The sequence below is a fragment of the Tenrec ecaudatus genome, chromosome 12 (assembly GCF_050624435.1).
Source record: "Tenrec ecaudatus isolate mTenEca1 chromosome 12, mTenEca1.hap1, whole genome shotgun sequence".
Classification (NCBI taxonomy): Eukaryota; Metazoa; Chordata; class Mammalia; order Afrosoricida; family Tenrecidae; genus Tenrec; species Tenrec ecaudatus.
The window spans coordinates 64,035,229-64,179,407 of record NC_134541.1 but is presented as its reverse complement, the minus strand read 5'-3'; the positions used below and the strand labels follow the sequence as shown (position 1 = coordinate 64,179,407).

General features: G+C 43.5%; 1 protein-coding gene and 1 non-coding gene across 2 annotated transcripts; one reads left to right on the top strand and one right to left on the bottom strand.

The window, feature by feature from the left end:
• Positions 1-20,112: 20,112 nt before the first annotated feature.
• TRNAR-CCU (transfer RNA arginine (anticodon CCU)) lies at positions 20,113-20,185 on the top strand. The gene has a single exon. It is a non-coding gene; the product is annotated as a tRNA-Arg (tRNA).
• A 29,464-nt stretch (positions 20,186-49,649) lies between these two features.
• Positions 49,650-119,452, bottom strand: ETS1 (ETS proto-oncogene 1, transcription factor). The gene is made up of 8 exons (XM_075564093.1): positions 118,959-119,452; positions 80,964-81,083; positions 78,706-78,906; positions 75,636-75,713; positions 74,195-74,443; positions 68,778-69,038; positions 51,432-51,550; positions 49,650-50,395 (listed from the first exon to the last, which is right to left on the bottom strand). Exons 1-8 carry the CDS (start codon positions 119,038-119,040, stop codon positions 50,180-50,182), a joined length of 1,326 nt encoding a protein of 441 aa, XP_075420208.1. The 5' UTR covers positions 119,041-119,452; the 3' UTR covers positions 49,650-50,179.
• Positions 119,453-144,179: the final 24,727 nt, after the last annotated feature.

Genomic DNA, 144,179 nt, shown 5'->3' with positions numbered 1-144,179 from the left:
ATCTAGGAGAGTGAACCGGGTTCTCTCCCTGAAAGGAAGTTTCACCATCTTTGTCTTCATGTCAATGACAGCTGCCTCCTTTCATACCACCCACCCCAACTGCGCCCAACCTGGACTCAACTGGACTCTCTCTCTCCGTGTGTTTGTTAGCATGGCATTACTTGCTGCTGCTTACACAGAGTTTGGGATGGGAGCGCAATCTACTAAGGTTTATGAAGAGTCAGTGTCCCCTGGTTCAAATTCCGGCCCCACATATTACCAACAGTATGACCTTGCATCCGCTGTTCAGTTCCCCTAAAGTCTCCATCTCCAAATTAAGTTAGCATGTCATCTATCATAAGTTGCAATGGTAACAGTCAGATAATGTATGGAATTTCCTTCTTTTTTCTTTTTTCATGGTAGCATGCTCACCTCAGCCTTGCTTGGTGGTCCGTGTGGAGGGAGCGAGCGATCTTTAATGCTAGCCCAGGCTTTTATCTTCTCTGGGACATATAAGCCCCCTAATTACAGGTGAGGACATACACCACAGGAAGGGGTTGTGCTATAGGCAATACAGTAATGAGAAGGGGTGATCTAGGGATGTACACGCAATAGAAAGAGGAGGGATTGGGGGTACACATATCAGTTCTCATTCTAATTATGTGGAAATATAACTCAGATCACGTTTACGCCTTACAGTAGCCTGTCATTAAAAAGATCTTTTCTGAAGCCTAGAAGGCCATGCCCACTGGCTACCCCATAAGGCCCAGCTCTTGCTTCACCCACTCACTTCTCTTCACAGACCCTCTTTCTCATCGTCCAGTGTACTTCTGTGCCAGAAGCATCCCACGTGCCCGTCTCTCATGGATCCTACCCTGCACTCCTCACAAGAGCAGCTTCTCTGCTCTCAAGTTTCAGTCCAGATGTCACCTCCCAGCTGGCAGGTCTCTAAAACTGCTACCCTCCTCATCCTATCCCTGTGACAATCTATCCAATGTCTTTATTAGTTTACCACAATCTTCATCAATAGCTGAAGTTGTCAAGGTCCTTTTTGTATCGTGGCTTATTGTCTGACCCAGCAGAAAGTAAGCCCAAAGGGAGCAACGAGTTTGTTTTCACCTGCTTTGCTACCTCTGAGGTTAGTGCCAAGGAGGGCTGGTGGAGCAGTGGTTACATACTAGACTGCTAACTGAAAAGTTGGTGCCTTGAATCCATGGAAGAAAGAGGCAGTGAGTCTGCTTTTAGAAAAATTACATTGGAAAGCCTATGGGGCCATTCTAGTATGTCCTATAGAGTTGCTGTGAGAATCAACTCGATGGTAAATAATTTTTTTAGTTTTCTTTTAGAAGGTTGTTCTTGTTGGGTGCCATAGGGTTGCTTCCAACTCGTAGCAGCCCTCAGTACAACAGAATGAAACACGACCTAATCTGACGCCACCCTTCCAATTATCCCTAGGTTTTAGAAGAGGGCCTGGCATATGCTAGAAGCTAAACATATATATTGTTTTTCAGTTGACTAACAATACTTAATGCGGTGCCTATTAAATAAGTATTAGGAATCTCTTTGTTGTACAAATGATTTTAACAATCTTGGCTGCTATCCAAAAGGCTGAAAGGTCCTGTCTACTCGAGGTGCCCAGATGGTGATCTCTTTCTAAGAAAATGAAGAAGGCCTTGAAGCACTTGCAGATGGAAATCAAGAATTCTCAGCCTGCAGTATGGATTATGACTTACTGTGAAGACCAAAATCCTCACAACTGGACTAAGAGGTAATATCATAACTGGAGAAAACAGTAAAGTTGTCCAGGATTTCATCTTGCTCAGATCCACAATCAATGTTCATGGAAGCGGCAGGCAAGAGATCAAAAGATGAGTTGCGTTGAGTATATCTGTTGCACAAGCCCTCTTTTGAGTGTAAAAGAGCAAATATGTTATTTTGAGGACTGAGGTGCACCTGACCCAAGCCACGGTAGTTTGGTCACCTCATATGCATGTGAACATTGGACATTGAGTAAACAAGACCGAAGGAAAATCAGCGCATTTGAATTTTGGCGCTGAGGAAGAATATTGAAAGTCCTCCAAAACTCATTGCCATTGAGTCAATGCTGACGGTAGATTTCCAAGGCAGTAACAGTTTACGGGAGTAGAAAGCCCAGTCTTTCTCCCAAGAAACTGCTGGTGGTTTCGAACTGCCAACCATGCAGATTGCAGGCCAACGTAAATGCTACACCATCAGGGCTCCTGTTGAAAGTACTATGGACTGCTGCAAGGACAAATTATCTGTCTTGGAAGAAGTACGGCCAGAGTGTCCTTAAAGGCTAGGATGACAGGGCTTCACCTTACATACTTTCAAGAGGGGCCAATCCCTGGAGAAGAACATCATGTTTATTAAAGTGGAAGGGCAGCAAAAAAGAGGAAGGCCCTTAACATGCACATCCTTTACAGAAATCCTCTACAGAAACTCTGCAGAGGCTGGAGCTAGGCTACCGACAGGCAAATCATGGGTGGTAAGACCATCTGGTTTCTTTAAAGCACCAGGCCCCTCTGCCTCTAATGTCACTTATAGCTGACAGCTTCCGTGTTCAATGTCAGAGACAAATTCCTGACATCTCAGCCACTGTCCTGTGGCCTCTGAATATCCATACTCTGCCCCAATTTCCATTTTACAGGTGGAGACGATATGAAAATTAACTCAGCTGATCCAAAGGCGTGGGATGAACTTAGAGCATCAGTGAATGCAGCGCTTGCCTTGAGATCACAGCTGTACAAAGATATTTGGAACCCACTCACTTGCCTCTTTCTTTTCTCTCCAACAGGTCAACAGGGGCTGCCCCAACCAAGTGCAGAGTGTGGGGTAGCCCCTACACAGACTAAAGAAAGAGGGCACACCTCTCTCCAAATTATTCATTTTGTTGATGAGAGCGGTCAAAATGCAAGGGGAGGTGATAGTTCAATGTACAAGGCTGGCCACCTCTAGACGTGTTCAGTTGGGCCCTTAGAAGACGATAGAAGGAGGTCGTTGATTCCTAGAGCGTTCTCCTTGGTTGGTCAAGACCTGTGTAGCAGGGACAAGTAATCACTATTCTTTGTCATGTTCTCTTTCTCGTTTTTTCCATGACATCTAAGTGGCAGGGGGGAGGGGAGAGGTTGAAGGAATGGCACCACCCTGTCCTTCCATCACCTTTCTCTTAAATTTGTTCATAGAATTACATATCCTCACATTCCCAGGAATACTAACTGTGCTTTACACATTTCTATTTGTTGACATTAACCAAGTCTACCTCCTGTCCACCCCAACCCCCATTCCTACCTATGGATAGCTACTGAGATGGAATTCATAACAATATCATAAGTACAGACTTTTCCAGAAGTTATTCCTGGGAATCTGGGAGAAGAAAGGTGCTAAAATTTGAACCCGCATGCTTGGAACTCCAACAGTGGGGTTAATTAGGTAGAATAACCAGGGTATATGAAATGACACTCTAAGAAGCTACTAGACTACATATTGACATAAATCCCAGCATGCTCAGCCTCCAGAGAAACAGTAGACACAGAGGGAATGAGAATAAACTGTAGTCACAAGTCTGGATATGAGGGAACTCAGGTACTTAGTTATGTGAATTTAGACAAAATGCCTAACTTCCCTCCCAGGCCACATTTTTCTCATGTGAAATGGGGTGATAAAAGTACCTGCTTCTTAAAGCATTTTAAATTATCATTTAAAGGAGATCAGACCTGAAACAGCTATGTGTCAGCAAATGCTAATTCCTTTGGGGGTTATTTTTGTTACCCAGTCTAATTGTATGCAAACATTCAAACATGTATTTGTTTTGTTTTAAATTCATGGTTGAGTCATCCCCCCAAAATTCTTTTTTTTATGCATCCCTAAGTTTATTGAAGCAGTTTCTATAATAGCAAAAAGATGGAAAATTTCTTTTTTTAATTAGGTTGGTGGCATCTTTGGGAGAGGATTCATCTGAAATTAACTTGTAGTGAGGAACTTTGAATTTCCTCAAGAATAAAACTGTGACCAAAGCAAGTTGCAGGAAAGATTCCCAGATACGCCTATAAATAGAAAAAAATGGCCCTCTAATAGATTGCTCCATCATTGTCTATGATTTAGAGAAGAGAAATATGGGGGGAAGGACATGTTCACTTCAGACATTCAAACTTTTCCCCAGTCCCTCTGCTATCAGTCACTTACCTTTGACATTTATCACATCCACTTTATAGTCTAGCATATAATCTTCTGTAAAGGGCAGCAAAAAAGAAGTCCCTCAACTAAATGGATTGACACGGTGGCTGCAACAATGGACTGGAGCATAGGACAATTGTGAGGATGGCACAGGAGCATGCAATGCTTCATTCTGTTGTGCGTAGGGTCGCTATGAGTCAGAGTTGACATAGTGGCTCCTGATGACAACAAACAGTCCACTTGGATATTCCATCTCCACCAGGGTAGTGGCATTGAAAAATTTATTCTGGAGGTTAAATGGGAGCTTGGGAACAAGGTTTGTGGACAATAGATTCTTCCTGGAGACATTAGAACATGAATTGGAAGGTATTGTATGTTTGGAATCACCAGTCCTGGATAATCGGGAGTGGTGTCAATTACAAATCATCTCAACTTTTATTCTCATAAATGATCAGTAATTTCTGGAAACTACATTTCCAAAATGGTTTCTCAGAGTTGAAAGTGGAACAAAAATCTTTTTTTTTGGTACCAAATGTATCTCAAATTTGTTTCAGTCATTCATAGAAAGAACTCAGGCCTGAAAATTTGGAGAAGTCGCTACAAATCCTGAGGTGGGCTTCTGATTCTCTAATTACTTGTCTGAAACAAGAGTGTTAAACAAATTTCAATGATTTTCAAACAACCCCCTTAGCAGTTGCTCTCTTATTTTTCCCCATTAAAGACTATGTGTAACACAAACATGTGAGACTGGTGAAGATAGAACTAAATGGTCAATGACCAGATAAACAAATAATTTTTTATAAGTGACACTTTTGAGACCAAAGGGGGTACTATTAAGAATGTTTCCAGGATTATAGGTGGAAACTGGGATGTACATTTACCTAACGATGGCCAGCCTATACAGCTACCCCTGTTATAAGTTAAACTGGTCCCCATTCTTGTCTGCGTACTCTGACGTCCCCAGAATGTAGTTCGTGAATCATTGACCTCAAAGATAGCTGATGCTTCTTTCACTCCATAAGTGGAGAGTCAACTCGCCAATCACAACCAATCTTTTTAAATGAAGAATTGAACAAAACGAAGGTGTGTTAGGCCAGATTGACTAGAGAAATTCAGTGACACTCAAATATGTATAAAAGAGAGCTTCATATCAAGAGGTAATTATATATCAAGCAAACATCCCAGCCCAGTCCAGAACAAGTCCATCAGTCTGACAGTAGTCCGTAAGTCCTTGTGCAGTCACAAGCAATGATGCAAAATACAGGAATGTCACAGGCCAATAGGTGCAAAGTCATGTGGATCCACTGGCAGGGACGTATTTCCAGGTCTCCAGCAGATCTCTGAGAGTCGCTAGCAGGAAGTGGAAGCAGAAAGAAAAGGGGAGGTTCCCAGCACCCTCCTTATGAGAAGGACATCCCCACAAGGAGGCATCATCAGTCTGTGACCTGGTTAACAGGCTAGACTCCACCCTACACTTCAAGTTGACATAAAATTCTGCAACTTCCACAGGAGGAAAGGTTAAAGAAGCATATCATCAATACTCCATTCTTAAAAAGAACCTGATTAGAAAACACTGACCTTCTATTAAGGATTAGGGGGAAATTTGGAAATGGTAATAATTGAACAACATAATGTCATTGATTTGTACAGGTGAACAATGTTGGTGTGGCAAAGATTTTGTTACATACATGTTAATGCTCAGCATAATCTAAGAGAGAGAGTCAAGGGCTCAAGTAGAAAATGTTTTGGAAATGATGATAGCAACATATGTACAGGTGTGCTTGATACAACTGATGTATGAAATGTCATAAGAGCTATAAGAGTCCCCAATAAAATGATTTTTTAATAATAATAAATTAAGAAAGAGACAAAGCTGTGTGCATATGACACAGTCTCAAGCACACATCTATGTAATTAACCTTGACTCTGCTGCCCCTCAGCTCTCTTGTCACTGTAGGAATTCAGTGAGTTGAGAAGTGGAGAGGACTATGCAAAAGGCCAAGAGCCAAGAACTACCCCTAATGGATCATTCCAGATTACTTCAAATCCTACAGTTTCAGTAAAACCTTGGCCCAAGAATGACTGGACTCATAATAGAGAACCCGGGTGGCTAGTAGCCCTTGATGGAGGAGCCTGGGTGGTGTAGTGGTTACACGCTGGACTGGTAAGCACAAGGTCCACATCGAACCAGCAGCTGCTCCGTGGGAGAGAGACAGGGCTTGCTCTTCCTGTAAAGAGCGACAGTCGCATCAACCCAGAGGGGCAGTTCTAGCCCCCCTGTAGGCGCACGGTGAGTCAGCATTTACTCAATGGCAGTGCATGAGATGGCCCTTTGATCATCTCAAAGCAAATGCACTTCTTCATAACTAGCATCGTGTGAGTGATGAGGCTGATGGAGTAGGGCCTGCAGGGTAAACGCCTAAGAGGTTCGTCTCTGAGTTCCTTGGCCTCTTTGAACCTTTGCACTACCCTAACTAGCACTAAGTGTCCAACATGCTGCAGAAAGAAGCCTACATTTAAAAGACGACACTGTTATCGAGAAGTTAAATGTGACCATCAGACCCTACAGGGATTCCAGAAGGTTGGCATTTCTTATTGCTTAACTTTCGTGATCCCCCAGCCTCCTCTGCTAGTGTGGCTCTCCTTAGGCCTTTGCACCCCTATCATTTGGAAGTACCCCTCCTGTCCCTGCTTTCTTTCCTGCTAAGTCTGTGCACAGAAAACACGGGGCCCAAGCCTTGGCAGAGAAGCTTACCCTTAGCAGGATGAGACAGCGGTTAAGAGGAAGGGTGGATAACACTACCCCGACTCATAGCTGCCCGGAGAGGATGTGAGTCATCACAGGTACTCTTCTGTAAATGCATGCACACACAAATGTACACACGTCTATGAACACACAAACACCCATTCATACATACACACATAAGCAGGTGTTCACACACACGCTTCCACACATGCACACACACATGCCAGTGCACACACACCTAAAATGCCTGTTTGCAAATATACGCACAGTTTCACAAATGCATAATCACACTCCTTTATGAACACTAAGTACACATGTGCATATAATACATACATGTACACTATGTACACAGACACATATGAAAACACAGCAGGCATACACACATACACACATACACACATACACCAACACCACTCATTGTACAGAGGGAAAAATAAAACCCAGAAATATTCTCAGCCAGGCTCTCTTTCACCAGGCCTCACCAGCCTCTGTTGGATCTGGCTTGTTTCGGTGAAAAATGAATCCTAAAGCTCTAGAGTCTTCTCCGTGATTTATGGGGAACTTTACTTCCACGCGGGCTTTCCTCTGCAGCTGGGAAGTCAGAGGGGAGAGAATCATGAATGGGTACTAAGATGAGAAGCAGATGTTTGGAGGCTTCACTGGGAGGGAATTCTCCACCTCCCTCCTCTCTTCATGAGCTTAGAGGGGCTCAGTCCCTGAAGAGCAGGGGCTTGAGCTACCTACAATTTACCTCGCCCCCACCAACTCCAACTCCATGGCTTTCAGACAGCCTGCCATGTGGAACGCTATCTTCTTGGGACACTTGTTTCTTATTTTAGTAAGAACAAATTAATTGTAAGTTCTCTGATCATCAGTCCCTTGTTATCAAGGTTCATGAGCTAGTGAGCAAGGCAGATGAATAACATCAAAATCCACGGTCATCAAGTCAATTTTGACTCATAGCAACCTTAGAGAACAGAGGTGAGCAGCTTCATACGGTCTCTTAAGCTGTAAACACTCATGAGAGCCAGCATCCTCATATTTCTCCCACGGAACAGTTAATGCTTAATGCTTAGCCCACTGTCCCACGTGGGCTTCTTGATCAAGAAACGGGCCATTTCAAAGGGGCCGGACTGTGCTATGGTAAGGGAGGCTGTTTCCGAGAGGCATAAATGGTCAGTGGACTGCCTAAACCTGGTCACCTGCTTCTGAAACAGCACAGCCATTAGCAATGCCAGGGAGCAGTTCTACTCGGCCCATAGGGGTTCACCGTAAGTTGGAATCAACTTGATGGCAAACGGTTTGCTTCAGGGTAGGATTGGAGGCACCTGGGGAAAAAGGCCTGGCTACTTTCCCAAAGCTATCATTGAATCCCTATGAAGCTCAGTTCTACTGTGATATAGACAGAATCACCATGCATTGGACTTAATTCAATGGCAACTTACTACTATTTTGTTTTTAATGATAGACGTAGGCACTGAACACTTATAGACATATATAGAGGTGGCATTGGTGAACCTACTTTGGGGGCTCAAGGGAGTCCTGGAATGTCAGAGACCATCTGAGATGAGTTTTGGAGATGTTAACCAATTGCAGGTGGATGGATGTCATTCTTGAGGAGTGGTGGGTGGGGGGAGGGGATAGTAAATACCCAGAGACCTGCACGACAGCCTCTGGAGCTGTGCTATCACAATCACTTTGAAGACATTCCCTTATTAGGTGTCAATAGATTCATATATATTAGTCAGGGGAACACAGTGATTAAAAAGAAGACTTCTGAAAGCAGACTGCCACAACCTAAGCCTCTGCTCATAAACATCACACTGAATAAACATCCTCATCTCTCTGTGGCTGTTACCTAATTTTCAAAAGTAAAGTTAATATCTTATAGGACTGTTACAGGCAAAGCATGAAATATTTGAAAGTTGCTCAAAATAGTACCTGACATATAAGAAGCATTGTGATAGTTTTTGTGTCCATTTGTCTGGGTTAACATTCTCTGTGACTTGAAAGTTAAATCCTGGTAATCCTCCATGATATGACCTAACATAATGTAATCACTTTCATAATGGGATCTTCTATGAGCAGCCAATCCATTGTAAGAAAATTGGGATGGAATACAACACCCTTACTAAGATGACAAACTTGATGCAACCAATTGAAATAACATTTCCACCAGGTGTGAACTACTTTCAGCATAAATGGATGCAATGGGAAAGCTTGCTTGTTTTCTGCTGGGTCTGGATCCTGCATCTGAGTCCTTGACTATGTTAAACTTGGTTCTCTAAAACAGCGAAATCAGTTCTTTTTTTCCTGTTAAACCCTCCATATTTTTGTAACCCCCCCCCTCCCGCCATTCTTCTCCTTTACCTGTCCCCACCTCCATCCCTGGCTTCCTCGCAGTCATCAATGTCTTGTCTCTTGGTTTACTATTGACATTCTTCATTTAACAATGGTGATATTAAGTATTTATCTTTGTTAGATTGAGTTTGTTAAGCATAATGTCATAATGTTTCTCTAGCTTTGTCTATATTTTGAAGGGCTTAAAAGAGTTATTATTTTTATTGATCTATAAAATTCTGTAGTATGAATGTTCCAGAGCTTTTTTATCCATTCCTCTGGGGTTGGGTTTTTGGTTGTCATGTTTTTGCTATTGTGTAAATTGCTACACTAAACATAGATTACATATTTCTGTTGTGTTATAGTCTAAATTTCTTTAGGGTACATAACCAATAGAAATATTGCTGGATCATAAGGTACTTGGATTTGCATTTGTTCGAGGAAGTGCCATACTGATTTCCATAATGGTTGTATAATTATATGATCCCACCAGTGATGTAAAAACATTCCCATCTCTCCACATCCTCTCCAGCATTTGTTCTTTTGTTTTATGGAATGTTTCCAAAAGTGTCAATGTGAGGTGATAATTTGTTGTTGTTTTAATTTGTATATCTCTTCTTGCTCTGATTTATTAGTAGACCCAATGCAAGCCAAAAGGCAATGATAAAGCATTGCACATGTTATCAGGAGAGACTGGTCTCTGAAAAAGGACGTCATGGTTGGTAAAGCAGAAAGCCACCAAGAAGTAGCAGGATTCATACAGTAGCTCCAACTGGCTCCAAAATAGTAACAATTGTGAGGACACCACAGAGGGACAATTCCATTCTGTTGTTGATTGGGTCACTATGGGTACAAATGGACTCAACTGCACCTAACAACATGGCATATCTAAAACTATGAAATGCTAAAAACGCCAGCCATTAATTATTTTAAAAACAAATCTTCCCAAAATAACAGTGGTGATATAAAGAGGTTTCCATATAAATAGACATTTTTTTAAATTTAAAAACCAGGCAAACCTTACAAGAAATACTAAAGGCAATTCTTTGTACAGAGGACTAACAATGAAGACCAAAACTGAAGATTAATATACATGACAAAAGCACACCGACATTAACCAAGATATAGAAGCATGCATCATAAAATAAATATCCCAAACAGAAAATATGGAACCAGGGTCAGTAATTTGTAAATGAAGAAAATTACAAAATAAATAGAGTAAATAAGCAGTGCATTTAGTTGTGGAACATGGAGAAATACAGATTTCAAGATGGGTCAGACTGTTTTCAACTTGGGAAAAATTAATAAGTTCCAATGTAAATTCAAGGAAAATGAGTAAACCTTCTCATCAAAATAAAGAAGAGGAATATTACAAAAGTTTACTAAACAATGTAACAACAGAAATGAAGAAAATTATAAGTAACCCATAAACAAATTGAAATCAACATGGAAAATGATATGGAACAAAGAAGCTAGCAGCACCACACACACACACACACACGCACATGCACACATACACATACACAACAAAGGACATATATGTCACTGATATAATGGATCTGAATGAATTGCAATGGATATAGATTAATTTGTCCACCACTTGTCCGTCGGTTTATCATCTTGTAGTGACTTGTGTGTTACTATGATGATGGAAACGATGTCGCCTGTAATTCCAAAGCCATCAGGGTCACCCCGAGTGAACAGGTTTCACAGACGACGAGGAAGGAGTAGACTGGCCAGTTTTGAGTAGCTAGTCATCGAAAACCTTATGGACAGAACCAAAACACTGTAAATGGACTAGATGCACCAGGCAAGAGACAGAGTAGCAGAATTGATCAATCTTTTTTGATGCATAAAACAATGCACAATATAGTAAAGACAAAGATAGATGCTTGATATTAAGCACAAACCATACCTCACTGTTAAGATTTACATACAAATTTAACTGAACAAAACAGATCTATGGCTTCCCATAGGTTCCAGCTGGACATTGATTAAGGAAGACTGATGATGCATTTTAACTGTGATGTTGGAGAAAAAAATTTAAAGGACCATGGACCGCTGACCGGACCAACAGATCTGTCTGGAAAGAAGTCCACCAGAGAGCTCGTTAGAGGCAAGGGTGATGAAACCTTGAGTTGCATAATTTGGACACGTTGTCAGGAGAGATCAGTCCTTGGGAAAGCAAATCATGCTTGGTAAAGTGGAAGACCAGCAGAAAAGAGGAAGACTTTTGGCACGAGGGTTGACACAGCAGCTTCATGGATGGGCTCAAACATAAGAACAGCTCTGAGGAGGGCACAAGGCTGGGGAGTGTCTTGTTCTGGTCACTGTGAGTGGGCAGCAACAACACTAACATAGCTACCAGGACACTTAGGGCGAAATTTCATGTTTAGTCCAGTAATTTCCTTTTCCATGTCTAGGTATATCATTTCTAATAAGCCCTGGTGGCGCAGCGCTTAAATGCTTGCCTACAAACCAGCCAGTGGTTTGAACACACGGACAAAAAAATCTGGAGAGCCAAACACTGGTGAACAGTGACTGTGTACCAGGAATTATGGTAAACACCACCATTTTTTATTGTCACAAAACCCTATCCCATCACGCCTCACAGCATCCGCGTATTGCTTACAGTATTCCCTGCGTCTGTAAGTAAGGAAAATAAAACTGTTGTCCAGGGTGACAGAATTGGACCCTAAGTCATGCTGAACTCAAAGTCTACATTCTTTCCATAGCCCGCACTGTACTTGCAACTCAAGATAAATGCATAAGCGTGGAAGACTGAAGAGAGAACAAGGTGATACAGGTCTTGAAAATTATAGAGAAACATCTGGTCTGATTGTTGACAGTAGATGCAATGTAGCGTCTGATGTGGAGTTGAGAAAGATGAGTCATTTAGCAACATACGGGGCATACCAGAAATAAACCCGAAACCAGACTCCTGGTACTGGGTTGATACTGACTTCTGGTGACTGAATACAACAGGGTAGAACTTCCCCCTGTGGCTTTCTGAGACTGTGATTCTTTTTTTAAAACATTTTATTAGGGGCTCATACAACTGTTAACACAGTCCATACATATACATACATCAATTGTATAAAGCACATCTGTTCATTCTTTGCCCTAATCATTTTCAAAGCTTTTGCTCTCCACTTAAGCCCTTTGCGTTTTCAAGACAGAAAGCCTCGTTTTTCTCTTAAAGAGCAGCTGAGTTTCAAAACTGGCTAACACATAAAACCCAAATAGGAGACTGCAGTGAGTTCATGAAAATTAACTAGTAAGAGGAACAAAGAAACTAGGCAAGGTGAGAAAGGAGGAAGAGAAAGAATTGACAAAGGGGAAAAGCAGACTTTGAGATCAGAGTAACATAGGATTAAATTCTGTCACCCTGGACAATATTTTTATTTTCCTTATTTACAAATGTAGGAGACACTCTCAGTAAAGCAAGGCTGTTATGAGGCGTGAATAGTGGATGGTCTTGGTGGAGATCATAAAGTTCAGAGAATTAGGAGAGAAGGAGGGATGAAAACAGGAGAGTCAAGGAGGAAGTGAGAGACGTTATGGTAAATTGAGGAGATTTCAATGGATACACTGAATCAGAAAGTATGCTAATTAGTGAATATAGAAATACGATGTGCTCAATAAATCTTCACCTAATTCAAATTAAAACTTTTGTGTAGAATAAGTAGGAGAAGGAAATATAAGATAAACTAAAACAAAACAAAAATGTCAGTGAAAGTGCAACAATCAATGGCTCTTAGACATTCCAAAAGACAACAGAAAACACAGTATTTGAAAAAGAAGAAGCAAACTATCTTTATTTGCAGTTGATATGCTAAAATAAAGAATTCCATGGATATCTAGAAATCAACTGTAGTAGAAATAATCAATAAATCTAGCAAGATTGCTCAAAGAAATTTCACATTATTCTTATAAACTAGCAAACAATGATAAGTAAAATTTCAAAAAGCTCCAGTGTCAGATGTGCAAGAATGCCGCACTGAAAACAATCAAATATTCCTAAACTCACTCACTGAGTCACTGACTACTCACAGCGACCCACTGTGGGTTTCTGAGACTGGAACTGCTCATGGGAGTAGAAAGGCCAGTCTTTCTGCCACGGAGCTCCTGGTGGTTTCAAACTGCCGACCGTTTGGATTGAAGCCCAAGGTGTAACCACTACACCACTAGATTCCTGCAAAATATCTCTAGGATAAATTAAAGTATTGGCTTAAGTCAACAGAAAGGTAAACCATGTTTATGGAAAGGAAGATTAAATATTGTTAAGATAACAATTCTTCCCAAATTAATCTATAGAGTCCATGTAATCTCAATCAGAATTTCAGAAACTCTTTTGTAGTAATCAATAAGCAGATTCTAAATTTCATATGAAAATTCAAAAATCCAGAGGAATTTAAAAACTTTAAAACTCACTAAATTGGAATACCTACCCTATGCAATTTTAAGATTTACTATAAAGTTTCAGTAACCAAGAACATTACTGATGAAAAATATATTTTATCTATATCTGTCTATCTACACACACACACACACACACACACAAACACACAAGGGGTCCCCCCCCCCAAAAAAAAAAAGAAACTTAAAAAAGCTTCATTGAGCAGAGTTTTCATAGCACACATTTTTCTGTGGTCACGGTGAATTTTTTCGTAAAAGCAGTTTCGCTCAAACTTTGTTTTTTTTGTGATGGCCAATTTAAGAGAACATCATGTGGCTGTGCAATTATATTTCCTGCTTGAGAAAAATGCTGCATAAACTGTGTGATGTTGAACACAGCTTGAAAGGACAGTGCTACAGGAAAAACTCAAGTGTCTGAGTGGTTTTCTCACTTCAAAAAAGGTGAAATGTCTGTTGATGACAAACCTCATTCTGGACATCCATCACCTTCCCAACTCATAGTGCATTTGGAGTTTATTCCACCAGGTCAGACTGTTAATCAAGCTTTCTATTTAGAGGTTCTGAAAAGATACTGTAACAATGTGACACCAAAAAAAGGACTGATTTGTGGCAGAGGGGTGACTGGTTTTGCCACCACGATAATGCACCTGCTCACACAGCCCCTAATTGTGCCAGTTTTTGGCAAAACACAGCATGCATTTCTGCCACAGGCACCTTACTCACCTGACCTCGCTCAGTGAGACTAATTAGTTTCTGCCAATGAAGAGGGGCATGAGAGGACAACAATTTGATGACATAGAAAAGGTAAAGAACAAAATGAGGGAGGTGCTGTCAGCCATCCAAACAGATGAGTTTGAAAAATGTTTCCAAGAATGGAATTGCAGATTTGACAAATGTAATAAGTGTAATGGAGAGTATTTTGAAGGTGATAAGGTTGTCTTGTAAAAAAATTAAATATATGTATATGCATGGATTGTGATAAGAGTTGAATGAGCCCCTAATAAAATGTTTTTTTAAAAATTAAATACATAGTTTTGGGGGGAAACCTATGGTAGCAGCCCACTGAGTAACTCAATGCACCACCAGGGCCCCATAGAGTATCATAGAGGAAACTGACTGTGGTAGCAATTGTACAACTCTACTCAATGTGATTGAAATATGGAATGATATATGTCATATATATTCAATCCCAACTAATTAAAAATAAATACATAAATAAATTACAACCAAAAATATAGAGAAAAATGCAACAACAAAAATAAAAACCATAAAGGATTCAATAGTAAATTCATACATATTTATTCAATTAATTATTGTCGAAAATTTTAAGTAATTCTATAGGTACCTCTGTTCATGAATAAAACCATAACAATTGAGTATCTGCATGTGGAGTGGGTGGAGTGGAGACCCAAAACCCATCCGTAGACAATTGGACATCACCTTACAGAAGGGTCACAAGGAAGAGATGAGCCAGTCAGAGTACAGTACATCACCAATGAAACATAAAACTTTCCTCTAGTTATTTAATGCTTCATCCCCCCCCACTATCATGACCTCAATTCTACCTTACAAATCAGATTAGACCAGAACATGTACACTGCTACAGATAAGAGCCCGAAACATTGGGAATCCAGGATAGATAAATCCCTCAGGGTCAACAATGAGGATAGAGATACCAGGAGGATAAGTGGAAGGTGGGGGAAGAAAGGGGAAATATATCACAAGGATCAACATATAAGCCCCTCCCAGGAGGACAAAACAACAGAAAATGAGTGAAGGGTGACAGAAGACAATGTAAGATATGAACATAATAATCTATAACAACTTATCAAGGGTTCATGCAGACGGAGGTAGATAGAGAGGGGGGAAATGAGGAGCTGATATCAAGGGCTCAAATAGAAAGAAAATGCTTGCTTTGAAAATGATGATGGCAACATATGTACAGATGTGCTTGACACACTGGATGAATGCATGGATTGTGAAGACATGTAAGAGGCCCCAATAAAAGTATTTAATAAAAATAGTTTTTTAAGGTTACTCATAGAAAGTATGTTGGAAATATAATGAAGTAGGTAGCTTTAACTTTCAGAAAGTTGTAATATTTTGGGGAACTATTTAGTTAAACTGATCAAAGGTCTTTAAAATGCTCATATATTCCAATTCTAGCAGTTCAGTGAACAGGGGAAAATTTAACTAAAGACTAATTAGTTGCTTTTTTATCCTAAAAGGGAAATATGAATTAAACTAGAAACATATAAAAAGAGAATTCACTAGATAAAGGTACATTATGAATTACAGTTCATTTTTTAATTGACACACAACTAAACACAAAAATTAACAAATAATGTTGTAAACTTAAATAGAAAATAGGAGTCCTCGGGTGGTACAAACATTTAAGCATTCAAATGTTAATCAGAAGGTTGGCAGTTCACACCCACACAGGCATCTCAGAATTCTATTGATGAATATTCAATTTATTTATTTTCAATTGATTAAATTTTTTTTGGCTGCCAGAATTGTGGGTGCTCTGGATTTTGTGTGTGTGTGTGTGTGTGTGTGTGTGTGTGTGTGTGTGTGTGTGTGAAGGAAAAGCTTTCCAGAATATTCACTCACAATCGCAGAACCACGACTACCAGATTGATACATGTCATAATTAAGCAAGGAGGGCATTAAAATAGTAAGTATACGGTAGTCCTTGACCACCATTTACTGATGCCCCCAAGGTAAGAGATCCAAACCAAAGCCTGAGAGCCAACAATTCTATACCCTCTGGATGGCAGTCATCTGCTTCTTATCAAATTAAGGAGTTTCAGTCTTAAGTTCAAGGACTGCAGTGAGTTTGAGGTAAAGCCTAGTTCTCTTATTGGGGTTTTTTAATCAAGTCCTTCTGGTGTAGCCTATAAGGTATGTTGTACACCTGGAAAGAACAAAGTCTAAAGTCTCAGTAATCTATAGTACACAACCTGTGTCAACAGGCCTGGATAGAAGCAGGGTCAAAACTGTTCAATTAAGAACATAGTACTAGGCATATGGTATTCTCCTCTTGGGTTGTACTTCAATATAAGTACGATTAAGCATTTTCCAAGATGGAAAGTCACTCATCTCTGTTTTCCTACCAACAGAAATCGAGTTGCCTCCACCAAGACATACATGCCTTCCTCCCACAATCTTGGCTTGATTTCCAGTAAGGTTTGCTTATCACTCTGCTAGAAGTGTCTGCTGATTTGAGTGGACCTTGGCACGATTTTCTATGACAGCAACTAAAAGGTATTGTCCATCTCCCTACCAAGGTGAAAACTGACCACAGCTGAGATGAGGTCTCCTCTGTTGATGTGGTTTTTACGATGTACACATACGTCTATATATGTCTTTTTGGGGTTTTTAGTTAGGTTTATTCCTAGGTATTTCATATTATGTGCGACTATTGTAAGTGTTATCATTTGCTTGATGTCTTTTCAGAGCTCTCTTGGCTAATATATAGGATTGATTTCTGATTGTTAACCTTATATCCTGTTATTTTACCAAAACTCTCAATTATTCCCAACAGTCTTTTTATGGAGTCCTTAATGTTCTCTCTATATATAATCATATCATATGAAAATAGTGAGAGCTTCATAACTTCTTGGCCGAATTGTATTTTCTTGATTTCCTTTTGTTGTCTAAAGGTTCTGTCTAAGACTTCCAGCACAATGTTAAATAAGAGTAGTGATAAGGGGCATTCTTGTCTAGTTCCCATTTGCAGGGGGAGTATTTTTAGTTTTTCCCCATTGAGTGTGATTTTGGGTGTTGTTTTTTTGTATATGAATCTTTTTTATATATGACTTTTATTATGGTGAGGAGTTTCCCTTCTATTCCTATTTCATTGAGTGTTATTTTTAGAAATGGGTGTTGGATACTGTCAAATGCCTTTTCTGCATCTATGTGATCACATGGTTCTTATTCTTTATCTTGTTTATCTAGTGGATTACATTGATTGTTTTTCATATGTTGAACCTTCCTTGCACCCTTGGTGTATATATCCCACTTGATCATGATTATTTTTTTTATTATATTGTTGGATTCTATTGGTCAAGATTTTTTGAGAATTTTTTCATCTAATTTTTGCATTAGGGATACTGATGTGTAATTTTCTGTCATTGTGGGTTTTTCCCTGGTTTTGGAATCAGGGTTGTGCTGGCTTCATAGAATGAGTTTGAGAGATTGTTAACCATATCTTTATTCTGTAGTAGTCTGTGCAGAATTGGTGACAGCTCTTACCTGAATGCTTGGTATAATTCCCCTGTGAAGTCATTCAGGGATTTTCTTGGTTGGATATTTGTTAATGATCTTGTCTATTTCTTCTTTTGGAAGGGTCTGTTCAGGTTTTCTGCATCGATTTGTGTTGATTTGGGTAGACAGTGCACTTCTAGGGGGTTGTTTTTTGTTTGTTTTGTATTATCAAACTTGTTGCATTCATAGTACTGTGTTATCCTTTTTATTTTATTCATTTCTGTTTTGAAGTCATCTTTTTCCTTTGTGGTTTTGAGTCATCTTTTTCCTTTGTAATTCTAGATATTTGAATCTTCTCTTTCTTTTCCTTTGTTAAGTTTGCCTGCAGTTTGTTGATTTTGTTTATCCTTTCAAAAACTCAATTTCTTGTTTTTCATTTGTTTATTTCTGCTCATATATTTATTATTTTATTTGTAAGGTTATTGGAGGGTTCAAGTTGTTGTCCTTGTTCTAGTTTTTGGAAGGGTTATATTAAGGGGTTAATTTTTTATTTCTCTTCCTTTTTACATGTGTGTGTAGATTTTTATGAATTGTCCTCTGACAATGGCTTTTCTGTGTCCCAAAAATCTTGGTCCTGATGTGTTATTATTGTCTGTGGCAAGGAATTTCTCCCTTTCGTCCCTTATCTGATCTCTTTTTTAGCATTTTTAAGTAGTATGTGGCTCAGTCTCCGTGTGTTTTTCTTTATGTTCCTGTTTTTTCTATTGTTGATTTCCAATTTTATAGCTTTGATCTGGAAAAAAATGTATTGTAGCAACTCAATGTTTTTGAACTTGTTGACGCTTTCCTTGTGGCCTAACACGTGATCTATTCTATGTACTGTACATGTTAGAGAAGAATGTATATTGTGTCGTGATTGGGTGGAGAGGTCTAGATATGTCTAAGAGGCCAAGCTCAGTGATTATGTTGTTTAACGCTTCTATATCTTATGGAGTTTCTGTCATGATGATCTGTCTTTCCTTGAGAGTGATGTGTTGAAGTCTACTACTATTTTTGATGAGTTGTGTATTTCTGTTTTTCAACTCTGTCAGCATTTGATTGATGTATTTTGAAGGTCTTTCATGGGTGTGTATATGTTCCTGATGGTTAGGTGTTCTTGGTGTATTGTTATTAATCATTATGTAGTGCCCACTCTCATCTCTCCTTGTTTTATTTACCTTGCAGTCTCTAGTCAGAAGCATGTTCCTCATGAGTGTTGCTGTTCACTTTATAAGCCTGTCTATTCTTTGGCTGAAAGATGGTCTCTATGACTGGATTCAAGTTATAAGGGGGTCTAATGGCCATAGTTGCAAGAGTTCCACCAGTGATTTTCATGTTTTTTTATGATATTGGATTTTGTTCCCCATTTTCCCCTACTCTGTCAGGGAACTTCCACTGAGACCCCAATAAGGGTGGTGAGCAGAGGTAGCCGGGCACCATTTAGCTTGTTCCATGTCAGGTAAGTGGGAGCGAGCTCCATTAGTCCTTTGTACCTGTAGTCTCCTTGGGTAGTTTCTTTTGTTCATCCAGATGGGAAGAGGCCAAAGATTTCTCTTCACTGGCAGTTCATAAAATTTTAAGAGTCTAGTTACTCCTCATCAAAATAGAATATAGAACACTGTCTTTGTGGGCTATGTCAGTTGACCTAGATTTCTACAGATCCTAAAACAACAATCCAGTGACTCAGGCCCTAAAGATGTTTGTTTCTATCTAAGAAGTTTTCATATTTTTTGCTCTCTATATGTTCCACTATAGGCATGGATATATTCATAGTATGCACAAATATATGTGTAGAAATACATTCTGCCATACACATGCACACACACAAAAACATATACAAATACATATACCTTACTACATATGTTCAGCTCACATCTACCTACCTACGTATATATGTAAATCAAAGTTTAGTTGAATAACCAATTTTTGAGAGCATAACTTCCTCTGTTTGTTGACTATTTGAATGTGAAAGGTCACTTCATGTTTTTTGCACATATTTCTTTTGAACTGTTTCTCTTTTGGTGCTTGAAATGTTGGAGTTTCCTATAACTTTTGTAGTCAGCCGTTTAAACTACTTGCCATAGCTTACCATACCCATATTCTTGGATTTCTCTTCTCACTCTGTGGATTACTAGCGCTTTGTGATTAACTCAGTTCACTCACAAGAATATTCTCCAAGTTGAGAAGCCCCAGTGGCCTCATGGATAAGGCATTGGCCTCCTAAGCCAGGGATTGTGGGTTCGAGTCCCATCTGGGGTGCTTTCTATTTTGTTCCCTTAAAATTACTTTTCTTCTTTCCTAAACAATTAGTGAGTTATCATCATGGACTTGACTAACTTTGCTAGGAGAGGTTGTAAGCGTGCTTTTACCAGCTGTTAGGCTTGGTTTGCAAGAGTCAGCCATTCTCCATTTGCCCCCTATGAGCCGGAGGTGCCGCAAGGGTTAGAAAATAAACTAAATTAAAAAAAAAAAAGAATATTCTCCAAGTTAATCTACGCCATGAGGTGCTCCATGGTTTCATCGTCTTTTCTAAAGGTTTGTTGATTTATTTGTTATTTTTCTAGGAGCTAATCCAGACATCATGCCATCCAACCGTTCAATCATATCAAGAAGTGTTGTGCAATTGCAACCACAATCAGTTTTAAAACATTTTTCCCTTCTTGAGTTCCTTGATATCAGGGCCCTTCTACCCACTCACATTCCCCATTGTACCCCCTAGGAACCCTTATTTCTAGTATTGTCTCTTTCCGGTTCTGGGCTTCATATACCAAAACACACATAGCCGAGAGTCCCAAAGGCTACCAACAATGAAAAAATAATATTCTATTGTATGTACCAAATTTTCTTTATCATTCTTCTACTGATGGACATTTAAGTTGTTTTCATCTTAATGCTATTTTGAACAGTGCTGTGGTGAACATTGGCATACATATGTCTATTCATATTATGAGTCTTACTTCTTTAAGAAATATTCAAAGCAGAGGGATTCCTGAGCTGTATGGACATTCTAACCCCAGTTATTAGAGGTACTGCCATATTGCCTTCCCCAGTTGTTGTACATATTAACAGTTCCATCAGCAGGGTTTCAGGGTTCTAATCGCCCTGGAGTTCCTCTAGCATTTACTCTTTTCTGTTGTTATACATTTGGCTGACATTGTCAGTATAAGGTGGCATCTCATTATTTCTTTAATTTGCATCTCCTGGATGGCTAGTGACCATAACATTTCTTCATATGTTTGTTCGCCATTTTGGTATCATTCTTGGTGAATGGTCTGTTAATTTCCTTTGCGCATTTTAAATAGGATTATTCATATTTTTCTTATTGAGTTGTTCAAGTTTCCTACAGATTGTAGATTGTTAGTTCCTCTTCCATTGTATTATTGCTAATTTTGTCCCCCTTTTAGTGGGTTCACTTTTCACTCATTTGTTGAAGTTTTTTGATGTGCATAAGTGTTTCCAAGTATTTTTCCATGTCTTTCAAGTTGTTGAATTCGTTAGAGTACATAGCTTCATAGTACTTTGTAATTATCCTTTTGATTTTATTAGGGTTCATTGTACTATCCCCTGTTTCATCCCTCATCCTTACAATTGACACTTGTTCCTTTCTTTCTTTGGTTAGGTTTACCAGTGGTCTATCAATTCTGTTAATCCTTTCAAAGAACCAACTTTTAGCTGCATTACTTTATTCCATATTTTTCTTGTTTTCCCTCTCTTATATCTCAGCTCTGATTTTTATTATTTTTTTCCTTTTGCTATTAGTAGGATTGTTCTGTTGGCACTGCTCTAATTGGTGTAAGTTTTGTGCCAGCATATCAACCACAAGTCTCTCTTCTTTTTCATGTGTGCATTTATTGCAATCAGCCGTCCTCTGATAAATTCCTTTGCTGTATCCCAAAGTTTTTGATAAGTCATATTTTCATTCTCATTGACCTCTAGAAACTTCTTGATTTCATCCCTGGTCTGAGCCAATACCCACTCCTTTTGCAATAGAGAATTATTCATCCTCCAATTTTTTCCCTTGTTTTCTTCAGCGTCTTTTTGTTGGTTTCCAGCCTTACAGCACAGCGATCAGAGAGAGATCTCTGTATAATCTCTAATCTAATCTCTCTGGGTTTGAAATTACTCAGGTTCAACTTGTGTCCCAGCATGTGGTCTATATTCAAGTATGTGCCATGTAGGCTTGTAAAGAATGTGATTTTTTTGCATTTGAGTGAAAAGCTGTGAAAATATCTATTAGGTCAAGTTTTGCCAATTGTGCTGTTTAGATCTGTAGCGTCCTTGTTGAGTTTCTTTCCCTGTGATCTGTCTTTTTCAGAGAGTGGTGTATTAAAGTCACTTACTATAATTGTTGAGCCTGTGATTTCTTTTTAATCTTTTGGAGAATTTCTAGGGGCTCTCGTTGAGTACATATATAGTTATTATGCTCACTGGTTCTTGGTCTAAAGTTCCTTGAGCATTATATAGTGCCCCTCCTTGTCTCTTGTTATGGTTTGTACCATGAAGACAATTTTGTCAGAGATTATGATTGCTACCCCTGCTACTTTTGCATTGCCATTTGCTTGGTATATTTTTCTCAGGCCTTTAATTCTCAACCTGTTTTTGTCTGCAAGCTTGAGATGTCTCTCCTGTAGGCAACAAATCAATGGGTTATGTTGTCTGAGCCAGTCTGTTAGCCTCTACCTTTTAATGCCTGAATTCAGTACATTGATATTCCATGTTATTACATCCACCTGTAGACTCTGTGGAGCCATCTTGTACCTTTTGTGTTGGGTGTTTTCCTACCTACATGTTTTATCAGTTTGTGGTGTGTGTGTGTGTGTGTGTGTGTGTGTGTGTGTGTTTCATTCTTGCCTTCTTTCTACTATTGAGCTAATGCTATCCTGGGCGCTGTTTTCTCTTTGTTGTCCGCGGGGTGGAATTGTTCTATGTGATGGTCTCTTATTTGCCCAGTGCCATCTTCCAGAGATGAAGAGCACTGGGTTCTCTCTCGGGGGACTCATGAGTGCTTTGATGAAATACTTGCAAGTAGCTGCACTGGTGGTGATCAGGCTACCGCTGTATCTTCCTGTAGTTTCACTCTTATCCTATCCAACCAGTATTCTGTTCTTTGAAATGTGAGCAGGATAGTCCTCTCATGGGGAGCTGGTCATGTGGTTATGGGCCCACACGGGTGGCGTTTCACTGGCTAATCTCTCAGTAAGCCGTAGTGATGTGTCTCACGGTGTTTGGAGTGCTTCCAGTGGTGTGTGGTGTTTCCCTCTGCAACTGGAGTGCTGTGAAGGGCGCATGAGTGTACTCGCCTGGGTATAGAGCACTGTAAATGACAAGTGGAATTACCCTAGTTAGAGAGATCGCCTTGGAGGTTGGGTGGCTGTTCCTAAAGAACCATGGAGCACCACCTACATTGGGCAGAAGTTCCCCCAGTCACTTGTAGGCCTTAGGGTATGGGTGGGAATTCCCCCAGCCATTTGAAGGGGAGATCCCCCAGTTGCTTGGATTATTGTGGATGAAAGGCATGATTTCCCCAGCTGCATGAAAAGCCAACAAGTGCAGGTGGGAGCTCCCCCAACTGGGTCGTCAGAGTTGCCCTAAGTGGAGGGGGTGGCCAGGAGGCCACTAGTGGCTTGTGAAAGAAAGCAATGGAAAAGAGAAGAAAAGGAGAAAGGAGCCCACGGGCAGGGGAGGCGGACACCTCTGCGCTATTAGGGCATCAACAGTCCTGGTGCAAGCTAGGACAACAAGCTCATTTCCCTCTCAGTGATCCTACACACAGCTGGGGAGGTCCTGCCTGTCCTCAGACCCTACACAGGGCTGAGGGAATACACCCCCCCCACCTGCCCTAATAGCTCAGAGGTTGCCCCCTCCCCTGCCCCTGGCCAACTGGAATTGAATTAAATTATTCTGAAACTGAGGCTTGGCAGTCAAGGGGTCTTTGTCATGTGATAGCCTCTGGGCTCTGTAGCTAACTTCTGGCCTTCTTTAGCATGGGATCCCTTATTATGCTAATGTGTGTTAAAGGACTCCTTCTACCTGTTGCCTTGGAGTGAAACAATGAGCCTGGGATGTGCAGTTTTTTTACCAAGGAGCTATTTTTTCTCTCTTTTTTTTATATTGGGCTTATGGAGTGCCCTGGTTTGGGGGCTGTCACGCTGACTCCCGGAGGAGGAGATCCAGCTTATCAGAGTTGTTGTTTTCTTCTCGGTCAACCGGAACTGAATTCGCCCCTGGACTATGACTATCCGCTTTTTTTCTGCTGCACAAAGACCTGACTCAGGTAAATTTCCTTCTTTTTCAATTGTTCCAAATCTATGGCTATCTGCAGACCCAATCCCCAGGCTATGAGCTCAAGGCAGCTAACAGCACGGGGAGCTCTGGTGTGGGTCCTGTGACTAGCTTTCAGAGGTTCTCCTTGTGTCTGGGATTATGTTCCCTTTAGGGCATCAGCCTGGGGAAATCCTGTTTACAACTGCCGGCACCAGCACCATGACAGGCCATATAAAACCAAAGTCTGGGGCAGGTTTAGCTCTAATTTCAGATTCCTGGACACTGAGGTAATTCTGTCAGAGAAGGCATCACCTGTCCCAGACTGACCAGTAGGGAGCAGCGACCACCATCCCCAATTGACCAGTCAAGAGAATACGCACGGAACTACTCGCCAACCACCACTGGACAACGCTGATGCCAGAAGTTTTCTCCAATAAGTTTAAAGAACAGCAACACTGGACTGCCCCCGTCCCTAGCCCCATAAAATCCCAGGGAACAAAGAACTCGGGGCTGATTCCCTTCTGGATGCTGGGTCCCGCTGCACAGGGCAGTGCAGGGAAAAAAGCCCTACTTGAGCTAGTCCAAAAATAAAACTCCTTTTGCCGTGTTTGCATCTCAACTGGTCATAATTCTTCCATGCGCCCAAGGTGAGCTCGCGTTCCCTTCCCCAATCTAACAGTGGCTCCTCAGCTGGAGCCCCACAAGCCCAGCATGCTGAACCTAGAGAAAACTAGTGTAATCTTTGTTCACTTTGTGCATGGAAATTTTAAAAAAGTGGGGTTCAGGACAGACTCTAGTACCCTGATTCTAATTTCAGGACTCCACCTCCCAGTCTTCTTCACTTTACCTCCCAATTTTCTTGTCTGGCAGCAGGAGCTCCAGGTGGGTGAATCCTCTTCAGACTCATGAAACACATGCAATGATGCCAAATGCAAAAAGATCACAGGGCAGTGGGTAGAAAGTCTTTGAATCTGGTAGGGGTGTAAGAATCTCAGGGCCGACAGGTGTCTCTATGTGGCTTCTCCAGCTAAGGGCACTAGCATAGTTTCATGTGTCTTGTCAGTAGAGTGTCTTTCAGGGAGTGAGCCAAGGGGCAAGTGTCTCCTGCCTCCAAGGAGGAAATCCATATATCCCAGAATTCTCAAAAGAAAGCCATGCCCACACATTGGCAATGATTCAATGACAGGGTGGACTCCACCCTTTCACTCTTAATCCTCCTAAGTCCCAAATTGACACCAGATTATATAACTACCACAGAAAGACTGATATTTTCACAAGTATAAACCTTTCTACCAATGCACCAATCAAGGAATGGCAGACTTCATTTCATGTATTTTGGGTACGTTATCAGGAGACAGCAGTTCCTGGAGAAATACAACGTGTTTGGTAAAGTATAGAGGCAGTGAAAATAAGGAAGGCCTTTGATAAGATAAAGGTGCATTGACACAGTGACTGAAACAATGGGCTTGAGCCTAACAATTCTGGTGATGGCATAGGACCAAGGCAGTGTTTTGTTCTGTTGTACAAAGGCTTGTTATGCTTTGGAACTAACTCAACAGCACCTAACAGACCACAGCATCCATGAACACCAGCCCCTGTCTGTTAGTTTGTTGTACTGTGGTGGCTTGTATGTGACTGCGTGATACTGGATACTACGTCACTGGTGTCTCAAATATCAGCAGGGGAAGCAGAGTCATGGGATCAACTTGCACATTGCATTGCGTAAATCTGTTGTACAAAACCTCTTCAAGGTGTTGAAAAGCAAGAATGTTACTTTGAGGATGAACATGCTCCTGATCTGAGCCCTGGCATTTTCAATCATCTCGTATGCATGTGAAAATGGAGAATTAATTCATTTGAATTATGGTGCTGGCAAAGTACCACGATTGAAAGGACCATGACTGCCAAAAGAATAAACAAACCGGTAATGGCAGAAGGGGAGCCAGAATGCTCTCTAGAAGCAAGAATGGTGAGACTTCACCTCACACACTTTGGACGTGTTGAGATCAATCTCTAGAAAGGGACATTACGCTTGGTACAACTGAGGGGCAGCAAATAAGAGGAAGACTTTTTATGAGATAGATTGACTCAGCGACTGCAACAGTGAGCACAAACATAACAATTGGGGGTGGGGGCGCGTCTGGGACTGATCAGTTTAATGTCACCTAGCAAGAAGAACCTCCATGAATGTGGAATATTCTTCCATTTATGTAGGTCTCCTTTGTTTTTTTGTATTAGTGTTCTGCAATTTGCTTTAAACAGGTCTTTTGTCTCTCAAACTGGGTTTATTCCATTGTCTTTTTGCCTGCATGCTTTCTGTTGCATAAAAATCGAGTGTATTCTTATTGCAGGTGACTAGTTCTTTTTCCCTAGATGCTCTTAGAATTCTCTACTTGCCCTTCATATTAGAAACTTTTACAATTATATGTGACAATGTGGGCTTTTCTTGGAGTCTATCCTGTTTTTGTTTTTTCAGCTTCCTGAATAGTGATTTTCTTCTCTTTCATGATGTTAGGGAAATTTTCTTCTGGAATCTCTTGTAATTTGTTTTGGTGAATATTTTGTTTCTTCCTGCTCTGGAATGCCAACAAGAGATAGTAGTATCCCGAAGATGGAGGGAAAGAGAGCGGTACACATCCTGGCCCACCAAGCCCTGGGTACGATGTTCCTGTTCAGAGCAGCCAATACGCAGAGTACCATAGAGCCAGCCCCACCATGAGACACAACATCCCTCACTGACCAATAGCGCTATTGGGGACAACACTGGAGACACAGTGTGGGAATTGTGCCTAATCTGATCCCACCACAACAAGGTGAAACACTAAGGGCTTGCAACAGAACAGCAAGGGGAGCAGAGTAAGAAAGTCTCTTTTTTTCTGGAATACCAAAAATAGACTGGGGCCAGAGCGTGGCACCCTATCAGACTCGGCCGGAAAACACTCCTAAAGGTCAACAAACAGACCTTGAAATATTTGTGGGCTTTTCTTTTTCTGTCATTGGTTTTTTGGTTCTGTTTTGTTTTCTTTTGTTGCGTTGATTTGTTCTTTCTTGTTTTTGTACTTATTGTTGGCTCTGTATATATATATATATATATATATATATATATATATATATATATATATATATATATATAAAATAGACTGGATAAACAATCCAGAGGAGAAAACAACGGGACCAATAGTTATGGGGGGAACACAGGAGAGGGGAAGGTGGGGGAAAGGAAGTGGCTGTTATCAAACCCAGGGACAAAGGAACAACAAGTGATCTAAAATTAATGTCAAGGAGGGTATAGGAGACCTGGCAGGGCTTGATCAAGAACAATGTAACCAAGAAGAATTACTGAAATACAAATGATGGCTGAACATGCTAGTGGGATAAGAGGAAAGTAAAAAGAAATAGAGGAAGTAAATAGAAGGCAAAGGACATTTATAAAGGTCTAATACAGGCATGTACATATGTAAATATATTTATATATAATGATAGGGAAATAGATCTATGTGCATATATTTATAGGTTTAGTATTAAGGTAGCAGATGGACCTTGGACCTCTACTCAAATACTCCCTCAATGAAAGAACACCTTGTTTTAATAACCTGGCATTCCATGATGCTCACCTTCCCGACATGATCACTGAAAACAAAGTGGGTACACAAGCAAATGTGGTGAAGAAAGCTGATGGTGCCTGACTCTCAAAAGAAATAACATCTGGGGTCTCAAAGACTTGAAGATAAACAAGCAGCTATCCATGTGAGAAGCAACAAAACCCACATGGAAGAAGAACACCAGCCTGTGTGATCATGAGGTGTCAATGGGACCAGGTATCAGGCATCTAAGAACAATAAATCATATCATTGTGAATGAGGGGGGGTGCGGAGTGGAGACCCAAAGCCCATCTGTAGGCAATTGAATATCCCCTTACAGAAGGATCCTGGGGAGGAGATGAGCCCGTCGGGATGCAGTAAAACACTGTTGAAAAACATACAACTCTCTTTTAGTTCTTTAATGCTCCCCTGCCCCCGAATCATGACCCCAATTTCACCTTCCAAATCTGACTAGATCAGAGAATGTACATGGGTATGATAAGCACTGGAAACAAAGAGAATCCAGGATAGATAAACCCCTCAGGGCCAATATTGAGAGTAGCGAGGGTAAGGGAAAGGTGGGGGGAGAAAGAGGGAACCGATCACAATGATCTACATATAACCCCTTCCCAGAGGAGCAGACAACAGAAAAGTGGGTCAGCGTAAGACATGAAATAATAATAACTTATAAATTATCAAGGATTCATGAGGGAGGGAAGGAGGGGGAAGGAGGGGGGGAAATGAGACGCTGATACCAAAGACTCAAGTAGAGAGAAAATGTTTTGAAAACGATGATGGCAACAAATGTACAAATATGCTTGACACAATGGATGGATATGTATGGATTGTGATAAGAGCTGTATGAGCCCCAATAAAATGATTTTTAAAAGAAAGACATAGTAGCATGCCATGTGATTCTTAGGATTCCCTATGGTTCCTCAGACTTTTCTTTTTGTCAAATGTTGTTGTTGATTGAAGTCAAGAGATTTGCCTTCAATTCTTCAATTCTTTTACTCCACCCTTTTAAAGTGTTGTGTAATTTTGTATCTTAGTATTCACCCTGGTATGATTATTTGTTTTCTTTGTTATTCTTGTGAAATTTTTAATATTTCTATCCACCCCCCTAGTTCTCTGGATTTCTCTCTCCATCCATTAAAAATATGTAAACATGTTTCTGAATTCTTTTCTGATGATACCAGAGCCTTTTCTTCTTCAGAAGTTCCTTTGGCTTTGGACGTTATTCACTTGTTTGTGCCTATTTTTCTAGTGTTTCCCTGTGAACTGATATTGACTGCTGTCACTCCAGCATCATGATGCAGCTCTTAATGATGGCACAGAGGTGTTGGGGTAGCTGACGCTGCCATGTAGTCCTGAATAGAATTAATAGAAACCACATAACAAAAAGAGGAAGAAAGGTTAAAAAGGGAAAAAGAGAAAAGTTAATAAAAATTATTTTTTTAATGCTGGGTTCACAAGGGTACGGGGGAGGGGAAAAAGAGAAGCTTATACCAAAGGTTCCATAGAAAGTAAATATTTAGAAAATAGTGATGGCAACATATGTACAAATATGCTTGATACAATTGATGTATGGATTGTTACAAGAGCTGTAAGAGCCCCCAATAAAATGATCTTTTAATAAAAAAGAAAGAAAATGATCGCTTCCCTAATATTTTTCAGAGTTCTCTTTGTTCATGTAGAATTTTACTTGTGTTTGTATGTTAATCTTGAATCCTGCCACTTTGCTGAATCCTTCTATTACTTACAGTTCCTTTCTTGCAGAATCCTTGAGATTTTCTGTATAAAAGACCATATTATATGCAAATAAGGAAATTTGACTGTATTTTGTTTCCTGCTCTTTCCTTATTGCTCTGCCTAGGACTTCTAGTCCATTGCTGACAAGAGTAAGAATGAAAGATAACATTGTCCCTTCATTCATAAGAGGAATTATTTCATTCTCTCTTCACTGAGGATAATGTTGAGTGTTGGTGTCTTGCACACACCTTTAATGATGTTGGTGAATTTCCTTTCTATTCCTGTTTTGCAGAATTTTTAATTAGGAAAGAATGTTGGATTTTATGTAACAGTTTTTCTAAATTGATTGATATGCTCATGTGGTTCTTTTCCTTTATTTTATTAATTTGATGGATTATATTGATTATTTCTCTAATTTTGGACCATATTTGCATACCAGGTAGGAGTCTCGCTTGGTCATGATGTATCATTATTTTTTTATATGTTGTTGAATTCTATTAGTATTCCGTTGAGAACTTTTGTATCTACTATATCAATCATCCACTACATCTCCTATCTACAATATAACTAATATCCTTTTGTGATATTGAGATATAATTTTTTAGAGTGTTATTACCTGCCTTTGATATTAGGGTTATGCTACTTCATGGAATCAATTCAGGAATAGTCCATCCTTTTTAATGTTTTGGTATGTTTTGAGCAGAATTGATGTCAGCTATTTTCTGAATATTGCTTCAAGGAGGCCTGGTGGTTTCATGGGTGACAAGTTACACTGTAAATCCCAACATTACCAGTTTGACACGACTGATCACTTAGTGGGAGAAAGATGAAATTTTATAATCCTACAAAAAGTTACCATCTCTGAAAACCACAGAGGTAGTTCTAACCCTACGAGTCAAACTCGACTTGATAGCAGTGAGTGTGTGTGTGTGTGTGGTGTGTGTTTGGTAAAATTCTTTAGTACTTTAGTAAGCCATCTGAGCCCAGGTTTTTTTGTTTTTGCTATTGAAAGTTTTGCTAGTTATTAATGCTCTCTTCAATTCTTTTTCTTTCTTTTTCCACTTGTTATTTTTCCTTTAAAAACATATTGTGAATTAAGTGACAATTTCCAGAACAGACCACCCAATAATCCATATATATCATGATTAACTCATCCTTTGCCATCTCCTCGATGCGCCATGCCGTATCCCACTTCCAGTCTGTGTTGCCTGTTTCCATTCCTCCTTTTTTTCTAACCCTTTTTATTTGTCCCTGGGTGAATACTGCTCATTTGATATTATTTGCAAATATACTTAATGACATCTTCTTCCTTTTTCCCCTTGTTAAGTTGCCAATGGATTGTTAATTATAATAATAATCCTTTGAACAACCTGTTCTAGTCTTGTTTATTCTTTATATCATTTTTCTATACTTCAGAGCTCTTTGATTGGGTGTGTAGGTATTTATTATTGTTATGGCCGCTTGTTGACTTATTAGTATTATTAGCATGCTGGTCTTGGCCTTAAAGTCTAGTTTATTAGAGATTAATATTGCCACTACCACTTTTTATGGTTGTCATTTGTTTTGCCACTCTGATTTTTTTTTCAGTTTTATTGGCACATAACAGTCTTTGATTTTCAGTTAGTTTTTATCTCTGTTTACAGTGTGTGTTTTGCATGCTGTATAATTGAATTAATGGGTCATATTTTCTTATCTATTGCCACTATCTGTTTCTTGACTTCTTTATTTAATCCATTTGCATTCATTGTAATTGTTGAAAAGTATAAAATGATTGATGTCATTTTGCTGTTTCTCTCTCTCTTTCTGGTGGTGATGATTTCTTAGTTCCATGCACTTCTTAATCCTATATTATGGAGTTAACCTTGTTTATGGATTTTCTGTTCGTTTCCTTTATTGTTGTTGATTTTTCAATTACTGAGTCTTTATGATTTTCTCTCTTCAATTTGGTGAGAAGGGGTCTGAATTTTCTTGGTGGCTGCCCTGAGTTTACTTTTATTTTTGTTAGTTTAAAACAGTTTGTCCTATCTTGATACTTTACTTTTGAAAATTTTTCCAGGTGATGTATCCTGTGTCTCAATCTCAGGTTGTTATCTGACATTGTTTGTTCTGTCTGAAAATTTTCCTTTAGTATTTCTTGTATGCTGGTCTGGTTTTCATGACTTCTCGTCATTTTCATGTATGTGGTAATGTTCCAATTTTATCTCTGTATTTGAGGGAAAACTTTCTCAAAATTCACTGCCATCAAATTAATTGTGACTCATAGTCACCCTAGGGACATGATAGAACCACACGGGTGGCTTTCTGAGGCTGTCGTTCTTCATGGGAACAGAGGACCTCATCTCTCTCACACGGAGCAGATGATGAGTTATAACTGCTGGCCTTGTTTGTGGTCTGCAGCCCGACGCATCAGCCACTCTGCCACCAATGCTGTTTTCAGAAACATTTTTGCTGAATCTGTAATCCTTGGCTTGCATTTTCTTTCTTTCTTGGTTTAATATATGCTATCTCATTGCCTTCTTTCGTGCATGCTTGCTGTTATCCCTCTATCTAGGGAACATTTCATGTGTTCCCAAGGTGGTCTCATGGTTCTTTGTCTGTGCTTTGGAAAGTTTGGTGAGGATGTGCCTTGGTGCTCTTCTTGTGGGAGTTACCTTTTGGGGTTCACTGAAGTTGTTGCTGTCTTTGTGCCAAATGGCCATAGTGTGTTAGACTGGCTATCAAGGCCTCTTCACGCTATTTCCACTCAGTCATTGTTTTCAGTCAGTTTCTTCTCCCGGTGAGTATTTAATCCAGTTCTTCATTTTTTTCACTCGATGACCAGGATTCAGGAATTGTCTTCTGCATGTGTTTTCGATCCTGTCTTTTCTGTATAGGCATGGCATAGGATGTATGACCAGGCTATCATTTTGGCTAGAACTATATTATACAAGAGGGTACTTCCCCCGAAATGCAGATTTTTTTTCCAAAGCTAGGTCTTTAATTTTTTTTTTCTTTTACAAAACAACCTTATCCTCAAAGTCCTCTCCATTACACTTAATATATTTGTCAAATCTGCGATTCCGTTCTGGTAAACATTTTTCAAACTCATCTACTTGGACTTCCATCATTTTTTCCCACCTTGCTGTCCTTTCATGTCCCTCTGCATTCATGGAAACAAAAAGAATTTGCACAGAGCAAGGCCAGGTAAGTAAGGTTCATGAAGCAAGAGAGGTATGTGGGGGGTTTTGCCAAAAACTGGCATGCTGAGATGGCTGTTTGAGTAGGTGCACTGTCATGGTGGCAAAACCAGTCCCTTATCTACCATACCTGGTCAGTCAGAATCTGAGGCACAAATTTCACAGTGATGCTTCTCATTCCCAAATCTTCCATTAAAATCTGTGGAACTGAGCTCCAAGATGGCCCAGATAACTTCCTCATCTCTTTAATGGTCCATCGTTGGTCTTTGAGGACAAGTGCACAAATTTTGTCAACATTTCTGGCTGTTTAGGAAGTTGGTAGACGTTTGGAACAAGGTTTGCCATCAATCAACATTTCACCTTTTTTGAAACAAGAAGACCACTCTAACACTTGAGGTTTTTTCCCATAGCGCTGTCCTTGTAAGCTCTGTTCAATATCACAGCAGTTTCTGTGCCATTTTCCCCAAGCAGGAAACAAAAATCACAGCCACACACTGTTCTCTTAAATCAGCCATCACAAAAAAATGTGGTTTGAGCAAAACTGCATTTATGAAAAAATTCACAGCGACCAGAGAGAACCTTCCCAGGCAATGCCACTGTGTGCTCTAACTCAGAGTGAGTTGCTTGATCCTGCTCAGCAGGAAAAATGCACACTATGAGAGCTCTACCCAGTGGAGCTTTTTTCTGTTTGGGGGTGTTTTTTGAAGGGGTGTAACCCATCATATATCTTCCCAGTACAAACTGGATTACAACATGCATCTATGTATTGCACACTTGATAAAAAGCCACCATAATGGAGTACACACATGCACACAAGCTAAAGTCTTTTGTCCTCTTAGAACCAGGAACAGCCACTCAGAGACGTATCTTCTCAGCCATGAAGGCATGCACCCGGAGGTCAGTTGTAGAACTCTGTAGGTCTTCCATCATTTGCTAGAAGAAGCAAAGAGAGCATGGGGAAGGCCAAAGCTTGGACTGAACGCTTTCTTACCTTGCTACCTAACCTAAATGATTGATCCTCAAACTTCCTGTGAGGTCATTGTCAGTGTTACAATTTTGAGGAAATTGAAGCTCAGAGAAATTGCATACAATCTCAAATTAAGAGAGCTCATTAAGTGGGAGAATTCAAACTTGATTTATGTGATTGCAAATCTTACGCTTTCTCCACCACGGCAGCAATCTTGCTGTTCTACAGCCACAGCCCTTTAGACTAATGGTCTCCAGAGTTTTCTAACAAGACCTCGCCAGTAAGTATCCCTCATTACCATCTCTCAGATGTGTACACTTGTTTTTCTATAGATTAGGTCCATTGCTAATATCTGTTAGCATTAATTGATAATATAATACCCCAGGGTACTAATTTGTGTTAAGGACAGTGGATGTAAATCTCTGTATAATATAGTTTAGCAGATCTTTTGGTCAAATCTTATCAAACCTAGTTACAGTGTTGTTGTTTTAATCTCAATGTATGGTCTACAAAGAACTTGTGGTAGTTACATAATCTGGTGTCGATTAAGAGTATGGGGGTGGAGTTTAGTCTGTTAATCAGACTATAGCCAATGAGGCCTCTGTGTGGGCCTGGTCTTCTCCTGAGAATTCTGGGCGCTACAGTTTCTCCTTCTTGAAGTCTGCAGACTCTCTCTCTCGGCCCACTCCCATGAAGACTCTCTACTGACAATGCTCACTCCCTGTGATACATCCCTGTGGAGAAGACACATGGAAAGAAGCTGATGGAGCCAGACCTTGGGAGTTGGAGAAGCCACGTGGAGACCTCTGCCAGCACTGAGATGCTTACAACACCATTGGATTCACAAGACTTCCCGCCCACTGGCCTGTGGTCTTCCTGCATTTGGTGTCATTGCATGTGTTTCCTGAGTCTGAAGAGGACTTTAGAGATTGGTAACAGACATAGGGGCTAATATTGGACTTATGGGCTTGATCTGGACTGGGCTGGGTGTGTTCTCACTATTTAACTGCTCTTGTATGTAATGCTCTTTCTCATACATATATATGTGCCCATGACTTTGTTTCTCTAGTCTACCCGGACTAACACAGGACAGTTCCCAACAATAGACTAAGTAATCAAGTTTATTACTTCTTGTCTTCTTTTGTCTGAATTATTCATCTTATCTGCAGCCCATAGTTTGATTGCAAAAACGTTTTAAGCCGTTTGTCTATTTTGTGAGGGTTGGTCGGTCAAATGAGATGATCTGGCCGGTAAACGTGTTCACTGTGTATCTGCAAACATGAAAATATTTGAAAAGCGAAAGAGAGTTAAGTAAGGGTAGCACTGTCTCTGCATCAGAGAAGTCCCACTTTCTTCTCAATCATTTTGGATGCGTGTAAACAGCTCAAGGCGTCTGGAGGGAGGGCCCGAGGGCCAATTATAGAGTCAAGGTTAGTACCTGAAAATACAGCTCATCCGTTTACATTAAACCTACAAGCAGTCCCAACAGTCTCTCGCCATATCCCAATATAGGGACTGTACAGAAACATTACATTAACATGCTTGTCTATATGGGTGGTTTAAAGAGCCCTGGTGGCATAGTGGTTAAGCATTGGGCTGCAATCAAAAAGGTCAGCAGTTCAAAACCACCAGCTGCTCTAAGGGGAAAAAAGTAGGCTTTCGACACCTGTAAACAGCTATAGTATCAGAAACTCACGGGTGGTTCCTACCCTGTCCCATAGGGTAGATATGAATAGACACTGATTCGATGGCAGGGAGATTTTATATGGATTACTATGGCTACGAGAGTGTCTGTGTCTGAGAATACCTCCCCTCTTTGGATCTCCCACCTAGAGAAAGAGGTCAGGCTAGTCCTGAGTTGGACTACACGGATCGTTCCAGTTTCTGCACAGATGGAAAAGCCTGGGGCTCGAGGGTTTGGTTGAGACAAGATAACCAGTGAAGAAGTGGGAGCTGACGCGATGGAAGAGGGCAGAGAAAGCTTCCTTCTGGACCAAAGTAGAGGAGATCAAGGACTTGAAGGCCAGCAATTGGGACACATCTCTAGCAGACCCTTACCCTAGAAGGATAGTCAGCGGCAGCACCTCGTGTTCTATATTTTACCCTTTCTGAGCCTGTAACCCTGAACAGTCTCCTCCTAAATGCGTGAGTGCCAGAATAAATGAAAACACACTCCACAGCACAATGGTCCCTTAAGGTTTGTTTTTCAAGATGGAAAATAAAGGCATTTCAGCCCTTCCACGGATATAAATAACTAGCCGTTGATTTAGAACTCCCTTTCATTTGCCTACCACAGAACAGCCCCATACAATGGCACTTTGTGTAAGCACGCTCTACATGGGCCAACCAGGCCTAGCGGCCGGCCTTCTGCCTGCCAACAGGAGGAGACACGAGGAGGGCTGGCAGCTCAGTAGTGGGAGAGGGCTTTGGGCAGCCAACGTTGCTGTTGGACATCATTCAGAAGTCCCTGCTCAGCAGGGGGAGCCCAGAGAGAAAAACAAACAGAGCACAGAGGAGTGGAAAATGCTGAGTCCTGAGCTGGCTGGAACCACGTTCGCCTTTTTTCACTCGGAGCCAGCTGCTCTGCCCACCTGCAGCTGCGAGAGCAGCCAGGGCCGCAGCAGACAGGGAGGCCTTGGCACCCAAGCCCTGTCCCAAAAGCCTGGATGCAGCAGACAGACACACCTCTTTCTCCAAACAGACCCCAGCGTTCTTGTACTCAATGCCGGGTCCCTTCTTTGTCTGAAGGATCCAGAGGAAGAGCCACGATTGGAGAGAAAGGGTTTCGTGAGCTGCGGTTTTAGATTTACTCATGGCTCCCTCTGACGTAACACTGTGTGCCAGCCACTGTGCTCACTGGGCACATGGTAAGTTGCAAGACTGGGAGGTTGGTACTGTTATGCCCATTTCCAAGATGACGAGATCGAGCCAAGAGAGGTTAAATAGCTTGCCCCCAAATCACACACCTCTGAGAGTGGCCAGAATTTAGAACCATGCAATCTAGCTTCTGAGTTCATATTCGTCTCTGTGGCTTATCAAATTTCCATCCTGGGAAGACAAGGAATGGATGAAGAAAAAGAGGGAAAGGTGCCAAGGACTGGAAGGATACAAGGGCATGTACGAAGTAGGAGTTTGTCAACCCCGGAGAGGAGGTCTGAGACCAGGATGTAGGGAAGATAACAAAGCCACTTCAAGAATGAACGCTATGACTGCGTGGCTCAGATATCTGCTCCTTCCCAGACTCCACATAAGGTTCTGAGAATAGTGCTCAGAGAGTGCTTGGCAAATGAGGCTCAGACAATCCTGGGAAAAGCTGAGAAACAAGCAGATGAAGCATAGAAAAGAATGCTTGTTTCACCCTTCCAATTACAGGTTGGGGTGGAGGCCAGGTGCCCAGGACTCCAGAGAGAAATGACCACCTGAAGAGGAAAGGCAGCCACTGTCAGTCATGCAATGAGTCCCGCCACATCCCTTTGTAATCAAAATAGGCCTGCTCCCCAGAGAAGGGGGTGGGGGGGAGGAAGGAAAGGAGAGGGGGAGGGAGAAAAGGGGGAGAGAGGAAAGAAGACCTGTGTTTGAAGAGAGAAGATTCCCAGGCTTCATCCCACTGTATTGCCCTTGGAATTAGTACACTTGTGTCCCAATTTTACCAGTTATCTAATCTCAGACAAGTCACCTAAACCTTCTTACCTTCAAACCCTTTATCTATAGAGTGAGTGATTGCACTTTATCTCTGCGGATCTTCCCAGTACTCCACACTCAGTTTATATTATAATCAAGGGCATGGGGACTGTCAGTTATCGCTGTGTACTACCCAAATCCAGGGCCCTTGCCATTGCCTGCCACCCAAGCACATCAGTCCTGACCAGCCCATCTCCTAACTTCCTTCTGATCTGCCCACTTGTCTCCATGTCTAGTGTCTCCATCCTTCTTATGGAGGCCTCTCTTCTGAAAACACGAGCCGCTTTCCAGCCGGCTTCCCTGCCTCTTTCCTAGCTCTCTCATTCCTCTTCATTCCTAAAGTGTAACTGAGGGGCAATCCATGCAGCACAATGTCTCAAACACTAGTGTGTAACACAGTGGCAATAAATACATTCTTCATGTGGGTGACCATCACCATGATCTATGCCCATGTTCTTCATCACAGGCAACAAAAAGTTGGTGCCACCTAACCCTGTAACTACTGACAAATATTGGCCTCTCTGCAGTTGCCTATTCTGGATACTTCCGGGATAAGAGAATATTTTTCTCCAATTCACATAATATTTACAAGGTTCATACATGTGGTAGCATTTATCAGCACTTCATTTTTCTTTATGACTGAGCAATATTCCATTATATGCATATATTGTCCCTTTTTATTAATTCTCAGGAGACTTGCTAGCGTAGTGGTTATGCATTGGGTTGCTAACTGAAAAGTCAGCAATTCAAAACTACCAGCTGCTCCTTGGGAGAAGGAAGGAGCTTTCTACACCAGTAAACAGTTACAGTCTCATAAGATCACAGGAGCAATTCTACCCTGTCCTAAAGGGTCTCTGTGAGTCGACATCGACTCAATGGCTATGAGTGAGGTTTATTAATTCTCTACAGCCAGATGATTTCTCTAAGCAGAAATCAGATCATGTTATTTCTCCTGCTGAAAGATTATTTTTTAAAATATTTTTATTGTCATATAATTCACATAGAATACAATAGTTTAATCAATTTCAGAACATTTTCTTCATTCTTGTACTCATTATTGTTAACTCTCCACCCACCCACCCTACCACACACCTCCCCTATCATGTCCCTAGGAAATTAACTCGGTAACTGTCTCTATAGATTTACTTGTCATAGATTTCATATACAGAAAATAATAAATACACACATATGAAACAAAACAATGACAAAATAGAAAAACCACAATCAAAAAGAAAGCAGAATATATTAAAAACTTAAACAACTTTAGAGTGGGTCAAATGAAAGGTCAAATGATCATGGGAGAAAAGGAGGTGGAGGAAAGGACGTGTGTGTTAACAAACCATGGGACAAGGGAACAACAAGTGATCTAAAATCAATGGTGAGGAGGGCATAGGATGTCTGGTAGGGCTTGATTAAGGGTAATATAACCAAGGGGATTACTGAAACCCTAATGAAGGCCAAAATTGACAGTGGGACAAGAGGAAAGTACAAGGAAACAGAGGAAAGAACTAGGAGGCAAAGGGCATTTATAAAGGTCCAAATGCAAGAATGTACATATATAGTTATATTTTTATATAATGATAGTGAAATAGATCTATGTGCATGTATTTATAGGTTTAGTATTAAGGTAGCAGACAGACACTGGGCCTCTACTCAAGTACTCCCTCAACGCAAGAACACTTTGTTCTAATAACCTGGCATTCCTCACCTTCCCGACACGATCGCCGAAGACAAAATGGGTGCATAAGCAAATGTGGTGAAGAAAGCTGATGGTGCCCAGCTATCAAAAGATATAGCATCTGGGGTCTTAAACGCCTGAAGACAAACAAGCAGCCATCTAGCTGAGAAGCAACAAAGTCCACATGGGGGAAGCACACCAGCCTGTGTGATCATGAGTTGTTGATGGGATCAGGTATCAGACATCAAACACCCAGAACAAAAAAATCATATCATTATGAATGAGGGGGAGTGCAGAGTGGAGACCCAAAACCCATCTGTAGACAATTAGACATCCCATAACAGAAGGGTCACAAGGAAGAGACAAGACAGTCAGGGTGTAGTTTAGCACCATTGAAACACAACTTTCCTCTAGTTCCTTAATGCTTCCTGCCCCCTGCCCCCACCCCCCACTATCATGATTCAGTTCTACCTTACATGTACCAGAGCATGTACACGGGTAGTTAAGAGCTGGAAACACGGGGTATCCAGGACCTATAAACCCCTCAGGACCCATATTGAGAATAGTGATACCAGGAGGGGAAGGGGAAGGTGGGGGGAGAAGGGGGAACCAATCACAATGATCTACATATAACCCCTTCCCAGGGTGACAGACAGCAGAGAGGTGGGTGAAGGGAGACACTGGTCAGTGTAAGACATGAAATAATAATAATAATAATAATTTATAAATTATTCAGGGTTCATGAGGGAGAGAGGGTGAGGGAGGGAGAGGGGGGGATGAGGAGCTGATACCAAGGGCTCAATTAGAAAGTATTTTAAAAATGATGATGACAACAAATGTACAAATGTGCTTGACAAAATGTATGTATGGGTGGATTGTGATGAGTTGTACAAGCCTCCAATAAAATGATTTAAAAAGGGAAAAGAAAAAAAAGAGAGCAGTCAAATGACAAGGTGTTACATTTTAACCTAACCACACCTGCCATAATCGACTTTACAATGCTCTCTGATCAAAAGGCTCCTCCCATCCCTGGACTGTGGGCAGAGGGAATTCAACAGAGGCTTCATCCATGTAGGTGGACCTGAGAATGCATGTGGGCTTCTACTGCCATCAATGTTGTTGTTGGGTGCCGTGGAGTCGGTTCCAGCTCACACTTACCTGTGCGTAGCACAACAAACCCTGGCCGGTCTTGTCCCGTCCTCATAATTGTTCTGTTCTGGAGCCTGTTACTGCAGTCATCATGGCAACCCATCTCCTTCAGGACCTTTTCTTTCTCTGCCCCTCTACTGTCATCAGTGACCTCTGTAAACCAAGTGCTCACAAGTTATGCTCTGATGCCATTCCCTCCTTCAGAATTGGATTTCATTATTTATAATTCTTAGGTCACACAGGCTGGTATGCTTCTTCCATGTGGATTTAGTTGAAAACTCACTCTGAGGGCTGCTTTTTTTAAAGACAAGCCTTTAAGGCCCTAGATGTTATTCTTCCTGATAGGCAGGCACCATCTGGTTTCTTCACACTTTGCTGTAGCACCCATATCTTCAGTGATCTCTTCGTGATGGTAAGTATCCCGTAGGGCTCTGTCATAAGAACGAATTGTTCGTAGGTTAGGGCTACAATTAAGTGTGGTCCCCAAATACTGGAAGATTCATAAAGGCTTCAAGTTACTTGTAGCACAACCCACTAGGCTGAATGAGTTCCTCCTCATCCTCATCCTTCTTTGCTCACCACCCCTCCTCTGCATTGTCGACTCTGGTTCCACAAAACTACTCCAGTGCTTCTGCAAGCCTGTACAGCCTCTCAATCCCACTTCTTTTATTATTTATTTATTTTAAAATCATTTTATTGGGGCTCATACAACTCTTATCATAATCCATACATACATCAATTGTGCAAAGCACACTTATACATTCATTGCCCTCGTCATTCTCAAAATTTGCCTTCCTTTTGGGTTCCTGGAATCAGCTCATTTTACTTTTTTCCCTACCCCTCCCTCCTCCCTCATGAACCCTTAATAATTTATAAATTGTTATTTTATCTTATCTTACACTGTCCGGCGTCTCCCTTCACCCACCTTCCTGTTGCCCATCCCCCAGAGAGGAGGTTACATGTAGATCCCCGAGATCGGTTCCCATTTCTTTGAACAGGCTTCCTCCCTTTCCCACCCTCGAACTAGCACACTACTTCTCAATTTTAGGACATAAATTCCATCAGGCTAGATGTCAGTACACTGTAGTGATGAGCTTCAGCCAGTTCACATCCGTTCAGCAGAATCGATAGCTAATTTTTTATTGAGTTTGAAGAACCCGCTGTTAAAATGTGCACTTCTAATCAGGTTTCTCTTTAAGGTGGGTGTCTGGGCAGCAGCACAATGTGGAAATCACAAATTTACATTCCTTACTTAAAAAAAACATTCATTTGTGCAACAGCATATTCTAAGAACCTATAGTAATGCTTGTAATATTAATTTCTTAATTTCATAAAACCTGTTATGCTTTTGATGAAATATGATGAAATACCACATTTTTATTCCCTTCTATTTATTTCAGGAAACAAATAGATAATGTAAAGAGGAAACATGACAAGGGACCAGAGGATGACTGACATGTGGTCACTGGTTTCAGCTTTGTGCTATGCCCCAAATTCCCACAAGACTTTATGAGTGAGTGGTACAATTCCTGTAGGTGTTCAGAGAGCTAAAAACATCGTCAGAACAAGTGCTGTAAGTTCAGCAGAAGCAGAAAGAGGCTTTTCAAAGATGAACATAATATGTTCAGACAAGGGGAGAGGTCTGTTTTAATATATCAAACACAATGACAATTACCTAATTGGCCTACCTCTAAAGGAATAGAATTCTACTCCTACAATGAAAGGCTGATTAAGGATAAAGCATACAGCCGATGACACTTGGATAACATCAAAGAATGTTGCAAGTGAGGACACCAATCAAGAAGCCATATGGAAATACCTTAGATAGCAGTTTTATTGTTTTTTGGTCAGGTATAATTTAATATTTTTAAATTTCTTACAACGCTTTTGTGTACCTCGTTTATTGTTCTTATTTAAGTTTTAACTGTATGAAATAATAACGTTCCTTTGGGTACATGTATTTTTAAACTTCAAGTGGACATCAGGACAGTATATTGGTTGTTATTTAATTCTACCCCAAGTAGGCTGTTTGCTAATTCTCCATTTACTTGCCTATAACACTTGTTTTATTAAAAGTAGAGCAAATGAAAATCTTGTGCCTCTCTTCTTTATCGTGGCTTCCTTAGCACTTAGTTCAATGGTATCTACACAGAAGAAGCACAACAAATATTTCTTATCTAAATATATGTCTTTGGTGAGGTCAGTATGTGGGACCCTTTCCAGCAATACCATTGTATAGTGTCATAGACTGAGGGTGCAGAGACCCTGCAATTTCAATTTTTTCGATCGAAGAGAAGCAATACTTTCCTCTGTCCTTGCCCCAAATCTGTCTTTGTTACTACTTCTAATAAAAATATTGACATGTAACAATTTGGGGAGTCCATCAGCTAATAGCAGATGATTATAGTCACTATTGAATCAACAAAGGCCAGCTTAAAACCAGGGTACATGGCTTAGATATTGAATGAGATTTCAACATAGTAGGAACCAGTGTTAGAACTGGGAGGGCAGGCAAAGAGTGAAGTGCACATTCTGGTACTGGTTCTGTCACTCATGTGATGACTTTGCAGAAATCCTTTGCCCTCAAGTTCACAATTGGTTTTAAGGTCATTTGACCCTACAATTTAGAATTCTAGAGAGCTGCTGTTTCCTCTCTTTCTTATCTTTCAAGCCATTTATTGGGTTTGATTAATAAGACCATATACAATATGGTGGGAATAGAATAAATGGTTATGAAAAATTATGCCAGGATAATAGGTCAACACTGGGATTATCACAGGCAAGATGGAAGGTGTTATCACCCTTGTTTGAATTCAGCCTTTGTTGTTTGAACTTCCGGTTTGGGTTGGGATGTATAGTCACTGAAGAGACGCTCCCGTGGCGTTCGTGGCCAGGGTTCTGTTCTGTCAGGGAATCGGCACATATCGGTGCCTACAATACCCAACCATCATCAACTGGCACTCTTGGCTCCCCTCCCTGCTCCTGAACAAGACGCTTGAGCCCAGAGTGAGCACCACCTTTCAACCACACCTGGCGGAGTCCACAGACCCACTGTTATCAGACAAACTCGGCTACGGAGAGAACAGATAGCTGAAGGAAGTATCTGTCACTCCATAAACACCTGCCATTGCCTCTATCACCACTTGCCTTTCCTGTGATAGATAAATGAGATGCCAGATCAAATGTGCACTTGGATACACAAGACCTCATAACCTTATTCCCATTGAAGCCAATCAAATAGGACCAAAGTGGCCGGAGAAGTAGACGTGTAAACAGAAAGACTCTCCAATTCAGTCAGTCTTGAAGTTTTCATCTTGCCTAAGCGCTGTAAGGCCAATGACTAGTTCTTATGCACACTACACAGTTACAAATGCCTTTGTGAAGTTCTCGGTCACATCTTGACTTTGAAAGTGGGAATAGTCTTTCCCCTAATCGGGAATACATCAAAGCCAATCGTTGTCCTTAATGTGCAAGTCTCATAAGGACTGTTGCCACCACTTCAGCTACCTTTGGTAGCTTTCGATTGCCAGGCACACCTGGCAGGCAGCCCTTGAAAAGGTCAAAGAGTCACAGCTAAAATTTTTCTTCACTGGCCAGCTCCTTTCCTTTTTCCATTTCCCCGTCAAGTGCTTTTTAAAGAGGGTTTGCCTAAAAAGAGGTTACCAATAGCCTGCTACTGCCTGGGCCAATGGTTCATGCTGTCAGTGGAGCAGGGACAGGGGAAAGGTGTTAGCTACACCTGGCCCTTAGCGATTCCAAGAGGCTGCTGAAAGGTCCATGTCACGTTACATCCTACCCCACGGAGGGACCAGAGCTGACCTGACATCCCAAGTCCTGGAAAGCTGCTGTGGCTGAGAGCATCAAGCCCAAATGACAGGGAGGAGAGATGAGAGAAGAGCCATCGATAGTAAAAGGGTCTTGGGACTTACAGAGCCTCTTGTGAGACCTAGTTGATGGCTGATTCCCTAGTGTTGCCACGGGGAGATCACCCACATCACCACTCTGGATGTCAGTATGGTGAGATATACCCGGAAATCTAATAAAACTGGCTTTTCCAGGAAAGAAATCCTTAACAATCTGCCCCCCTCCAAGTCAGGAAAGTGTGTCTCTCTTCTGTCAACAGTTTTTAAGTGAGGAGTTTCAGAGTCTGGATGGATCCTAAACAGCAGTGACCAACTAGCAGCATAAGTAGGCCACGCCCATACTTTAATGGCAAAGGTCAAATCTTAAAAGTCAGTTCTAGAAGGGTCACAAATATTCCTGAGCGAAGGGTGTTTTAAATTAGAACCACGTGACCAGCCACCATTGAAAGCAAGCACTAGGGGAAAGCAGAAGTTGGAAAAGCGTGTGGAAAAAGCTCCCTTACTAAGACTTTGCTCTTGGCTCTTAGTTGGTGGTTGAAGCATATCTCTGTTACCAGGGTTGTGGCTACCACGGATGGTGAGCAGGTGGTAATGTGGGTAACGGCGAGAACATGGGTCCAGAGGCAGGTGGCCCCAATGATCTCTCGTCGGCGCTGCTATAGGTTCTAAAACAGCCTCAGATCTACGCCCAGTAAGCATGAGGCGCACCTGAGCATCTACAGAGGGGTCACAAACTCATATTCGACAGGGACTAGGCCCACATGTGGAGTTGATCTAGTTGACAAAATAGAGGCGATTCATTTTTATCTAGAGCAGCAGTTTTCAACCTTCTGAACTCCACGACCCTTTAATATACTTGTGTGTGGTGACTCCCAATCATAAAACTATTTTCGTTGCTACTTCTTAACTCAGACGGTTCTACTGTTATGAATTGGGTGACCCTGTGGAAGGGTCATTTGACCTCCGTAGGGGTTGCGACCTACAGGTTGAGAACCGCTGATCTAGTAGCTTCCGCTTAGTATTTGGGCACGGACAACATAAAAAAAATGCGAGAACTCAAAGGCCATGTCAACCTCACTGTAATTAATTTAAGCCATATGGGTGGGCTCCACATATGTCTGTGACATGGAAGTAGTCTACAGTCTGTTACCGATATATTATGTGCTTCACTTTACCTAAAGCACAAATCACAATTCCTTTTAAAAGAGTTACATATCCTTATCCTAGAAAGCTGTTGCTTATGTTTTCTTTTTCTCTGTCTTTGCCTGGGTGCTATGGTTTGCTCCAAAGGCAAATCCGTGCAAGCCAGACTAGACTAATTCCTTTATCTCAATTTCCGAGCCTTGTAAAAGCTATAGATATTGACCACCAGTCTTTTGAAGATCTTTTCACTGTATTTCCTAACCTCATGCTACTCCAATGCCCCAATCCTGCAATGTTTAAAAGAAAATGCTCTCCTAAAACGCCAACCATAACATTTTCATCGAGGTGTCAGCATTATTTGCGAGCGATGACGAGAACCCTTTTGTCTAAATGGTCCCCTGTAAAACGCAAGGCTTTGAGTCAAAGGACGACAGTGACTTCCTTCCAGACTGTGATCTTTTAACCTGGTCAGCATTAAATCAGATATTCTGAAGAACAGCAACTTGGCACTGAGCTCTCTGACCATGTACTTGACTGAGGCAGGAACCTATTCTGTGTACTGTTTATTCAATGGGAGAATAGCTCAGATGTGGCTTCAGGTTGGCTTAGCAGTTGTGGTTCTGCCCCAGGTTTACAGCTGGAAACCCAAAAAATAAAAGGAACTCAAGCAATTTCCCCCGTGGCCCACAGCATAGTGGTGACTCGATGGGGATTGAAGGCCAAGAGCCTTCCTTGCTGCAGCCCAGCTCCCTGACCACTAGCCCACACAGTGCACATTGAACGTACACTCAAGTTCCAGGTCTGAAGAAACAGATTTTCCCCAAACAGAGCTCTCTTTGTGAATAATGCAGCAAAAATTCTCTTTCCAGCTGTGAGTTGGGATTCATGTCGCAAATACTGGTGCTAATGGAAAACATCCACCTTCTACAGTTTCAATAACAAGGACGAAGCACTCCACAAGATGTGCTCCTAAGCACTCCTCTAAGAACTTCAAATAGGAGCGTGGCATTGGCAGCTCAGGGTTCTGCTAGTCGTGTTCAACTAGGAGATGGTTAACTTGGAGTTCCTATTAGGAAATGTACCTAGTGGAAGCCGGATCTGTTCTTGAAAAGGTTTTTCATATGGCTCTTAGTGTTTCAGAACAAACAAAATGCAGTATGACCAGGCCCTGGACCTTACACAAAGATTGACACTATACATTTGGTAATTGAACCATTCATCGACTAGTCTCCCTTCCTAGCATAGTTCGCATTTTATTGGGAACTCTTTCTCTGAACTGGTTCTGAGTTAGTGCAATCAGGAGTGAATTACTTTCTTGTTGTCCTTGTCTCTGATGGTTGAATTGCCCTACTTGAACCCATAACCCAGATACGGAAGAATCAAGCCATACCCACATCATTATGAATGAATCTGTTTTTAATCTCACACAGTTTAAAATACAATATGAAATCAGACTACAGTATATAAAAAACTCTCCAGCAAAATGATGTGCCAGCATCAGCTACTAAAATAAACAAAAACTCCCCAGTAAGAAAAATTTTTTTGCATTAAAAAAACAAGAACACATAGACACTTAACATCACTACATCTCTAAGCTACCTCAGTTTCTGATTTTTAAAAGCACCTGCTTTTTCTTTTTTTTATTTTGCTTTTAAATTTTCAGCTTTTAAAAAATATAAATTATATGAAAATACAAGTTGGAAAATAGTCAAACACAATAGAATATCTTTTCACCCCTATACTTCTCAGCTTAAAAAAACAACAGAAAAAAAACAGTATTCTTTAAAAAAAAGTTCAATAACTGAGGCAGTATTCCTGATAATTACCATTTTAATATATATATCTTATATATGTATGTGTATACATATATTTATTGTTCCTTGAAACGTCTTTGGAATGTATGTAGGAGTTCAACAAATTTATATAGACCCCAACAGAGAAAGCGGCATGCACAGCATGACTAGAACAGAGGTGTATTTTTACTGTGAAGGTTAGGCAGGTTAATGCTCAAAAACCCAGAGCGTTCATCTCCCAAGTGAGGATAAGCCCATCTGATCTCCAAAGGCTACCTCCAGTCCCCAGAGCCACAAAGCAGGGCTATCATGGGAAGCCCCTTCCCTAAATGGAGCTGGGAACAAAAGTGACTCTGGACCCGAGCCCAAACCGACACGGGTCAGGCATCACCAGGACGACGAGGGTTTCACCCAGCGAAGCCAGACTTGCTCATCCTTCCTCTGAAGTTAACATGTGTTTTGCAAAAGCACAAATGCAGCGGTTCTGCTGCATTTCCAGTGTATAAGCCACCCACCGCTCTTCCTGGGACGGTCTCTGGCCTTTAGACAAGGCAAAGGAGCATCTGGCCGGATGAACGACGCGGTCTTAACTAACACGCTATCTACAAATACTGAAAACGGTGGACCAGAGGCAAAGGGAAGCGGACACCCCACGTGGGGTCAGGAGCACTCGGGGCACTTTCTTCTCCCTTTTCTGCTTCTCGGGAGTTGCAAGAGTGAGACCTACTAATGGGGTGCAGGGGTGTGGGGACGGGGGCGGGGGCCGGGGCGGTGGGTCAGCAGGGAGTTAGAGAAAGTAATGGTATGCCCGGTTGCAAACTGTAAGCAATAGTTTATGCCTAACCATGGTTCTACTCTTGTCCATGACTAAAATGTGAAAAGACCGAACTAGGAACTTCAGCGGTACTTTTCAATGTCTGCAAGCACATGCACACAGCAATACACACACACACACACACACACACACACACACACACACACACACCTTACCCAGTGTGCAGTACAGCTCACGTGATCACAGATTACAGAGAAGACAATGCAGTCCACACAGCTCCACCTGACACTCCCTGAGCAGCTCCTAAAAGATTCTGAGAGCTTATTAAGGCACCTGCATCTGAAAGATCAAACTAGACAGCTGGGATAATTCTGCCTTGGCTTTTCCTGTGACTTCTCCAGTCCATTCGTATGAGAACACTCAGGAATCACATACCCAAGTTCTTGATCATTTAGGGTCTGCAAGAGAACCTGGGAGGAAACCATAACTCTCTTGAAGATAATGCTGAAAGGTAGTATTTCCAGAGTCTTGGCTAAAACACAAAAGGGCGAGCCCTGAGAAGCACCCCCTCAATTCTTCTCGACCTCTTTCACCGAAACGGGTAAATCCTTCCTGCTTCCAATCTGCTCTGCAATCAGGCATCTATCTGATGGGCTTGATTCTAATTGTACTAGGCACTTCTTATTAATTAGATGCTGGTTTCCTCCAGCACAACACAAGTTCAGGTCCGTCTTCACAGCCAGCTGACGAGACCAGGTGACTTTATTTAAACTTTGGGGATACTAAATATTCGAATGAGATAGACCTTATTTTCGTCACCCAGGTCGTTCTTGTGTTTCCTATGCCTTCCCAACATTCCTCGCCTGTCATTATTGCCCTTTACTTCCCTGTGCCCAGAGAACAGATCCAAGCGCCAAGCCCTACAATCACCTATATTACGCACTCTGCATACAGTCTCCCTAACATTCTGTCTCAACTACTGTCAGTCTTCGAAGGAATGTCCTGTACCTCTCCTGAAGACCATCGCATCGTGTGTGACTTGCATGCTCTTGTAGTTCCCGTTGCTGCGTCTAATCCCCAGCAAGTCTAAATGGTTAGTCCCAGCTCTTCAACTCAGGTGTGAAGCCTGCAGTTACTTTTTCACCCACCAGCCAGAATGCTGCATCTCTCGCTACTGAATGACAGCGGGAGGGAGAGGCAACACACGTGGGAGATTGTGATAGAATAAGACACCAGGGGGAGAGTGCGAGTTGGAACTACCTGCATCCTGATGTATTCCTCAGACCTGAGGGCTACAGCCGTGCGCACACACAGCCTTTCCTGCGGGCACAGAGATGACAGGGATCAACCGGGAAGGTACCAAGTCAACCTTCCTCCTCTGACTTCCTTCCCACCACTTCTACAGTGCTCCAACATTTCCTGTAGTCCAAACTTTGGGCTGCAAAATACATTCAGTTCAAAGACTTAATGCTTTTCAAGCTCAACATTAAGTCCAAACCCGGAGAATCCACTGATGGCAAGAAAAACCCCAAAGTAAAGGGTGTGACGATCAAAATTTTTTGAAGTTGCAGGTGAAAGTCCTAGGCACCGGGGCCTTACACCCCCATCTGCCGCTGCTCTTCCTCCATGTGCGGCTCTCACTTGAACTGGGCATCCCAGAGCGCAGTGAGAGGGCTTGGCTTTTCCAGTGGGGTCTATATAAACAGTCTGTTTGTCTTTCACGGTGACAGAATCCTCGCTGGCAAATAAACAAAACTTGCATGATACTGCAATACTGAGACCACCTTAGAGCTTAAGACAATTGTTAAGAAAAAAATACTGGCACAAAGTTGAATAAAATAAATTTGAAACACAAAAATCTGTTTTGGCCCCTCCCCCATGGAAGTCCATCTGTTTCAAAAGTAGAGTGAAAGGTAAAATAGTCCTTGTTTGCTTTTTGGGCTTTTTTGGCGTATCCTCCTGAACCAAAACGTTGTATTCTACCTCCTTTGTCTGCCCTCCCGGACCTAAACTGTAAGCCAATGAACTGCCTTTCAATATTCTCGTGACTCCTGGAGGGTCAATTTCTTTTGCTAATGAGTCTATAATAACTCAAGACACATTTTTCCCCATGGATGATTTTTTTAAATGATTGGACACGTTAATCTTGTCATCCCTTAAGCCAGATTCTTTAGGCTTCTAATACCCCCTTTCTCTCCTGAACATTTGCTCCAGGATTGCTTGTCCCACCCACCCCAACAGTCCTAGTTCTTTTCTTTTCCAACCATGCACATTGATTAAAGCTAAAGCTCACTTAGCTCCCACCCTGAATGTAAAACTGAGTTCTGGGAAATTAAAAATAGGCTAACAATTAAAAACCAAGAGTCCAACAGAGGCGGCTGTTCTGTATTGAAATGTCTCAGCAAAGTGTCCCTGTTAGCTTCTGCGCCCATCACTCATCGGCATCCGGTTTGACGTCCAGCATGGCGTGGAGCTCCTCAGGCGTGTATCCCAGCAGGCTCTGCAGGTCGCACACAAAGCGGTACACGTAGCGCTTCCCTGCTGTCTTGTGGATGATGTTCTTGTCATAATAGTAACGCAGGCCACGGCTCAGTTTCTCATAATTCATCTTAGGCTTGTTTTTCCTCTTTCCCCATCTCCTGGCCACCTGAAATAAAAATAAGGGAATGAAGTAAGTCCAATTAAAAAGGAGGGAGAGAAAAAAATATAGAGCAAAACTCAAATAGGATGATCTGTATTTACCTGCATATACCCATTCATTATGACTCATGAGGTTGAATTGTTAGATTCACGTTTCTCTTACTTGTCTTATATGAATTCTGTTTTTCAAGGGACACGCAGGGGTGATGATCAAGCTGATTGTGGAAAGCTGATGGAAATTGAGCCCTTTCCCCGATAGACTATCCATCAAATGTCTAGAGCTCTACTGTGAGGGAGCTGAGTCAGAGCTCCGGCCACACCTGCCTTTCGTCAAAAGGAAGCAACGTGTCTGTACCGAGGTGAGACAGAAGGCCCGGTGGCACACTGCGTCAGGCACTGGGCTGCTAATCACGAGCTTTGCAGCTTGAAACCACCAACCAGGCCGCAGGGAAAAGATGAGGCTTACTAGCCCACAAAGAGTTACAGTCTCAGCAGCCTGCAGAGGCACTGCTACTCCGGCCTATGGGGTCACCATGCGTCAGAACTGCCTGGACGCAGTGAGTGTGGGGAAATTTGAAGCCAAATAATTGCTCACGTCTGTCAGATCATAGATACTGTCTCTCACTCATAGTTTTTGATCCTCAATATTGGGCATGTCACAGAGCAACCACTCAGTAAGCATTTGTGGGAAGAAGAAAGGAATCTGTGAACACATGACACCAATCTCTCCATGCTTCTTGAACTGTCTGCATTCAGAGCCACAGGATTGAGAAGAGGTGGCCATTCCTAATTAGGAAAAGCCTACTACATGCCAGACACTTTCTATCTTGAAAAGCAAATGGCTAACGTAGCTACTACTGTCTGTTTTCCTAGTGAGTCACTGGGGCTTACACAAGATATGTACCTTGAGTGAGATCACACAAGCATCAAGAGGCCAAACTGGGGCTCAAATCCTAGACACTATCATCCAGGCCTACACAAGCCCTTCCCAAAGTTCTCATTCATCCTTCTTCAACTCAGGCACCATCAGCCACTCCCCTTACCTCATCTGGGTCAGAGAGCTTGAATTCCCAGCCGTCTCCTGTCCAGCTGATAAAAGATTGACAGGATTTATCAGTGAGTAATTCCAGAAGAAACTGCCACAGCTGGATTGGTCCACTGCCTGGAAACACAAGCAAGTGTGAATCATTATACCAGATGAACTCTGAGCAACTAATCTAATTGTGTGGCACATTCTCTCCCTTTCTTGTCCAGTTCTAGCCCAAGGAACTGACAGGGACAAATAATATAACTGTTGTAGGAGATGCTATGGGCTCAAAAAGGTAAAGAACCAAAGAAAAGCTTAAGACAATCCACAAATTGCCTTCTTTAGGTGCACCATGGACCAATTGCTATTGCTAAGCAAACTCTTGGAGACGAAAGAACTATTGGGCCTGTTCCCTGAGCTTGCGCCATTCTAATCCAAAGGCAATGCCATCTTCTTTTGCTTTCAAAAACCACGTCATTATTTTTGTCTTAAGAAGTAAGAAGGGGCCAAGACATGTGGGCTTAAGTTTACAGAAGTGCTGGGTTACCAAAAAAAGTTGAAACCAGGAATAGTGATTTTGAAGGTGAAATGTGTGTGGAGCAAAGCAAGATGGGTTACACTGAACCCCATTTGTAGATTTGTAAATACCCAAAGAAATCATTTTGCAACCCAAACTTCGCACTCACTATCTTCCAGATTTTCTCTTGGAGTACAGGGTACTCAGTGACAATCTAATAAATGCAGTATAATAATCAAAATAAATAAGTAACAAAAATTTTTTAAGGAAGTAAGAAGGGATGTCTTTACAAGTCCCCAGCAGAAGTCAAAGCTGATAAGCACTTCTCTATAGTAGGGAGTCTTGCCCTGGATTTGCAAGGGAAGGAGGATCATCAGTCTCTCTTCAAATCTCCGCACAAGAAATTAGAAGCTGGACAGTCCTCCCCCTACCCTTCCCAGGCCACTTGCAGGCAAACACTCAAACTAAGGAAGGAAAATATCATTGCTATTTGAGGAATTAATTTGTCACCCAGGAAATGGTCAGAGGCTAGACGAGGACTGTCTTGGAGATTCTTCCTGGATGAAGTATGTTCTGATGTAAATACACATGTGCCTGCGCACGCACATGAGTGAACACATGCAGACATACTTCTCTTTCATGAGCCGTCAATACCACCAACCGCTCGGTCCTAGAAGCCTGGTACACGGCAGCAGCCAATGTATCCAGGCTCAAGGCCTTGTGCCCCACAGGTTTTCTTTTAGGATAACTTTCTACTTGGAAATTACATCACTTCCAGTGGGGTCTACCAATTTTTATGTGGTGATAAAGAGAAAAAGAGTGGTCCAATATAGCTTGCTTCTCATTACACGTTCACACTGTGCCAGGTGGCACCATCTGAAACATAATCTGAGCAAAGTGGGATGGTCCTGGGAGTGAGTTTAAACAAAGTCCAGGATGCTCTGCTCCTCTGGGGACAGTTCATGCTCCACCCGAGACTGAGCTTCCAATCTGTCCTATCCAAAGAAAAACTGAGATTTAAGTGGAAAACAAACAGTTCTAGGTTTATTCTCCATCAAGAAAAGAAATGCCTTTTACAGGCTATTAAGAGCATCCTCTAGTTATAGTTTGTATGTCTAGTAAGGAATATTGATAAATGCCACTTTACTTATTTCTAAAATCCACTGCCCAATCCCTCCACTGTAGGGAAGGCCCAGTGGTCTCACTATGTCTATCAAACCAGCGCAGAAGAACATCCTCAGGAAAATTATGTGACTTGGTTCCAAATCACAGTTGGCAAATGGCAGTGTTGTGTCTAGTGTAGGCCTTCAGCTCTAGGAATGCCATAGGAGGAAACAGTTGAAGGGAAAACAAAGAGAGCTTCCTTCAAGAGCCTTGGCAGAGAAAATACCAACTAGCATTATGCCTTACTGTGCATCTACTACACACCAGACACAGATGACGCCAGCCCGTCTGTTCCCTACACAGGGCAGCTGCTATTGCTGAGCATCTTCCTGCGGGGATGCTCAGGGTTAGGAACAGTCTCCGCGGTGCTCCTCCTGACCCAGGCTTGCTCGGTGCCACTTTGGGCGCCCTGCATCCATCTTGTGGACCTGAATACCTGCGCCTGAAAGTCGGACTTGACAACACCTAGCAGAGCCCTCAGCAGCCCACGTCATAACATCCTACTTGTGAGTGCTTTGGAGAAGGTTATTTAGAAACAAAACTGCATGGTGTTTTTTCTGCTGTGGAAACAGCAGACAACGTCATCTGGTTTCCTAACTTGCAACAAAACAAACAAACGTGTGTCCCCCATTTTTTGCTGGACTGTCAAATGCTTCGCCTCTGCTGTTGACTGTGTTGTCCCCTCATCTCAGACCCACTTCCATGGTGGTCTTCCAGGTCATTTAAGCATGTCCCCTTGTGGCTGTCATTAGATTATGCTACCTCACTAGTTTTCTTTCAAGCAATTTAACTTTGGACTTCTCTCACATTATTTACCTTCTTAAAATCCCTTTGGCTCAGAGGGCCCAATTATACTAACTGAGGAAAGGAGTGGAAGGAGGGATGTCATTTCCATCTCCCATTCCTGGAGAACCCCCCCCCCCGCCCCCAAATCAAATCAAACCAAACCAGTTGCTGTCAAGTCCACTGGGAAGCATGGCAGCCCCATGTGTGTCAGCAAGCATGCATGTATTCCAGAGGACTTCCACATCTGTGACCTCTGAGGGGCATATTTCTAGGTCTCTCTTCCAAGATTTGAACTGCCAGCCTTTCACAGTTAACTCTATGTGCTGCCACCTTAGGGCTCCCATTTCCTGGCGAGGAAGGCTCAAAAGGCTGTACCCCCGTGTCCTGCCGTCCAGACTCGGCAGTCATAAGTGGAGAAATCTGAATGCCTGTCACTGGCACCAGCTTAGAGAAGAAGAAAGTGCAGAATGATTCCCGGTGTTTTTCCTGCCCATACCCGTCCTAAGTTAAAATGCCAGGGTTGAGGGCTTCCTGCGTCTGCGCCGGCCCTTTCTATGTATGTGTTTGTATTCGGTTGGGCGACGGACATAGACTGGGGTCGATGGGCTTGTGTATGGCCTTTTATTTTTTCACTGTAAGTTTCCCTTTGTTTAAGGTCATAAAAAATATTTACTACAGGAACCTGATGCTCGGGCCCAAGGTGCTGTGCTCCCTACTCTTTTTGTGCATGTACCAAGGGAAGAGGGGGGAGAAACCGGGGCAATCAGATGCTTAAAGAAAGCATGTAAACTTGAACAGGGGTGAGGCATCTCTGGATAACTTCACCAAAGGAGGCAAAAAATGTGGGACTGTCAGTGTAAGCCTCCCTCCCCCAGTTCCCACACAGAAGGAATCCCCTCAGCCCACCCAGCGCAGCTGGCTGCTCAGTATCTGCCCTGGGTGTGCTGGCGGCCTGGCTCATTAGGCAGAAAGCCCTCATTGTTCCATCAAAGCAGGGAAGTCCATGACTGCTACCAGAGGGTCCCCTCTACCATGCGGTCACGGACTCCGAAACGGCTCTTGCTACACAAAGAGGAAGGACACAGGGTTCCTCTACCAGCCCACCAGGCTGGGCCAGGGCAGGAATGCTGGCTCCGGCTGGGCTCTTCTCTGATGCGCTAATGGGTAGGTCAAACTTGGGCGCCTGTTTCTATAGGGATGTTGTCCTTACTTCAGGCCTGGGAAGGAGAACTGGGAGCACTTGGAGACCCGTATGCATGGAAACATAGGCCATCAGAAGTTCTGACGGCCCAGAGCAGATGAAGAGCGAGGCCAGCGGCCCGTTACAGATGCTCCCAGAGACGGTCATGCAGTCCCTGTTCCGGGCAGGCCTGCCCAAAGCCCCAGGGTCGCATCCCTGGCCTCGCTCCAGACTACCCTAAACCGGTAAAGACTCTGCCTCCGGTCTCCCGCCCTCCCCAACACCGGCCCAGCCTCACAGACCCACTCTCTCTCTCTAGACTGCGGTCTCCGTGACCTTTGTCCGAGGGTGCAGGGAAGGGTACTAAGAATAGTGCCTGTCATGGCAAGACGCGCTCAATGCTAAATGTGCCTCACAATGGTGTCCCTGTCTGGGACCCCCGGACACTCAGTGTCCTTGCCCACGCCGCCCAGAGTGTCATGCGCCAGGAATCCCATGGCATCACTGAGCAACTATGCTTGTCCAGGAGGTCAGCCACAGCAACAGAGGCGTCCCTGTTAGCGGGCGGCTCTCTTCAACCAAGGGCAGGAGCGAAGGCACCACACACTCCCGCCCGGGCCCTCCCTCCGAGTGCTTCCCACCCCCAGCAGACTGCTTCCTCCAGGTCCCCCCGCCCCCCAGGATCGAGGAGATTTTACTCCTTTTGTGCAGAAAGCGTACAAAACTGAGGGTCCTGCCTGAGGAATACGGCACAGCTTCGAAAGCACTATCACGTGCGTTCCTGGAAGGCTGCGAAGTTGGCAGAGGCAATCGTGCCGAGGACGAGGGGCCCTCGGGGTACCTTCAAATCTAATACTGAAATCTCATTTTTAAAATCAATGGCAAAGCAGCTACTCATTCTGGGCACGTGTTAAGTCCCATCTGTCTCTTGGCGAGGGGGAGTGATGAAAAGTCCCCGCTTCCTTGACCCTCTCTCCTTGTGCAGTGCAAATGACAAGGGAGCTCAGTCGCTAAGCAGAGTCGGAGGTTAGAGGGTGCACCTTGGAAGAAAGGCCGAGCGATCTGCTTTTAAGAATCCAACCACTGAAGACCTCATGAAGCGCCTTCCTACTCGGACACGCACGGGGTTGCCACCAATCCAAGTAAACCGAGCAACTGGTTTTCGCCGAGGCTCCGTGAGGGACTGAAATGCATCCACAGCACTGCGAGATGGCCTAGTTTCAGTAAGAGTGCCTAGCTGTCTCATAGTTCTGCTTTTCTAGGTGTGCACCGTGCAGGCCACCAGCAATGGCCTCCTCGCTGTTAGGGAGCGGGGTTCGTTTGGGGTTGGGCTTCAGCTTTTCCTCCGGTTTCTTCCTCATTTCCATTTCAACCGCAAGTTCTCACTCCGTCACCTGTGCCCGAGCAAGAGGCTAACACTACGAGCAAGCTTCCATGTCATGTGGCGGTCATCCCAGGGTACGGCTTTTCTAGGCAATCCCTACTCTGCCTCAGTGGTGGTTGGCTCTCAAACGGATATGCCGACCTCATCTCTAGAATACGTGCCTGCATGTTATCCCAAAGCCGACCACAGGGCCTCACACCAACTCTTTAATATGTGGTGACTCTGACGGGGGACCAGTTCTTAAAGAGCTATGATTGTGTCTTATTGATCCTTATCGTCTCAGGACCGGGTATGACGCTTGCCAGGCCTTTGGCAGGTGCTCAGGAAAAGTGTACTGAATTGCATTGCTGAAACAATCCTCCGTGAAGAACCATAGGAGGATTTGAAAAGCTTCCCAAACCGCTTCTCTCCATTCCATTACACTCGGAGCCAAACAACCTGGGTGACTCTGAAGCTACGTGTCAGCAACATGTTTCCCCAAATAAAAGTGACCACACCTTGCTGTCCTTTGTGGGTTAGTTTGCTACTTTGAGAAGCTAACCTCTAGAGCTGTGCTGTAAAACAAAAATCAAATACTCTGTGTGGGCAGGGCACCAGGTTTTATTTTAACCTATGAAACTCTCATGGTTGGTCACCCTTGCAGCAGGGCCAACTCTGCTCTGATAGTACACATGTGGCAGGTGGCCCTAAAGGGCAGGAATGGGCCTGGCCAGCCCCTCCCTTCCAGCCAGGTGTCTCTACCCACAGCCAAACGATAATGACAAAAACAGAACATTCAAATCCAGAAAGAACCCATCTGTTCACAAGTGTGTCTTCATCTCATATACTAGAGCTGCACCCACCTCTGAGGATGGGGCATGAGACCACTGGGTCTAAGCATCATCTCCTTTCTATCCACCTTCTAACCTATCATCCACCAAGGATTCTAACAGCACTCTAGCTCTACAAAGCCCTTATGAAATCTAATGACAAAGCAAGCAGAAAACATCCTGACTTGTCTGGTCCTATGGACCACACTGAATTGGCAGTTACATCAAGTTTTCTGCTTGGAGGATGAATAATTCAAGAGATGACATTGCTCAGCATATTTGACAACCAAAAAACTGGGAAGATTTTAAAAAAGAAAAGGTAGGGTAGTGACTGCTTCCTTTTGGGCTTGGCTTTGTACACTGTAGGTCCTATCTTCTGTACTTGTCTCCTTTATTTTCCCTTGTCCCTGTCCCAACTCATCTCTAACATGTGTCATACATGGTGCAATCTATACCAATGCCTTGGTTTGTGAATTTGTGCACAGCTGGTACGTTCGATAAGCGTGCTCCTTTAGCAATGGCCAGTAACTCAAGGGAAGTGGCTGCGATTAGGAAGATATAATAATTCAACTCATAAAAACGAAGAATATTCTAAGAGTTGCTTAATGTACCTTTGATGAAAATCATGATGGGCATTAACTTCATGAACCTGCATTTTTTTTAAAAATGCTGATAGACAGTATCTAAGGACAAGCAGCTCAAAATCAAATCTCAAGTCGATTACAACCATCTTTTGACTAACAAGTGAATGTCTCCAACAGAAAAAGCAGGCAGCAGCTGAATGACGAATGAGGAGGAGGAGGAGGACAACATGTCACAAAGTAAAGGATGAGATGATACGATTCTAGAAAACCGAAATCCGTCCTCATGGGGAAAGCCCACGCTGGAGACTTCCGAATCCCGGACTTTGATGGGCACTCGTCCCTGCCTCGGTGACAAGCGCCTGGACCTCCTGTCACCACCTGGGCCTTTGGTTTTCCTATTCTTCGTGGAAGGACTATTCACGGCTTGAGATGGACGGCATTGTGCCCCTTGTCCAACAGAGTTCCAATCATATTTAGGAAAGGGCTGTCTTTGTTAAGATAACAAGGCAGGAACCTGTAAGGTATGACCGAAGCCCATCTCTTCTGAGAGATAAAAACAAGTCAGGAAGAAGAAATGGGGGTAGACTGATGTGAAGCCACATGAAGATCGCCCAGGAGCAGAAGCTCAGAAGAAACAAGAACCTTCCCCCAGAACCAACAGAGCAAGAAAGCCTTCCCACGGAGCCTGAATTTAGACTTCAAGCCATCTACATGGTGAGGAACCAAGTTTCTGCTTGTGAAAGGCCCCACCTGTGGGACTTCTGTGATAGCAGCACGAGGTAATCAACACACGCCCCCCGTACTTGAGGGCGATGGGAATTCAGTTCCTATACTGGGACGAAAATGCGGACTTAAAAAGAAACCACAGAGCAGAACAGTGGGATGAAATATAATAGGAGCTATATATTTTAGAAATAGGATTCGCAAAGGATAACGACAAAGGGGGGAAAAAGATAGTAAAGGTATAGATGAAATTATTTTTCCAGAGGTTACTTGGTCTTATCTATTGTGATTTTGAAAAGCAGGAATATTGGGTATTAAAACAAAAATGTTCAAATATATCCATGTAAATTTTAGAAACTAACAAATGAAAAAAACAGTCAAGATTTTGTCTAGGTCGGCTCACGGTGAGATCTGTGCTCTGAAAGCAGTGTAACGACAGGTGCAATGGCTCTGCAAGTGAGAGAACATAGTGCAGACACGATGGTCTGCGGAGATCTTGATCCCAGCCCAACGTCGGTCCCTCCCCTCCCCTCCCATTCATGAGTGACTCATTCATGCTCCTCATGAAACTTCCACCCATCTGTTCACCATGGACTGACCTAGCCAGTTCGGCGGTGTGCCTCACAAACGGCCAGGCTTCAAGACCCGGATCCTACTTATCACCTTCAACTAAAGGCAGAAGAGATAGCCTTGCTCAACCATCAGTGCTTGACAGGCCGACAGCAAGCTTGCTTCTCTGGCTCATGACCAGCTAAGCTGCCCCATGTGGGGCAGGTGCCAAGTGAGACTCACTGGGCAAGTTTGTCTTAGGTCTAGAACAAGACAGTTAAACAAGGTCAATGTATGGAAGAAAAACACTCGTTTCTGCTCCAGCACCTCACACCTGCAGGCGTCCGTTCAAGTACACACGTGTGGGGGTGGCTGCAAGAGAAAGGAGCCGGTTCCTCTCTTAAAGAGGCAGCACATATTCCAATGTCACCAACTCTTCCCTCTAACCCCTCAAATAACTTTTCTTAACCTCGTTGAACTTAACACTCAAGATGTAAACTTGGACAGCGAGAGAGCTAGCTAGAATCAGGAAGTGGGTTTTCTTTATAGCTTTTCCTCCTGATGTTTTCGAGGTAACTGATTCTTATAAGAAGTCACCAAAGATGGGTGAGATTTGGATTTGGCAGTAGAGTAAGAACTGCGTTATAAAGCAAAGCAATGCTTTTTCCAACTCATGAAATGGCTAAAAAAAAAGTGTGTTCTTAGGTCCACAAGTAACAAGAAGAGGTGTTCCCTGAGTAGGGACTGGGAATGCTACTTTTGAAGTCTGAAACTTGCGCCTTCCCTCAGTAGGATTCTCAATGCAATTTCTGTTTCTTATTCAATGTAAAGTTTCCCCCAGCCTATCAAGGGTGAAATAAATTACTATTCTTAGAGAAGGGAACTAGATACTAGGCAATCATTTGAACATTAAATTTCTCAAGCCTTTATCCAGCAACCATTTCTGAATACAACAATTTAAGGCACTATATCCAGATTGAGTAGAATATTAAAAATACAATATTAACAGCATGGGCAGTCACAGGACATCCAGCCTTGAGAGGCTTCCCTGAGAAACCATCCCAACCTTGGCTTTGAATGTCAAACAGTCAAAATTGTGACCTATGAGCATGTCTAGTAGACCAAGTTCCATCCTAGTTTCGGGGGTTGAAACTTTCACATTCAATCACCTCCGGAGAGCTTTCACTCTCCACCTCTCTCAGGGAGAAGTGAATCAGACATAGAAAGAGTAATTGGGTTCATTCGGGTCAACAATTAGGGTCATGACAAGGAGCCCAAAGATCATAGAGATGTGTCGTCTTGAGTCCTACCTACAGTACAAGTGTCAGGTGGAAAAGCTGGGTTGGCCAATAGAGCAGCCAGATTTTCATTCGAATCTAATGTGGCCGCCAAACTATGTGTGGCAGCCAGGAAATGTAATGATGCATGCCCTGCTGCTAGGAGTGTAGCTAACTGACCCCTACGAATTTCCATTTTTCAGACGAGAAAACTGAAGAAGAGAGATGCTACATCGATTGCCTAAGGTCACACCGCTGGTAAAGTGACGAACCAGAGCACACTTGGGCTGGCGAGGTCCCTAGTTTGCGCTTTTAACCTCAACATGAAACAAAACTGAGGGTGCCCGGCACTGCGACCATCCCCTTTATGTGTTTTAACCTGGATTTAAAAGGTGAAGGTCACAACAAGTGGCAGGTCAGGGGCTGGTAAAAGTGCCAGTCTATAAAGTCACATGGGAGGACAAGGACAAGTGTGGCTTCTCTGGAAAGGCCACTTGCATTCTCCACAGGCTGGGAATGCCATCCAGAGAACGGTGATGCTAATGGCCACAGCAGGAAGAGCTGGGACATGCTGGCCCTACCCACCACAAGCGGCGGCGGGGCTTTCCAAGGCCATTGTTTAAATGGAAAGAGGATTTGTACCAATGCCTCAGTGACACCCCTGCTGAATTCTGTTCAGTGGAAACATTTTACTTCAAAGGCCAAAAAGGTGGAGTTCTGAACTGGAGACCAAGTGGAATTCCAAAAGAGTCACCACCCAATACCATCCGTCCCCATGAGATTTAGTTAAAGAAACAGTGACCAAAAAATTCTTCTAACACAGGAATGGGGACTGTGCTTGGAAAGGAGGGGTCAACCTGTGACCCACCCCCCCTTGTTCTCCAAAATCCAGGCACCAACCAGGCCTCACATATCAGTCAACAGAACCAGCGGTAGAGATATATTTAGAGTATAAATAAGCCCCATCTGCCCCAAAGACAGCTTGCAGGCTATTACCATATCTGGGTCAAAACACTGAGATGGCTCAGTCAGCCGCCGCTTTCAAAGGCAACCGGTGGAAACAGGCCTGCGTGCATGACACACTTTTAAAGAACACTTTCTAAAGGAAACTAACAGTGAGGTTGAATCTTCCCACTAGACAGCCATTTTCTCTGGGTGAGAGATGATTAAGAAAAGCTGTCCCAAAGCTAATGCATTAGGAGGCAGGGGCACTGGAAATGACGTGCAGGGAGCCCAAACTACTTCCAGGCACAGTTTCAAACAGTTCTGAGAATTCCCCTCACCATTGTTCGGCAGCATTTCCCACTGGTGACTAACAAGCATGTTAACCAGTCACTCCACGGAGACTCCAAGTCTATTCCAGTGCCTCCCTGCCTGCGACTAGCAAACACAGGACAGACAGTCCCTCCCTGCTGCCCAGGTGCTCCTGAGGAAGGAAGGTTCCATTGTGCCTGAGGGATCTGCCTGGCTGCCTGCCCTGTGAGTCACACGGCCTCTGAGCAGGAAAGAGAGACATGACGGTAGGCTGATGAGACAGAATGAATTATGTCACTCAAAAATATGCACTGAAAGCCCTAACATACGCATCTGTGGTTATAATCCAATGGATTGTAGTTGGTAGGTTCATGACATGGGATTGGTGTGGGACGTGTTTTAAGTCAATCTTTCTAAGACAGAAAAGGGAGGAAACGAAAACTAGCGAAGCAGACAGGGTGAGATGGAAGAACCAAACTCACTGCAAGTCAATTCTGACTCACAGGGACCATTTAGAACAGCACCTGGGGGTGTGGGTGGCTCACCTTTCTGCCTTGAAGCAGGTGGAGGGCTCCACTGCAGACTTGGTGATTAGCAGGCCAACAAGTAACATCCTATAGCCCCAGGGCTCCTTAGACAGCCCAACAGATACAACTGCCCGAGGGCAGAAGCTCAGAAAAGACAAAGGCTTTTCCCCAAGGAGAGAAAAAGTCTTTCCAATGAACTAACACTCCGAAAATGAGAAGTCTGGCCTCGCATTTGTTACTGGCCCCCACTTGTGGTGTTTCTGGTCTAGCAGCACTGGGTAACCAGGACAGGAGCCTTTCTCACTTCCCAAATCTGTCCTCTCCATCCAGGAAGAGACAATGGGGTATCCATATATGTGGTATCCATCCTGGCTCTGCCCAGTCAAAAATCTCAGTCTACGCATGTCACTTCTCTGGGCCTCCCAGTGAAAGGTGGCAACTCTGCAGACCGGGCACCAGACTTCCGTGAGGCTGATGTTCTTGCCAACACGGGGATTCTTTTTCATCCAGTCATGCAAACGGTCTTATACTCTTTTTTTTTTTTTTAACATCTTATACTCTTATCAACTGCATTTACATAGAGGTCATGGAAGTTCATATTCTGGAACTTGGCCAAACCTAAATCTCTCCAAATTTAAAAGCCCTGAGGTATCCCTAACAGCCAATGAAACTCAAAATATTTCACCAGTCTAATCTGCAAGCAATCATAAGGACAGTGCAGGACCAGGCAACATTTCCTTTAGCTATCCATGGGTCACCAATGAGTCTGGGTCCCACTCAATAGTAGGTAGTCAAAACAATAAAAGTATTTTTTAATAACATACAAGCCTGGATTTAGAATTTTTTAAATCGCATGCACAAATTGACAGAGCATTACTCACCTGCTTTGGCCACGGCTTCCTTTACCACTAATTTAGGATTAGCCCTCTTGTTTGTTTAGCAGCGGTTCGCACACTGCAGGGGTGCTGCAATCCAGTTTCCATTTAGAGAACATGTCGCAGCAGTAGCGTTGGGTTACAGAACCCTAAAACTCTACTAGAAGCCAGAACTGCACCACTCTGCTTGGCCCAGGGACTTCCTTACTTCAGGATTTGAACTCGCTAGTGCCATCTATGACACAGTGAGAACAGGATTTGTTCCAGGCTTGAAGCCATTTGAGAGGCTGTCGAAGGGTATTGGGTTGAAACAAATGGACAGCATGGGTCAGAAGTGCACAGGACAGATTCGGTTTTCTCCCAGACGCATGTCTTTTTGTGTGATGTCTCATACAAAAAATCTTTGGAAATTGAATTTCAGATAGTCCCAAATTTAGCTCTCAGTGAACTGAGGGACTGTCTATTTATAAATGTACACCACATGGTAAAATATAATTTTGTTAAAGTTAATGAATGCCTAGGACGTAGCCATTTTTCAGAGCCCTTAGAAAACAGACACTAAAAAAGAAAGAGAAAGAGAGAGAGAGAAAGAAAGAAAGAAAGAAAGGAGACGCTAACCAATTATTATTTACCACTAGACCAATGTAAGAAGAGCTGGAAAGAAGTAAGAGCATTTGGACTCTACCTGTGGGTCTGTCTGGCAATCTGGAACTTGTAAAGTTAATTTACAGATCAGTAACTCAGGACTGAAGCCAGACCCCTCACCCACACATGTAAAGTGTTAATTAGAGATAAGTGGGAGACAAGGACCCTTATCATTCAGTAGAGGCAACTGAGATAACCAAGGAGCATTTTCATTCTTTCATGTGGAGGAAGGATTTGTGACCAGGTGAGACAGCTGGCACTTAGGACTTTCAATCCAAGGGCTACCTTCTCTGGCAACTACAATTGCGTATGCCTTGTATGAGTAATTGTGTGTGTGTGTGTGTGTGCATGCGCGCACGCACGCCTTGAATCTATCATCTATAAAATGGGTCTAGGGGAACAAGAGAAAAAGGAATAATACAATTTGATGATTTGGTATATTAGTCAATGTCTACTAAAATTGGAAAAAAACAAACCAGGGATGTCATATTTCTCAAGTTATCTAGAAAATATTCTCCTTAGGCCTCTAAAATATATAGAAAACAATGAGCCACTCTTCTCAGACTTTTTGGGTAATCAAGAGGCCTTCATAATGGATCTTCAAACAGGTGAAAACAGAGCTCTCTGATTGCAGCCGTGTGATAACCGTAGCAGCTCACAGCAAGGTAAGAAGGTACATTTTGGCGGAAGCTAGTGTTGCATTTGATGTATTCTTAACTCAGCTCACAGGCAGGCTTTCAAGCCATGTTATCTACCCCCACATCTTGACCCAATTTCACAAGTTGCCATGGGAGCCCAGAGAAGGTTGATGCAATTTTCTTATCTATGAAGGAAGAATGCAACTGTGCAAGAGAATGTGAAAATTCAGTTTCTAACTGATTTCCACACTTAGCGTGCAGTAACTCAGACATCATATGGAGAAATAAAAAAGTAAACCTGGGAAGGTAATAAGGACAAACTCCTAGTGGAAAGTCTAAAAAAGATGGCGTATGTTCCGCTCGCAGAATCCAAGCACAGTCTTTTTTTCATGCCAAGTAGCAATGACGCAAAGGTATGAAGTACCAGTGCACCTTCCATGTGACCACACATGCCCGAAAGCAACCTGATTTTAAGGGAACAACCCACTGAAAAGGTGGGCAGAACTTGACTTAGAATATAGACGTGACTTCTATGAGCAAGAAAAAAAAAGTATCGCTAACACATGTCCAAGGATTTTTACTTTCCAAGCAACTTTTCCGAAACTTGAACTCGCCTTAGCACATCAGCATAACACGGAGGTCGACCTTGGGCTCTGCAGTCACAGCCTGTTGCTCAGGCAGTGACAGAGCTGAGGCGCTAGGGTGCATCCTCGGTCCCATGGCCCAGGACTGCTGCATCTGAATACGAAAAGGAGCCACAATGAGGTACAAGATTCAGGGACCCCATGTGCTGGATCAGCTGGTGCTGCGGCTCATGTCCACCAAGCATTGTGAAGAACACTAGAGCCAACAGTTGGGCTGCCCTTCACACACCTAACAAGAATGACCTTCATTTGGCCCAGGAATCCACTTCAAGGATATCTCCAATATCCAACATTTCAACTATTCCTACGGATAGTTCCAATAGACTGAATTCAGCAAGACAATAAACCTTCACGCACGTCCAGCAACCAGCACATATCTGTACTCACTCTGTGCTTAGAACTCTTTGCCAAATTAAATGATTTGTCGTTACTGAAGTCTTTCGCCTCTGTCTCCATACTGTCTGGCACGCATTTGTTTAATTAGCAGATTTGGTGCCCTTATGTTTTCCCAGCTCTCCTCCCGCTGAGATAAGGATGAGCACATCTACTTCAGGAAAAGCAGAGAGCGTACATGTAAATTTGCCCAATGCCAAACAGTGGTTTTGTTACAGAGCTGGGCGGGGCACAGAGGACTTCTGCTTTCTGGTTATCGTTCTCATTGCCTCTTGAGATCGTATGAAAAATAAAATCCTTCCTTACAAAGCAGCAGCATGGTAATTTTTTTTAAATGGGTTTCTTTAATTCAAATGACTATGAAGCTCTTTGATAGTGAACCTCTCTTTCCTTAACTCTCTGAATGTTTGATCCCCTTTTCCCATGCTAAGGACGTTCCTGGATGGTCCCCACAGTTTACACGAGGCTGCTAAACCAAGAGCTGGCAAAAGGAACGTCCTAGTGATGCCCGGGAAGAAGGCAGGAGATATACTTCTGCAGGGGTGCAGTCACTGAAAGCTCTGAGACAGAGGGCTGCCACGAGAGAGTATTTACTGCGCGGCAACCAAAAGGATGATTTTTGTACACTCATTACCCGATATTCCTGAACCTCACTGAAAACAAGCTCACTGCCATCCAGTTGCTGCCGACTCCCAGCAACTCTCGCCAATCCTAGGGATGTGCTAAAAGGCTATGTGTGAGGTTCCTGTTTGTTTGGCTCTGCCTTTGGGTTGCAAAGAATCTTCTTCAGCAGCCATTTCAGTGTTGGTTCTCTTGATGCCGGCTCATGTCCCTAATTTGTACTGTACAACACTCTCATTCTCACCCTGTTTCCCCGAAAATAAGACAGTGTCTTATATTAATTTTTGCTCCCAAAGATGCGCTAGGTCTCATTTTCAGGAGATGTCTTATTTTTCCATGAAGAAGAATCTGGTACACATTTATTGTTTAATAAAAGAGACCTCACACTTCCTGTCTGCTCTGCGGCCAACAGTGAGCTAGCTGCGCGGCAGCACCACCATGGTCCACAGTCCAGAGTTACGGTAGCTTTGGGGGGGGTTTATTTTCAGGGAAGTCTTATTTTCGGAGGGGTCCCTTATATTTCAGTGAGAGGCGAGACTGTGAGTGGGTCTCATTTTCGGGGGATGTCTTACTTTCGGGAAACAGGGTCGTGCTCAGCATTTGCAACCCATCCCTTTCCACCTGCCTGAGTCAGAGCTCTGAGAACTGGTACATTCTATTAAGGGTTGGATAGTCTGTCATGAACTATGATCACCTTGGTCAAAAACTTTCAGTCACTCTTGCAAACTATTAGCTCTGCAAGCTATTCATTACTTCTCCTGTTTAGCAAAGGCAATGAAGAACACAATTAAGATAACCAAGAAGTTTCCATCTGAGGTGCACACCAGGCTTTAGACGTTTCTACAAAGACTTTTCTTATGGTACCCACGGATTCTTATCAGAATTTCACCCATGATAGTTGACAAAACTTCATAAACTTCTTTGAACAAAACTCATACTTTAGAACTTAAAGTCAGTTCATTTAACTTAATTATCTTAAACTGTCCCATGCCTGGATGTATGAGAAAATCACAAACGTGGCCATTAGAGTGCTGTTAATACCAATGGATGGTGGTAGTGGCAATTGGTAGGGATGAAAAATGGAATATATTAGAAGGTTTTTCAAAGAGAAATTAAATGGCAGCTTTATGACTAGAAGTGACAGAGCCGTTGTTTACTGAAACCATAGAAGCAGCAGGAGCGTTATCATTCAGAGATAACCAGCCAAGGGCCACCCACATCCAGAGTCATTTCAGAGCTCCATCATCTTTCCTTTCTCTTCCTAATAAAGCAGCACCTTCCCCTCCTTCCTGAATACAGACAAGTAAAGTGTAGTTCTTCACGTATCCAGAAGGCCAACACTCTGAATAGTCTGGGAGACTTAATATGCTTTTCCCATTCCAGACATCACTCATGAACATGGGTAAAATTTATAGTGTTGTTGTCTGCAGAGTCTTTAAAGGAAAGGCCTTCCTCGAAAAGCAGTGCACAGCCACCTAGTAGAGAAACCCAACCAAGGACGGTAGGCAAAAGGTCAATGTAATAGCATCAGCAACCTTACAGCCTGTCGCTCGATGAAATGAGGGCCTCCATATAGACCTTTGGAACTACCTAAGCATATGAAATGTAATTCTTGGGTCCCCGATGCAATGAACAGCACTAGATGCTACGTGGAATGCAGCAGAAGAGATGCATGCCTTGATCTCTGACTGAAGGAGAACATGTTTAAGCATTGGATTCACAAGTGTCAGCTGGTTCTCCAAGTGCAAGATGTGGCTGCCCTAAATGCAAGAATAAAGATTTAGTATGCTCTTAAGATCACACAATTCAGCAGAACACAGACCTAGCACGGGTTAGTTCTGAATCCCCAGAGTCCACACATAGTAACCTGTCCAAGGTGGATGAAATATAAGAGAAGAGAGGCCACATCACATTTGAGTAAACAAAGCTCAAAATAAGCTCCACCCAACACACTTTCTAATTTTTTAGAAGACAGCATAACTTTACAGAAAGAATCTGACAACACATTAATGCTTCGTAGATATTTCTGATACACTTTTAAAATTCTTCCAAATATTGGAACTATGCACTTATATGTAAAATTCATTTGGAAAAGGAACTGATTTGCTCTATTTATAGATTTTGAATCAAAACTGAAGCTCTTAACCTATATCTCTTTTCTCTAGGAACTTTTTTCATGCATCATTAATATAACTTAGGTCTCTTCATCCTTTGAAGTTTTTAATCTAAATATGATTAGTAAGGTAAAGAAATAGGGGAAAATGGTTTCCTGAGTAGGGAGGGCGAATCGAGGCAGCATCTACGGTAGCTCAGGACACTTTTCTGGTATCTGAACAGCTAAGTTAATGAGCCCTATACTAGAGGAGGACCTAGAGTCTAGGACATTCTTCTGCTTGAGAGAGGTTGTTGTATGTTAGAAGACCACTCAAGAGCAAGCCGTGAAGATTATCTTGATGCAAGACCACTGGACAAAGTTCCCACGGGGAAATCATGACAGCTGCCCTTCCCCATACATGGGAGAAAAAAAATTTAAGTTTTTCCTACCACTCTTGGAATGACCACTTGGGGAAGAATAATACTTCTACTTCCAAATATGATTATCCACAAGCAAAATGGCTAAAGAAATTGTCCTGAGTACTGTGAGTCTCCTCTCCTCCCCTGCCTTCCCCCACTAAAAAAAAAAAGAGTATGATGCTCAGTCCCTGGGTACATGCACAAAGTGCCCTCCAGTGCCCCATCCACAGAAGCATGCACACCCACCAATGCTGCCTTGGTAGCGGTAGGGTGCCTACCTGTGTAGCCAGCCAGAGCAGCAGCAGGAATGACAGGCTTGTCCTTGTTGAGGTCAGCACGGTCACGCACATAGTCCTTGAAGGTGCCCTTGGGCTTGTGGTTGGGCAGGGCAGCTGGATAGTCCTCTGAGTCGAAGCTGTCATAGGAGGGGACACGCTGCAGGCTGTTGAAAGATGACTGGCTGCTCCAGGACTGGGTGAGGTGGTCACAACTATCGTAGCTCTCTAGGCTCTCAAAAGAGTCCTGGCCCCCGAGTTTACCTAGAGGTAAAGGAGGAGGTAGGCAGAGGGCAGGGGAGGAGGGATTGGGAAAAACAACAGCTGTAAAAACCCTCTTATCTGAGGACAGATTGCTAATCAAATCCACAGTAGGGATGAAAGGAGGGAACAGGTCAGTTTCAAGGCTTTGGGTTTGCTCTGGGGAGTAGGGCTGCCTTGTGGTCCTGGGTGCTCAGTTTTAAGGCTCTGACTTCAGAGATTTGGATCTGAATGCTGTTTACATCTGTCAGACACAGATAGATAACAATGCTTGGGACCTCAATAATCCTAAAGTCAGACATTTAAAGGCTGAGAAGCACGTATGTTAACATAAAATTTCTAACTAGTATTTTATGAATAGTTGTAGAAATCAGAGCCGTGTCGAGCTGAATTTCCGATTCCAATTCAAGCCAATGAGATGATTACAAAAGGCCCAATTGGGCAAAACGTTTTAGTCATAAGAAAAAAATTCCATTAGTCTAGAGCAGATTGACCTGCCTTGACCTTGGAACTGCAATCTTATTTAGCATTTTTCCCAAATACTGTTGTAAAATGAGACACATACCCTGCTTCTGAGCCTTCTCAATTAGAGAATGAAGTTATGAGATGTGTTTTCCAGGAGATAAAGTAGTACCACCACTCATCTAAATAGAAATCCTAATTCTTTATCCTGTCCAAGTACAATGATGTACTTGACATTTCTTTTGAAAAGGTTAGATGATAAACAAAAGAACTGATTCAAGGGTTAATTAATGTCCACAGCAATGTCAGAAACCCTTTACTCTGAGTTGCTTTCAGGCATGCTTAGCTGACCACAGTATCACGCAAGTTCATTAATTTCCCAAACCTGGTTATAAACAGCTGCTGTGATTGCACAATAACTCCTGGAGAAATTTCCACTGGCAAAACTATCCATTAAGAAGGAGGCTAATACAAAATCCCGGAGGAAAACAAATGCAGCTAAGCGCTGAGGGGTTCACAGGAGTGCTTCCACGGTGTACTTTTAGAGATCTCTTGGGCAACCTTCGTGAAATCATGGAAACTAGACGGCCACTTGGATTCATCACAAATCAAAAGACCAAATGCAGTGACCAAGTTCAGGTAGTAATAGCGATACCAAAATCAAACTCACAGCATCGGGTCAATGCTGAGAAGACCCGGTGGAAGGGCCCCGTGCGTTTCCAAGACTGTGAACTCTTTGAAGGAGGAGAAAGGCCAGTCTTTCTCCCGAAGAGTGGCTGGGGGTTTCACACTGCTGACCTTGCAGTTAGAAGCCCAGAGTGTAACCACTAGGCAACGGGGACTCCAGAAATCCCTGCAAGCCAACTCTTCATTGTTTATATGGGCAGCAGGTTTTCCTTTTTGGTATGGCAGGCTGTGCGACACACACTAGGACTACAACTGGATGTTGAAACACCAGAGCGCAGCTTGAAAATTGAAAAACACCTAGGTGGAAGGTGTGAGGGCAACTCAAAGTGTCAAAAATGTATGGTTTCAGAGCAATTTGCATAAACATTTTAAAGATCTAAAGTTTTCTTCGAATTGTGAAGTAGACATTTCAGAACACATTTTAATATCTAGAAGTCAATGGGTACTTTATGTTATATGTTTCAGAGTGGGGGTTGAATCTAAGCTTCTTGATAAGAAAAATTCTAACTTTTTAAAAAGAGTTTCTGTGCAGAGGTAAAGAAATTGTACCATCGTATAACAAAACTGGAACATTTTAGTTAAGGGGTCTGAACCCTGATCGACCCATTTTAGGATTCAGAACACTTTTACCTCTATTTTTTTATATACCAAACTCACTGCCAGTCAGAGCGGCTAATGGGCTCGAATAGCTGACCTTGTGGCTAGCAATTAAAACACATCACCCACCCCTTATTTTACCAGGGCTCCTCATTTACTGCCCAGTAACTCCTAGTTCTGGCTCCTTTGTAAGATAACAAATTGGAACGGCCTGCTATTCAGTTCTTAAGAAAGATGAAATGATACATGGGGAAAATTCCAAGTTCATATAATTTGCACTGCTCGACAGTATCTTTAGATCAAAGGGCACCATGTGAAATTTGGCCTAAGATATTTAGTACAACACAAACTACTTCACATAAAGCCAGTGTGTACTTCCCCTATCTCAGGCTAGGCAACACTCTACATTACACTATCCTGATTTTTTATGGGCTGGCAGAGTGAAGAGTTTTATATGGCATGAATTCTGTAGCTAAAAAAAAACTAGAGTTGATAGGGGGAAACTGGCGTCATATTTTGAATCAGCAGGTCAAATAAACCCCAAAATAAGTCTAACATTTGCGACACCAAAATGTTTGTTGGCCGGTATAATGGAAAACTGATTGTTTGAGAAGTTTCATGTCATTACTAATCATCCTTTGAAAGGCGATCTCTAGAGAGAGCTTCACAGTTATAAGTCTTGCCTGTCCAGTCCACTGCCACATGCATAACCCCCTTTCTGCTATGAAAAAATGAAGGGATCAACTGTTCCAGAAATTCAATGACTCTGGAAAGCAACAAATCAGATTGTCTTTATCTATTTTTTAACACAACAGGAAATTTTGAGGCATCTCATAATAAGGTGGTTTGCTCATTCCAGCTGTTGATCTTAATGGCCAGTCATTTTTTCCTGCCAAGCAAACAAACACTATGGAAGTCTAAGAGAGAGATTTATGTTTCCATGAAGAACACCCCACCAGGTCATTGTTCTTTAGGCAGTTATAATACTTGAGTTTCTCTGGAAAAGCCTATCTCTGTAAGTCATTTTTATATTTAGAGGCATAGGAACCAGAATTCCCACAGGAAAATCTACTGGGGTTCCAGAGTTCCAATCAGCAATGACACTGAACTAGCTGTGACTCCTCTGGCGATACCTCAAACACAAGCCAAAGGCAGCTCTGTTGGAAGCTGCTGGTTGAGAGCAGTAGGCTGCTTTCATTTGAGCTCGAGTCCACAATCCTGGAGCAGGGAAGGCTCCTTTAGAGGCATTTTTTCCGAAAAGGGGTTGAATCCAACTGGACTGGAGTCTGGCTATTCCACTGTATTCATCCAGAGTAGCGCGTCTCATCTACGACATCCAAAGCCAACTTTCGGCGAAGCACCTCAGAAAGCTCTAAAGCCATCTGTTTCTTCTAAGCAGACCCCTGGCACAGAAAAGAAATCGCTGGGGTAGTCCTACATGGAATCATTAAGCATCTCGGTATAAAGACAGTTCTCAGAGCTCAAATAGGTGGCAGTTCAACGGAGGCATGTCATGTACTATAATGCACTGTATAAATACTAAGGTTATTATTAGCAATAACCAGCTGACAGTTACCATCTCAGATCCAATTAACACTCGGACTAAGTTCTGCTTGCAGTACACCCAAACACTCAAAAAGTTTCCCGGCACAAAGTGGTCTTTGCTTGTGTGGCCTGAAAGTAGCAGGGAAAATGGGAGGCTGGAGCCAGAGAGAACTAGCTTAATGTCCCTTTGTAAGGGTCACTCTTTGTCTGTAGTCACTAATTGGGGGTTGGCAGGATGTTGAGGAACAAACACAAGAACAATGGGACAATATCACAACCATAAAGCTAAGCACAATTTAAGAACAATGTGAGAGTGGATTTACTCGAAGTTTTAAGGGGGCTGAGCGAAAACCCATAGACCTAGTGGTATAGCCATTAAGCACTCAGCTGCCTACCAGGTTAGCAGTCCAGACTCACTGAGCAACACAGACAAGGACCTAGCCATATGCTCCTAGAAGGATTCTAGTCTGAAAACCCTATGGAGCAGTTTTACTCTGCCACATGGATTCCCTGAGCCCCCAAGTCATCGACCTCACTGCACCTACCGACAACAAATACACGCGTATTTTAATACGTCCAAACAGTTTAAAAGAGTCGCAGAAAGGGGAAGGTAAAATTGGTCCCACCCATCACCCTCTGTCTGTGGCACAAATACCCTGGGGCCCTGTGAGGGCAGATAACAAGTTCTGATTTTAGTGGGGACTTTCCCTACACAAGGGACTTCTGGGAGGAAATGTGAAAACTTGTAAAGGTGATAATGTAGATGGGCCATAATGCTTGGGGGGCGGGGGGCGACGACTAAGTCTTCCAAGGAGAGAGAGTTTGTGATCTCATGGTCAGCCTTTGAGCAGAAGTCACTAGTCAACCGACCCAGGCCTGCCTGGCATTCCATTACAAAGGGTTTCTGAGTACCGCTTTGATCAGATTTCTTCTGTTCCTGTTTGTTATTTATCCCCCTGAAAAGTCACCTTTTTCAAAATGTCAAAAACAGTTGGTATTCCTATGTGAACAAATCCCTCTCTGCGCTCAACTGCACTTTTGTTAGAAATAAAACCACCTGGATGGTGTCCGAGGGGCTCATCGAGGCCTAATCGTAACCGTGCTGTGCATGTTGCTTGCCCTTTTGTACAGCATGGGCTTCACCACCAGCGCTCATTTCAGCAGCGGGCAGACCTGCCCGTGCCCATAAAGCTTCACGCAAGTAGAAAACACCACCTTTCTCCCACAGAGAACTCAGTGTTTTCAAGCCGCTGAACTTGTGGTTGACAGCCCAACGAGCAGCCGCCCTGCCACCAGGGCTCCTTTACCATCAGCATCACACTCAAAGAGCCTTCCTTGGGCAGCTCTGCTCCCTGGTCCTCTAGCTAAACACACACTTTCACCACGCAGGTGATTCCAAATAAACCCCAGTCTAGCCTGACCAACAGCTTCCCAAAGAAGCGACAGCTCCCAGGATGGGCAAGTGACAGAGATCCAGGTACCAAACCAACACCTACAGTTTGACTCTGTAGATGCTCTGGGAGGAAAGCGCAATGATGATCTCAAAGTGTGCTTCCATGTTTTTAAAATTATGTATATCCTGGACTGAAGCAAGAATTTCTCTGAGACAATAAAACATGCCTTCAAAGCTACATCCGCCTATACTTTATCAGGAAAAAAAAAGTTTAAAGAAAAAAAGTTTACTATGAACACATGGGTTCTGTCATGATGATAGACTTGGCTACAATCAAGGAAAGCTCTAAAAGGAAAAGGCTTACACTGAATCATATACGAAGCCAGTGTAAGAAAATATGGGCGCTAGGAAACTCAAAGTTGGGTCATTCTTGGAAAACTGAACGGTTTATTTTTAGAGAGGAAATCTGACCTACCACGACTGGTCCTTCCCATGCACATGTTGTCTGGAGTTACAACTTCTTGTTTGATGGCAAAGTAGTCGGTCTGCAAGGTGTCTGTCTGGAGCGGGTCCCGAAGAATGACTGCGGGGTAGTCGTTTTCATACTTGAGGGAGAGGAGCTCCTCGGAGCTGATGGGATGGAGCGTCTGGTAGGATTCGGTGATGAAGCTCGGCTCAGAGAACTCTGACGGAGGAACACACTGGGCATGCTCGATCCCATAGCCTGAAAAGAGAGAGAGGGTCCGTCGCCCTTACAATGCACAACAAACTAGCTGTTTACCTTAGCGACTAAGAGGAAAACACTCTCAGAAGGTTGCTAATTTTGCTCGACTATCTAAAAGCTCCATTCCTTGACACGTTGATTCTCTTTTTCGACAACAAAGTTGAGATGATGCAAATCTTCCTCCCAATATGATGATGAAGCTCAAAGGAGGGCATGTGTGCCATTTCTGACACATAGTGGTTAATATTAGTGTTGTTGGATTAAAAAAGGTAAAATAATCAAACAAAAGTCAATCTTCCCATCAAAGCTATTGAATTCAAAAACATTCCCTATAACTTGTCTCCATCGATATTCTTTTGTTGTTATGGGTAGTTGGCGCTGAGTCAGCCCCCAGCTTATGACGGTTCCGTGTTCACTGGAAGTGGCCTGCGGGGCCATTCTTCCCCCAGTAAACCGTAACACTTGAAAGGAGAAGGCTTGTTTTCTGAAACAGAATTGGAACTTGCCTGGCGCACTCTTGAGGACGGCTTTCAAGGAAACTACAGCCAAGCATATCTTTGGGAAAATGTATCTCCGTCACATGGGGCTGCTGTAAGTCGGAATTGATTCAATGGCACCAGGCTTTGTCCCGCTCACAAGTGAAAAAATAAAAATGGGCAAGGACCAAGATCAAATATCTAACCCAACCCTCTGATTGTCACCAGATGCACAGAAGCAAATACAATGAAAAGTTTAGAGGCCAGCTGGTATTTTCTCTGTGGGAGATGTACTTATAAGTGTAACTTAGATGTGAAAGATATCTGAGAACTTCTTGTGACCCCATGTGACAGAGCAGAACTCTCACACCGGGTTTTATTGACTGTCAGCTTCATAAAGACATACTGCCAGGTCTTTCTCCCACAGAGCAGCTGCATGGGTTTGAACGGCCAACTTTCTGGTTCAGGGTTGAGAGCTTACTCATTGATCCAACAGAGTCACTTATCTCAGAGCTAGCATGGAGGAACTTGGAGGTAAATAAAACATGGAAATAACTGAAACGTTATGCCTTTGTAGGGAGTAACAGGGGATTGTACACTTCAGCAATTATTATTTTCTATGGAATTACCATAAAGGAATCTGAGAGGAGCTAGAACAGGTACCCCCTTTTAAGTCCACAGCAAGATGAGGAAAGAGGAGTGGAGGAAGAACTTACTAATAAAGTAATCCGAGGTATAACGGGACTCTGGATATGTGGGGTTCACTCCATTAACCTGATAGGGCTTCACATCCTCTGCAACAGACAGGGCAGGAAATGAGACAAAAAAAGGTCAACATACAAGTGAGACTTGGTCTACCAAGATCTTGGATGCAGGGGGGCAATGATCTGTATCCCTCTTTTAAGAAAGAAAGTCTATGCTCTTGAACTGAGCTTGGAGTCTGAGTCTATCCTGAATGGGGCCTTATTAAGGGTGAGAGCACAAAAGTATGGCTAAGTGTTTGATTTTGGCAGATGCAAAATGGAATTTAACATCTTAGAAAGAGTTAGCTAAATGAGTGGTTTCTAAGGGTTGGGAAGGCATTTACCTCCGAATCCTAGATGCATCTGTATTGTATGTCTATAGATCACACTAGAATCAAAGACTGAAAGACAGTACCAAGATCAGTCCCCGGCCTTCAACTCTTCAAAGCTTTTCGGAAATCTATTGTAATCTTTAGACAGACAGCTTGCCTATCCTCGTTTTATTTAGGTAAATGCTAGGGGGGGGGGGGGGGAGGGAGGGAGAGAGAGAGAGAGAGAGAGAGAGAGAGAGAGAGAGAGAGAGAGAGAGAGAGAGAGAGAGAGAGAGAGGGGAGAGAGAGAGAGAGAGAGAGAGAGAGAGAGAGAGAGAGAGAGAGAGAGAGAGAGAGAGGAGAGAGAGGGGGAGAGAGAATGTGTGTGTGTGTGTGTGTGTGTGTGTGTTTTAATTGTACTAAAATTTCAAATTCAGGCCTGGTTGGGACGTAGGACTCTGAACAGGTGACTGCGTTTGAAGAAATGATGACTGAGCTTGTATATAAGGGGAGAAGGGCAGCATAATCAAACTGCTTCCCAGACACCAGCTTCCTTGCTTAGGAAGGTTGTCCACTGAGTTCTGGGGACCGCTGTCTTCTAACTAGATCAAAGGATGAGGCCTGACTCTTGAATGGAGCAGTCTGCTTGTAGTTCACTCTAAGAATGAGACATAGAGAGATGTTGGTTTGTCTCCCCCCACCCCCCAACCCCACCCCGAGTATTTGATAGCTTGTTGGGAACAGAGCCTGCAGAGAAAACAAGTTTATGCCTGCAGAGAAAAACAGTTTCTAGCTGAGATAAAATTATTAAACTTTGCTTTAGCAGCTTATCAGATCGAAACATCCCCTGTACCTCTGGCCTTTCCACTCTACTCCAAACAGCTTTGCTCTTTGGGTTCTGAGTTGTTCTAGTTTCGTTTCAGAACAAAAGCTGTCGCCTCAGTACAAACACCTTGGTGAGCCTCTCTGGAGAGGGATGATTTCTTCTTGCTTCTCTTAAGAGGAGCTTGGTTGGGTGAGGTGCTACAGTTTTTGGTCTCGAGCACACCCAGTCTGTTTCTCCTAAATTATTCCTTTGCAGTTAGGCATACCAAACCTACCTGAACAGGGAGTTCAGAGGCTCCCCACTGAGTCTCTATTACTTTATGAAGAACCCAGGACAGAAAGTTCACGCCTTATGTAAAAGAGAAGCCCCACATTAACAAAATCAGTGATCTGAAGGCAAACACCTAACCTGAGTGAGCTTCATTTCACGGATGAGGACAATAACACAACTGCCCTTCCGATGGCATGGTTTTATTTTGAGAAGCAAAAGAGAAAATGTATTTTCAAGCACTTGGGTAACAAGGACATGCTATGTCGGTATTATTGTTCCCTGTGATCAGAGGCAGGCTTCACTGCCCCAGAACACCTGGCAGGTCCATTCTGACAAAAAGGGGGAAACATTATAGTCGCAGAATATACTTGGGTTACACAATCTAGTGGAATCTGATGTTATGTTTATAAGTCAACCGTTAAATCAGATAACGTGTGAGCCTGCCCCGTCTCTCCCCTCTATCAACAGGTCGCTGGTTTCAACACTAGTGTGTGGGCACAGATGCCGTTCCACAAAGAACATGCCAGAGCTTTGGGGAGTCACTGAAGCTGCCGACTTGCCAGTCCTCTGCAACCGTAGCCACACACAGATGCACCTAGTCCTTCTCTGTGTGCTATTTGTGTATTTTTCGACAGAAGCAGAAGAGACGGAATTGAGATAATACTCTTGTGCACAGGGGAATCTAATTTAGATCCCTGTTGAGCACTGCTAGGTAGAAAATATTCTTAAACAGAGCAAGGTATTATGTGGAATAAAAGTGCTAATCCTGAACTTGGCTCTCTTCATCCATCCTTTGCACCAAGAGCTGGTGACCACAGGGAAGGGGTGGGCCTGGGTTAGAGAGGGCAGCAGGCTTCTAGGCTTACAGTCAGCTGGAGGGCATTGCTGACTGCTGGTAACTACAATTTATTTTAAGAAGAAATTCAAGAAAGAAAAAAAAAGACAAGCACAAAAACACCCAAGTTTGCCGCCTGCTGCTGTTTCTGTCTTCAGCCAAGACTGTGGTACATGAGTCACTTGGTTCAAAAAGTTTGGAAGAGGTTGGTAGGGGAGGCCATGTCACTATAAGGTTGCCACACGGTGTCCTGATATAACCCCATCACTTGTGCTTCAGTTGTACAAGGTGCACTATATTCTTGCACTTTGAAGCCAGTCCATGGATAAAGAAACCTCTCTTACAATAAGCTCCGAGAGGCTAAGCCTCCTTGTGGATGTGGCCTAAGGTGCGAGCGCCCTAAGTTGAGGGTGTGTGCATTATTATTGTCACAGAAAAACAAGCTCTCAATAAATAAAGAAATGGGGTTGGGGGGGGGGGAACCAAGCTATCTTACGCATTGGCTGTGGGTACTGTTTGTTTAAACAGTGCACAGGTCTGAAATAGGAGTCGGACCAGAAGTTTGCATACCGAGAAGGTTCAGAAGTCCGATCTTGCTGAAGTTTAAAAACCATAGTACAACCCTCAACTACAAACACGTTTTCTTGACAACAAGCTATATGCCAGGCACGGGACCAGGCCCTTCTCTGTAGAGTGGGAGAGGGCTCACTGAAACCAGCGCCCCGCCCGTGGGGCCTGTGTCAACCTCGTCTCAGCTATCTATGTCCCTGTCCCTTCCTCAGCTTGTTCGCACACACTTACCTTTCTGCAGGATCTCTAGATGCTCCCATAAGATGTCCCCAACAAAGTCGGGCGCCAGCTCGAGAAAGCAGTCTTTTCCCAGGGCACAGAGGGCTGCCCCGTTCATACAGAACTTCTGAAAGTCCACGCCTTTCAGGCTGAACTCATTTACAGCCCACATCACCCAGTCCCGGACATGGGTCTCTGTCCACTGCCGGGGGTCTGCGGAGAGCAAGCAAAGGTAGAGAAGGTCAGCTCTGGACTCTGTCGTGAGCCCCAGGGCCGCGCTCATAGGCCGGGGATGCTATCCTGGTTCACGGAAGTAGGAAACATCAATGTGTACCTAAGTGACCCCAATGGGGGTCTTCTAGAACAGTGTTCTCAACCGCTCTAATGCTGCAACCCTCTAATGCAGTTCCTCAGCTGGTGACCCCAACCGTAAAATTAATTTTGTTACTACTTCATAACTGTAATTTTGCTACTGTTAGGAATCATAATGGAGATATCTGATATGCAGGATGTATTTTCACTGTTACACATTGAACATAATTAAAGCATCGTGATACATCACAGAATATGTAATTATACATTGTGAAACATTTGTGCTTTCCGATGGACTTAGGTGACCCCTGTGAAAGGGCCATTCAACCCACAGGTTGAGAACCACCGTTCCATAACCTTCCTCCCCACCTGCAGCATCACACCTTCTCTATTCTGCCAGCTAGGAAATCACTATGGTCAGGCCACACGTCGCACACACGTGTTCTCCACTCTCCACTCAGAGGCCACGAATCTCCTCTCCCACTGCCTTATTCCCATTAGGCTTGCGCAGGTTTTTAAAGGGAATAAATGGCTTCTCTAAAAGCAATGACCACAAAGGAAAGTGTCTAGCGGGGATTTCACCCTGCTTTGTTCCTGCTCCTAACTACTGGACTTAAGACCATTATTCCTAATTACTCTTATCTTATCCAAGTATGTTTAGTATTGACCATACCAATTAGCAATCTTCAGTCTTTCAAATGGTACTTTGCAATAGCAATTTTATTAGGTGCCTGTAGAACACAAGACATCCTGCAAAGTATATGCAAATTAAGGTCTCTTGAGCAAGGTAGAACAGACCATGTATACTGTGGGTACACAGCCACGATTTAACATGACTGCACCAACCTAGGACACTTAAAGTATTTGTGATGGCGGCACACCTCCCTCCAAAGTGATCCCCTTCAGCTGGACGGATTCCATTATAAGACGTGAAAGAATCCTATGGTCAGACTTCTCTTTGGTCTTCGTGCTGTTCCTCAGAAGGTATTAGGCACTGCAGTCAGCGGAGGTTTGTGGTCAAGTAGAACACATGGGGAAATATGGACATACCCATTCACAGTCTCTCGCTAAGGCTCTGGTCTGACTAGGCTGTAATTCTCTCCGCTAGCAGTGAAACAGGCCAAACCTGAAAGCAATAGGGAGCTTACTCTATAAGAGAGGACTGTTCTTTTTGTTCTTGGCTTGTTCATAAAGTGTTCCGTGAGGGCAGTTTAGGTATTCACCACTCATTTCTCCTTTTTATCAATTCTGGTGGCCGTGCGTTCATGGATAAACACGGATCACCAAAGCAGATGGACTAGAAAGGCAACATTACTACATTCCACAAAACGCAGGTCACTGAACTAATTTTAATTTCAACAGAGCCCCAGAGTGTTTAGACCAAACCTACAGCAAACTCACTTTGACTGAGTCGATTCCTATTCTTAATGACCCCATAGGGACAAACAGAAGAGCCCCTTAGGGTTTCTGAGACTTTCAATCTTTGTAGGACCAGACAGCTGCATCTTTCTTCTTTCTCCCACAGAAAGATGGGTGGGTTCAAACCCAACCACCAACCCCGTGGTTGGCTGCCCAACACGAAATCCATCTGAACTCCGTGATATTTAGACGGTGCTTCCCAAAATGATTTCTGAAACTTGGGATCACCGGAAGAGCTTCAAAAGATAGATATCGAAACCAGCAGAGATTGGTGATTTGTTGTGAAGTCCATGAAGGGATTCTAATGGGCAGACACAGCCGGAATCCCTACATCTGACAAAGCTGGCACTGACAAACCTAGGAGATGAAGGAGCATTAGCGTGCACATCTATGATCGCTCTAACAGATGTCTGCAGCAACCTGTAGCTGCCGCTAAAGTATGGTCACCAGTGATAGCTGCCTACAACCCCACTGAGCAGAGAGACCAGGGAGCATTCCCTCGGGGCCTGGCCTCTCCCTTTGCAAGCCCCACAGCTTACCTTTTGGGATTCCCAGTCTTTGCTGCTCTTTAGTGAAACCACTAAAAGTTGCCTTCAGTGCTTGAGACATCATTTCTTTGCTGCTTGGAGTTAACAGTGGGACATCTGCACATTCCATGTCTGTAAGAAAAACAGCACAAACAAACAGTAAGAAAATAACTGGGAGTGAATAGGCAATGAACCACCCATAAAACAAAACAGGGAATTGCAGAAGAAGGAAATCCGAGAAACACGCATTCTCATTAGTTAACCCGAGTAGGTAAAATTTGGGGGGTGGGCTGGGAATTTCCACAATGCGCCAATCAAACCAAACCCACTGCCATCAAGTTGATTCCAACTCATTTCGAACCTGTGGCAGGGCCTTGAAAAACCCCTACAGGGCTCCGCAGCCCTGCCTACCAAACTAATCATTCCTTGTGTACAGGTTGGCTAATAATGCTTGCTTACTTTTTGTATTCGCTAACAGTTTGTTACTAGGTATTTCCACTTACCTATAAAAAGGAAATATCAATGTTCATTCATTCAAAAAATAATCATTGAGCATTTCCCACATGCAAGGAATTAGAAAAACAGCATGAACAAGACAGAATCACTAAATCATGAAAAAGAATGGCTTATCCTTGTAAGGATTCTGGTCATGAAATAATTATCTACATAGCTAAACATTCATATGACATTAATAAGGACTTCAAGGGAGAAGCATAAGATGCAACATGAACACACAACAGGAGTTCCAACAAGCCTAGAGGAATTGGAAGGGAAGAAAGGATAACCGAAGTCTTAACCTCAAAGTGGGCCCCAGACTGGTTGCATCAAGCATTTCCTGGAAATTGTTACAAAAGCAAGTCTTTAGGCCCCACTTTGCCTCCTAAATCAGAAATTCTGGAATTGGCGCCTGAACACCAAATCCAAATTTTGATGTCCATGCATGACAAAAGGAATGGCGTAGTGCAAGTCATACACTAGGTGTGTGCGTGGGGGGGAGGGGGCAGTCCTGTTATGTTTCGGTACCAAAAGGTCACAGTTGTAACTAGTTTAAGAGGTTTGCAGGGAGCACATTAAGCAATGCTTATTTATATCCCTTTAATCAGCGTTGGGCTCTTAACTGCAAGGTCAGCAGTTTGGAACCACCAGTCACTCTGTGGGAGAAAGAAGAGGCTTTCCATTCCTAAATTCACAGGGACAGTTCTACTCTGTCCTATAGGGGCTATGAGTCAGGAATTTCACCGAAGAATGGCATGACCCCATTTTGTGTTAAGAAGACTGCCTTAGCTGTTCTGTAAAGAATGGTTTAGGGAGGAGTTAGGAATGGATGTGAGAAGACCAAATAAAATGTTATGACTTTAGTCTTGGTGAGAGATGACTGTCTTAGCCTGAAAAGGTGGCAGCTAAGCTAAAAAGGTAATATAAGTGGAAATATTTGAAGTGTGCACGGGAATTGGAATCTGTAAGACAAGATAGGTTGGATAGAAGAAGAGTGAGGTACCAAGTTCTGTAGATTCACAAATATCCCATCGTTTTCTACACCCATGTACAACCTGGTCTCTTTTCTGTCCAGTCCCTCCTGTACTTACTTGTATATCATATTCAAACCATAAAAGTCAATGCAAACTCACTGCCATTGAGTCTATGCCAACTCACTGCGACCCTATAGAACAGGGTAGAACTGCCCCTGTGATTTTTTGAGACAGTAACTCTTTATGGGAGTAGAAAGCCCTGTCTTTGTCCCAAAGAGAGGCTGGTGATTTTGAACTAAGGACCTTTTGGATCACAGCCCAATGCGTAACCACCATGCCACCGGAGCTTCTTATTCAAATCACGGAACAGAAATATGATTGAAGTTAAACAAATTCACCTTGAGCACAATTCCTACAAGAGATTATGTTGAAAGAGAATTCGTATGGGCCTTTCTGTAATATTTTGGCAGCCATACATTTTATTTCACTCTCATGATTTCCAGAAGAAACCATCCTCATGCTGACTCTTCAGTGCATCACAGGAAGCTGAGTTATAAGGTGGCTGTGTTCCAGGACAAGCTACTGCAGAAGTCACTCAACAAGCCATCTCTCAGCCTCGGCCAGGTTAAATGTACCAGGGGCTGAACGGAATGAAAACACATAGGGAAAACGATGACAACTGATGGCCGCTGACAACGAGGCGCAAATAGATTGCCCATGAAGGGAAGTTTGAGTGGCAGAATGAAGGGCAGCATCACTTGGCCCTCCAGCTGGCTTTCAGCAGAGCCTGTCAGGAAGCTGTTCGGAGCCAGGGTTCTGCTCTGGATCAGGAGAGGCCCTGGCACTGCCCTCCCAGGTCCTGCCTCCAGTGGGAAATCTGAAATTCTCAAGAGTGGCGAGTATAGGTTGCCCTGAGACATGGCCACAAAATCTAGTGGAAAAATCAACATGCCTCCAAGAAGGTTGACAAATTATGGAAAAATCCCAGACTGTTAGGGGGGGTAACCCTGGGGGGTGGGAGTGGGGGTTGATTGTGTAACTCCCAACCCTTCAAACAATTAAGCAATCATCAAGTGAATCACTAAGAAGCACATCAATGTTCCCCCTTTCTTCCCACTGCACGTGCCTCAGAAATGTCCCCCGTGGGAGTGGAAGTCAATTTGACTATAGCTAAAGGCACTCTTTAGTTACCAGGAGAAAATTCAATTCACTAAACATTTGTTGGCTGATCACATGTTTTGCCATGTGCTAGCTGTGTGAGTCAATCAAACTTGTAGTGAATCAAATTTTTCCAAATTTGAATCAGCTTGCCTCCCTTCACTCACATGCAGAATAAATTGGTGAACTTGAACTGTGTAGATTTTGTTTGGTGCGTGCTTGCTTCCTCCATTAGATTTATGGCACGATGAAAAGGACTGATGGAGGCAATTGGAGGGACAGCACATGTGGGAAATGCAGGCAAGGTCACATGGACAAACAGTAGTGCTGCCAAAGGGACCGACGGGCCAGCTGGGCTAGGAGGATGTAGGCATCTCATAAACATGAACGTCTGGATCGTTTGATGCCAGGCTAATGTGGAAAGTGGTAGAAATCCCTGAGGGAGCTTGTGTCTTTCAATGCCACGTGTTCTAATGATGGGGGTGGAAGAATTCACCCTGCATGTTCTGCTTTCTTCCAGAGATTCGGCACCTCTGGATCTCACTTGCTGCCTCTGAAGAAAGCCACTAGCATTACTTTTGCCTGTCCATCCATCCACCTCAGTGCCATCGCCACACCCAGATCCGCACGCTGTCAGCTGCTCCGTGGCCATCACAGGTGGGCCCAGGCTCTGTCTCTCTGGCGGGGGGTGGGGGTTGGGGGATACATTTGAACACTTGAATCTAGACTTGAGGAATTCTTGAGAAGGAATTTCCTTGCCCTTGGACCCAAATGATTCAGATTGGAAAAAATCAAAGCTTTACTCATGTTTCTAAAACGTGACACTTTCAGGAAAAATAAAAGAATTTCTTTTTCCGTAAGTGAACAATTGGTCAGGACTTTTTTTAAAGCGATATCCTTAAATAATAACAGATAGTAACTTTCAAAAGTAGGTCTTAGTAGCGGATACTAACATCTAATCATGTAAAATATTAATCCAAAAATTCTCTCTATGCTTCTTGTTTATGACTGTGGAGTTCTGCTAACTACAATCATACAATCATCAATAATGAAATCCTTCCATGGTTACAGAATACGAGGTGGCTTGGTCAAACCACAATTCTCTATTATCCTTGTCACATTTATAACCGATTACAATGGGCACCAAATATTTCTAATTTTATAACAAGGGCTTAGAGATGAATCAATATTGCCAGAGAAATTAGCTGATTTTCAATCTTTTACAGAAAAGGACTTGAGATTATCTTTGTGATGATATTGGCAATATCTTAAATTCCAGTAACACACTTGTCCTACAATGTTGGGAATCAAGCGCAGAACATTGTGACGGCACCATAGAGACTATGAACACAATCACTAGTCATAAAACACATTAATGAATGAAACCATATTACATCTCTTGCCTATTACTTATTCCTCCAGGACCGTGAATGTGAGCTAACGGTCTAAGGCTCACTGTAGGCTTCTGAGAGAAAAGCTGCGAAGAAGCCAGTGAACGGAGAGTTCCTCCGTCCTCTCTGCCTGACCCCCGCTCACGGTCCCAGCAGAAGCAAGCAGGTCCCTCTCCAGGAGCCAGCAGGGGCACTGTGAGTCCGTGGCACCTTGGCTGCAGGGCACCACCTGCTCTTCATTCACAGGGCCTAACTTGAACACAAGTGTGTCGCACCTCCTGCATGGGTCAAGTGACCTGCAAAGCAAGGGTTTCAATCCACTTACCTATACCTCAACGTTAAGAGCTGTTTGGTTTCCAAGAATCCTTCCTGAACCTTTTGTGTTGTGTTTTCGCCCCGTTATTTCAAGTTCTTTGGAACTTTCAAATTATTACCAGCACTGCTACATGAAATCTAAGCCTGAGGTGGGCTGTGTTTGTTGAGAAGTTGAAGACATATGGCTTTATTAACCTGACAGGCTTCCCCACTACCACCACTCTCAAATACAAAGTTGAGAAAAAGCCTGGTGCACCAGGGACCCTTAAGGATGGGTGCTGAGGGATGTAACCAAGAACAACAACAAAAACCCAAGGTGCGTATTCCTTTCATTGGTATCGCGGAACTGGGCCTGGACTTCTTCTAATCTTAGTAGAGATGGTGATAACAGTAGCATGTTGATTGAATTATTGAAATCAATAGCAGTATGAAAGAAACAACTATGCCTTAAACCCTAATTTATATCCTATGTTTTGATGACACTTTTCACTTACATTATTCTACAACAGCCTCACAGCATGCAACCTGCAAGGGACCTGGGAAAATCGTATGTGAGCCTCCGTTTAGAAGAGAGGAAACCAAGTCTCAGACACATAAAGAAATTAACCTAAAACTGTAAGGCTAGGGAGGGTCCAGATAAAGCCTACCACTCTTGACCTTCAACTCTTAACCTAGGATCATTTTGTTCTATTCTACCATTGCTACGAATAGGAACAGATCAGAGATCCAAGAATAATTACATTGTCAGAGCAGAGAGAAAGGACGCAGGACTTTTATTTCTATACTTGAGAATTAGATACATTTGAGGAACTAATTAAAAACATAACTAAAACCCTTCCTGGGTCCAAGAGACCTAGCCTTTTATTATTGCCTCCTATAAGACATAACCAAAAGCTATTCTACAGAATCGTGTTTAACTTTTTGCTTGCTTGGTAGTGCGTCTTCATTACTTCCACACAAAGCAACAGAGATTAAAGGACAACCCGGCTCCCTGGCCAGTCTGTGTTCACCTCTGAGTCACTCTGATGGGTAACTGTACACATTAAAAGAAGGTTAATTCATTACATAATGGCTCAATGAAACCAGATTTCTTAAAGTAAAAGGAAACCAAAAAAATCTCCTGGTTCATGGGCATGTTTGAAGGGGTGGAGGTATGAACTGTCATAAATGCAAAGAAAGAAATGCAATAGACTTGACTAGGTTTACTGGTCAATATATGTGGGTTCTGATCTCAGTCACTAAGGCAATGAATTTCTAAAAGAGCTATGCTAATATGTAGCATCTAAAAGGAGGTCCGGATAATTAATAAATTATTCAAACTGTGGTATTGTCGAGGAATAATGACTATTCTATGAACTGCCAAAAGACTGAACAACTCCGCCTAGAAGAAACAGAAGCAGAATGCTCCTTAGAGGTGTCATCAGGAAAAGATCACTTCCTGAAACAGGACATCACCTTTGGTGACGTACAGAGAGGGTCAGCAGCAATGGCATGGGCGAAGTTTGATTCTCCTGCACATAAGATCATCGTGAGCCAGAGCCAACTCGATGGCAAGGAAGGACAACAACCTATCCTTGCATTCAGCGGGCGTCAAGCTTTCACTGTGGGCATCTTCAAATATATACAAAAGTAGGCTAGACAATGAATCCCCATTCCCCATTTACCAACATTACCAACTATATCTCAGCCCTGTACCCCACTAAAGAGCTGCAGCGCTAACTCTAAGGAACATGTCATTACACTCACATGTATTTTATTATCCCAAGGATATTTCTGAGGTAAAGGAAGATCGCAGTATAGGAGTGTCCAGGAAGCAGATATATTAAAAGAAAGAAAGAAGAGACTTCAGGTTAACTCTGCATATTGTTTAATGCTCTTAAACCACAGAACTTCTTATAAAGTTATAAAATATTCCACTGTGATTAGTCTTAGAAGAAATACAAGTGGAATGCTCTGATTGTTTGAAGCTTCAGAAAGTTCATTAAAAATTATAAAAGATAATTGAATTTTTCCACAGACTTTTAAGTCTCCTCATACTATACTAATTGAATCAAATTAGGAGTTGGATTAGAGAGGGGTCACTTGAAATTAGAATGACAAACCAGTCCCTTTGGCTCCACATTCAGCAAGCTGAATGATCCATCTTCTTAAATGCTAATATTCTCATGGACATATAACTGTAACAAACCATACCCCCTGCCATCCCATCTGTTCCAATGCATCACAACTACTCCAGGTGTGATAGAGTAGAACTGCTCCACAGGGCTGTCTAGGCTGTAATCCTTATGAAACTATATTGGCAGGCCTTTCTTCCTCTGTGCCACTCAAGTGGGTTCATCTTTTAAGTTAGTCGTTGACTATAAACCATTTGTGACCCCTCGCAACTTTAAGTAAAACTGTGGGGAAGAGGAGGTGAAGAAAGAAAAAGGCTAGGGATTCTCTTATCCAGTGACCCGGGGGCAGTTAGATGTGTAAGACCACTACCAAACCACAAAGGAGTGAAAGTACTTTGAATTTTTCAAACAAACAGGAATAGCCCCAAAGTTGATTGTCGCTGAAAAATCATCATTATGGGCCACGAGGAAGATGAAGAGCCTAATGACTCAGAAGGACGGGAAGGGGTTCTCAGGGACAGTCTGCATTGGCTTCTCTCCTTCGCGGAAGAGCGCGGAGCAGGAGTGGCCCTGGCCTTGGAGTCGATGCTGACCCCACTAGTACCGAGCAGAAAGGAGTGGAACTGTGCTCTGTGGGGTTTTCGAGTGTGACCTTTCAGAAGCAGATCACCAGCCCTTTTTAACGAGGCTTCTCTGGATGGACTCCAACTGCCAGCCTTCTGGCTTGCAATTGTTTGTCACGCCCAGCGATGCCTTAGAGCCCAGTTCTGGGCCAGGGTACTAGCTCTGGGGTGGCTGTTAGGGGCCAGCAAGTTGGTTCCATCTCATAGCAACACTACGCACAAAAGAGCAGAACACCACCTGGCCCTCCGCCATCCTCATGATTGCCTTTTTCCAGGGGTTGGTCTCTCCTGATAACATGCCCAGGATGCAGGAGGTGAAGCCTTGCCGTCCTCGCTTCCAAGCAGCATTTTGGCCGTCCTTCTTGTAACACTGATTTGTTTGTTCTTCTGAAAGTCTGTATTTCCAGTATTCCTCACTGACACCGTCATTCAGATACAATGACTCCTCTGAGGTGTTCCTTATTCATTGCCATTCTGCTGCTTGCCAAGGTGACTGAATTTACGATGACTTGGGTCAGGTTCTCCTTAACCCCCCAAAGTGGTCCTTCAACACTTTAAGGAGGTTCTGTGCTGCCCAGTGCAATACGTTGTTTGATTTCTTGACTGTTGCTTCCATGAGCATTTCCTGTGAATCAGCCAAAATTAAATTCTTGCCAATTTCAATCTGTTCTGTTTATCATGATTTTGTCTATTGATGCCGTTGTGAGAATTTTGGTTTTCTTCCTATTTGAACTGTAATTCCATACTAAAGGCTTTGATCTTCATCAGCACGTGCTTCAAGTCCTCCTTGCTTTCAGCTGGGCTGTATCATCTGGATATCATACTTTATTAGTTTTGAGGTACAATTCCATAATAGGTACTAGAAATCTGACAGGCAGAATTTCCAACTAGAAACCTCCCAACTGAAAAATTTCTGACAGAGGGGCTCAGCAGACTCTAGAAAGGTTCTTGCTGAGGTTGATGCTCCTTGGCTCTACCTTCATGGACCTAATGATGTGACCACATAATGGAAGGCAAGCAGACTCCTGGTTCCTGAAAGAGCTATGGAAGACACTGTGCCCCTGCCCTTGCGGGGCCACCACCTACCCCAGCCCAACAGTCCATCGTTATCCCAAATGATGGTACATCGCAAGCCCCTACACAAAATCCTATCAGTTAGAGAAACAAAAAGACTAGGTTTCTGCTCTTCTCTTGCTAACCAACACCTCCAAGTCACCAGCCAATTAAAAAAAAAAAATCACTGCCAAGTAGCATAGTTGAGTCAATTCCCACTCACAGGACCCTCTAAGGCAGAGTGGATCTGCCCCCTTGGGAGTAACCTTTATGGAAGCAGACTGACACCTCTTTCTCCTGCAGAGTGGCTGATGAGTTAGCAACTTCCAACCTTTCAGTTAGCACTTAACCCCTCTGCCACCAGAGCCCTAATCCCCAATTCACTTTCCATTGACCTGATGGACCAAAAAAACGCAAGCCAGTCTCAAAAGACAGCAGGCAGGTCAGGATGGGGTATAATGTGCCAACTCTGTATCCCCTCAGGGGAGGATGTCCCCCCTGGTGGGTGTGGGAGAGAGGGTGCCCTGAAGCACAAAGCATGCTCCAGGCTGCAGCCTGGCTTGAGAAAGAAGCTGCAGACCAGCTGACCACGTTCAACATCTGTAGGAAGTGACTTCAGTCTTCTCCCTTCTTCCCTCCTCCCACCCCCGCCCCATGCCCCAAAAGGAGTTTTAACACATGATTACCACTGAGTCCTGAGGATCTGGTGACTCACCAGGCTCACACATGGTTCCAATGAGCCCTTGACCATTACATGGTCTGAGAGCAGGAACCACAAATGAAAGCAGTTGTAATTCGGCAGGACTGAGTTCAGCCCAGCCAGACAAAAGGGACTGCAGGCATGTTCCCAAATCCATTCAGGCACCTGACATGCGAAATCTATTTTTAATCACTGGATTTATTTCTTTCCTCCCCCCTCCACCATCCCCCACTTCAGCAAATGTTTTGCAGTCAGAACAAACTCCAAATCAATCCCAGGTGTTCAGGGAAGCCCAGAAGAGAGACTCTTCCGTTCCAGGATCTGAGCCAGCAAGCAGAACTGCCCCCTGGGTCCCACAGCTACATTTTCTTGCTCTTTCTTTGGAATAGTTCAAATCTCCCACCTTACAGATTGGGCAAATGGCCTAGAAGGGGGAGTATTTGACCGAATGTGTCCTGCTGGCCTGAGTTTTCTCTAGCAGCCCTGCAAATAAGGGGCATAAAAAGGCTCAAGAGCCATGGAGACAGAGCTTTCCCTCATTCGCCACCTGCCTCGCTAAAGAACTAATTGAAACCTGTGTGGAAATCCCACCTATAGTACATTGGAAATGCTCAATGGATAACTGATTACTTGAATTTTGGAAAGAAGAAAGAAAAACAAAAGAGTTTATTTCCTAAGCAAGAAGAAGGAATCTGGCAACCTACCCAGGTACAATTAACTGACTGAGAAAATGGGATTTTCTACCATGCAAAAACCCACTCAGTTAAAATCACCCATTCCAACACACAAATGAAAACTGGCAACTTTTAAAACTGGTTCTTGGTTTTAACAGAACAGGCTGACTAATAACTTAACCCATTCTGCATCCCCCAATCTGCTACAGGGAAAATCTTCTTAGCAATAATCATCGAAAACTTGGTTTATCATGACAAAACCTCTGAGCTACCTGAATCTAGGGAGTCTTAAAGTGCCTTTTCATTTGAAAACCTCCAAAGAGTGGAAAATGTGGCACACACTGAAAATGCAATTGTGCGCTCAAAACTAACTTCTGTATGTTAGAAGTATGTCCAAATGCATCATACAAATGAATGATTCTTTCAGAATTAAGAATCTATGTCTACTTAAGATTAAGATTCTACAAATACAGGCAACCTCAATTAAACATTTTATGAAGTAATTCAAAGTTCTTAAAGGACCATTTGAAGCCATTTACAGAGTGCTTCACATATTTGAGAGAAGTCCTGGTGGTAGAATGACTAAGATCTTGTGGGTTAACTAAAAGGTTAGCAGTTCAAACCCAGCTGCCACTCCATGGGAGGAAAAGGGTGCAGTCTACTTCCATAAAGATTACAGCCTTGGAAACCCTGTGAGGAAGTCCTACTATGTCCTATAGGCAATAAACAAAAAAAAATTTTTAAACCCTGCCAGGAACAGATTCTAACTCAGAGTGACCCTATACTCACTGCCATCCAGTCAATTCCAGCTCACAGGACTCCACCGGACAGAGAGAACTGCAGTCCACTGGACAGAGAGAACTGCAGTCCGGTGGGTTTCTGAGCCTTGAACTCTACCAGAGTAGAAAGTCTCATCTTTCTCCCTTGGAGCAGCTTGTGGTTTTAAACTGCTGACCTTTCCTTTCAGTTCACAGCCCAGCATGTAACCACTATACCACTTCTAGCACGGCCATTAGGGCAGATTAAGGCTGCCCCTAAGGATTTCTGAGACTGTAACTCTTTGTGGAAGTGGAAAGCCTCTCCTTTCTCCCACAGAGCACCCGGTGGTTTTGAACTGCTGACCTTGCAGTTAACATTTTACTGGAGTAACCCACCATGCCATTCACAGCTCCAGTATTCTGCCCTATAGGGTCTTCATATTAAGTCTGAATCAACTTGACAGGAACTGGTTTGGTCACATGTTTAAACCCATTTCCTACAGCGATGATTGCACTTGACTCCTACCACTGGAACATATTTTGCAAGTACCTAAATGACCCCAAACGACATTATTTCCTTGTCCTGGAAAACAAAGAGCCAAGGTCTCCAAATTATTTATAGGAGGAACACTTGAATGCAGCCCTTTCAAGCCCAAGGCTGTGCAGGCTGCAGGCTCACTGCTACTTCTCCCACCTTCACACTTCTAGTTGAGGGCAGACTCTTCGATTAAATACAGGGTTGTAAGGCTTTGCATGAGGAGCCCCGAGAGCACTGCTGAGTGATGTTAGGCTGCTAACAACGAAGTCGGCAGTTCAAGGTCAGCAGCCAGTCCTCGGGAGAAAGAGGAAGGCACCCATTCTTATAAAGCTTCCCAGCATTGGAAATCCAATACAGGGTCACCAGAAGCTGGAACAGACCCAGTGGCATGGGCAAGGCTGCTGGCAGCAACTTGGCATACGACAGCCTCACGTAAGAAGATGAAATAGGGGAGGGAAAAAGGAAGATGAGTAGTTGAACCCAAGAACCCAGGCGGAGGGCGAATTTTGGGAATGACGAGGGCAACGAATGTATAGGTGTCCTTTGCACAATTGACGTTGTGTATGGATTGTGATAAGAGTTGTATGAGCCCCAATAAAATGATTTTTTGAAAGACGATGAATATTTGATGTCCCACATTGTGGTGTTATCCCAGCTTCCACAACTTCTAGTTCCCATATTCGTCTTTGATAACTCATCATCTGAAATCCTGGAGATATTGATAAATTGTTAACCATTTCATTTTAATTCAGTTTCTACTTATAATCATCATATTGACACACGACTGGAATTTTACATTTTAGGAAGTATTGTCTCGCACATCCAGCATACTCTCCATCAGAAATAGCCAAGCAGCTGACAGTGATCAAGTTAATTCTGACACAAGGCGACCTCAGCGTTTCAAAGCTGAGTGGAGATCACCAGGACTTTCTCGCGAGGTCTCTCTGAGTGGATTCACACCTTTCCGTTAGTAGTGGAGGGCTTCATCATTTATGCCCGCCAGGGACTCCCTCTCCATCACAGAGGTTAATCCAGCCAGTAAATGGGAGACGCAGGGCTCCAGTCCAGATGCCCAGACAGTGAAGCCAGGTGCTTCCCAACTGCACTTACATGTCGAGCTGAAAGGAGAGGAGGAAGACACCATGAGGCACTAGAGCCCCGCTTTTCACTCTCACCATCATTTCCCGGTCTAAAAAGTTCCGTCTGGAGAAGGGAACAGTTTCCATGCAGACACCCACTCTAGCTCACAGACCTCCAGGCACGGGCCCGGGGCCAGGCAGGAGTTGAAGCATGGGGTAGGGGTGTCCTGAGAATCCTGAAGGTGAAGAGTGAGAAGTTTTCTCCGTCGGCAAGGGGAAAATCTAGACAAACTTATGGAGTGGAGCTCATTTATTTAGGCTGGAAGAGGCAAAGTTTTTCTGCACTTTTGAACTGTTTTCTTAAGGCCTGCCTCTTCCTCCCACACAGGAAACAAGCACAGAGACAGGCCTCTCTTCCAGTAGCTCAAAGGGAGCCTGAGAAGGACGAAAGGGGAGCTTCAGAGAGAAGAGAAATAAGGGCGGGAGCAGGTAGTGGCCAGGGGGGCAGAGGATGGGCGACTGAGAGCTCGGAGAGAAGACAGAGGGGGAGAACAGGCAGAGAAGCTGGGGGACAGAAGGATGGCAGAGGAGGAAAATGAGCGAACTCAAGGAGAAAGCGGAGGAAGTGTAAGCCATTGGTGCCAGTCGAGGCAGAGTGGAAGCGGCTGCAACTTGCTGCCCACGAATGCTGCTCAGCCGGCACCACGTTTTGAAAGGGATTCTTAGCTCTACTTTCTTATTTATACATTATACAAATCCATTTCTAAACCCCAAATGGGCCATTTTTCCAATGGGGAAAGAAAAAAGCCTCATTTGAGATGAAAGCCGGTCTTCAAAAACCTCTTAGAGGAAGCTGAAACCCCCTCATGTCTTGGTGCTGAAGAAAGAATAACAAAGTGGACATTCTTCCTGTGTTCTGCCGCTTTTTTATGCAGATGTGTTTTTCTTTTAATAAATAAATCGGGGCAGAGAGGGGAACAGCATACTCATACACATTCACATGGTGCAACTGTGTGCTTTCGACCCTGGGAAACCACGACGAAGGCGGAGGAGAAATATCAAAGTCCATTTTTCCAGTGCAGGAGCTGAATCTTCTCAAGGGGCCAACTGCAAGCACCGAAGCACTACACCACATAGAGAACTATAAGCTTTCTACTTCAACACAAGAATATTTGCTCGAGGGTAAAAATAATCAGACCTGAGGTACAGCCTCCCATACGCCCCCCCACCCCAAAAAGATCTGCAGGCAGCCTACTTTTTTTTAAGTCATTCACTTTCATTTATCAACTGCAGTTTTATGTGGCCGCTCACGTTCAATGGCAATCTGTCTTCTGGTGGGTTCTATCCTTTGGCTCTCGTACTGCTGGTTGAAGCAACACAGCAGAAACCTAATCTTCACAGGTCCACTTTTCCAATGCTTTGCTCTTCCCCTGTGCCCTCACCTCCGCACACGTTTAATGATCCAGGTCACTGGATCCCTCAGCCATCATGATCCATGATGGCCAAGCTGAATCTGGCCATCCCTACCCAGGCTTCTGGGTAAGGTCACCAGTGTGCCGGTGTGCCTAAAGACTATCACGAGCAGCACAAGTAAACACTGTGTTCTCAGGCACAACACACAAAAACACTGAGATAATCATCTCACGCCATGCACTTCTGCGGCTGCAGACTCAGACAACACCAATTTCAACAGCCACCTTACAAAAGCCACTCAAAGTGCACTGTGAGGCCTTATTCAACAATGTGAGTCAGTTTTTCCCTTTACTGCACCTAGTGACTGCAGGTTATTAACCCGATGCGGGATGTACATTTACTTATATTGCACTTCACCATGCTTGTTGGGACCCATTTTTCCAAGTGTACAGATCTCTGTTATATCATGAATCTGCCCTCAAACTATTAGCCATTCTCCTCTCTGTGCTCTATCGTGCACAATCTACTAAGTATAATTTCTTCATCTTTAACAAATCTAAGATCCTGATAAAAATGTTGAAAAGGCAGTGACCAAATACTGAGTTCCATAGCCCAACTCCAGAGACCCTGCATTGTTCTGACACTGGCCCACTAATCAAGATTCCTGGGGGATAGTTGCTCAACCAGTTACAAATCCTTCTGACTTTGCCATCAGTGAATCCACAAACCTTCCGTCTTGACCACAAACATACCATGGAATGAAACAGCCAAGCATTACTGGAATCAAAGTATGAGGCTACATGTTTTAGTTGAAGAGCAAGGGACAGGGAGAGCGTGCGCCCCACAGCATGTTTTGCTTTCAGAAACAATGGGCAGTTAGAGAACAATGGCTACAGATAAAGTCTTGGTCTATTTATATCTGCCACTGTTAGTCTCAGACAGGAGGAACTGGAAGTCTGCCCTCTGTGCACAGCTCCAAATGGACCGATCAGTGAGGAAGATGAGGTCATCATCCTCAAGCTTCGTTTTTGTTCACATAGTTCCTTCTTAGCCTGAAAGATCCCTGTTGCCAAGGGAAGACATTTGCTTTCCCTCTGCTAAAATACAATGTCCACTAAGTTCGATGCTGAATGGAACCTCAGATGGGCCCAGTCCAAAACAATTCTGGCCACCCTCTACAGAAGTCCCAGGAAGGAGGCATGCATGCCAAACCCAAACTAAGCTCAATGGGTGGAGGTCAACTCTAGTTTTGGAAACAATTGTCCTACGGTGTCTGCCAATTGCACATTCAAACAACAATAAACCACTGCCATCCAGTTGACTTCAACTCAGGTTCTTGGATGGAATCTCCCCAGAAATGGGTCACTGGGCCTTTCTTTCGTTGTGCTGTTGGATATGCCGAGACACCTCCTTTCAGGAGAGCAGTCAAGCACAAACCATTCTGTACCATCCAGGGACATGTTTCAGGGAAATGGAAGGGGACATGTTTCAGGGAAATGGAACTTTTCCAGGGGAACGTCCCTCTTTGTCACTTCTCTGGAGCCGGACCAAAGGGGCCGAGAGCTAACTTTCACAGATAGATGCCATAGTGTTTCCATAAAGATCGCTCTTTTTTCTCGATGTCAGCAGCTTTTTTTTTTTGGGGGGGGGATGTCATCTTGTGCTCTCACGTGACTTTCGAGTGATAAATTCGTGCTAATACTCCTCACTGTGCTACGCATATTCTTAATCTTCTAGCAGCTGAGAGGGGTGAGCCCCGGTCAGGTCAGCCTGTGATAGGCACGGAAGTGAACTGAGTCCAGCCCAGGAAGGAGAGCCTGGGAGAGGAGCAGGAAGTGAAGGGGCAGTCAGTCCTTCGTTGTGACCCTTACACATACCTGCAGCAGGAATAGGCAGCCATTAATCACTAAGTGGATACTGTGGGATCCAGTCCAAGCTCAGAATAAAAAAGCCTAAACGAAGGGAACTTATACATACATTTTAATAATTTAAAAATATAAGCCCAGAGTAGGCAAGGACTTGGACACTGCCAGCGCCAACAGAAACCAGGAATGGTTCAAAGTGGTGTGTGCAGACTCCTTCCTCACCCCACCCTCTCTTCCTTGACGTCAGTGAGTAAGGCGGTCAAGAAAGCTTCAATGACCACGAGAACTAGGAGAACATGTACAAGACCGCACCAAGGAAGCATTCCTGTGCCCGGTGCAGTAGTGTTTATGAGCTAGGCTGCTAACCGCAGGTCAGCAGTTTGAAACCAGCAACTGTAGGACGCTTTCTACTCCTGTGCCGAGTTACCGTCTTAGAAACCCACAGGGCCAGTTCCACCCTGCTCTGTATGGTCACTATGAGCCAGAACTGAGTGGACAGCAATGAGTTTGGTTTTTGATTTCCTGGGTACTTATTGGGCTGCTAACCACGAGGTTGGTGGTTTGAAACCACCAAGCTTAGAAGAAAAATGAGGTTATCTGCTCCCATAAAGATTTATAGCCTAGTTAGGGTCTCTATGAGGCAGAATAAAATCGACGACAATGGGTTTAGTACACCTTTGAGGCTTAACAGATAGTGGAGGATGAACCATCTGCTCACCTAAAGCACACATAGCTAGCTGAGAAGATCTAAATGGGCAGATGGGTCACGGATCTCAGGGTCTCATTCAAACACGGCTTCCCTGACTTCTCTGCCTCCAGAGGCTTAGCTTTCCCTTCTATAAAGCAGGGCCTTGCTGAATCATCCCAGTATAATTCAAGAAAGCCACAAGGGAACCACGTGATGGAAGTGGACGCCTGGCAGACAGAAGCCCATCCCTCCCCTGAAGCTGGGCTGACATAAGGCACAAGCACTCCCACCAGTACTGAGCTTGGCAAACACAGGAGGCAGTCCGTTTCTTGCCCTATCACGGTCTTCAAAAAAGCTTGCACATCAAATAAAGTCACCAAAAATGGATGGCTTTTCCCCCACAATCTGGAGTTTATAGCACCAGGCTCTGTAGATTCAACAACTCGTAAAAGAAAGGCTCCATTTAGTTTAGTAAATCCAAATGTGTACCCTTCAAGAAGGGTCAGAAATCCTCCTGCCACCCTGTAGGACTTCAGGAATAATTTCAGAGGCCCAGGTCAGGTTTCCTGAGCTGCTACGGGGGTACTTAGGACCCAGAGAGATAAGCTTCAAAGGGATATGGGTACGCTTTCAGAAACCAACAGTTTCACTGCTACACCTATCATCTGAGGTTACTCTAAGACTTATTTAAACCTACCTCATCTCTAATTTTGGCCTCTCTAGCTCATCGCCATCGGCCTTTTTCATACCCTAGGGCAGCTGTTCTCAACCTGGGGGTCGCCAAAGACATTGGAAAACACATATTTCCGATGGTCTTAGGAACCAAGACACCTCTCCTCCATCCGTTTCCAGGGGGGGTCCACCCACATACGAGTATCCGGCATGAAAACTGTTAGCCAAGCTACACCATGCTTTAAGACAAAATTTCATTTATTTGTCATTAGAAATAAATATTTCACAATATATAATTACATATTGTTTTTGTGATGAATCACGATGCTTTAGTTATGTTCCATTTGTAACAATGAAAATACATCCTGCCTATCAGCTATTTACATTATGATTCATAACAGTAGCAAAATTACAGTTAAGAAGTAGCAACAAACATAATTTTATGGGTGGGGGTCACCACAACATGAGGAAATGTATTAAAGGGTCAGGGCATCAGGAAGGTTGAGAACCACTGGCCTAGGGGAATAACTACCATCCGGGCTCCTTTACTTGTGTATTCACACTTTTCCCTATCTCTGCTCCTCTGTGGCTGTAGGGTTTAAAAACCCATGCAGGGTCAAGGAGCAGAAGAGAGGAATTTACAGAACTTGCTATAAAACTTTAACATTTCCTTAGAGGAAGGTTCTCTTTCCTAACAAGTCGACTTAATACATGAGATAAATAGAAGATAAATGAGAAGTAAGAAGCCAGTGGGGAGGAGGAACTGTGGAGCTCTGTCATTGGTCCTGTGTCCTACACTATTCCTGGAAGACAGGATTAGGGCGGATTTTAGACACCATCGAGTTCAAACCCTTATTTTACTAACAGAAAAACAATGAAGACCAAGGAGGAGACATCAACTCATTTTAGGGCCACTGGGCTCCCTGGCCAATTTTTCTGTTTCCCTGCACTAGCGCCGTTACTTACAGCAATCGCGGCAAAGAGGGTCTTCTGCAAGTATTCACTGCGTCTTCTGCAAGTATTCACTGCCATGAAGCCTCGGTTCATTGCTCTCCGCAGAAACTACCTTCCTCAAGCGCCTCTCCACCACAGAGGGGCTTTATGGGCCCATGGTGCTATCTGTTCTTGGTTATAAGGCATCAGTAACAATGGCCCAATTCTAATTCAGAGGAGCATCCACCCAGGAGAGCCTTCAACTGAATAGCAGGGATCATATGAAGCAATATTCATTACGCAACTGCATGGACCCTGTGTAAGATGGTTCTGAAACTCAAGGCTGCTTTTCCTATCATTCCAGAAAGAGGGCAGGCAGTAGTTCATTGCAGCGACGTATTAACTTTTTCCTAAAAAGCACTGAAGAGGGGGGGGGGAAATGGCCATGATATCATTCGAAATTTCTTTACTTTTACCATTCTAGTTCTGCTGGTGCTCAAAATACAGCAACTAACGCACAGAGACAGCTGAGGGGACAGAACAAACTCCACCGACAAAGTCAGGCTATAGCGTATCAGGGGCATCGGTGTCTATCTCATTACATCAACATCTCATTACGGAGGCCACGAGCTTACTGATGAGGTAAACTGAGCAGCTCCAGTTCTAACTGCATGCATCATACTTCAGAGTGCAGTTCAGCGGAAGCCACTTAGTTGTGATATCTGTATCACCCATTCCAGTGGGTCACTTCTACGGCTCACAACACTCAAGACTGTAACTTCCTGACGATGCCGGAGCTGCCCAGAAGTCTTGTCTTTTCGTGGCTTCGAGCAGGCAGTATCAGACGCCCCTCCCAAAAGCGAATCTAAGAGGCTGAAAGGTCACCAGGCAGTAAGAATGTCCACATCTATGGCATGAGGGGCCAATGCTAGAAGAGCAGAGAACAGGTGACCCATGCAAAGGCTACAGAAGGAACAGAAGCCAGTCCCCACCTGCCTGGGCCAAGTGGGAAAGGTGAACCTCTGATGCGGCGCCCTCATTCACCACTAAGAAATGGCTCTGCCAATCAGGAAGCCATTAGGAAATTACAGCCACCACCGCCCAAGCTCCCAGGGCTGGACTATCTGCTCATAGCTGGGGAAAACGCATACTATCTCTTTCCAGAGTACACTCACGCACTACACAGCAGAGCCTGAGCCTCCCAAACAACCCTGGGCCCCTGCGGTAACGGATGAGAGACTGAAATGGCCTCAGAGATCAGAGACTGGGTGACAGGTATAGGCTTAATGCAACGAACATGAGGGAACCTGGCAGCTACCGTGTGGGTGCTCTCATCTAGAAACATGTCCCCCCTTGTGTCACCTGCTGGGCAGTCCCAAGGCAGCATCCATTGATTCAGGAACAGGTGCTGGCTGTTACTATATGAAGACGCTTCAAGGCTTCAGGAGGAATGGAATTATATGAGAATAGAATTCTTCCAAGACATTTTAAAGTCCCTTTAAATATGAGGCCTTCTTTTGAGGGAAATGAAAAAGTTCTAGAATTAGATATTGGTGATGGTTACACATCTCTGAGAATTGATTAAAAATCAATGTAAAATGGTGATTCTTACGTGGGTGCATGTGTGTTTTCAAGAGTAACTGACACGTCTGCTATGTGCCAAGCAGGGGCTTGCTTTCCCAGAGGGGAAACAAACACCAAGTAAGTACAGAAACAATAATTACACGTAACTATGCTGACGATGAAGACCAGGACTGTGGCAGCGATGTGTGCACAGGCTGAGTTCCAGCAACATTTGGATTACAAGACTGACTGCCTGCTAAGTGAGAGGTCAGCGTCAGGTGTCCAGAGTACATTACTGAGGAGGAGGACGGACCGATGAGGCCTCTTTCAGGAAGTCCATGTGAAATGTGCAGCAGCCAGCGGAGGCCCATGGGAAGGACAGGGCAAGGATCTTTTCCCAGAGGGGGGCACCTGCTGTCAACTGCTACAGGTAACAGCAATGTGAGAAGAGCAAGCGTTAGACACCCCTTTGTTTGCTTCTAACCTCAGTAAGTCTACACTACAGAGAACTGCCCCACGGCTTCCAAAGCTGTGAGCTGTCCCCAGGCAGACTGTCACACCTTCTCCCTGTCTGGCAGGGATTTGAACCACAGAATGTTGTTTCCCACCCTGGAGTCAAAAAAGCTCAACAGTAACAAATGCCTTCAATTCCAGCTAACGAGCAAAAGCTCTTCGGCAAATTTCCCTAAACTCCAAGTTGCTCCCAGAAAAACTGCTTGAGGACTCATTTAAAATTATATTTGCATTTTTATAGTGCTATGCCCAAGGCTTGAACTGGAAGGACTCCTCTCTCTGGACCTAACCCTCCCCCCTAGCTGGAAATTTTCTCCCAGCGGGGGGTGGGGTGGGGGTGGGGGTGGGGGGGTGGGCAGGGTCAACAGGGAAGCCAAAGAGTCTCCAGGCAAAGAAACCCTAGGGCAGGTTTCCTGGTAGGAGTTCAAAAAGGGACAATCAGTCACAATGCGGTGATGAAAAAAATGTTCTTTTTGGAAAAACTCCTTCCTGAGATGGGTCAAGCGTTCTGGCCCCTGGAATGCCCTAGAGCAGCTCTCATTGGTTGCCTAGCCCTGACTCAAATTGAGCACGACTCCACCCATTGATGAGTAAATACACAGACCAGAGAAATGGAAGGAAGGAAGAGTAAAGAAAAAACAGAGAAGTCCGGCTGGTAAACTGACCAATCAAAGAGGACACTGCTGGCTCCACCCAGGAACACACAGGGGAGGCTCTGAGGGTCTAGCAGAGCTCAAGAAAATTATTCTCTCTGCCTTCCACACCACTCCAGTGGGGATATGGCCCTTGGCTTAGCAGTATGCTCAGGGCTGATTTAAAATATAGTGAATTAGTCATTGGATTAGCAAACACATTTACACACACTGGCACACAGCTGTTTTATAGACATAGGATCTCCTTCTCTGGGTGCCAAATTCTGACTCCTAGTGGCAACTGCCAAGCCCCAAAGTGCACAGTTCTACAGGTATCAAGCGCATTAGGGAAAGTCTCCAAGAACTGGGCGGGTCTAACAAATGGGCGTTTGTGGGGGATGCATGGGAAGGGGGGGGGGCAAAAGTGCAAAGGAAAGAGGACAGTGGGCTTTTTCAGTCCTGGGGGCTTCTGTTTGTTTGATTGTTAGGAGATGCCAAATGAATTCATTGACACGAGTCTTCACAACCCTTCTATGTGGAAGTCAGCCTAGCTTAGAAAATGAAACCAGAGAAAAAGACAGTCTAGTCTTGGCTCTGGCACCAGCGTACTGTATTTAACCGAACAGTAGAGTTTTCCTCCTAAACTTTAGGCACTCGGTACTCACTAGATGGAATACACAAGAATCTTACCGTGTCTTTGGGAAGAGACAATAACAGAAAGCTCGCTATCACCAGTCAGTCAGAACAAGGCTAGGGGCTGAGTAGACTCAGAGAATACAGACTAGTCCATGGAAGTGAAAACCTACCCTGGAGTATATCCTACCTGAACTCAGAGACCAGTCTCAAAATATAAGACACTGAACACAACTGGCCGGAGACCAGATGATATAAAGAACACCCTATACGACGAAACAAAAAGTCTCCAAAAGGGCGGGGCAGAATGAAAGGGCCGAAACAAATTTCCAAAGAGACCCTTAAGCTTGCTCTCGAACGTACAATAACTGATTATAAGAAGTGATGACATTAAAAAGCTGAACAGAAGATCTCAAAGGGTGGCTCCAAAAGACAAAACTTGGAGTCAGAAAATCAGAAAGGAAGAGCATATGCCGCATTTTTCAAGCTGGAAGAACTGACGGAAAACTCAAGCCCCAACCTGAAAAATTAAGGATTCTACAGGCAAAACACTGAGTGAATACAGACAGCATCTAAGAAAACGGAAGGAATACACAGCCACTGAAGCAAAGAGAAGGCCGACACCCAACCATTTTAAGAACTGATGGTATGTGTGCATGCTGCACTGAAGGCACTGGAGAAAAGCTCGGCTCCTGGCACTGAAAGAACACAATTGAGACGCTAAAACAAATGGATGCAATGTTGGTAGTCCCCACTCAGGGATGCCAAGATATTCAGAAAACCATTACCTGGCCAACCGACTAGAAGGGATGTATCTTGATGCCTGCGTCTAAAGAAAGGTGATTCCATGGAAAGAAGAAATTAGCAAATAATGTCACATACATGTTAGATTATGGTAAAAATAACTTAAGCAGTTACCCAAGTACATCTGCCAAGTACAATACTGTCAGAAACTCAATGCAGATTCAGAAGAAGGAAGATGTAGAATGAGGGATATCGCTGCTGATGCCATATGGATCTTAGCTGGAAGCAAAGAGCAGAAAGATGTTTACTTGTGCTTTACTGGTTACACAAAGGCATTCAACTCTGTGGACCATTAAAAAAATTGTGGATAACATTGCAACGAATGGGAATTCCAAAACATTTAATAGTGTTCAGGCAGAATCCATACACAGACCAAGTCAACAGAACCAGGGGATGCTGAACGGTTTGAAATCAGAAAAGGTGTGCATCAGCAATGGTATCCTTCACCAGACTTATTCAATCTGCATTCTGAGCAGATAATCCAAGAAGCTGGACTACATGAAGAAGAATGGGGCATTAACGCTGGAGAAAGGCTCATTGACAAACTATGATATACAGATGGCACAACCTTGCTTGGGCGAGTGAAGAAAGCACTTACTGATGAAAGTCAAAGACAACAACCTTGAGTATGGATTATACCTTAACCTAAAGAAAATAAAGATCTTTATACTTGAACCAATAAGGACAATTATGAAATAATGAGAAAATACTGACATTGTCAAAGATTTTATTCTACTTGGATCTAAAACCAACACCCATGAAATAGCAGTCAAGAACTCACATGATGTATCATATTGGACAAATCTGCTGCCAAAGGCCACATTAAGGTGTTATACAGCCAACATGTAACCTTGAGGACTAAAGGGTTCCTGTCATAAGAAGCTGCCTGCATTTTCAGTTACTTCCTATGCATTAGAAAGCTGGGCATCAAATAAGAAGACTAGAGAAACACTGATGCTTGAATTACAATGCTGGCAGAGACTATGAACTATACCATGGACTTCGATAGGAATGAATACATTTCTTAAAACCCCTTGGAAGGGAGAAAGGTGAGCCCTAGTCTCACACACTTTGAACATGCCGTCAAGAGGGACTAGGATCTGGAGAAGGACATCATGCTTGTACAGCAGGGTCGGTGAAAACGAGGAAGGCTCTCAGAGAGAGGGACTGACAGAAGGGCTGTAACAATGGGTTCAAACAGAATCGCGATTTTGAGGATGTCATAGGACTATGCAGGGTTGCACTCTGTGGGAGATAGGGTCTCTGTAAGTTAGACTCGATGGCACTTGACAAAAACAAGGCTCTAGAGTTGGGAAGGTGACCTAAGCTGTGACTTGAGATTGGTTAAGGATGAGCAAAAGGAAGAAAACCATCACTAGCCGCAGTGACTGCTCTGACCCACTTGGTTCTAGGGTTATCAAGTGGAAAATGTTCTGTAAGCAGGTTAACAGTAACCACAGTTTTGACAAACAAGTATTAACAGCTTTAGCAACAATGCACACTCGGTACAGAATCTGGTGTCCTACATGTACCGAGACACCCTGTGACAGTGAACACAGATTCCACAGGCATGATCACTAATCCTCAAAAAACGGCCCAGAAGCTCTTTATTATGTTCTCCATTGGAAGGATCAAAAAGACACGACATGAGGAAGGGAAATAAGTTAGTAAACAGCAAGTCTGTATTCAAACCCAAGCTGCCTTACTCTAAATGTAGGCCTTTTCCATTACACCAATCCACCTCCAATGAGGAATGCTACTAGAATCAACATATGGAAGGATAGGAGTCTTGGCGTGGTGTAAACGGAAAACCCACCCAGCTGCTTACTGAAAGGTTGGAGGATCGAGTGCACCCAGAGGTAGCAGAAGAAAGGCCTCAGGATCTGCTACTAAAAGCCAGTCCTTGGGGACCTTACAGAGCACAGATCTACTCTGACATACATTGGGTCACCATGTGTTGAAACTGATGCAATGTCAACCTTTTGATGAGACGCCGTGTGATTCAGGGACAAAGATGACTTACTTTGGATGGTCTCATTTGCCATGTAGAAAAAAAGAGTATATGTATTCTGAGAAACTTGTGGCAAAAATAAATCCACTTGGTAGACATAAGAACCAATTATTAAATAAGGAGAATTCTTTTAGGTTCCACTCAGGGCAGGTATTTTAAGAGGACTCAACAAACGGATTTGGGACACGTTTGTGTAAGAGGAGCCTCATCTTATGCAAATACACATCCTAATTCCCTGGAATTGGTTTGCCCATAAAAATACTGAAAATACATTTTCTTATGAAGCAAGGCAGTTGGGGCGGGAGATTTGACTCATCCTTGCTCGTCACTCACTGTCTGTGCCAATGCTGTAAGCCACACATGCCTGCTGATCAAATCTGTGTGAATCAACCAGCCAAGCGCCAAGCCCCAAGCACATTACCCACGATTCTTGGGAGGATTCTGAGGTCGGCCTGAAAATTTGAAAAGTTTTCACATCGGATCATGCATTACATTATAGGTGAGGGCAAAAGAAGAACCTAGAAAGTCCTTTCAAGAGAAGTCTTCTGAAGTCCAGAAATAGACATTTTATTAAAAAACAACAACAACAAACTTCACTTAAACCAGAGGTTAACTCCAGGTCCACCATGCAGACGCTGATTCATTCCATGTGTGTGTTTATTGTTCTACAAGCATTCCTATGGCATCAAGTGGCCTCAAGGCCTAGACTTGAGCTCTGAATAGCCCCTCCCTGGAGATTTCCCAAGCACGGGTGGAGTGCTTACTTCATTCCTCGGTTTCCCAGTCTGAAAAATGGGGGCCAACACACCAATCCACACACAAGTGTGGTACATTTCATTGGTTAATTTGCATTTGTCCCTTTTGGATTTAAAAATGCATGGTGGAAATTAGGTGAACACTATGTATATTTTTGGCATTCTTGCTAGTATCCAATCACAGAGACTTACAGATAAACGGAATATTTTCTTCCTTATGACAGTATTGAGGAGCCTAGAGCTAAGCACACTGCACAGAAGAACGTCTTACAAATGTCCCTCTTTTGAGCCACCCACTGCCAGCAGCACGACCCGACACATAACAGCCCCGTATAGGACGGTTGAGGCTGTAAATCCTTATGGAAACAGATAGCTCCTCTTTCCCCGTGGAGTGGCTGGTGAGTGTGAACGCCAGGCCTTGAGGTTAGCAGTCTCACACATACTTACCCACTAGAGCCACTAGGGCTTCTCACGAGTGTTCACCATTTCTTCCCCAAATAGATTTGAAAGAGACCGGACTTCAGCATTAGACACATCTAGATTCAAATTGTGACTTGAAAATTCTACGGCCTTGAACAAAATATGTGAACCTGTCCAAGTCCCCGGTTTCTTACTTACAGACTCAAGATTCAAATACCAAGCTCATGGGGTTGTGGAGAGGGGATGCGACTATACTTGGGAGGCAGCTTACAGGAGACCTGACACACAGTAGGCACGCCATATATGTACCTGTTTCACTTTTCTCCCTGCTCCACGCCGAAACACGTGTGCAGAGAGACCCCAACCAATACAGCGCAGTTTTGAAGAGTATTTGGTTTCCATCAGGAGGAGAGATAGGTGCAAGTTTGAGCTCTTGGTCTTACATAAAAACAGGGATACATTTCCTGTGCACGCATCCATGACTCACCCTCGCGAGAGCATGTGTATTTGGCATTGCCACTCCGCATCAGCCCTCACTCCGTCAATAGCACTCTCTGCCTCACCAATGACTGCAGAGCACTTTCTAAGTGGGAACTCGTTAATGCGCCTCATCTCTCTCCGTGAAGGGTTGTTCACTCACTAGGAGCGTCGTTCTTCCTTGGCACATGAAGGATGAGCTGGAGACGTGGCCACCTTCCGGGAGAACTGAATAAAACCACAGACGCAAGTATCCTGAGTCTGACAAAGGCATTAAAGGTAATAGAACTTGTCTAGTTCACAATATGAAAAAAAAAAAAAAAAGAGTTCAAAATAGGAAATGGTGAGGCCACGGGCCCGTGGGGCCTGACCCAAAGCTATACATAAGGGAAGGGCACAAAGCTAGAGGCTTGTCCTCCTCTAAGTAAGGAACCGCATCTTGAAGCCATCCTGGAATCTACATTAGAAGACCCAATCATTCAGGCAAGTATGGTCTAACCACTTTAAAAGCCCGCTGCCACCGAGACCGTTCTGACTCACAGTGGACCCAGCACTGGGTTTCCATGGCTATGAGTTTCTGCAGAAGCAGAACTTCCTTTGTCCCCCGTGGAGCAGCTGGTGGTTTTGAAACCCTGAACTTGCAGTGCTCAGGGTGAGTCTATGAGAAACAAAGACTAAAACTACCATCTCTATTTTTGCTACCGCCATACACCCCACTCACATCACCACTGCTTCAATAACCCACAGGCATCCCAGAGCCCTGCTGCCTCCTGACGGCTGAGGCCCACTCCCACCAAAGCACGGCCATCACGGGTCACTTCGTCTTGGGAGTGAGCAAGCGCTTTCCTTCTGTTCAGTTAAGGAGGTCATCGAATGGAACTTTGCAAAACTCTGGGGTGTGTCATACCTCCAGGTGTCACAGCAAATGTTTTCTGCCTTACAAGGAACGAGAGGGAAATCTCAGATGAGATGTCATCAATTCGTGCGTTTCTTTGGCAGTTGTTTCCCATAACGTGGACTATGTGCTTCAGGGATTTTTTTTTTTTTGCTTCATTGTTTTTGGTTTTGTTTATGTGGGAGGTGGGGAGGAGGTAGTTTTCCTTTGAAATTTTCTTCCAGATACCTGACTTTCTTGCTACTCAATGAAACACATCGCATTTGAGGCATGGGCGAGAAAAGCAATATACTTCTATTTTATCATAGGAAAGCATGCTGGGCAGGAATTCTTTTTGAATCTTATTTGGATTTTAAAATAAATATACTTCTTTAGGTACAAAGTCAGCATATCCTACAGGGATATTACACAGTTAGTTGTTCAGAGACCAGTAGGGTTAGTCACACTTTCTTTTTCACTTCTTAAGAAGGAACTAACTTGCAGCCCTACTAAAAGTCTCACTGGTGGATTGGCATCAGCTCCTGAAAGAAAAGGGTTAACTTTGAGGACACCATTCTCAAAATGCAGGGGGGAAAAAAATCAATAAAATGCGATTTCAGATAAAAGCTGGGTGCAAGGTAGCTTGGCTCTTCCATGCCACAAGAGCAACCTTTTCAAAGCAAGATGCCCTATGCTTGCCACAACCCACTGCACACTTGTAGCTTCCTGGGTGCTTGGGGAAACAGTTGGTGCCATCTCATCTGCTCCCTCCTCGGCAGAGCCAGGCTGTACCTGCTGAAGAGCACCATTTGTACATGGCCAGAAGTAATCCAGCTGGGGTCATGTCACACACACACACACACACACACACACACACACGCGGCAGGCCCAGCTTTCACCACGCTGTTAGGAAGAGGTGCTGAGATGCCTTTCAGCAGAATGCATTCCTGCTGTAGGAGGGGATTGTTTACAGTGAATGTGCCGGGGCAACTCGGATGCACTAAGCTCACGGCTCAGACCTCATGTTCAGAGGATGCAGCTGGAGCTGGGTGCCTCACCTACCAGACCTCCAACTCCATCTGCTTCCTCCAGACGAGCCCCAGGCCAGGCGCTGCTTTCCGCTGCAACTGTAGCAAACGCAGATGGAAAAGAGAAGCTGTTTCACAGGAGACCCAGAGTAAGACAGGGCTCTTCGTCCAGCTTCAGCAATGACACAAAGTGCCCAAGGTTCTCACTGGTAAACAAGGCAGGTCTCCATTCCTAACACTTGCTGAAAGCTAACCTTGTAAGGACATCCAAAAATTTCTCGATCATTAACAGAAATAGGAGATTAGGATAAAAGCACCCCCACTTTCTCTCCAAACCTACTTTCAATGCTACCAGTGTTAGAAGGAAACTTACAGAAACACCTTCAATTAATGTTCTGACCAACAAGGAAAATGAAGGCCACCAAAATGAAATGACTTGTCCAAGGCAACACAGTTGCAAAATCCAGGAGTTATGCCTCCCCACCTACTCACTCTATCATGTGTACAGTATTTACTCCTAGTGTGTAGAATCAAACAAAAACAAGCAAAGGCCACTGTCCTCAAGCCGCTTCCAAGTCATAGCAACCCCTTCATCCTGGGTGTCCGAGACTGCAAATCTTCATGGGAGGAGACGGCCTCATCTTTCTCCCAAGAAGCAGCTGGTGTGTTTTGAGCCACCGATCTAGCAGTCAGCAGCCAACACCGAGCCAGCGGTTCTCAACCTATGGGTCATGACCCCTTAGGGGGTTGAACGACCCTTTCACAGGGGTAACCCGATTCATAACAGTAGCAAAATTACAGCTAGGAAGTAGCAACAAAAATAATTTTATGGTTAAGGGGTCACCACCACATGAGGAACTATATTAAAGGGTCGTGGCATTAGGAAGGTTGAGAACCACTGACCTAGCCCATAGCACCTTCACGTCTGATACTGTCCATGGTTCCTTGTTACATTCTGTGAGCTTAATCAGTACTTCCACTTATGCATAATGTGGAGTCCTGGTGGTGCACACAGTTGGGTGTCCAGCTGCTAACACAGAGGTTGGAGATATATGTCCACCCACCACGCATCCAGTAAACGAGCTGGCAATACTGTCCCCGAAATTCAGCCATTGAAAGCCGTGTGGAGCAGTCCTACTTTGAGACACATATGCTGGAGTCATCTCCACAGCAAATGGCCATGTGTACGCACACTTATAGAAGGAATTTGAAACAAGTAAAACCAAATACATTTAGTATTCGAAGTGTAAAGTCAAACACACACTTCCACCAAATATTTCCTGTGACAAATTGTTTCAAAGGTCTTTGAAAACAGACTCACCAACTCACACTCGTATTTTTAACATAAATGATAAAAGAATTGTCCTAGCCCTGAACTGTATTCACATTAAAAATGCAATTAATCGAGGACAGGCACAAATACAGTGCTGCCATGATTAGGACTTTCTGCGTGCTTAAAAAAACAAGAACCTCCACTCACTCACTAGGATGAAGAGACTGTCTTAACCGACCTAGGACCTGCCATCCATTCACACTTTAAAAACATGTACCTGATGGATTCTAAAATCTCTTTCAGGTTTTAATGCTTAGACGGACATGTTGAGACAAAGGTATGAACAACTACCAGTGGGAGTGGAAGAGAAAGTAATGCTGGGGAGTTGGGGAGAGAAACTTACTGGTCAGCCTACTGGAGAACTACTACAGCCTACTGGCTTTCCTTAACATTTCCCTATTTTCAATGGCAAAATCCATCCTTAGTTCCAAAACGTCCCAAGAGATATTACCATCACACATCCTATTATCTCCCCCTCTTTAAAATCAAGATTTTGGCCCTCACATTTACTTAGGTCTTTCTTTGGCTCCAATAGTCAGTATCTCCCCACATGGTCCCAATATCTAAAAGAGAGATTTCCCTGATGTAACGCCAGCTTCAAATGTTTCTTAAAGGTTCACGTTCTCCAGGAAGTTCTCCACATGCCACTCTAGACTTGAAGTGCTTAAGGGCCCAACAGGCACATTAAGTATCATCATTGGTACATGAATATTTTCATAAATATTTCAATGAATATTCAATGAGTATTTTCAAACAATGGTCTGCCTGCCCCTTTCTGCCATGGAAGTGCCAAGAGGGCAAGGAATATGAGTTAAATTTTAAAAAATACTGTTTTAAAAATCCTAAAAACCTTTATTAAACAAAAATATCAAAATGTGGAGTTATGGTTGCTCAAAATATCCCCCATTAAGTCTACGCATTTCTGTAGGCAGAGTTTTCCAGCTTTTGAACCATTCCCTGGAGAAGTCTGTGCTCTCTGAGTCATACCAGGTCAAAAGAGCAATTTTGGTGGGCACAAATTGTGCTTCTTTGAAACAGTTTTTGAGATCTGGGGATGAAAAGAAGTGTGAAGGTATAAGATCAGGGCTCTCGGGTGAATGGGGCAGCTTCCTTGCTATCTGCTAGGCTTGATGGAGAAAATGTCCTCCATGCAATTGCATTGGTCTATTTCTTATGCAGTTTTGATTTCAGTAAAACTTCTTCAAAATAGATGATTATTTGGTGTCAAGAAAATTTATCAAGATAACCCCTTTGGAACTAAAAAAAATCCCCATAACCTGCAGAACTGAGCTCTGTGCTTTGAATCAAGTAGCCTGGCATGTTGTTCTTGTCGTTGTGAGGTGCCAATTGAATGGATTCCAACCCATAGCAATCTATGTGCGACAGAATGAAACAACAAGGCCAGGGCCTGCCCCATCCTAACAATTTTTCCTGTGTGTGAGCCCACTGTTGCAGCCACAGTGTCAATCCATTTCCTTGAAGACTTTCCATTTTTTTGGCGACCCTGCCCAGCTTATCTCCTCCAAAGTCACTTTTTTAAAAACATGATTTTACTGGGGGCTCTTACAGCTATTATCACAATCCATACATCCATCCATTGGGTCAAGCACATTTGTACATATGTTGCCATCATCATTTTCAAAACATTTTCTTTCTGAGCCCTTGGTATCAGCTCATTCCCCCCTCCCTCCCTCCCTCATGAACCCTTGCTAATTTATTCTTTTAAATTTTTCATGTCTTACACCAACCACTGTCTCTCCCTACACCTACTTCTCTGTTGTCCATGCCCCTGGGAGGGGGTTATAGTAGATCATTGTGACCGGTTCCTCCTTTCTGCCCCCGAAAGTCACTCTTTTAATTAGACCTTGCTCTCTGGATCACATTGAAAAATCTAAGACTGTCCCCCAACTAGGATTCGTGCCACAAAACTATCTTCATTAACTTTTATTTTGAGTAAAAGAACGATGGAAATATCAGCTCTTTGCGCTAGCTGATTTTCATACAATAATTTTTCAAGGCATTAAAAAAAGATTAAGATGAGTGAATTGCTGAGGACTTACATGTGGCCAACCACTGATCAAAGATGTGTATAAGCATGTTTTTATGTTTCTCTTTTCAACCTTTCCTTTAGTCTTTCACTGTTCATTAATTCTTTCACACTTTCTTGTTTCTTTCTGTCATTATTCTTTCCCTTATGCTGGAGCTAAAAAGGATGCTGTAATTGAGCCCACTGCTCTCTGTATGTGGTGGTCCTCAAGAAAGAATCACAGGTTTGGTTTTCCACTTGTGTTTCTGCATCACCCACTTTAATATTACAAAAACTAGTTTGGGTAAACATTAAAACAGTACAAAGCAAGAAAATTAATTGCCTTCTCTCATGAAATGATGGTACTCCTATCCTGTTCAAAAATTCATTCTCTCTCTCACGCACTCATACAGAGCACACACACGTGCGTGCACACACACTGCAGAATCCTGCAGAGCAAAATGGCTTACCATCAGAGCTACTAAAAGCTACCGAGAGGTTTTGAATGCTTAAAGTGAACATGTTTGAGGTTGATTTTGAAGTGTTTCTCAGGCGCTGAGAAATATTTAATTGTGCATCAAAACACATTTAAAAATATAACTCATGGTTGGGGGAAACCACACTGAACATGAATCTCTTCGAACTTTTAATCTAGTCCTATCAGCTTACTTTGGATGGTCTAAACCCTACAAATTAGCAACGCAGGGTAGAATTTAGAAAAAGTATTCTCTTCCAAATTTAGTATCTCGGTTGATGACAGTCTCTGCTGGGAGAGTCCCAGTTTATGACTATTGTCTTGATGTAATCATTAATAATGTACCTTTACATTCTCAAAATGTCCATTTGTACGGTTAATAATAGCGTCTCCCTATCTAACAGACCTGAAAATTATTAGCTGGTAAATTCCCAATGTTACCAGAGGCCTAAAAGTACTGTGTGGGCCAAAATTTCACAACCCTTAGACGCTGCACAAAAGAACAATTAAAAAAAGTTGATGGAACAATTAAAAATAAGTTGATGGAACACTGAGCAGTTCTATCGGCTGTGGCAAGTGACAAGCTTGAATGCAGGCAGCAGGACCTGGGAAGCACCTGGGACAGATAGAGGAGGTGGCCGGATAATGAGTATTTATTGCTTGAGCAACAAAAAATGTTGAGTTTGGTGGTAAGCATGACTCCCAGGCAAGGAAGTTGGATCTACCACAACCTAGCCTTCAGCACCAATGTCTTCCTCTAACTCTGCAGTTAATGTAAGAAGAAAGACAGCATGTGGATTGGCACAGAGTAGAAACAAGGGTCAAGTAGAAACAACCTCTTTACATAAATTGAAAAACATCCCCGCAAAGTACAAGATCTCTTCATCCCAACTGAAAGTGCACAAAGTAGCTATAGACAGACATGTCATGTAAAAACGGTGGATTTTTTTAATAGCCTTGGCATTCCTAACGTTAAGAATACAAACAGGTACAAGCACAGTACAGGGCGAGAGGACTGTGGTCACAGAGATAAATCCTAGCAGATTCCACTTGAGGGAAAGAAGGCCACTGTTTCATGATGCAGCAATTAGAGACAAACTGTGGAGACTAGGTCTTTCACGAGAAAGCCCTTCTCTGTCACTGCCTGAGCCCGAAAACATGAATTAGTGATAGACGAACCAACACTTGAGTCGTGGACAGGTGGCAAGGGAATCTCTGTCGTCCCTCTTAGCTCCGGGGCTGGGAGTGGCTGGCAGATGTGCAGGTTCGTCCTCAGTTTGTGCTAAGATAATGCCAAGTGCATGAAACAGACTTTTAAAAAAATAATCATCAAATTTTAGAAATAAATGAAACTGATTTGCTGTACAAACAGCAAACATTGCAAACCATGCTGAGACGGAAATTAACACATGAGGAAAATGAACTAGTTGCTGTTCTAAGCATCCAGATTGTGAGACTTATTACACACAGAGTAGGGTCAGCAAGGGGCAAGCTTGGGAGGCTCAGCGGAGGATGTGATGCTGGAAGTGTACGTAATCACCTGGCCACCTGTGAGAGAGGAAAATACAGCTGCAAGACACTGGAAAAACAAGAGCCGTGGTCTCGGGCTTCCAGACTGGATGTGAGCCCTGCACATACCTTTAAGCATCTTCCTAAGGCAGCACATGTGGACTGCAGGCCTGAGTTACTACTGTTGAGCCAGATCAGTCCTTTCCCCAGAAGCCAGAACCCTCTTGGGACACCATCAGATTCTGCTAAGAGGAGTCCTGCAGGGACAGCAGAGAGCACCTTCACCTCCTGAGCCCGAAAGCACCAATCGTCACTGCCTTCTAATATCTCCTTCTTTTAATTTCTGAGCTGCCGAGAATAACAGTGCTTCTGTTTTGGTACGAACCGCCTAACCGCTAATCAGGCAAGTAAGTGTCTAATAGTGTGGTCTCTCAGCCAATCACACAGCTCTTGGAAAATCATTTTCCTCATCTGAAAAAAAAATGGATAAAGTAATGCCCCTTTCCCAGTGTTGATGTGAAGCTTAAAGGTGCCTTTTTACACAAGAATACCCAGCATACACTGCAGGCTTGAGACGTGTCTCAAAAACAGCCCTCTGGCTTCTGAATGACAAGAATCTACCTTCAAAGTCAGCTGGTGGAAGCCCATGAAAGTCATGGGACTCCCATGGGTTAATTTATTCCACAAACCAGATAGGTATTTGCAAGTACACTGTCACTGTAACCACTGCAGGGTTGTGTGTGCTCTTTGACAGGAGGGACACTTTCCCAAAAAAATCCTGATCTGCATTAAGCAGCGCTCAGCTGTAGAGGGTCTCATGGAGTCCAGATCCCTCAGGCTCTGGGAGGTTGACCACTCGCTGCTTTGTCTCCTAGAGGGACTTGATTCTACAGGGTGGTCTGGCCTCTTAAAAAAAAAAAAATCACACAGACAGAAAACAGCAATGTAAACCAACCAAAAATGTGAGGAATGCAAGCTCTGCCAACCAAGTAAATAAATAAAATGTGAGATGCTTCATAATAACTGGACACTATGCATTTTTCAAGCCTGCACAATCAAAAAACTTGACTTTTCCACCAATTCTGCAAACATCCTCTTTGAACCCATTCTTGGTGGCCTTCCTGCTCTGAAGCCACACTGACCACCTCTCTGAGCCACCACCACCACCCCCCAGTAAATGACCGGGATGGTCGTGACCTCAGCTATCCCAACAATCTGATAGTTACTTGGTTCACTGTGTGTTCCCAGTGAAGTTCAGAGCACGGAATCCCAGTTAAGCAGGTAAAAGGTTCACTTTAACTTAACTCCTCCATCTTTCTCATACAGGAGATTGGGGCAGGGTGAGGGGACAATAATACAGCTATCTCCCTTCTTAAACAATGCAAGGATCTCTGGAAATTCTACAACGAATCGTTCTTATTGGTCTGTTTTCATGCTGGCCTATTTTCTGGTTAACTGTTACTCAGAATCGACTAGGTGTCAGGCACTTTACTTGTATACCTTTCACACAGATTATTTGATTCAAGTCTATACCAACCCAGTGAAGAACTACTATTAGATTCCTTTTCCAATTTCAAGGGAGTTGGCCCAAAGTCACACAGCAAGTAAGTGGCGAAGCTGGGATTCAAACCCAGACAGTCCCTGATGGTAACCAGAGGCTCTGCAACCACCAAAGGAGTGTGGACAGCAGGAATCTGGAGACACAGTAAGGGGCTCTGATAGCCTGGGCCCAGGACCAGGGAAAACACAGGATCCAGGCAGTCTCGGCCTTCTTTCTTGTCCACATTGATAAAGACGCAAAGACTGACCAGTTGAGAAACAAATCCTCTCGTCCTCTAAAGCAGTAGGTCTCAACCTTCCTCATGCCGCGACCCTTGAATTCAGTGCCTCATGTTGTAGTGACCCCACCCATAAAATAATTCTCGTAGCTACTTCCTAACTGTAATTTTGCTACTGTTATGAATCGTAATGTAGATATCTGATATGCAGGATTTATTTTACAAATTGAACATAATTAAAGCATAGTGATTCATCACAAAACAGTATGTAATTATATTGTGAAAAAATTAATTCTAATGACAAATAAATGAAATTTTCTCCCGAAGCAAGGTGTAGCATGGGTAACAGTCTTCACACCCGGTACTCATTTGTGAGCCTATCTGCATGTGGGCGGACGCGCCTGGAGACAATAGAGGAGCGGTGTCTCAGTTCCTAAGATCATCGGAAATAGGTGTTTCCCGAAGGTGGATGGTGGAAGCAACCCTATGAAAAGGCTGTTCAACCCCCAAAGGGGTGGCGACCCACAGGTTGAGAACCACTGCTCTAAAGCTAACTCAGGTGCCGGGACAGATACCCTTTGGGTGGCAGGCCAAGAGAGAAGGGGGCCAAGATCGTGGAAGTTTTTGTCCTTCTATAAAATGCAACCAACCAGAAGCAGAGCCCACTGCTCTCTCCTGGGCTCTAGGATCACCTCCCCCAGAAGGTGGAGTGGGGCATTTTGGGAATGTATTTGTTTTGCCACCCACTCTCTGCCCTTCTCTCTCAGCAGGCTCCACACCAGGCGGGAAAATCAGAAAATCTCATCACACGGTTACAATCAAAATAGTATACCCCCCAACTGTAGACTGAGAAGGGGAAAAAAAAGTTAAGCCTCAATGTTTTTTCATAGTACATGTTAATGTGGTACTTAAAACAGTCCAAACTCCTGTGAGGTCTCACCAAAGATGCAGAAGGGCAAAAAAGCTTCCCTAGTCCCAAAAGCAGGCAAATAACCAAGATCTCTGGACTTATGTCCCCATTGCCTTCCTCTGATTGTCAAGTAATGGGAGAGTAGGGAAATGGAGTTAATCATCTAAGCCATACAGCGCCCCAAAACTAGTTTTTTCACCCATGAGAAACAAACAACCCAAAGAAGTCACTGTGACACATAATTAAGTCACAGCTGAGGACACAGAGCCATGCTGTGAGAAGTTAACCTTGAAACACATGTCCTACATGGTCTGATGGGCCAAACAAATCCCCCACTTAGCCAGGAGATTGTCCTTCCATCAGTGAAACCCAGGCAGCACCAGCCAATATTTCCTCCCTCTGTGCACCTGCCGGCTACAGACTCAACTGAAGTTTCTTGGCCAAACTTTTAAGAAACTTGCAACATGACTCAAGATACTGCATACACTGAGAGCTTAGACCTGGGGGTAAATCTTACTTCTACAACTAGCTTATTGGACATTCCTAGGTAACTTGCTTGTCTTCTCTGTGCCACGATGTCCCTCTCTGGTGTATGGGTTTAATATTCACACATATAAGCTTTTATACTTGTAAGAAAAAAACAAGGAGAAATAAAAACTGAAGGCTAATTATTATTTCTCCATATATATTTTCAGTTTATCTTTCTTTCCCTCACAGCATACCAGTAATCAAATCCCATTACAATATCAAAGACCTAATATTTTTTGACCAGCTACAGTTCTGGTGTATTGAAGATCACTTACAAAACCTGATCCTGTAGCTTGAAACCCCTTCTAGAAAGAGCCATTATAAAAGTACTTATAACAGAAATTGACTCTATATATAGCCTTAGGCCTTAGCCTCCCCATTTTATAGATGGTAAGACTAAAGAAAGTTACTGGATGAAGGTTTATTTTTAATCAGTAATTGAAATAATAACAGGATACACTTAAAACTTCTAATGTTTACTATTAAATTAACCCCAAAAATGCTCTTGCTGCTTACTGTGCTCTAAAGCATGTGTTGGTATGGACTTTTTCACTACCAGCAAGTATAATGCATTAATGGTGTGTGAACTGACATAGCCACCCAGTATTTGCCAGATGACCAGATCCGTCTTTCTTTCCATAAACACGCAGATAAACAAACCATTCCTAAGGAAGGGACCTGCAAGCGGAGTTTATATCTTCGCTGAGAACCGCTCTTTCCCTTCTTTTAGATACTCGGACAGTTTGAATCACGACAAACAAACTTACGCGGGCCGCCTGGGCGCCCTGAACAGTCAGCACAGGGACAACATTTCTGAACGGTCGAATAAACTGGCTGAAACGTCTCCATGGCTGTAGCAATGTCACTACTGCTCCTACTGTTAGCCTTGTGACGAGACACAAACGCATGTGAGCAGGTCCACGAGGAGAGAACCAGTGTCTCCACGAACATCTCTGACATAACACCGGGTTGGCTTGTATATGTGGTTAAGGAAGGGTTAAAACAAACAACCCCAAAATACTCCCCCTCACGCACCCAGTCTTCTTAAAACCAAATAATGGTTAATTTAGCCAGAATAATATCTGCCTTGAGCATTATGCTCTTTTAAGATCGATCCATATAGGTTCAAACTGACAACAGTAACCCTTAGATCAGAACCTGAAGGGCAGTGAGTTTGTGTTAACAGTGGAGAAGCAACTCAGAAACTGAGGAAGCGAATGAATGGTTGCGGAACTAGATTAGAAGTCATCAACATCACTGAAATGTACGTGAAGAATGTCCTGCCATGCATATTCTTACCAAAAAAGAAGAGATAAAAATGTTTAAGTGAAATAAGCAACTTAATTATGTCAGAAGAGGCAAAGAAATGAGCAGGGCACAGCAGCTTTTTATTGATAATCCGATATAATAGAGTGGCATGTTGCTGTAATTGAGTTTCCAGAAGCATCAACTTCTCTCTATCACTTTCTTGTCCCAAATCACTAATCTTAGGACAGCTGACAGTTTCTAAAGCCTGAAAGAAACTCTCTTTTCCCTCTGAAACTGCATTTTGTTCTATGAATTCTGTAGGCAAGGGATCCATTAAGTTGCTCAGCACCAAAATTTGTGTTCCAAAGAAAATGAAGATTTTCTCCCATGCCACGCCTCATCAAGCCCTTACAAATTAAAGAGTTGGACACGCCATCACAGCCAAAGACCCAAAGTTAAATTTAACAGACCAGTCCTACCAGCTGAGAAGTTTATGGCAGATTCAAAACAAAAAAAAAAAACCATTGTAAAAACCTGCCAAAGTTAAAGGAATAATTTGTTATCCCCCACCGTTTCACCTTCAACCCAGCAGGGAGGGAAAAAGCCAGAAAAGCCAGTGTGGCAGGGAGTGCAGGCAGGCAAAGTCTTATTTTGAAATGTACTCTGCGCCTGGCCAGACCCTCTCTCTTAGTGCCCGGGGTCCTCCTCCAGTTTTAATTCGGGCGGGGGAGGGAGTGGGCACTAAATCTGGGATGATAATCCCTGCAGCCAGAGTCATCCCTTACATGAAGGAATAAAGGCAGCAACTTTTCGCTCAACTGGGAAAATGAAATCGCTGGGATGGGTTGCTGGAAATTCTCTTAAGCTTTTTCCCCACTGCCCACGAAAGCACAGCTGTAAAAATAAATATCTCGACAGCCAGCGTCCGCGGCCACCAACAGTTTCCCCCCTTTCCCTCCATGGCCAAAGCTACCCTCTCTGTCGGCACCACCTTCTCCACGGGACCGCGAACCGGGAAGAGGCGGCGAGCCGGCCGGCGCCACTCACCCGGGGAGGGGAAAAGCTCCAGGTCGACTTTCTCCGTCTTGATGATGGTGAGAGTTGGCTTCAGATCCACGGCCGCCTTCATGGTGCCAGCAGGAGCGGGACAGCCGAAACGAGGGCAGGGTTGCTGGCACTGTGGACGTTTCGTCTTTTCACTGGGGACTGCGAGCAGGGGCCCGGGGACGCGGGGTGAGGGGTTCAGCCTTCCTCCCCCTACACGCTCCACTTCCCACCAACTGCCCCACGCCCTAACGGTGCGCGCCCTCCTGGGAAAGTTGGCACTGGGCGGCCCTGGGGGAGCACTCCGTCGGGCCCGCCCCACTCAGCGCGCCTTCCTCTCGGGTTCCGCGGCCTCCCGGCTCTGGCGCCTGTCACGCTGCGCACTGGCTGCCCGCGCCTCGCCCCGCGCGCTCGCCCTCGCCCTCGCCCCGCGCCCGCGTCCTCGCCCGGCCCGCGCCCGCGCTCTCCTCCTCGGCAGGGCGGTTCACAGCAGCGGGCTCCGCGCGGCTCCGCGCCCCGGCCAGGAGATCCGCGGGGCGGGGCAGGAGGCGGGGCGAGGGGCGGGGCGAGGGCGGGCAGGGGCGGGCTCACGATTGCAACCAATCCCCGCCAGCGGCCCCGGGGACCCGCCAGCCCGGCGAGCCCCGCGGCCCGCGCCCCGCCGGAGCGAAGCCCGGGAGGCGGGTGCGAGCCCCAAGCGGCCGAGCCTCCCGGGCACGGGACGGCAGGGACGGCCTGGCGCCCGCGGGGCCGTGGCTCGGCGAGGTGGCCTGGGCCTGGGCGGCTTTGGGGAAAGTCCGTCTGATTCTTCACGCATTCTTTGGAGCTGTGTCAGCCCCTCCTACCTCCCCCAAGGCTCCGGAATAGTTTTCCGAGGGCGTGTACATCACTCATTCACAAAGACTGACTGACACACAGGACGTGAGGCATAGGGGACCCTGGGGCGTGCGTGCGGCAGACGCAGGGGGTCGCCGAGCCTGGGTCCTCACGACTCCAGTGGAGGGTGGGGTTCTAGAGGGACCTCAGAGGGTTCAAAGCCCACCCAGTTAATAAGAAGGGGCATTCATGGGCTGAAGCTTGGTGCCACCGCCCCTGACAGGGTCCAAGCCAAAGACCGCTTTCGGGAGACCCCATACAAAGGCTCCTATTTCCAAATACTGTTGGGAATCGGGATGGTGCCGCTAAGCGAGAAGCCAGTCACGCTGTAGATTTCTGGTTTACTTTACAGCAGTAGTTGAAGGGGGAGCCCCATTCTGATACATTTACCCTCGAATTATCCCGTCCTTTTTACAATGTCGCCAGGCACCAGAACTTCATCTCGCCCTTTATAAATGCCCCGAGTGTACTAGATAAAACTACTAGCCAAACCGCCACCACCAGGAACATCCGCAGCCCCTTGCACGATCTCAGTGCGTAGCACCATCCTATTTGGGAACTACAGACGCTGCAAAAATCATGCCAGGATCCCAAATGATTCGTGATTTGCCACTGATCTTGCGAGTTACCACACCTGGAGATTGTTTGGATTAACTAATCAATCGCTAAATATTGAGGAGCATACAGAAACACCGTAATGTAGCTAGCGCCAGGCCTTTAGAGCTACTACTGACTAATGTGAATCTTCCTGAGCAGCCGCAGAGAAAGCTATCTTAATAGTGGTTTTCTGAGTTCTTATTTAATGCTAAGCTCACCTTTTACTGCCCCTGATGACTTTCAATTCACCTGCTTGTCTTCAAAACCCAGTTGTGTCTCCCCAAAGCACTAGTAACTAGCAGTGTTGCCAGCACCATTCAAAGAGTCCGGAATAGAAAATCCATCTTTAGCTCCTGATTCAATCTCCAGGCTACACAGGTCCTTTGGTGACCAGAGGAAAACATGTGTGTGCGGGTGGCTCAGATTTATAAAGGAACAAAGACAGTTACAATCCAGCTGTGCCTCCAAAGGTGCGAGAAAACAATGGTGGGCCCCAGATGACAAAAACAGGCACGTCTGACCCTGGGACAGTCTCTGGGAAATAGCTGGAGGATTGTGCATTTGCACGTCCAAATGAGCAGCAACGGGGAGACGGAGCCTGAGCTCACCCTGCTTTACTCGCTGTAACTGCGTCACTGGGAGAACTGAGCAGATCAGCAATTTCTTTGAGGACATTTTGTTTTGTTGATGGTGTTTTAAGAACATTCTGGTATTTTTCTAATCCTAAGGGAGTCCTGGTGGCATGGTAGATTACATGCTGGGCTGCTTGCTAACTGCAAGGTTGGCCGTTAGGAACCATCAGCCTCTCTGAGGGAGAAAGATGAGGCTTTCTGCTCCCTTAAAGATTTAAGGTCTTAGAAACACACAGTGGCAGTTCTACGCCTTCACTATGAATCGGGACGACACAATGGCAGTGAGATTTTTGCTTTGAGTCCTTCTCTAGTTTCAAACTCAGGCTCCTTAGAGTAATAGTAATTCTGTTCTCTCTTCACAGTGTCCTCCTCAACTATCTCCTCCCCCGCTGGCCTGGACATTGCTGCTAGCATCCACCAAATTCAGGGACTTGAAAGAGCCCACTGTGAGTAAACCATTAACACTTTCTGCTCTAGGAATTCCTTCTAATTCAACAATGACAGCCCGACCAGGCAATCATCTTTATTTCTCAGCTACTATCCTTTCTCTCACTGGTATCGAGTTGATTCCAAATCATAGAGACACTATAGGACAAGGTAGAACCGCCCCTGTGGGTTCCCAAGATTGTAACTCTTTACAGGAGTAGAAAGCCTCATCTTTCTCCTGAGGAGCGCCTGGTGGTTTTGAACTGCTGATCTTATAGTTAGCAATCTAATGAGTAACCACTATGCCAGCACAGAGGTCTAAATGATCCCCTGAAGGAGTGAGATTAGGTAAAGCAAGATTGAAGAGAGTCTGGCATTGCCAAGGGCCTTCAGAAAAATTACTTCTGGATGATATTAATTATGAGTTTTTATGCTTCCAGAAGTTACACAATAAATCTTGGATTTGTTATAGGGCCTTGAGGACAAGGAACAGCAGTAATAAATGATGGTGGTCATTTGATGATAGTTATAGATATGACCATTATAATGTCTATGAATGCAAATATATGTTGTCGGAAGAATTACAGAATTTGTGTGAAAATTAAAGAATCTTAAAATTGAATGAAGCGCTGACTGATCCTGTGCCATTCCCATGATAAGCTACAGATCTGACCACGGTGATTTACAGGGGATTCTTTGGCTGATTTACGGAAGTAGATCTTTAGGCCTTCCTTCGGGCCTGTCATAGTCTAAAATAGTGGTTCTCAACCTTCCTAATGCCGCGACCCTTTAATACAGTTCCTCATGTTGTGGTGACCCCCAACCATAAAATTATTTTTGTTGCTACTTCCTGACTGTAATTTTGCTACTGCTATGAATCAGACCACCCCTGGAAAGGTCATTCGATCCCCAAAGTGGTTGTGACCCACAGATTGAGAACCGCTGCTCTAAAAATGCAAAAAGTCAAACTCACTGCAATCTAGTTGATTCCAAGTAGTAGCAACCCTGGTGGCATAGTGGGTTCCAGGTGGTGCTAACTCCACCAGCCTCTCCTCAGAAAAAGATGAGGCTTTCTGCTCCCATCAACATTTTCTGTATTTTTGTTTGTTCATATTAGGATGTATCTCAGAGGTGTTATGTCATTGGATGCCACCCTCATGAAGTTGTGTTATGTGTTTTCCTGTGTTTCGGTATATGAAACGCAGGACGGATGAACCCGTAGGGGCAGCAAGTAGAAGAAGGGGTTGGGGGACAGGGTGGGTACACTGGTGGGGGAGTGGGGGTAAAAGGGAGATGATCTTCGGGAGTCCAAGAAGAAAATGAATGTTTGGAACCTGATTGTGGTAGCAATTGTACAATTCTGCTTGATCTGGTTGAACTATGGAATGATATGATACACATGTATTAACTCTCAATTAATAACAAATTAAACAAACTACCAAAAATTACAGCTCTGGAACCCAACAGGGGCAATTCTATCCTGTCCTCTAGAGTTGCTATGAGTCACAGTCTAAGAGCCCCCTTGAAATCCATTCAGCATTGTAGCAACAGGAAAGCCTGCAATGGCAGAAGGCTGGCTGAGCATGAGGAGTGCTGGCTAGAAATCAAGGTAAGAATCCTACCACCAAACCACCAGTGGGCCGATTATCTCAGCAAACGGAATTAAGTTCCTGTGTACAGCAGTAGTTCACAACCTTCCAAATGCCACAACCCTTTCATAGAGTTCCTCATGTTGTCGTGAGCCGTCCCCCACCATAACATTATTTTCCTTGCTACTTCATAACTGTAATTTTGCTACTGTTACGAATCAGATGATCCCTGTGAAAGGGTCATTCGACCCCCAAAGGGGTTGCAACTCACAAGCGGAGAACCGCTGCCGTACAGCAATTGAGCTTCTTCAAGAAATGAATTTACAAGATACTGACTTTGATTTAGAAAGCAAGTTCAAATATTTTCATATGTTTGTAACATTAACAATTCTCTCAAGCCTTTCAGTGCTTTTCTTCATTAATGTAACCAATTTTGACAAAGAAAATGTATATTCTCTTTAGGACCCAGGGATTTTCATCATGTTTTTATGAATTTCTAATAACGTTTCTATCTTATATCCTAGAAAATGTCACAATCCCAAAGCCCAATACTTTACAGATATTCAATAAATAAGTGTTAAACAGATGAACCCTCAGTTTTCTGGTTGCTAAGGGCTCCTACCTTGCCCCAAATTCTTTCTGATTTAAGGGTTAAATAAGTTTGACACATTATGTCTATGGAAGATGAACCAAAAAATATCACTGACTCCGCCTCTAGAACTGTCCTAAATTTCTTTAGCAGAGCAGAATTCCCATTCCCCAGCCTTGGGGTTCATGTAGCTATACGTCTGCCTCCATTTCCCTACCTGTAAAACAAGATCAACTGCGCCTGCCTTGCCTTCTACCCACTCCGGCAAGGCAGGGCGTCAAGTGACGTTTCAAGTCACTATCTGATTTTTAAGATCCTCAGGCAGAAATCAACGAAGGAAGTTTGTTTTGTTGATGGTGCTTAAGTCTGATCTTCATGCACTTGGGAGAAAACAGAATTGTATTTTTAAGCATACCTTTAAGGAATTACATCCAGCGAAGTGTGAAAAGTCTTTACACTGGAAGGAACATTGGGTCAGTAAGGGGCAAGGAAAAGCTGTAGTAGCGAAAAAGTCCCTTCAAGCACACGACATACATTTGCCCATTATTTATACTCCTCGTCCAACCTCAATTTTTAAGACAATGTAAAAACATACCCAGTGTAAAACAATCATCAAAGACAGAGTCTCATCCCCCCAGAAGTGGACTGCAGTAAATGATTGGTCTACTCTTAAATATTTACCTCTCCAAACCAAAGAATCTTTTGAGTTGAGGCTAAGACATGTTATATTGAAAGTAGGCGCAAGAACACTCAAGACCACTAACGGTTGATTGAAAATGAGTTTATGACTCACAGATGATTTACTGGTATAAATGTAAGATTTCAAAAAAAAGAGAGAAAAGTCCTCATTTAACAACCTATCTGAACTGCCTTTGTGGTTGTCTTTCTCTGAGAAAAGGCAACAGTCTCTGTTTGAAGAAACAGACTTCAAAGTTTAACTCTGAAGCTCTTGGTTTCTATGTGATACGGTTAGCCAGTAAAAACATACTGGGGGAAAAAAACTGCCTGGGACTTTTCTATCCACTATTATTGAGCAGCAATACAGCAGAAACTCAGAGATAGGAAGGAAAATTTAAATAACTCCTAATTCAATTTGGCTGCCAAAAGGCACAAGGTCTTAGGGGGATCAAGAGCCCCAGTCAAGATTCTGAACTGGGCTCTCACTCACTGCAAGCTGGGTGGTGACCTCACCATAAGCACTTAACCTTTCGGTGTCACAGCCCATTTCTGTTTCAGGGAAAAAAGTGGAGCCTCTCCCTCCCCCCAACCCCCCACCACCACGGAATAGAAACCCTTTACCTATTGTTTAGAAGATACAATAAACAAAGGGTGGGTGATAAGAAGGAGCTGCTGTGGAAGTAGGGGCAGGGGCACAGAGTTGATCTTAGGGGCCTATTTGGACCTGAAACATCTACTTTTTTAAAATGTAGGCTCTGTAATAAGAGAAACTCCAGATGCAAATTTTAGCTCTGCCAATCGTCCAAGTCCCTGGGTGGTGTAAACAGTTTGCACTTGACTACTAACCTAAAGGCTTGCAGTTTGAACCCACCCAGGGCACTGCAGAAGAAAGGACTGGCAATCTGTTTCTGTAAAGATGATTGCCAAGAAAGCCCTATGGCTGTAACACATGGAATTGCCGTGAGTTGGAATGAACTCAGCAATGGCAACAGATTGGGTTGGTTTGGGGCTTTAGGTTTGTTTGTTATTTTATTCACTTAAGTGGGCTGTACAAATGGTTAACACAATTAGTTCCTAACCAAAACGTTGGACATTGAAGTTCCCCGAGAGGCGCCTTGGAAGAAAGGTCTGGTGACCTACATGCAAAAATGCAACGATTCTAAACTGCTGTAGGGTCCAGTTTTATTCTGACACACACATGGAATTGTCGGGAAGAGTCCACAGCAATTGGTTTTTTAAGTCACTTCAATGCTCCTGACCCTGCATTCCTCCTTGTGTAGGGTGGGGGTGGTAACAGCCCCACCCTGTCCAGGGGTTCGGCAGGCTATGAGATCATGCATACATAGCACAGTGCCCAGCTCATGATCACCAAGACTAGATCATGCCAGGCGCAATATGTAAGAAATTTCTTCGGCTCTCTCCATTTGAAGTGCCATTCCTTTGCAGAACGGTTGTAGACTCTATTTGAGCTCTCTCCTGAGGGCAGAGTAAGAACTAGCGAGTTGGATTTCAAAATCTATCCAAGTGTCTTCCTGATTCTGGCCTCTGTCCAGCTTTGACCTCACCTGATGATTTGTATCAAAAAGTTGGAAAAGAGCTAATTTCGTTGAGGTTCTGAAGGAGGGGTGCATGTATGATGCCTCTTTAGAGGCAAGGTTCCTGGGTGTTGTAAACAGTGTGCACCCAACTACTACGTTAGGCTGTGGCCCCTCGGCAGCACCTGACAGCTGCTTTTATAAAGATCATTGCTGTTGGTGCTGTGGAATCCATTCAGCCAAGGAAACCCCGCAAAGTATTTCTACTCTAACACATGAGGTTATGAGTCGGAATCAAATCAATGACAAGTTTTGGGTTCTTTAGATAGAATCCATGCAGCCCTGGTGGCGTGGTGAGTAGCACATTGGACTGCCAACCACTAGATCAGCAGTTCAAAACCATCAAGAGAGAAAAAGGAGGCTTTCTACTCCGGTCAAGAGTGACAGTCTCAAACTCGAGTCACTGAGTTGGAATCAATTCAATGGCAGGGAGTGAGATATCACCCTAGGTCTCCAAAGCATGCTAGAGCCAGACAGATCTCAGTCAGAAATCTTTAAGCCTAACCTCCCTACTTATGAATGAAGACAGCTGAGCTTGAGTCGGTGAGGTTATTCTGCCTAAGGCCACACGTGACTGGTGAAAGACAGGCTCAGTATTAACACCAGATTCCCTAATCACACTACTTTCTGTGGCCTCTCCTTTCTTATATATGTCCCTTTTGCCGATATCCCTGACATTTAGCTTGGTTTAGAACCAGATACCCTTGAGACACGGAGCTGACTATGACGTACACGGGAAAAGCAGAGTATTAGACTCCGCGTCTGGACCTGGGAAACTATTCTCTGTACTGGATGTGTTATCTTTGGGCAAGGACAGTGCAGGATAACCACACTGTCATTCCCGCTAGGAGACAGCTTCGTATGGGCTGAGGGGAGAAAAAGGGTCTGGGTTGGATCTATTGCCGTCTACAGTCTCTTTAGACTATAATTACAAGCTATTCAACTGCATCTGCAGCCCCAACAATGTGAGATGGATTGGCCTAATCCACGCACCAATTGACATTTTCAAATCCCCAAGTATAGACATCACGTATCCCTTTTGCAGCAAACCAAATTCTGCTAAGACAGAAAAAACAAAAGAAGTCTGGGGCTGTCAGTCAGGCTACAGGCTACCCCCTCAGCCAAGGTCCCTTTGCTTCCCTGCAGCCTACTGTGTTTCCTAGGGCTGTTGTGCCCTCTGGGCTCTGGATAAGGCGGGATACAGACTACCCTACCAACCTTTGGGGGTGATGCCATTTGGATTCCATTTAAGTCGCCCTAAGTTGGCCTCTGGAGGAGGTAGTGGACTGATGGCCTTAGCCCAGATGGCGTATGAAACAATGTGCTTTCATTACATGGCAGAAACAGAGGGCCAGTCCCCTATCGAGGAAAGTCATTCCCAGAAGAGCAGCATCCTGGCCCACTCCCCAGGCTGCAGGTGGCTGCGTCTGGGTGGAAGGCGTTTTACCCGGCTTTTCTTTTGAGTTCCAAAGACAACACCAAATTCCAAAACAGATGTTCTCTGCGATTGTGGTTTGAATCTTAAGGTAATTTCACTGTGGAATCTTTCCTCTCCCTCCCTCCCTCTTTCATTTTGAATTGCCAAGGCAGGTGTCCCACAGGACCAACGTGAACCACCCTAGAGATAGAGAAGCAGAGAGGCAAGAAAGAGGAAAGTCAAGCAGAGGAAGCAGATAACATTGGAAGAAGTGATAGCCCTGGCCGGAAAAGGGACCTGGCACAAGAGGAAGCAGAAGAAAGGGCTTCCGCTGAGGACAATGGAAGAGTTAGGGAATTAGGGGAAAGAGGGTGTTCCTGACATTCTGAGGACTTAAATCCCTTAGACTCCAGGATGGAATTAAGGCCTGGTACCTTAGCCAGTATCTTCACAGAGCCAATTATACAATCCTGCACAGCCAAGAGTCCAGGAACTGCAATAGGATAAGCCAATGGGAGAGCCTCGTGCTGGAAGAGCAGCAAACAGTAAAAGGTGGAAGGGATGTGAAAGGGCCTCCTGGGGTCACAAAGGGCAGGTCAAGCTGAAAATCTATGCAGACACGGGGAGTCTTTCTCAATCTTTTCCCACATGGACATTTGTTTATATGCAAAGAATTTTCCTCTCTCAGAAGTGTTCACCCTACCCCCACATGACATCCCCTTTCTGCCTGGCACCCCGAGTGCATCCCTACTATGTATTCCTATGTGCATGTCCCTGAAGGTCAAGGAGCACTGGCGGCATAATGGTTACAAGTTGGACTGCTCGCCAAAAGGTTGTGAGTGGCTGCTAACCAGCCACTCTGCAGGAGAAAGAAGCGGCTTTCTGTTTCTGTAAAGAGTTTCAATCTGGGAACCCCACAGGGGGATTTCTACCCTGTCTTAGAGGGTCACTGTGACTCAGGAACAACTCAATGACAGACTGTGGTTTGGTCCCTACAGGTCAGTTACGATTTGTTGGTCATTATTATAATCAACAATGTTTAGCTCAAAATAGAATGCGTTAACAACAATAAAAAGTAAGAGCTCAAACAATTATATTGAACAATCTCAGTGATAAACATAAAACTTCCTAAAACCCCAAAGATAGATAGCCATCAGGAAGTAAAATCCAGATAGCAGGAATTTTATTAGTTTTTAATATTTTTGTCTAATGCAGGCATCCTCAAGCTATGGCCCACGGGCCACATGCGGCCCGCCGAGCACATTCATCTGGCCCGCCGGGTATTTTTGCCCCATTTTGTTTTTTTACTTCAAAATAAGGTACGTGCAGTGTGCATAGGAATTTGTTCATAGTTTTTTTTTAACTATAGTCCAGCCCTCCAATGGGTCTGAGGGACAGTGAACTGGCCCCCTGTTTAAAAAGTCTGAGGACCCCTGGTCTAATGTGAGACTCAAGTTGTCCAGAGTTTAAGACTACAAAGCCAACATGGTGACTCTTTTCTAACCACAAGGTTTTATAAACTTTATTCTGTTCTTCCGGTTTCCCCGCTCCTGTCTCCATAAGTGAAAATGTTGACTCTAGTCAGCATATGTGTTTTATTTTTCATCTGAAAATGCCATTTGGTATGCCACAAAGCGAACAAATGATTCATAGTCAATCTTAACATCTTACACCGGGTGCAGTTCATAGTTCTCAGACTGTTTCTCAGAAATGTCTCCAAGAACTTATAAATTTCAAGTGTAATCTTTTGTTTCACTGATTGTCATAAAGATAAAGATGCACAATGGCTATACACATTATGCAAGATACGGTAAAGGAAATATATGGAATGGACCTAATTGATGCCAACTCTGTGACAAAGAACAGACTGTTAATGTATCATGCAAGGAGCCCAGTGCTGGCTAGAAGTACCTTTCACCTTCTCCAATGCACCATCACTGGGCGGGCCTTCAGAAACAATGTATTGTGAAGTATAGCTTTTTGCCATGCAGGCGTCCCCTATAACAGCGGTTCTCACCCTGTGGGTCACATCCCCTTTGGGGGTCTAATGCCCCATTCACAGAGGTCACCTGATATATAAGAGTAGCAAAATTACAGTTATGAAGTAGCAACAAAAATAATGTTATGGTTGGGCTGGTCACCACAACATGAGGCACTCTATGACAGGGTTGTGGCATTGGGAAGGTTGGGTTGGGGGGGGATGGGTTGGGACGGGGATGAAGTTGGAAATGAGCTAGTGTAGGAATGGAAGAGAGAATGGGAATGGATCTTGAGTGTAGATGGGTCTGGGAAGGGCAGGGAGAGTCAACCAAGCTGCAGCTCTAGCAGGTCAAACAGAAGCATAAAGAAAGCCATGGTATTGCTCTTGCTGGATGGATTGGGCCGGACTTTTACTCACTGCACTGAATATTTGGATCTGGTACTGGATAACCAAGATATTGTAGCTGAAAAGTTGGCTGTTCTTAACTTCAAGACCCAAGGAACGAATGGACTTAGTTAGGGTTTGTCATTGCTGTGGAGATGTGAGAAATGATAAGCATACATCATTTTACATCATTTTCTCCAGGTCTATATGAGAGGGCCAAGAGAAACTAAATGGGTCAACCTGGGAATACCTTACCACCCACCATTAGCCAATCTATCTAACATTCCTTCATCCCTTCCTCGAGATCACCGGACAAATACCTCAGTCAAGGATGGAGCCCTATCTTTCCTTAAGGACTCTTCCCTGACCAAATCACTGTGTCCTAATGAATCAATATTAACTTTACTTCTGCCAGTGGTAAGTCTAACAGCAGAGGACTTGAAATGCACAACAGTTCATAAATGCCTAGCTATTTCTTATCTCTTCTTTTACACACTCTTCTGTAAAAGTGTGTGTAGGGTCGCTGCTTGATGGATATGCTAGATTATAAATGAATAAAACAATCTTTGAGAATTTACTGAGCACCAAACATGCAATTGATATAAAGTTGCGAGATGAAAACGACCTCAAGAAGTGATATGTCAGCTTCTCTGGGATTTGGGCTCATATTTAATTCTCTTTCCTTAAAGGGCCCAAACGTGAGACAGTCTTTGTTCGTTTACAGAAAGCCAGCTGTGTGCTCCCTTCACGTCATGCATCATCACGTGGGAAGAAGTTGGAATGTAGTGGATGGTCCCGTGATGACGCCTGAGGTGGAGAGAACCCAGCTCACATCTCATCTGCCAGGGCTGGCTCCCATACAAGAAAATGCATCTTTCTTCCTTTGAGTTGTAGATGAAGAGAGAAGGTAAACCTCCAAGTGTGGTGTGCAAGAAGTCACCATTTAAACAGCCAGGCCAGGGAAATGCTTTCAAGCCTTGTGGGGATGGAAGCTGATAGGTAATGACAGGTAACAGGGAGAATTAAGAAAGTAGAAAATAGAGAAGTTCTTCCTTAATGGAAATGTATTTCATCAGATTGATCCGAAACATGTGTTTTCCCCAACATGGGAAACCATCTTGAAAGAGTTCATCACCAAAAGGCCTTATGCAGAAGCATTATAAGCGACCTGCTGGGGAAGGGGAGAAGAGGAGGGGAAGTGTGGCTGGGGGGTTGGCAGGGGGGGGGCAGCTGGCAACAGACCATGAGAGGAGAGAACAAGTCAGCTCTCTTGTGGCAGGTTCCAAGGAGAGAACCCTTTCCAGGAATTAAAAATTCAAAATAATGTTGAGAATGTTTTAAAACTCGCAAATTCGATGGTCTTTTCTTTCAGGGAATTCCATAGCACTGAGAGAGACCAGATGGCTGGCCACAATGATTCAGATCCACCAAAGACTGGGCATCCACATAAAGATCCCAGTTGTAGTGAGTTCATTCTTCTCTGGCAGATGTTTTGTTTTTTCAGAGAGGATTTTAAAATTGAATAAATTGAGTTTGGGAAATAATGACACAATTCCAAATAAATACCCTTTGCTCTCAAATAGCCTACACAAAAGCCTGAAGCTTCTTACCAAATGAACAATCAGACTTGGGTCACCTGACTAAACAGAATACATTTAAATGCTAAAATAACTGGGGAGCCAATGTCCTTGGGGCTGAGCGAGCAAGCTATGGCAACTGAGAGCTGAAAGTTCTACTTTAGCTTCGCCCTTCTCTAGCCCTCAGACCTAACAAGTGCCCAGCCCAGAGTTGAACAGACTATGAAATGCAGTAATGCCAACATGCTTGATGCAGAATGGACATGCAATAATTCCTAGCTACCAATATTGAATTTTTTAAAATAAAAGACACCACAATGGTGTGCATAAGGAACCTTTATCCGCCCCCCGCCCCCCCAGACACACACTGGAATACCATGCATCACTAAAACTGAACCACAAAGCACCTCATGGCACGCTCGCTCCCATCTTTTATTTTCCTTGGCTAGCTCATTCTTTGGGATAGCAAAATTTTCGGCTCAACTTTTGCTGTGAACTGGAATCTCCAGCTATCTCTATTCTTGACAGGTTCAGCTATGTTCCTCACAGAGTTCTGGAACTGGAATTCAGATCGATTTTACTTGCTGGTGTATTGAGCAGTTACATAAAAACACTTTAGAGAACCGCGTCTCGCAGCTTCCCCTGTAAGTCAGCACCTCCAGTGCTCTTGGTTTTGCCCTCTGGCAGCACACACTTGGCTATTTAGGGAGTATCAGCTACACTCATTTGCATTCTGGCGCTGCCAACCCCTGGCCCTTTGCCATGAAGGCTGTCAGCATGGGGTACACATAGTCTCATTAGATGTCCACTCCATTTGGCAAGATATATCCTTGGGATAGCAAACGTAATTGATTTTGGGGGGAAGTGGCGGTGGGGTGTAGTTAGGTCACTGCACCTCATTTCCAAGCTGATTAAAGTGTCGTGTAGCTCTGCCTTTTCCAACAACCTAGCAAATAAATGATGGGGAAATCCTCCAATGTGCATAAGGCTAGATCGTTCTTTCTCTCTCTCCAGTGACTTTGGGGGAATGTGGGCACGGACCCTGCATGCACAGTACTGTTCTTGTTCCTTTTTCTCTCTACAGAGCAGCCTTGAATAGCTCTGTCTAAATTATAAGCAGGGGCAGCCCTAGGCTCCGAGAGATCAGAGCCCTCATGCTGGGCCGGAACAAAGACCCCGCTTTTCCCCAACAATTAGCCCTGCAAAAAGGACATCTATCTCCCTCTATTAAAACCACCACGTGCTTCAAGCCAGACCATTGTGAAGCTAATTAAATAACACGCCTCTCTCCCCATGCAGGTCTCCTGATTAGCTGTCCTCTGTCCAAACCTCTGCAAAGGCCAATGTTCCCAGTCCCCGACATCCCCCATTACTAATTGCTAGCAATTGAAAAGTCATCCTTATCAATAGTGTTGAGCTTCTTTATTCATCACACACCACCATTACCAGTATTTCAGCTTCCTTCCATTTCTAACTTAGACGCAGAGATAAAATGTGTGTTGTTATTATTTTTCAAATAAGTCATTTGAGAAAGGAAGTTTCGATCAAGATGGGAAATCTGTGGTGGGAATGCACTCTCATCACAGTGGGAAAGTACTGCACCTGAGAACTGTTGTGAAGGGCCAGAGGCAGGCCTCCACTCTGTCAAAGTGAAAGACCAGCACGGTGTCTTGGAAAGGTACAATTTATAAGACAGTGGTTCTCATCCTTCCTAACGCCGCAACCCTTTCATACAGTTCCTCATGTTGTGGTGACTCCCAACCATAACATTATTTTTGTGGCTACTTCCTGTCATTTTTCTACTGTTATGAATCGGGCCACCCCTATGAAAGGGTCTTTCGACCCCCAAAGGGGTCGTGACCCACAGGTTGAGAACCACTGAGAGATTAGAAATAATAGAAACCATTTTGCAATGTTAAAAAATGCTGTAAAAATAATACACTATGCCTCAGATCAAATTCCTTCAAAGACTCTTTATTACCAATAAGAAAATCCAAAGTTTGTAAGGCAACCCAAAGCCCTTAAATGTCAAAAACTCGGAGTTTTCAATGGGTTCAGTTGGCTTGTTCCCAGTCACAGATTTTGCCTCTTTTATCACAGATAAACTGAATCTAAATCTACATTTTAACACCTCACCACATGATTCTTGCATATACATAAGAATTCAGATTCAGTATATCTGGGGTGGAAATGCAAAAATATCAGCAAGGGGCCAATCCAGAATAAACCAGCTCAAAGCTTTGGTGCTGGCCATTCAAATCCACCCAGGAGCCTGGAGATCTACTTCCAAAAGAGGACTCCATAACTCAAAACTCAGGGCCGCCAAGTCAGCCCCTGGATCCTGACTCATAGTGCGCCTATAAGATGTAATAGGAGCCCTGGTGGCGTAATGGTTACCAGTTGTGCTGCGATCCACTGTTCAAAACCACGAGCAGCTCCACAGGAGAAAGAAGAGGTGTTCTCTTCTCGGAAACAGTTACAGTCTTGGAAACTCACGGGGGCAGTGCAACCCTGTCCTACAGGGCCACGATGAGTCGGTATTAAATGGATGGCAGTGAGTGAGAACTGCTTTGTGGGTTTCCAAGACTGTAACTCTTTCTAGGTGAAGAAGGCCTCATCTTTCTGCCCCCCAAAGAAGACAGCCACTGTAAATTCCATAGAGTCCTGCTCTAGCGCAGCAGTCAACTCAACAGCAACTGGATAAATGCCTCTTGCACTTCACTTTCTGCCCACCGAATCATCTTGCTCTCTAACATGCTGGACTGGGTGGTGGTTTACACATTTGGGAATTTTTATGTGCCTTTCCACTGTCTCAACTCCTGGCGAAGCTATCCCACTTACCCCTGTAACTCAACAGCAAGCACAGCCTTCCCTGTGAAGGTTTTTTAGACCCACACAGATAAATCAGAGCACTTACTCCTCTTCCCTTCTCACACAACACACCACCTGTAAGTCCACACATACAGCCTTCTGATGGAGCACTTACTACGCTGCTAAAATAATTCACAGCCTCTCGGGCAGGACCATATTCTATTCAAATTAGAAACCCCAGTTTACAGCACAATGGCTTAGACACAGTAAATGCATAGTTGAAATATATGCGATTGAATAAATGAGCAAGTGAATGGAAAAGAAGGAAAGAATAAAGACCATGGAAAACAGGTAGCTCTTGCCTAGAAAATGTAATGGGGTGGCAGAGTCAGGGCTGCGTCCAGCTTATTACAGATGGCTTTGTGTGCTTGGAAAAGGGGTCATCAGTCTACAGCTTGGTTCTCCTCACTGAACATTATCTCAGATCGCACACACTTGCACACGCACACACTTTTCAGAAGCAATGTCTTTAAAATAATAAAAATGGAAGGTGGTTAGGCCAGCCATTTTCTAAACCTCTTTAATAATTCAGAACTTAACATTCAGACCAACGTGTCTCAGCTATCTCGTTCATTTACTCTTGAGAAGCCTTTCCTACGAAGTGTGTTGCAAAGTCTCACCAATCTTGGACATCCGTACAGATGAGTGGTTGACTAAAACATAAAGTCATCCCAAATATAACTTAAGTTTCCAATGAAATACTCGGGTTTCAAAATTAGCATGGAGGAGGGGGAGGGCAGAAATGAGGTACTTGGCCAAAGAGCTTTCGAGCACTGCCAAATCCCCAAACATTTTAAAGCAGCCAAAGTCACTGAATGATTTCCATCCCTAAAACATAAAGCCTCGTCACAAAAGTCACCGTCTGGAGATGCTTGCATGCTTTAGATGTTGCTCACGATGTCATTTGGAGTCAGTTCTTTCCTTAGCATGTTACCACCGCAATCTCAACTTCAAACTGTTGTGTTTTCCCAGCAGTTCAAAGTATATAGGCAGTGAAGTCAAGGGACAAAGAGAGACTCCATGAGCACGCGACAATAAGCAATCCTATTTGCAGAAAGCATGACCTCCAGTGTGAGACGAAGGGAGACAACCCTGCCAGTCATTTCGCAGTCTCCAGGTTCAGACCAGACCAACACAGATAAGACCACGCCAAAGTGGAACGCTTGCTTTATAATGATTGTAATGGATTGGATGTTTTACAATTTGGCTCTTGCTGGCAAGAAGCTCTTCATTATTCTTTATCACAGTTGGCACCATTCTCAGATCCTCTTTAAGAAAGACTAATTCAAGACCTTTAGAATATGTGGCAAATAGACCAGTAAATAAAAATAGAGATGCATTTTTAGGTAGACTTGACTCCCCAAGATAATGCTTAGCATAAATCAAAGCAGCCATGAATACATAAACTTATACTGTTTAATTTTTCAAGGGCAGAGCAAACTACATAGTAGAAACAAACCATTATAATAAAGATAAACAAAGAACATGAGAGAAAAAGAATGATCAGACATGACTGAAAGTGTGAATGCCACAGAATGGAAATATCAGATGAATATAGCCGGTGAGCTTTAATCAAATATAAGAACATAAAATAAGAAATACGTCTCGGTGGAAGAATAGGCTGAGGTGCACTCATGGGACTGTGCAGTAAGCATTGTACTATTAACTGCAAGTGGGTGGCTCAAACCTCCCACCCTCTCCTCCAGATAAACATGTTGGGCTGCTAATTGCAAGGTCAATAGTTCAAAACCAGCAGAAAGTTCCATAGGAGAAAGACGAGGCTCTCTAGTAAAGAGTTATAGTCTCAGAAACCCACTGGGGCAGTTCCACCCTCTCCTATAGGGTGGCTATAAGTCAGAATTCACTCAACAACGGTGAATTTGATTTCTATCTGCTCCTGTAAAGATTTACAGTCTCAGAAACCCTAAATACGGTTGCTATGAATCAGATTTGGGGTTTGTTTTGGCTAACTGCCAGGCCAACTATTCCAAACCACCAACCTCTCATTATGGGCGGTGTTCTGCTCCCATAAGAGGTATGGTCTCCGAAACGCTCTGGAGCCGTTCTCCTCAGAATCAACTCAAAGGCAATGGGGTTTGGGTACAGGATAGACTATATTAGGTGGGTCAAAAATAAATACTTTATATCCAATGGAGGTATTGAGCAATAGTAGAAGGCATCATGTGGACAAACCAAGGCAAAAAAGAGACTTCTCCTTAGGAGGGAAAAGTGCTCAGAATTGACTGTAAGGAAGAGCCCTGTTGGTAGTTCATGTCAGGACATACAAGTTAGCAGCTTATGTAAGCAACATTCTCTGAAGTAAATGCACTATGTAATCCTGCAAACTAAATCTCTTTGAAGAACAGTCAGGAGACACGCATTTTACCTTATCTTTATAGACTGATAGGCCACCAGGAGCTCTGGTGGTTTAGCGTGTTACACAGTGGGCTGCTAACTGAAAGGTCAGCAGTTCAAGCCCATCAACTACTGCACAGGAGAAAGACGAGGCTTTCTGTTCCCATAAAAACTCGAGACTTTGGAAACCCTCTACAGGGTTACTGTGAGTCAGAATAGATGGAATGGCAATGGGTTTTGGTTTTTTGGTGGTTTTTTTTTTCATTACAGCCAGATATTTCATTTATTTTAATATAATAATTTTGATCCTAAGTTATATCTTTAATATAGTAAATAGTATAACTATGAATAACAATTTGAGCCTATATCTAACTTATTTTAAACGTTTCTTTAAAATCATTTTATTGGGGCTCATATAACTCTTATCACAATCCACACATATATCAATTGCGTAAAGCACACCTGTACATCCGTTGCCCTCATCATTCTCAAAACTCTCACTTTCTGCTCATTTTTCTTTCAACCCCACTACCACCACCACCACCACCACCACTCCCTCCCCGGGTTTTGGTTTTATAGACTTTGGATTGTTTTTAGAGTTCTAGAAGTAACTGTGAATAAGCTGACAGAAATAACAGTAATGCCTTGGACCGTGGCAAAAACACTTCCAATCGCTCTCACAGCACTTTGAAGAAATGGTGGGAAGGGCTACGGAGCCCAGCCCTTCCACATGTGTGCATCTGTCCAGGGTCTAGAGACTCTCCAGTGTTTGGCACAACCCTGATCCAAGTTGTCTTTGCAAAGTACTGAAGACACACATAAGTCAAAACTCCAAATTCTTCACCTGTCCAAAAGCTCTGTCACCTACCACTCAGAGCAAAGCCTTTTGATGAGGTCCTTTCCTGCTCAGCACTTTGTCAACATTGGCTGGATGTGTTAATAAACCTTTTATCACTTATGTATCAGATACCACAATCATTATTTTCCCACCAAGAAAGCCTGTCTGGTGAAAGAGAAGAGAAATCCCATACAGTAGACAGGACACTAATTCCCACCAATCTCCACTGAGAAGAAGAAGCTGAGCGTCACTGGGGTGGATATAGATAGCAGCAGTCCACATCCCGTGTCTGCCTGAGCTCAAGAGGAGTGGGGAAACTGGTGCTGGGAATTCTGGAAACGGCGAGGAAGAACTCAGCTCTCTCTTCCCAAGGGAAGCTGACATGAAGTGAGCAACCCTGCGAGTGCTCATTGTCCGCGCCAAGGCTCGCTCACAGCTGCAGCAGGAAGAGAGTTGGGAAGCATTAGAAACCCAGAGCAGCTGGTCACAAACACATCTCTAAAAAATGTTTCCCCAATTATATATTTATATAGGGATTTTGAAACAACTGTGTGCTTAGGTAATAGTAAAAATCTACAAACAATATATTCTGGGAAACACTCCATTGTTCTAAAGCCACAGACCCCCTCAGCCTTCACAAAGGCCTGCTGAGCACCTGCAAGGAGAGCAAAGAGACCCAGAGGCCAAGAGAAATAGGTGGCACAAGGACGTGGTGGCGTGATCAAAGGTGTCCTCAGTAGGAATGCTTTCCAGACAGGAGACTGTTCCACTTTCCATGGATTCAGAGGTTATTCTCCAAAGATGCCCAAGTCAAACAGATGAATAAAATGATTTAGGTGATTGTTGGACAATGTTTATTACTTTCCTTGAAACAAATAATCAATGATAAGATAAGCAAAGTAAATGAACAATATCAATACTAATACTTTGGGAAAATTAGCTCGCATTCAATGAAACTGACTCAAATGACTCATAAAATTATCTTTAAATAATCCTAGAAAAGACTTCTGACTTTTTTTCTTCCTCGTGGAGTTCAAATATGCTGAAGTAGCTTAAAATGAAATACTTTTCTTTTGGTTTAATTATAATGCAGCTATTGAACAAAGAGGGCTCAGGCTCCTATCTCAAGCCAAACTCAGGACCATTACATCAATTTGACTCACAGTGTCCTTACAGGACAGAGCAGAACCGCCCCTGTGGGTTTCTGAGACTGTAAGTCTTTACAAGAGTAGATAAAAGTCACTGTACATAAAAAACTAAGCCTCTATCATAATGATCACTGTTGAAGTATTACTTAATATAAATGATTACTTGTGCCATAGGTTAAAAGAGGACATACACAAATATAAATGGTCTATATAGGTGGGCTCACTATTAGTCAAATTGAATCCATAGCTCTGAGTTGAGTGGAATTGCTGTAGATAGTTGGAGTCTCTGAAGTGGTACAAACATTTAAGGTGGTAAGCTGTTAACTAAAACGTTACACATTCAAGTTGACCCAGAGACATCTCTAAAGAAAATCTGGCAATCTAGTCCCAGCTGCTCTTTTCCTGCTAGTAACGATGAGCCACCCAGCTCTTTCCCAGATACCAAACTCCCTGCCATGAAGTCGATGCCAACTCATAGCAACCCTATAGGGCAGAGCAGAACTGCCTCATGAGTTTCCAAGACTGTAACTGTTTACATGAGGTAGAAAGCCCCATCTTTCTCCCAAGGAGCAGTTGGTGGTTTGGAATGGCCGACCTTTTGGGTCACAGCCCAATGCATAACCATTATGCCACTAGGGTTCCTTTTAATCGACATCTACTATATCTAAAAAAAATTAGCCACTGAAAACTGAAGGAATACAAGTCTACTTTGACACACAGGTGGCTGGCATGGGCCAATTTGATTTCATCAGTAAGTGGCAAACCGATAACATGGTTATTTAAAATCTATGCACACAATGGTGGAACAATCAGATACCACATGCAAAAGAATGAAATTGGGCCTAAACATTCACACTGTAAACAACAAGTAATTAAAAATGGATCAGAGACTTAAATGTAAGAGATTAAACAGCAAACCTCATAAAAGAAACCAAAGGAGGAAAGCTTCATGATCTTGAATTAATAACGATTTCTCAGATTCAACTCCAAAAGTACAAAGAGAAAACAAATATAACCAAACTGCAACAAAATTTAAATTTTGTGCAATAAATTATTCTATCAAAAAATTAAAATGACAACTTCCATGGGAAAAAATGTTGGCAAACCGTATATTTGGTAAGAGACTTTTATCAATAATTTGATAACAAAAATATAACCTAATTTTGATCTTTCTCAAAACAAGATATACAAATGACTACTGAACACATGACAGAACTTGCAAGAAAATTAATCAAAAGGGAAACAAGGTATTACTTCAGATATACTATAAGACTTTAAGCAAAAAAATAGGAATAATAAGCATCAGTGAGGATATAGAGGAATTAGAACATTAGTAAATTGCTAATGGTAAATTGCTGATGTGAAAGGTTGAGCTGCTATGAAACAGTCCAACAGTTCATTTAGAAATTAAACACAGAATTACCCTATGACCCAGCAATTAAATGCCTATGTCTGTACCCAAAAATATGAAAACATATCATGCAAAACGTCGGAAAGGGAAAGATATGACAAAATAATAATTTATATATTATCAAGGGTTCGTGAGGGAGGGGAGTGCGGGAGGGAGGGGGAAAAATGAGGACCTGATGCCAGGGGCTTAAGTGGAGAGCAAATGTTTTGAGAATGATGAGGGCAATGAATGTACAAATGTGATTTACACAATTGATGTATATATGAATTGTGATGAGTTGTATGATCCTCTAATAAAATGATGATAAAAAAAAGCCTTGTACATAAATGTTCACAGGAAGGTGGGGGGAGAAAGAGGGAAGTGATTATAATGATCTACATATAACCCCCTTCGAGGGGGACAGACAACAGAAAAGTGGGTGAAGGGAGATAGCAGTTAATGTAAGACATCAACAAAATTATAAATTATTAAGGGTTCATGAGGGAGGGAGGGTGGGAGGGGGGAAATGAGCTGATATCAAGGGGTCAAGTAGAAGAAAATGTTTTGAAAATGATGATGGCAACATATGTACAAATGTGCTTGACACAATGGATTTATGTGTGGATTGTGTTAAGAGCCGTACGAGCTCCCAATAAAATGATTTTTTAAATAAAATAAATGTTCACAGAGGTGTTGATAATAGCCCCAAACGGAAATAACCCCAATGCCCATCAACTGATAATGGAAAATAAAATATAGTATATCCATTAAGTAGAATATTATTTAACAACAAAAAGAAATGAAGTTCTGATAAATGCTACCTGTATCATGACTTAAAAGGTATGAAACATGAGAATCTTGGAAACATTATATTGATTGACAGAAGTCAGTCACAAAAGGACACATACTGCTTGACTCTACATTAAAAAAAGGAGTAGGTAAATTTATAGAGGCAGAAATTGGACTAAGGGTAGGAGAGGTGGGGGAGGAATGGAAGATTAACTGTTAATACGTGTAAGATTTCATTTATGAGTGTCGAAATGTTCTAAAATCATAAGAATGGATACCCAACACTAGGAACATACTAAAGGGACATTACATTGTACGCCGTAAATGGATGAATTATAGCATATATAAATTATATCTCAATAACACCGTTTAAGAGAAAAGCAAAAAATCTATATTGCTTGAGGTGAAAGTAAGACAAATAAAAGCGGAGACATATTTCCTATCTTCCAGAAGGTTTGCCCCGTGGAGTGGATGAACATCATCTCAAGACCATTTGCTTAACCAAAGTTTGGTGGAAAAACGCCTAACATTTCTATGACCTTCTATTCTAAACTTCCTAAGTGGCTACGAGAGAGGCTGCCCGGGAAACTCCATATGAAACCTAAAAATATTATCTCCTTGCTTCATAAACATTGGGAACACTAATGAAGTGAGGCACAGCAGACCTGGGGAATGGAACATATCACTCCAGCTGGGAGGCGGAGTGCAATGGAAGCCAGGATCTGGAGACGAGAGGACGGGGCAGATTAGGGCCAGGAGGTGAACATCAACAGAGGGCAACGAGAGAAAGAATAACAATGAACTAAGATACATAAAGCAGAGCAAGAATGACCACTATTCTAAACATCAGTAAAACAGCTCTTTTCAAATCTGTGTCCTGGTTCTGCTGATCATTTGGACAAATAAGGGTTCCTTACGGAAAACTGCAACCTTTACTTTCACTACTTTGGAAGGAAGCCATAGGAATGCACAAGGGGTGGGGTATGTATTAAGCAAGTTAAGCACAGATTTACATGTGCATCCTTCCTAATTGGTGTCACCATATCATGATCTTTGAGGACAGAACTAACACCCTACTTGGATGCCTGAAGACTTGTGCAACACAATGGATGCACGTATGGATTGTGATAAGAGTTGCACTAGCCCCCAATAAAATGATTTTTTAAAAATAACAAGACCTTAAATTGGGCTTATGAACATTTAGGCACTTGCTAGGCGCTAGAAACTTGGCAAAGAGAAAGTACTTGCCCGCAAGGTGGGGCTGCTAACAGCCAGCTCGGCAGTTTGAAACCACCCTGGGGAGCAGGTGGGAGAAAATCTCTCGTAAAGAGGTAGGTAGTCTCGACTCTCACCAAGGCAGTTCTACCCTGTCCTATAAGCTGTGAGCCGGCATCGACTCGATGGCAGCCAGTGAGAAGACTACACTAAAGAGCTGTGGAGGTACAGTAGGTTAATAATGGGCTGCTAACCAAAAGGTTGGCAGTTCAAAGTTCCTAGGAAGGAAAATGATGTTCCCTAAAGATCTATAGTTTTGGAAACCCCCTGGAGTAGTTATGCTCTGTCCTATAGCATCCCTATAAGTTGAAAATTAACTTTTTGGCAGCTTTTGGTTTAAGACTGTTTCTCCGATCATAGACTATTGAAAGTGTTTGGGGATCCCTGGTGGTGCAGTGGTTAAGCACTAGCCTGCCAAAAAGTCCAGCATTAGAACCCACAAGTGACTCAAATCCACCGGCCGCTCCTTGAGGGAAAAGTTATAATAGACTGCTTGCATAGAAGTTACAGACCTGGCAAGCCCATGGAGCAGTTCTGTTTTGTATCACTGGGCCACTGTGATTCAGAATCAACTGGACCGAGCCTCATAACAACAGAGTCCAAGCAGGCTCTTCTACTGGACTTGACCAGTCTTTTGTTTTTAATACCATTTTATTGGGGCTCCTACAGCTTTTATCACAATCCATACATCCATACGTTGTGTCAAGCACATTTGTACATATGTTGTCATCATCTTCAAAACATTTTTTTTAACTTGAGCTGTTAGTACAAGCTCATCCCCCCACCCTCCCAAATGAACGTTTTTTTCTTTAATCATTTTATTAGGGGCTCATACAACCCTTATCACAATCCATACAAACATCCACTGTGTGGAATTGACCAGTCTATAGAATAATAATATTGTAGAGATATTAAGCTATTTTGAACCAGCTGTCTCCCACTTAACAAACAAAAATAAACCCTTAACCCACGCAAGGAACAAAGAAGGCATCGATAATAATAAGTCAGTTTTTTAATTGTATTTACCAATTTACTAAGATAGGATAAAGGGTAAAGACTAGGTGACAAAGGCAGGGGAGAAAGTCATGAGCTCAGCTGGGACTTGGCCACTGCCATGCTGTGAGCAGCAGAAAGACACACTGCTCCGTTCTTTGCCATCCTTGCAATTCTTCCTGTGCTTGAGCCCATTGTTCAAGCAGTCGTGTGAACCCATCTCATTGAGGAGCCTCCTCTTTTGGGGTGAATCACTACTTTACCATGTATGATATCCTTTTCTAGGGACTGGTATCTTCTTTTTTTAAAAAAGTAATTTAATTACTTTATTGGGAGGGGGAGTCTTACAGCTCTTATCACAATCCACACATCCATTGTGTCAAGCACATTTGTACATATGTTGCCACCATCCTTTTCAAAACATTTGCTTTCTACTTGAGCCCTTGGTATCAGGTCTTTTTTTCCCTCCCTCCCCAGCCCTCCCACCCTCATGAACACTTAACAAATTAAACATTATTATTTTCCTATTTTACACTGTCCACTGTCTCCCTTCATCCATGTTTCTGTTGTTCGTCACCCTGGGTGGGTGGGTGGGGGTTGTCGTGGGGGGAGTTATAAGTCAATCAATGAGATCTGTTCCCCCTTTCTCATCCCACCTTCCCCCGCCCCTCATGGTGTGTCACTACTCCCATTATTGTGCCTGAAGGGTTAATCTGTCCTGGATTTTGTGTGTCGAGAGCTCTTATCTGTTCCAGTGTACATGCAGTGGTCTAGCCAGATTTGTAAGGTAGAACTGGGGTCATGATAGTGGAGGGGAGGAAGCATTAAAGAACTAGAGGAATGTTGCATGTTTCATTGGTGCTATACTGCACCCTGGCTGGCTCGTCTGTTCCTTGTGACCTTTCTTGTAAGGGGATGTCCAGTTGCCAACAGATGAGCTTTGGGGCTCCACTCCGACCCCCCTCATTCACATCAATATGATTGTTTGGGGCCTTCTAATGCTTAATACCAGATCCTATTGATACCTCGTGATCACACAGGCTGGTGTGCTTCTTCCGTGTGGCCTTTGTTGCTTCTCAGCTAGATGGCCACTTGTTTATCTTTAAGCCTTTAAGATTCCAGACGCTGTATCTTTTGATAGCTGGGCACCATCAGCTTTCTTCACCGCATTTCCTTGGGACTGGTCTCTTCTGATAACCTGTCTAACGTACGTGATAAGAAGTC

Coding starts and splice junctions, on each gene's coding strand:
- ETS1 (XM_075564093.1), bottom strand. CDS start 119,040: ATGAAGGCGGCCGTGGATCTGAAGCCAACTCTCACCATCATCAAGACG. Junction 81,084..118,958: donor GGAGCTTTTCCCCTCCCCGG/GTGAGTGGCGCC, acceptor TTTTTCTTACAG/ACATGGAATGTGCAGATGTC. Junction 51,551..68,777: donor TGCTCTGGCTGGCTACACAG/GTAGGCACCCTA, acceptor TTGTGTTTCCAG/GCAGTGGACCAATCCAGCTG.